This window comes from Bactrocera dorsalis, chromosome 2 (genome assembly GCF_023373825.1).
Source record: "Bactrocera dorsalis isolate Fly_Bdor chromosome 2, ASM2337382v1, whole genome shotgun sequence".
NCBI classification, from domain to species: Eukaryota; Metazoa; Arthropoda; class Insecta; order Diptera; family Tephritidae; genus Bactrocera; species Bactrocera dorsalis.
In genome coordinates, this window is record NC_064304.1 from 104,209,788 (window position 1) to 104,353,966 (window position 144,179).

Below are 144,179 nucleotides of genomic sequence, written 5' to 3' on the forward strand. Positions count from 1 at the left end.
CGCTAAGGCTCAACATGGTTTCTACAAATGCAGCCTTAGGCACATGGTTACAAGCGTCTATCGGTTCATGAGCCTACATTGTGAATGTGAAGACCCTGTAGAAACCTTTATCACGATTTTGAGGATCTTTAAAGGAGCTAATACGATGGTCGGATTCATAGGTTCCCACGCGCCTTTAAAACAATTAGACAGCTTGATATCACCGCGAGAGAGTTAGAGTTTTCAACTGGTTGGTTCTGGTAACCTCAATTTTGTGCGACAAGTTTTCTTATCTTCTTAAATTGTCGAAATATTTATTTTACATTCCCAATTCTAACCAATTCTTTGTAGTAACAGTTATCAGACAGTTTAAGATACGCAGCAGAGCAAGAAGGAGCACTCAGCAAAAAGCATGGAGTTCTCTGTCAGTGTTTCTGATTGGAGTCTTTTCTGTCAGAGTACTGTCTTAGTCTATGATGAGTTGAAATCTATATTTCGTACGGAACCTCGATAACTTGCGTTATTGGTGGGATTTCCGCGATTCTTTATAATAAAAATATATTTTTAGCGACAGATATTGATATAAGACAGCATGAAACTGGGTCATTTTTTTGTGGTTTCTGATACCACTCGTAATTCGATACCATCTCTCGACTAGACGACCTGATCATATTATGAAAAAGTGACAAGAAGTGTAGAAGAAAATCACGGTCGTCGGCCTGAGAAAGTGACATTTTCAAATAAATAACGATATCGGACTTGAAAAAGATATTCCCCAATTAATTAAGATGAGAGAACGGAAAGTAAACCTTGCAGCATAGAATAGTTCAGGCCAACGCTTCGATTATTATACTACCGTCATCTACCCAAAAAAGTTTTCGTAAAAGAAGAATTCGAAGAATTTTTTCCGAGCATAAGAAAATCCTTAAATATTCTAATTTTCAGTTGAACTACATCTACGATGAGGTTTTATGGGTTTTGGTTCCAAATTAGACTCCAGAAAGGTATACTGGTATACAATATTAAGCGCAAAAACTGGTATTCCGGAAATTGTGAATTAACTCACCAGAAGTTGAACAAACATGGCCTCAGAATGGCTGAACGGGCATTTAGTCAGACAAGTACGTCTTAAGCCCGAAAAAACCGGACGGGTTACTTCTGTCGGGTGAAGATATTATACTCGTATGTTAATAGTACTCCAGAACTTTTAATAATCATGGTTAGATGTGAAAAATAGACGAGCTGTGTATTGAACAGTGTATAAAAAATAACATCAACTTTACTATCCAACCATAGACCTGGGATGTATTTAAGACAGAGCAGCCTGACTCTATACAGAGCTTGCTTTTAAAGATACGACTTTGAGCTGCTTCAAATCTTTCATAAAGGTATATAGGAAACTAACAGAAAGCTTGAGAATTAGCAGTCGGAATGAGAGAAAAACTAAGATTTGGCTTTCGATCTCTTCCACCAATTAGCTCAACCCAAATGTTTGATCCAATAAACTTCCCTACATGGTATCAGTACGTTTACTCTTAAACTGTTATTACTAAACAAAACTGCAATTAAAGGTGTTACCAACAATAATGATGATGCTGATGATAATGATGGAGTGGAGCGATGCGGGAAGATCCTACTGAAGCTGAAACCAAAAACTTAGGAGGCGACGGTCGGTACTCGCCTGCTGCTGCTTTAGTGCTGATTTTATTGTTGCACTAACACAAAGCCCACTGACCCACCCGCCTTGGTAAAACACCTGCCTGTCTGTCCACCTACCAACCGACCAGTCTATCAGCACGTTATGCATATATTTAGTTGAGGTACCCACCAAACGTAGGTGCATATGTATGTATGTGGCTGCAATCAAACAATGGCATGCGAGTTTCGAATGCTTCGCTGCAACAATTGTTTGTGGCTTAGTAATGTGTGTGCCTCTGGGGTTAGTGCTGGTGGTGCCGGCGGCCGGTAACGTGCCATGCAATTGCCCATATTTGGCGAAATTGTTAAAATTTCGACGGTTCGTATATTATTCTCGGATCGTAGGCATACACACACATACATACATACACGTTGCAAGTTTTGTAACTGTTAAATGCAAACTTGAACATGCAAACCCATACAATGTATGTTCGTGCGCACAAATGAGTGTAGGTGTGTGTGTGTGTGTTTGTAATTGTTCATATGCAAATTTGCAAAACGGCTCATAGGCATGCAGTCGCCGAGCTCATATAAAACCGATTTTAGTAACTGCTTGCGCGCCTCCATTTGGGCCACTACAAATAGTGGCCATTTGCACCATGGTGTAATACCGAAAATCTGCTTAACACAATATGTGAACGAATGCATATTTTAGTAGCAGTTACACTCGTGTAGGCCATGAAAGTCCGTATTCTTCGAGGCTTCGATTTTAATGACCATAAATCGACTATGAAAATGATTTGTAATTTTTCTGCTTAAAAGTTATTGAGTTTTCTTGGCGTATTAGGTAATATTTGTAAAATCCCGACATTTCGGGATTGTATGTATAGGGAGATTTTTTAAGAGCTTGATAACTTTTTTTAAAAAAAAAAACGCATAAAATTTGCAAAATCTCATCGGTTCTTTATTTGAAACGTTAGATTGGTTCATGACATTTACTTTTTGAAGATAATTTCATTTAAATGTTGACCGCGGTTGCGTCTTAGGTGGTCCATTGGGCAACTTTTTCGAGCATTTCGGCCGGAATAGCCCGAATTTCTTCGGAAATGTTGTCTTCCAAAGCTGGAATAGTTGCTGGCTTATTTCTGTAGACTTTAGACTTGACGTAGCCCCACAAAAAATAGTCTAAAGGCGTTAAATCGCATGATCTTGGTGGCCAACTTACGGGTCCATTTCTTGAGATGAATTGTTGTCCGAAGTTTTCCCTCAAAATGGCCATAGAATCGCGAGCTGTGTGGCATGTAGCGCCATCTTGTTGAAACCACATGTCAACCAAGTTCAGTTCTTCCATTTTTGGCAACAAAAAGTTTGTTAGCATCGAACGATAGCGATCGCCATTCACCGTAACGTTGCGTCCAACAGCATCTTTGAAAAAATACGGTCCAATGATTCCACCAGCGTACAAACCACACCAAACAGTGCATTTTTCGGGATGCATGGGCAGTTCTTGAACGGCTTCTGGTTGCTCTTCACCCCAAATGCGGCAATTTTGCTTATTTACGTAGCCATTCAACCAGAAATGAGCCTCATCGCTGAACAAAATTTGTCGATAAACACATTTCGAACCGAACACTGATTTTGGTAATAAAATTCAATGATTTGCAAGCGTTGCTCGTTAGTAAGTCTATTCATGATGAAATGTCAAAGCATACTGAGCATCTTTCTCTTTGACACCATGTCTGAAATCCCACGTGATCTGTCAAATACTAATGCATGAAAATCCTAACCTCAAAAAAATCACCCGTTATATGTATTTCGGGACTTGATTTCGGGATACCGAAATTTCGATAAAATTGTAGATAATTTATGTTAAGAAAGATATGCAAAAACCCGAAATTTCGGGACTGGATTTGGTAATTTCGGAATCGTTATTTTTTTTAGTGAGTGATTATTTCAAAATGTAATTATGTTAATGCCTAATGGTTATTGTGAAATACCAGATATCAATTACTTCAAAGAAAAATTCGAAGAAAGAAAGAATAAACAACTCGAACCAAAATTTTTATAAGTACATACGTACATATGTATATAACTAACCAAAGAACACCCAGAAACACTTCCGACGATTGAAATTTAAGTATGCTCTACCGAATCCACAAAACAGGAGACCCCACAATCTCCGCCGTGGAATAAGACTCCTCAACAGCCCGTTACTAAGACAGTCGGGTCTACGTAACCCGAACGGACTTAGAGTTTTACCCGGCCAAGGACTCTCAACTCGGCAGAATTCTGCCTCTACAACTACTAATACTCCTCAAATCTGGATATAAGGTTCTATAAAGCGTACTGTGTGAAAGATTAAAGCCCACAAATGAACCATACGAGTTATACGGTGACATTGACATAGTCCGGCGAATGAAGAGACAGCGGCTGTCGTGACTAGGTCGTGTTGCCCGAATGGAAGAGAACACTCAGCCTTCAATATGTTCGATTTAGAATTTGCCAGAGGAAGCAAAGGAAGGGAAATACCTTTACCAATGCAGGTGAAGAAAAACCTGGCAACAGCGAAAAGAAAGAACGAGTGCCGCGCTGTTGTAAACCCGGCTATAACCACGAAAGCGGTATCTACATCAATAAAGAAGAAGGAAATATTACTTACATTAAGTACTAGCAGTCGTTGAATTAAGAGATCAACATTGAAATAAAGTTTGTAATGGGATGTCTGCGGAAAGTTATAAAAATGTTATAGAATATAGTTCAAATATAAATATTAATATTTTTTGTTCAAAAATTATAAAAAATTAAATTTTTAAATTTAATTTTTAAATTTTTTTGGTTTTAAAGGATATTTTTTTAACATAACTTCTAAGACTACCGTAATATTTAAAATCTTAAAAAAAAAAATTTAATAAAATTTGTAATCACACTTTCTCCAACTCCGACCCACTGTGCTTACACCGCCCATTGCATGCACATTGTTGCGTCCACAAATGGTATTTGTTTTTAAGCCAAATGAGTTGTTTATTTTTTACAAGCGGCAAATAGAAATTTTATTTACCAGTTGAATGAGTGATAATTTCATTCATGAAATTACATGCTTGCACACGCTACGCCATGGACATAATGAGCAAATATGGCAGTAAAGCGTAGTGGCAACAAAGCAAGCAGCAAACATAACAGAGAGAGAGAGAAGAAACCGCTTTACTCATGTGGTAGAATATAAAACTGTGGCTTAAAGCACACACACACACATACATATACACATGAATATATATATTTATATATGAGCGCAACAGCTGGCGCACGTTGGCAGTCGGTGCATCCGCACACTGCATTAAGTCATGACTCGAGTTGACTTTTCCTCCAACTTCACCCCCACTCCACGACAAGTCGACATCACTCAGCAGCCGCACTCCAGTTAATATTTAATAATTGCAGTTTAATTGAGCGCGCACTCAATGTGTGTGCAAGTGTATGAGTGTGTGCGCGTGTTTACTTGTTTGCTTGCCCGTAAACTAGCCGGAAAGTGAGATGCTGGAGCAGTGGAAGTGAAAAAGTGGCGGAAAATCAATAAAAAAAATCACTGCGACTAAAATAAATTTGCGTCCAAACAGCAATCACTCACTCAGTCACTTACTCACGCGCTTACTCAATCGTTTACGCGGTCAGCGGGGCAGGCGGCCAGGCAGTCAGTCGGCCAATTGAAATGCCACTTTCCTTTCAATGCCATTTTTAGTAGTTTTTTCCACTTTATTACCTAGAAATGAAACGCAAACATTTGAGCAAGAAAACACCTACATTTATGGCTTAAATTAATCACAATGTCGGCATCGGCAACGACGAGGAAAATATAAAAAATAAACAATAGTAGATATACATATTTGTTTGTGTATATAGATATGTAGTACAGGAAATATTGATGAAAACGATGACAATAAAATGATAAAAATCTATAAGAAAATTTAATTTCGACCGGCCAGTTTGTATGGTAGCTATATGCTACAGTGAACTGATCTGCACAATTTCTTAGGGGATTGCTCTACTGCCTTAGGAAATAGCTCTTGCCAAATTTCGAGAAAATAACTCGTCAAAGAAAATATCTCCATACAAGCTTTGGTTTCCGATCGTCCAATTTATATGACAGCTATATGCTATAGTACTCCGATGTCGGCAGATATAACAAATGAGCAGCTTCTTGGAGAGAAAGGGTCGTATGAAAACTTTCAAATCGATGTCTCAAAAACTGACAGACGGACAGGGCTAAATCGGCTGTTCAATTATGTTTACCTAGTGACATAAAAGCAACCGGAAATTATAATTAAATTCCAAAGGTAAATGATATTTCAAATAAATGTCTTTTGCTAAGTTAGTAGGACTGTCGTTAATTACAACGCCAAATATGAACGCGATCTGTCAACCAGTTTGTTGTCAGCAGCTGCTTAAGTCGGCACACCTCCGTAGTGAGTTGCGATTTTTACGATGAATAAAAATATCGAACAAAGAATTTGTCCCAAATTTTGTATTTCTAACCAAATTTCGTGGCCGGAATCGTTACAAATGTCGGAAAAGGCTTACGGCGATTAAATTTTATCAAAAACACAAACCTACGCGTGGTACAAAGCCTTCAAAGACGGCCGAGAGATCGTTGAAGACATGCCTCGTTCTGGACGTCCTTCGACCTCTTTAACTGATGATGATGAAAGCATTAAAAGAAAGAAAAAAATGGGTAGGGCTTGAGAATCGTCAGGGAAATGTTCGAGAGATGGCACGAGAGCTAGACAGCAATCGTGAGTCCGGTCGAATGATTTTGGTGGATATTTTGAGTACAAAACGCGACTCGGCTCGCCCCGATAAAGCAGATTTTTTTTTTTTTCAAAAAGAGTACCGCAAACAGATCTCTTTGCTTGATTGTGCCAAGGAACAAATGGTATGTAGCAACTTTATCAACCAGATCATTTATAATTGGCGCTCGTTTTGGTGATTACTTATTTTTTTAAAGAAAAAAACAGAAGCAACATTAATGAGGCTTGTTCATTACCTTATCATTCGAAATAACATTATTTTGTTTTTTGTAATATATCCCCTTCAAATACTGGCCGTGTCTCAGATGGTCCATCCATTGAGTCACGAGTTTCAATGCCAGGCATCAAATAGTCGATTATTATGGCGCGATAATGGTCGCGATTGACGGTTACGTTGTCATCGGCATAATTTTTGAAGACATATGCGCCGATGATTTCACAAACTATGCAAAAACATGTTGTTTTCTGAATCAAATGGCAGCTCTTGATAGCATAGGTTTCCAGGTATAAAAGAAATGATAAAGAATAATACCAAATCCAAAATAAAAATTCTCAAAATGATCTTCGGTAGTTAGTCTAAAAATATCTTACAATCAATTATTCAATTTAATTAAAAAACATTAAATATTATTAAAAAACATAGCAAAAATCGTAACTACAAAAACAACGAAATTCTAACCCACTGACGAGTAATCGTGTGGCGAACCTGTTTCGTTCTTGTTTTCAGCGCTGAGCAATAGTTAAGCACAAACATAAACAAAATGTGGTAAACTAGTTCTTGCTTACAACAACAACGACACAATTTAATGGTTTGATTCACATTCATCGGCACCTACACATTTCAGTGTATAGGTATGTAGCGGGTATTGCTGTTAGTTGATATTTATATAGACATTGTGTCATTCCGCTGAATTATTTCAATGCCAAGCGAATTTCTTGCTCAAATTTCAATTCAATTCCACACAGCTGATCCATGCGAGCGCGAGATAATTTAGCGGAAATCTGACTAATTAGCGGTGTTAAGCTATGTTTTTCGCATGGCTTGCAGGTCTGGAATAAATTTTACTATTAAAATTAATTTTCGAAAATTAAAATTTATTTCCTCATAATTTAGTTGAAAGTATTTGCCGATGCGATAATAAGCCAAATTATTCAAAATAGTTGTTAATGGGTAGCCATATTTATGAGATTATCTCAATCTACGGCGGGTGGAATTGTGTACAAGGGTAGTACAGAGAGAAAGGCTTACCAACTGATCAAATTTTACCCGAACTGGTCTACTATATAACCGAGTTTTCAATAGGGACCCCACAAAAGTAGACTGATGGGGACAGCAAACGATGCTATATTTTCCCCCTGCTCTTTTGACACTTCTCTTCAGTAAGGTTTGCCATTTCATTATGGAAAGATATACGATCCAACAACAAGTCGAAATTATTAAAATTTACTACCGACATTCGGAGTCAGTGGCCTCACTTTAGGAACATACGTCCAATTTATGGTCGTGAGCGTCTAGTGGAAAAACTTGAATTCACAGGCACAGTATAAAATTTTTCCGTGCCAGTGAGAATCAAAGAGCCAAACCAGTCTCTCAGAAACGTTGGACATCTCTGTAATGTCGTTGTGGCGAATTTCGCAAAAAGATCTTGGCCTACGTCCTTACAAAATCAAATTGAACAACAAGAACTGAAGCTTCTTGACCACCAGAATCATCGTATGTTCGTGAATTAAGCTGAGCAACAACTTGGAAATGATCCGGATTTTCATCGAAAAATCCTCTCGTCGATTGATGAACTTCGTAAGAATATCGGACGTGAAATTGCAACAGTATCAGCCGATTTATGCTTGAAACCCGTCAAAAATTCGGTTCAGCGTCTGTTCTTCTGCCAAAAATTTCATTGATATCCCAAACAGATTTTGCTTTATTTACAAAAGTAACGCTCTTATCTAAAAACCCTCTACTTAACTGATATTAATGGCAGTTTTGTCAGGTCTTCGGAATATAATTTACAAGTTCCTGAAGGAAAGTTTTTTTGGTTACAACTATGTATTTAAGTCGAACCGAGAAATTTTCATCAAAATTTGCATTTTATTTTTGTAAAAACATATGCCAAAAATATTCTTTTAATTTTTTTTTTTTCGTCCAAATCTTAGCTTATGGTATTAACTAAACACCTATTTTTGTTTTCTTTTTACTTCAGATTATCTCGCAGTGGATATTATAGCTTACTCCATTCCAGTGGTATAACCGACTACAGTGCTTGTTATAGTTCAATTATGCAAAGTGTTTGTTCGTTTCGCCATTAAACTAAACTGTACTATAGGCCATTTTAGTTCCATCTTGAATCTTAGGTTTCCTGCAATTAACAAGTTTTCTGCTTTAAAAACTATATTAATAAATAGTTCTGAAATTCGTTTGGCGCAGATTTCTTTACGAAAGTAACATCTTTTAAATTCAAATTCTAGATTCATCCATGCTGAAAACAGACGAAATCTCTCCAAACCAGTTTTCAGTGTCATCAATTTTTATTATTATATAGTAAATTCTTAAATTATTTTTATTGGTCTTCCGACAAAAACATAAATATTCATATACTATGGCCTCTTTCAATATGGAATATATACAATTATTCTATATTAGTTTCAAAAAACGTCTGGATATTTTATGAAGAAGCAATCGACCAGCTATCAAATTGGCTTCATATATCGGCCGCGAGCATTGTTGTTGCTCTAGTCTGCAAAGGTTAAATGAATCAATAGAAAACAAATTAATTAAATTGCAGTCTCACTGCGTGAAGTCACTGATGGAAAGTGGTTACCCAGTACGCAAAAAACATGGAAATTATAGATATTTTCTCAGTTTTGAAATCGAAAACAGAATCACTCTTACCAGAATACATATACTACTTTGGACTGAGTAAGCCGTCTCTCGACGAACAAAAATCAAACTCTACAAGTCCCTCATCATTCCCGTCCTGCTATACATCAGATGAGTCGGCCTTAGAAGGGTTTGAAAGAAAGGAGAGATCAGGTGGAGATGGACTTAACTGCATTTGGTATCTCGAAATGACAACATGTAGTATACAGTGTCTTTAAATTTTTGGCTTGTTCCTTACTCTAGAACAAAGTATTCTAGAAGTTCCCTAACATTAAGAAATTCACTTAGCACTGCAGTTCTAATGGATCCAGAGCGACAGCATTCCAAACTAATTCTAGAAGCAACTGGCTGGTTAAGTTGTAGGCAAACTACAAAAAAAACTTTATTGTGACATTCTATGGGGAATGGAAATTTGCTTTCAGATTCCCGCAAAGTTCAAACCATTTGAGGTCTATTATAATGAAAGCTTAACTAAAAATATTTGAAGAAGACTGAAGATTTTTATAAGTTTTTGGTCTGGTTTGGAAGGGTCTTTCTATGTCTGGAGTCTTATAATAAATAAAAGTTTTTTATGCTAATATTAGCCTAGACGATGATGCCAATTGGAAAGCTTAAACCGAAGCCTTCAAAGACACGTTTTACTCATACTTTTGCTTTTTTCTTGCTGCATTCAATTCTTTCAAATGTCCAATGTTTCGCTGGGTTATAAACGAACTGTATTCACTGCTATTGTGCTCAGCTTATTAAGCGAGTAAGCAGTATATTGATAGCGATGATAACGATGCTGTTGGCGCGATGATGGTGACGCTGCTGATTGTGTGTGGTGGTTTCCAAACGATGCGCATGCGTTCATGGTTCAACTGGTTTTGATTGGCTTCATCACACTTTACGCGCCATATACTACTTGTTGTTGTTGTTAGTATTATTGCAGTGTTTGATTATTGACAACTAGTATCAGGGTTTTGTTGTTGTCACTGACAGCTTACCACGAACACGCTTGACTGCACGCTGTCAATAAGTCTGTATTGACAACGAAACGCTGCAGGCGGTCAGCAAGATAGGAGAACCAATGCAGCAGCGCGCACAGTAGGTGCATATACATACATATATAAACATATGCATGTTGGTAGCTATAGTAGATTATATTACTGCAAGCGGTATTTGTAGTGCGCGCAAGCCAAATTCATTCATAGAAATCAAAGTTGCGCGGCTGCACTTACGCGTTACCGCGGTACTGAGCGGAGGTTTCATAAAGCGCTGGTTTTATTTTATACAGCTTTATTTGCTTAGTTTATATATATATATTTTTTTTAAATAGTTTTTTTTTTTATTTTACGCGCACCGCGCTGCCCCCAGCGCTTAATATTGTAAGATCGAAACCAAAACACCCACGCTTGCGCGCGAGTGGGCCGTTTATGAATGTCACTAGCGACAGCGGCTACACTTAAGTCAAAGTCAAAACGCCTCGCTGTTAAGTGGCATCCGAACCGAGCGCTTGTGCGCGCTCGCACCTTTGCTTGCGGTTCAGTCGCTGTTGAACTTGCGCCGTGTTAAGTTCTTTTTAGCGCGCATAGTGGAAATTACGCGCCTTGCAAATTCGAGTTAGCGCGCTGTTGTAATTATTAGTTCCATACGAATTTAATTCGATCTGGCAAGGCGCCGGCAAGTAGCAAAATTAAAAGTGAGTGATCACTCCAGCGTTAGTCAACGCGCGCCTTCTCTATATAAGCACAGCGCGTCGCCGCGAGGTAGCGCACATACATCAACAGCAGCGTCAGCATCACTCAAGCGTTTACTTTTCGTGCTTGCAGTGCGCTTACTACTTGCCAGCGTTTGGCGGCGCATTCAGTATGTTTTAGACGCGCGCACCTAATAGACGCAGCATATTGAAAGCACTCCTCGTGCGCGCGTTCAATACGTTTAACGGCAGCGTGAGTAAGCACACACTGGTGGCAATAACTTTACGCTGAGTATATTTTTGGTCCAAATATAAATGGTGTACATCGCATAATTTGAGCGTATTCAGTAGATATAGATTTACTCATCACGCAGCGCGTCTACGCGGTAACGTCATCAGCAGGAACTTGCGCGCAGCCAAACACATATACAAACAAAAAGCAAGCATATAACGTTGTGTCGCGTGTATTAGCTGCTCGGTTTCGGTCTGTGGTGCCATACGGGAGCGCGTTATAAAAATACCGTTGTGATGCCATGCGTCGTTGTGGGACATACTCGGATGCGCGCTGAGCGATAGATACCCAACTACAATGAGAATGCGTTGCGGCATCGTGCATAGCTGCGGACAATTCTGATAATTGGATATTTTTAGATTGCATGTGAATTTGAAACGGTAGCTAACAGCAACAGAGGAAAGCCAAAAAGAAAAGTACAACAAAAGACAAGAAAATTCTTAAGTTCCAAATCAGCAGTGAGTGTATAATTCGGTCGGTGTGTGCGGTGTATAATTGTTAAATTAGTAAATTTTGATTAGCGTTGTTGGCAGTACGACATTGATTTCCTCGCGTGCGGTTAGCTTGGAAATCTAGAGCAGTTAGCGGCTGGCTGAGTGATTGAAGGAAACGGCCAGAAGCAGCACTTTGGATGAAAGATTTATGGCGAGCGAAAGAAATGAAAATTTATTAGAGGAAATATTATAAATAAATAGCTCAATTAAAGCTGTAAATACAACGTGTGAGTGAGGTGTGGAAAAACACAACAACAACAAGAACGAAAAAATATAACACAAACACGAAAAAATACGTCGTGTGAGTGAAGTGTGGAAAAACAACTACAACAAGCACTAAAAATTGAAGATAAATTTAAAAAAATTTAAAAATAATTTTAAAACATTTGCAAATTTAAAAAACATATTAAAAAATTCTAAGTTAAAACAACAAATATTTTTAAAAATTTTTAAAATTAAAAAAACATACAAAGTATATAATAGTAATTCCAAAAAATCCGTCTTGTAAGTGAAGTGAAAAGAAAAACTACTACAACAACCACTAAAAATTCCACATAAATTTAAAATAAAATTGAAAAATATTTAGAAATAATTTTAATATTTAAAAAAACCTATTAAAAACATAAAATAATATAACAACTATTTTTAAATAAAATATTATAAAAATATATATTATAAAAAATATTTTATTTAAAAAATATTATAAAAAACATTTTTAAAAAATTTTAAAATTTAAAAAGCATATAAAAAATATTAAAATAATTTGAAAAATATTTTTAAAAAATTCCAAAGTTTCGAAAAATGTATAAAAAATATTAAAATAATATAAAATATATTTTAAAAAAAAATTGAAACTTTAAAAAACATATAAAAAAGCTTTAAATAATTAAAAAAATATTTTTTAAAATCTTCAAACTTTGAAAAACTTAACCAAAATATTTAAATAATTTAAAAATACTCTTAAAACATTTAAAAGCCTAAAAAATATTAAAATAATATAAAAAATATTTTAAAAACATAAAAAATTACAAAAATAAAATAAAAAATATTTTTTAAATATTTTAAAATTAAAAAAACATATAAATAAATTTTAAATAGTTTAAAAAATATTATTCAAAAATTTCAAAATTTAATAAACATGTAAAAGTATTAAAATAATACAAAATTTTTTTTTACAAATTTTAAAATTTAATAAACTTTTAACATTTAAACAATATTAAAATAATACACATTTTTTACATTGCAAAATTTGGGACAATAAAATATTATGAAAATAATATAAAAGAAATATTTTCAAAAAATTTTATTATTAAAGAAACATATAAATAAACAATAAATTCTCACTATAAAAAATACAACAACAATTCAAACTGAAAATTTCCGAAAAGAATATAAAAAATACTAAAACAGAAACAACAACAAAAATTTAAAAAAGTTCCGATTTGTTTCCTAAAAAGATACCCCGAAAAATTAAAAAAAGCAAATATTTAATATTAAAAACAATAAATTAAACAAAAAAATCTCCGAAAAACTTTTTTTCAAAAATAAAAATTAAAATAATAATAAAAAAACAACAAGAGCAAAAGTACAACAACTAAATTTCCAAATTTCAATCAACCACAAAAAAAAAATAAATAATCAAAAATACCATAAACAAAAAATTTTCTTGAAAAGTTTCCGCCATTTCATTTGATGAACTTCAATAAAAGGAAATAAAAATATCCCGCGGCTACGTAGTGAGTGAGTGATTGCATTGCATTGCTGTTGAAGACAGCCGCATAGACCGCATACATACATACATATGTGCATGCATGCGTAGGATTTTTCCCCCAGCAAGACAACAAGTGACTGAGTGATTTATTAGTCAACGGCTGTCAGACGCTCCAGGAGTACTTGCAGTTGTACACAAATAAAGAAATGTACGTATATATTGCTGAAAAATGAGGGAAATATGCCTATAAATATAATACAAGCACAACAACACTAAACCAAATACAAAAATTAAGAAAACAAACAAGTAGACCACTCTTTCAAGCAGGTGAAGGTTAGTGTGCTGTTATTGATGTTTAATGTTGTTATTGTTGCACTTATACGAAAAATTACGATTTGATTTTAAAGCCGATCAGTGTAGCTCAAAATCTCGAAAAGTTAACAGGTCAATTATCGGTGGCCTACCATAGTAAAACACATTCTTTGGCTAAATTAATTTTTTTTATAGAACATAGTTCCGTTCAAGGGTGATACACTGATTATAGCGCCCCTCTAACTTTACGATATCATTTTTGTAGTTCGACTTGTCCTTTACTTTAAAATAAGCCTCAATTTCGGCGATCACCTCTTATTCCGACGAAAAACTCTTCCCAGCGAGCATTATTTTGAAATCTGAAAATAGAAAATAACCGCTGGGCGACAGATCTGAAGAATACGGCAAATGCGGAAGCAATTCGAAGCATAATTCATGGATTTTTGTCATCGTTTCCTTCCTTCCTTCAAGGTAGTCAAAAAAAATGATTCCATTCGCATCCCAAAATACAGACGCCATATTCTTGCTAGTCGACTGTTGCGTTTTGCCACGTTTTGCGGGTTCAGCGTGTGCAGTCCACTCATATAACTGACGATAGAACTTCGGAGTGAAATGATGGAACCATGTTTCATCCATTGTCGCATATGGATGCAAAAACTCGGATAACACTGTTCCGAATCATTAGCTCGGCGTTTTTTTCAAAAGTGAGCTTACGCGGCACTCTCTTTGCACAGAGCTTTCTCATACCCAAATATTCGTGAATGTACATCAGTTCAGTTAATATCTTTAGAGTGCCTGCTATCTCGAACAACTTAACTTTACGGTCATCTAAAATTATTTTGGGAACTTTTTTGATGTTTTTGTCGGTAACAAACTCTTTCGCGACTCCACTGCTTTCGCCGTCTTCGGTGCTCATTTCACCACGTCTAATCTTAATATACCAATCCTTGATGTTTGTTTTTGAAAGCTGATTGTCAAAATTTTGACACCAAAAAAATCTAACCAAATCAAATTACATAATCTCAAAGGCATATTTTATGTCGCTTATGGTTGAGTTAAATCAAAGTCTCTAAATTTCTTTCTAAACTTCCGTTATATGGAATCAAGCTTTCATTCGTATTGATATTTTCAATTTTCCAGTTAAAGAAATCGGTTTAAAAGGCTCAATGAAAATTGAAGACTTTATACAGTAGATACATAAATCTATCTAGCTTCTCTTCAATGAGATTAAAAAGGGTCTTATCAACATGATTCTTCCAGAGAACTAAACAAATTGCAAATTTTGTGCAAACAGATCTCTTCTACTAGATCTCGTACTGTCGAAAGTGACTTTAAATACTGTAAATAATGCTTTCTCACATTTAAGGGGTCTTCTAGTATATTTCTAACACCCAGAAGAAGACGAGAGAATCTATAAAGTATTCTGATATGTATAACTGGTTAGGTGACGAGCTTACTGACTTAGCTGTGCTCATCTATCTAAAATTGATCTCAAATTTTTCACACGTCCTTTTCTCTCCAAGAATCTGCTCATTTGTCGGAACCGCTGATATCGGACCACTACAACGTCTACTAATAGGGATAACGTGATTTTGACAGCTCCTGGCAGCCCTGTTTGTGTACGGAGTAAGGAATATCATTTCATCATGTCGTCTGTCCATTAGGTACAATCCTTTGAAAATTTTTATTACGCAAATTCATGTTCTCCGGTGGCTACTGTTCACCGAAAATTCATCTTCTCAGATAAGTCCCATTTCCGGATCAATAGCTTCTTCAACAAACAAAGTTGTCGCTATTGGGGTGAGTCAACTCCTCGTGTGATTCAGAAATCGCGATTGCATGCCCTTCAATATCATTTGGTGCGGATTGTGGCATGACAGTATCATCGGGAATTATGTATTCAAAATCAAGCGGGAAATGTCATTACCATCAATAGTAGGTTTTAACCGATTTGTTTTCCTGGAATTTGACGAAATCGACGCGGACGATCTAGACTGACCAACGCTCGCTCGCTGGAGCTCGAGGCACTACATTCAACGTACTATAGCCGAAATGCTGCACTGGATCGTCGAAAATTAGCTTATACGGGTTGAGAACTTCTCTGGCCTTCTGCTTCTACCATATTTGGACTCCAAATCGACACGCCTTTTTGAACTTCATTAAAGCTCCCATTATATTGGCGCATTACCAGATGAAGTTTTGCAATTTTCTGCACCCTCGTCAGATCTAGACAGATCAATTTTCTTCGTCAAACTTGCTCGCGATTACATCTCTGAACTGTTGAGGATACGGACCGACTATTGTAGATAACTTTCTTTTGTTTATATTAATTATATTTCGCTCTCGTTTAAGCAGCTATTTTGTATCATTACTAATTAACACAGAAAAAATATTGCCTCAAATATTCTTGTTATGCCGAAATTAATGTTATTTGCACAACAACAAAAACGACATTACTCTAAATGACTAGCACACTTCAAAGGCCATTACACTCCCCCATAAACAGAGAGATTAGCAAGTATGTAATTAGTAGCTTTATTTATTGTAGTAGGCGCCAAGTGCTTAGTGTTTTTCCCCCAGCGAATGTGGTTAGTATGATAATACCAGCGCAATTAGATTAAAAGTAATAAATGTTTTATACACTCGCTCATGAATGCAAATTAGCAAACAAAATAAAAGAAACAAATAAATATCAGCTGAGCGAGACAAGTAGCGCCACTCTGGAGCTGTGATATATGGAGTTGGCATAGCAGTACATCAGTGATATAATGAGGCGGCGAAGTAGGGGAGTAAATAGCAACACTTAGCCAGCTGCTCGGCCCAAAAGTCATAATTAACTATTAGCAAACTCATCAGCGCTTAGAGATTATAGGAGGCGGTATCGACCAAATTTTCGAAATCTTTTTACGATCAAAAGAAAAAAATCTTCAGGAGCTTCAAAAATAATGTCTGTTTGTCAGATAGCCTCTTCATTCGACCCACAGTTCTTACTACCGAAGTTTTTTTTCACGTATAAACACAACAAATGCTTGCCAAGAGACTAAATCTTAGGACTACACTTGGGAAAACATGAACTTGTTACCACAAATATCGATTCCAGATATTATGGAGGCTAGTTTCTCGTCTTCATCCTCTACCCGAAATTTTCCAAACTTATTTAGTAGTGGAAAAAAGTATACTTTGAAAGTTATGTTATATGTATATGCCAGCTTTCGGTGGATATAGAAACACTCCGTTCACATTTAGCCGGTTCGTGGTTCGTGTCTAGACTGCTGATACGAGATGGGCGATCTTTATAAGTAACGCTTTGGTGGTTTCTTATGCAAGAGCTTCAGTTGCCTCAGACGCTTCAATCTCAACTCCGCCATTATTATACTGTAGATTTTAATAACGACTTTTGGTTTCGGACGAAAAGAAACTGGTTCTTAGTAAAACCATATGAAGGTGTTCTAGAGGAACTTTCATGCCTAACTCCATGCACTTTCCGCATGTACCGTCATTACTTGGCGTTGGCATTCTTGTCTTAGCTCAGAAAACTATTTTGAAGGTGATAATAAAGATTTGTATTAAAATACGTGAAAATGTAATTTTTCGGCAGTCCGGGTCAAATTTGATCAACCCAACAAGACTTACTTATATGCACATTGAATACTTTCTAAGCAAATGAAACAAGTAACCAACACACATTCTTGAGGATATGCCACAATAGCAGTAAAGTATTTCATTTTTTTTTTTTTGGTTTTGTTGCTGTCTTTGTCATTACAATTATTGGTCTACTAACTGTTATCTTAGCAAAAGAAGCAATGAAGTCCTTAATTTAAATACCAACAAACGACAATGTTCGACGATTTCAAAATTTTCCCTTTGCCAAGTGTGGATGTGAATGCGTGATTGTGCGCGTGTGTGTGTGTGTGTGTGTGTGGGTGTGTGTAGAGTCGCTCGTTACTGCACGTACGACAATAAAACATTCAATGTATGAGCGGTATCTGCATGCTTTCGCATAGAATCAGAGACAAATATATTTAGTATAATGAAATAAAAATATAGGCATACACATACAGGCATACATACACACGTACATATGAAGATATAGAACTCATTGCACGCTATTGCTTGGGCGAACAGCGGTGGGTGTACGGAAACGCAAGCGGACATACCCATGCGAAGCCGTCAAATAGGCAGACAGACAATGAAATTGTCAAATAGGTGACTGGGCTGGCATGCCGTGTGATGCTCTTATTATACAAATATACATACAAACATAATGTGCATACATATTTTTATATATAAATACGACTATATATTTCTATGCACACATTTGTTCGAGATTTGCTTCAAGTAGCAGCGAGCGCGGGCGGAAGAAAGCGGAAGAAGAAAAGCACGATGATTCGCTGGTTGGCAGGCGAAAAGATAGGCACGCTCATTTAAAATAAATTTCTGCAGACAATGGTTGCATGGGCAAACATATTTACATTAGATATGCATATTTGTGTATGTATGTCTGTTATGCTACAGTGCCGTGACGTGACGAAAGTAGAATTACAGGATGGCAAAGTACAGAGCCGCAACCAAATTCTCAAATCGATAGCCGGCAACGTATGGGGAAAAGACATAGAAACGTTGTTGGCAACATAAAAGACAATCGACCGGTCGGTCCCCGCACCAATATGGTCGCCTGGGTGCAGTGAAACGCAGACGTGCTTCAAACTTGTCAGGACACTGCACTTCAGACAACGACAGGATGTCTTTTGGTGTCTCCGATCGAACACCTGCATAGTGAGGCTCTAATTTTCTTACTTAAGGAGCATAATGAACTCCTCTTCAAGCTGAAATTATCACTGCAGTCGCCTGCTTGGAGCGGAACTGCACCCTAGGAACATCAAGAGATCATTCCTCAACTACGTCGATGTCATTAAACAATACGCCGACCTGATTTCGGACGCAGCTACCATCCGACAAGTCCTAACCGCCATTCACAGTGGAGCCATTAACACCTTCACTGACTCCCTCTCAGTGAATGGAGTCAAAATACCACCCATTGCTGCGAGGAACGCGAGTGACACTTGCGCAGCTTCGTTCTGTATACTGTAGCAGGTTGAACTCGGTTTGTCATAAAATAACATAGACAAATCTTAAGGTGCTCGAAGTTTTTAGGAGTTTGTTTACAAAAAGCGTGGTAATATGGCCAGATAAATTTTTGGTGTCAGAAGCAATACCATGTCCGCTAGGAGCGATCGAGAGAGAACTCAATACGCAATTTGAACAAACAGCTCAGAATAGATAAGGATCTACAACCAAAGCAGATATGGTCAAACTAAGACGAAACAAAAACCAAGGATTTATTACATAGGTCCAGGAAAAGTAAATACAGACTTACAGCTACCATAACAGGGCACTATCCATTTGGAGAACATGTGTTAAAAATGGGAATTCCTCACAATAACACGTGCCGTAGCAGCAATCTTGAAGGAAGCAAGGAAACGGTTCTTCACTCCGTCTGTGAAGGTCCAGCTTTATCACTAAGCAGTGTTCGAAATTTTGGAATCCACCAGATACCAGAACTTGAATGTCTATTGGCAAAAAACGAAATGGAGATGAGAAGTTTCGTTGAGGGCACCACATGGTTTGAGCACCCCAATGGAACGTGAACTCAAGATAAGGTCATTCCCGATGGTTCTCTGTAACAACCGAGAAGCGACTGCAGTTCCTCACATATTTTATCTTTCCTGGGCTTTAAGCTCACAACACCATTATGTAGCACTAAAACTGTAAAAATGGCAAATTCTAATGATGGATGCTTTCAAAATAGTGGTTTCGGTCAGCAAATATAACCAGATGTTTCAGATAGAAAGTGCTATTTCCTGAACTTCTAATTCTTTTAAGATACTTGAAACGAATTCTTTTCTCACAAAATACTACATTTGTTCAGCACGCCACTGTACAAGACTGCGACAATTTATCATAGCATTCTATTGCCGGCTTCTACAAATCTTTGTTTTTCTTTTTTTTTGTGGCCAAAATCGCATATCGTGCGCTCAAGTAGTTCCATTAAAACCAGGAAATGTAATAACGAATGTCTGCCTCTAGATATCTATGAGTGGATGTATCAATGTCCGTCCGTATGTATGTTTGTATATGTGTATGAATGTGTTTGTGCCAGCAATAAAACCCAAATATCTACTCAAGTACAACACGTCGCGCCAACAAACAAAACAACAACACCAACAAGTACCTAATAAGCGAGCCAACAACACCAAGCACACCCACCCACTTGAGCGCTTAGCAACAAAGACTAAACAACAACAAACGGAACAACAACAAACTAAACTTATGATGCATTTGCCGGTTCATTGTCTTGCAAGGCGGCGGCGCATAAACTTTTCGGCACAATTATAAAGAGGAAACATACTTGATTTTCATGCCATTAAGTTGGCGAAATGTATGCGGTCTATTAAGGACGCCATAAATGTGGAAACAAACATGCATGCGCATATGTACCGTTATGTGCGGTAAGCGCGTATCTGCAAGTGGCGAGTATGTGGACACGTGCCCATGTCCTTTCCATATGGCAGGCCGATTGGCGGGCAGGTCAAAGTTCGTCTCTCAGCTAGTCTACGCCGACGTGTGGCCGGCAGACACACACATGTGTGTGTGTGAATATGTGTGCGTGTGTGTTCTTGTGGCTTGCCGCTGATAAGAATTTAGGCCGCATTCATAAAACGTTCACTGCGTTTTGATGTGTGGGCGTTTCAAGGCGTTTGTCAGTTTCGCTGTCGACAGTTGGCTGTCTTTCGAGGTAAATGGTTCGAAGCTAAGCGTAAGGGTCTGTTTGTAATAGTGTAAGTAATGTGGTTAGTGCTTTATTGTTGTTGTTGTTAAATACCTCAAGATTTATTAGGGCTATTAAGTGAGTTAGTGAGAGAGTTTCCATTAACAGAGAAATAAAGAGTACTTCATACGAAGCTCTTTAAGTCGAAAGAAGTGGTTGAGAGCTTACTGCTATCAGTTGAGCACACTGAAATCTACTTCTTCTTCTTCTGAAATCTACTTAAGATCTTTGAAATTGTCGCGAAAAAATTTTGTGAATGGAAATTCATCCAAATTCAAAATTAAGAGCCACTAAAAAGTGGTTCCGTCGCAGTGTCTGCCGGGAAAGCAAAGGAAGAGAAAAACATCCACCTCATTGGAAAGACTAGGTGGAAGAGGACCTCCAATTGGCGCCAAGCAGCGAAAAGGAGGACTACTGGCACACTGGCTGGAAGGAAAATAATAGTTTCGACATTAGCTTTGGTTGCATTGGTTGTTTTTCTCGATCTATAGTTACACTAAGATAACCTCAATACCTAGGATTGGCACTCACGATTATGAAATTCAATATTCTAGACCTTGAGCTTTAAAGTCAAACTCGTTCTCTCCATTTGTAATGAAAAAACGTTAGCCTTATGGAAGGCAGATATTTACAGGTTAGGTTTGAGCGATGTAACTGTAGCGTTTCAAGTCAAAGTAGTTGCTATTAAGATGGTGACAATAGATGTACTATTTCGAAATGCAGCCTACTTCAAAGAGGTGAGCATTCACTCCGATGCCAGAGCGTCAAGAACTGCCATGAACTCGCTCACTGTGTGCTCAAAGTTAGTTAAGGAATTTCTGACCTCACTATAGATAGCATTACGTTACTTTCTTACCAGACTCATCTTGGTGCCTGGTCAGAGCGTTTTCACCGGGAACTGCCAAAACAATCTGGTCGCAAGAGAAAGCACCCGTGTCTAGATTTCATCAGACTGAAAACAAGTTAGATCTACGTTGTACTCTTGTGTCCTTGGTCTATCGCTTGGGTTAAGGAGTCGCTGGTCATCAACTAGCTCCAGTCATCAGCTAAGTGCTGTATGGAGGAAAGTGAGCTGAAAACATCCAGGCATTCTCTCCGTCATTGTCCTCTAGGACTCAGATTAAAACTTCTCAACAGTCATATCCTCGGCGAACCTGATTCGATGTAATTTTTCCAATATCTCAACCGATCTTGGAATGTACCCGGTAACGCATACATAACTTCCACAAAATTTATCAAAGGAATAGAACCTTTCCACTAATAAGATGCTCGATTACATCTTTTGAATAATCTGCTACGAGTATAAGTTCACAGCAGTCAAAGTGAAGATATCTCAACCTTTAAGTCTGATTCGACTACGATTAATACGGTTACCATCGCTTACGAATATATACTTCAATTGAAAGGAAGTATGAAATAAAAGAGGTTGGGGATCGGCTCTGTGAATGGGTGTGGCCAATGTCCAAGTCCATTAATTTGACATATTTCAACCGTAGATGCCTGGAAAATATTAAAAGTATGCTGATAGCGATATTCCTTTAAATACCTTGAAAAAGAGATACAAAGTTTAAACAAAATTTTAACATTCTTGGCAATTCAATATACGAAAATCCGCAAGGCCTGAATAAGGCTTCAAATTTATTTCGATAAAACATAAAATATTTTACAACACTTCGTCTTTTTTTAATTTTATTTATAAAGTAATTCTCGAAATTGCACTTGTGCTCGTTTTTGTATCGTATAATATCGAAAATATTTCGTAAATGCAACAATTGATAAGCCAGCAATAACAACAACTATATAGGTACACCTACGCGATAACATTGAAGCAGAGTGGAGGCAGTTGAAGAGGCGCCCACTCGCGCCAAGCAACGAACGATAAATACGAGAGCAATAAGCTGCTTTGGTACACCCACGGTCATTGAAATATGTACGTCTGGTTTAAAAACTGGTCTGACTGTGATTTAAATTATGTATTGAATGAGTTTAAATGTAAAAAATATTTGAAAAAAAATTCGCATGACTTTAAAAACGGTTTTGCAACACACCGAGAACTTCTAGATTTTCGTAACTAAGCATAAAATGTATTTCTATGTGATCCACATATCTACCAAAGTAATATTAGTCGAAGTAAAAAGCTGTGTTTCATAAACTCAATGCACGACACTTCGAGACCCATCTTGAAAAAAATAAATTTCTCTTCTTTAACTTGATGAAGAGCAAGTCGCTATAGGCTGCTTAGAATAGCCAGTTTCTGCACGCTCTTGAAGTAATTTATTCCAAACCTTCTAACTCAGGCTCTGTTTAAGAAGGTTCCTCACCTCAACGGATTATTATAATGCCTTTCAATTATATGTGTAGTCTTTTTTCACCAAAATGGAGCCATGTGTAGAAGTTCTCCTAAGTGAGGAAAGTTCTCTGAGCGCCAATTACTTTAGACCTAAAGTGAGAAAGCGAACCATCTTTATCTAGGGTTGTGCGCTGGGCTTGGGATCCGCCACATAAAAAACCCCCGAAAGAAAAAAAACATCTGCCTTTCCTGTTGTAAACTCGACTATAACCATGTAAGCGGTGTGTCTACGCCAATAAAGAAGAAAATAAGTCTTTCTCAAAGACAGCATGCTTGAGATGAAACTCTTCGGACATAGCTCTACTAGTTACTGATCCTCAAATACCACAGATTTTTTAGGCGAAGAAACTTTGCTGTGTGAAAGAAATTGTCGAGTTTTAAGTGATTATACATATTTCGGTTTCTGGGAAGGTTCCTACAGCAAACTTCAGAGTGAATCTCATGAAATTTTATCTTTCGATACTTCTTGGAACTAACGCCTCCAACCACTATGAGCTCAAATCCATAAAGCATATCCATTTCCTTGTCAATATCCACATCGATATTTATCACTTTGCTGGCGCATAATCAGAAACACATATGAATGGGTCGCAAATAAATAAAGTTTCATAAAGAGAGAAAAAAGAAAACATTAACAAATCCAAACACGCTCACGTCACTTCGCCACTGCCAAGTGCGGACAACTCAGCGCGCAGTGCACATGTGAACTCGCGCGCGCGCTCAGAGCAGAACTTGTATTTTTGCGGCACGCGCGGTCAGCCGCTGGTGACGCTGCTGGACGGCTGGCCCTTCCGCTTGCGCTGTCGCCGTGATTTTTGCGGTCGGCTCAAAAGCGTTTGTGGGTGTTTTAATTGCACACATTCACGACAACAACAACAACAACGCCAGCAGCAGCGTAAGCCTCATTTGTATGGATGAAATCAAATGCGGGCGCGCGCGCGTTGTGCGGCAAGTCGCTGAAGTTGTCAGCTTTTGAAATACGCTTCAATTCACAAGTTGTTGCTGCTGCGCGACGCAAATACATAAGTCAATAAAATCGTAAGCCCACACAACCGCTATGCGGTCGGCAGTGCTGGCTAGCTGGACGCAGTTGTGGCTTAGCGAACGCGCGTTGATTGGCCAGCAGCGGCGCAGCGGCGCGAAAGCGGCCGAAAGCGGCTGAGTATACTACTATATATATATACATATGTATGTACATAAATTGCCTGTATAATTTACATAAATAATCTTAATAGTATTAATTTTTGGTTTTTATTTTCTGCTTAATTCGTTTTGTTGGCGTTCAACGCTGGTTTTTGTTGCTTTTTGTTTGCGATTTTTACTTTTGCTTTTGTTTATGGGCTTTTTATGTTGTTCTTTGCATTTAACTGTATTTGTTTTGTTGTTGTTGTTTCTTTATTGGCCAGCAACACGCAACTCGATACCAACAGGTATGAATGAAGAAAAGTTTTATTTTTGTTCGCATGAGTCAATCAATGAATGAATATGAGTACCGTATATACAAGTATATGTGTTTGTGTGCCCATATACATACATACATACATATGTATGTATATATCGTATGTGCATGCAACTTTCATTGAATTAGTGCTTGACTATGTGTGCTTTATTATTAGTCTAAGCGATTTGTTGCTCTGCTGATTCCATTCGCCATGCACCAAGTGCTACTGGGAACACTTGTGCTGCTCCAATCAAGCCTTGAAGTATACTTCAGTGGCATATAACACTACTTCAATTTCAAATGCGGTAAATACACCACTCAATGTTTCACACCGCAACAATTTACACGTCAACTTTTTCATATGTGCATAAATACGTCAGAACGAGGGCGAAGCAATAAGTCCGATAAAAGTTTCTATAGAAAAACTTGCCTGTGATCGTTTATCTTGTATGACAGCTTTATGTTAGAATTAACGATTTCGACAAAAGAGCAGCTTCTTGGAGCGAAAAAAAACCTGGAAAAGAATTAAAGAGACATCTCAAATACTAAGGGACTAGTTCGCGTATATACCAACAATTAAACATTTTAAAGGGTCTCCTATGTTTCCTTCTGAAAACTTAATATACCATGTCCAGGGTATAAAAAAGCTCAAAAAGCTCGAAAGTGCTATACTTATTTGAGTGAATACGAATAAAAGTCTGTCAAACACTACGAAGATACGAAATGAGTGAGATTGGTGGGAGAAGTAAACGAATTGATAAGTTTTCTCTATTGAAGTAAAGCTTAAAAAGCTCCTAGGGGCATCAGTTATTTTTAAATGCACTTAAAGCACTGTCAAATTTATAGAAAACACGATTGTTATTATAAAGATACTTATTAAGAAATGTGGTTAGGTATGTTAGATAATTATGGAATTTGCTTTACTGAAAAAAGCTCAAAAGGTTTCTTAGTTTAATATTTAAAATCAATTAGAGTGACGAACAACTTTAACAACTTACTAGAAAAGACTAGATAGAGGCAAGAAAGTTCCACGATATGAAAGGGTGATTTCATAATTCAACGAACTAGTGAAATTGTATAAAAGATGACGAGCTCAAAAAGCTCTTGAACCTAATACTAATTATTTGAGCTAAAAGCTTTATAATTTGAGCGATTAACAACTTCAACAATTTGCTAGAAAAGACTAGATTCACGACAAGCAAAAGTGAGTTCATAATTCAACGTATTGTGAAATTTTCTTTTATAACATAAAAAGAGCTCAAAAAGCTCTCGAACCTAATACTAATTATTTGAGCTAATAAAAATTTGGACGAAATCTGGAGATACCAGCTGGACATAGCGAAAATTTAAGCTACAAAAAAGCTTCTGATTTTACTTGCAAGAAAGAAAAAGCTCTAAAAGCTCTTTAGGTCAGCACATTATTTAAGTGTTAGCACACTTTGACACTTTCTAGGCTTCCATTGTTAACCTTAGAATCTGTAAAATGAACACTATGGTATTGTATTGGAGTCATCCCCACATTATTAGCAGGCCGCTGATAAAGACCGTTCCTTGACATAAACGTATATTGCAAAGAAACTAAGGCAACCTTATTTAGTCATTAGACTTATCAAATCGCCCTCGTAATTTTCTACAGTGACCAAATGCTCCTGCGGCCTCTTATATTGATCGGTATGCACACTCGTAAAATTATTTCAAGTGGAAATATTTGCAATGGGCCGTGTTAAAAAAATTGCACTGAGGTTGGCAACCCTATTTCGGTTGAAGAATAAAACCGCTTGGTTTTTTCCACTGTTTCTGTTATTCTGATGCCATTTTTAAATAAAACCTAATACATTTTTGGACTTATTTTAAAACTCTGAAACCAATGCTACTACGTCTAGTGTAGGCCAGAAAGGTGAAAGTTAGTCTGACACAATACCATCCATCATATTTGGGTGATATGGAGATTACCTGGCCTGATGGACGTTTAGATGTAAGCGATGTGATCTCTACTAGACGAAGGCTTAACTGAGAATTAGGGTTAGCTTGTGTGAATAGTGTGTGTGTGTAATGTGAGTATGTGGTCCAATCCCTGGTCACCAGTTCAGAGCAATATGGAAGCTCAACTGGTAGTCTGACCGGAGCCTTAATTCTGGGTCCACGGGAAGTAGGAGCCCTTGGAGTTCGCTCCAACCTGCTCTTGCGAACGGCTGGCCCCTCGAGGAGTATCGTGTTGCTTGTGGTTACAATCCGAATGCGAAAAGAACTGACGTTTTGTCAGTTGAATGTGGAGTTGCATTACAACCGGGTGCCGAACCCAAAGTACGGCAGAGATTTTAGATGGACCTCGAACACTAACAGATCGTAAAGTATTCTTCTAAGAGAAGAATGAAGTCTCGAGAATTTAGCTCAGTATTTCTCCAACTGGCTTCTAAGAGGTTAACATGATAGGCATGTCTTTACATAAATTGATGTCAAAGGTCTATGCTGCTTTATGAGCAAATAAGTCGTTGAGGATGTACCAAGAGCGGCCATTACTCTCAAGCCCTGTCCCGTTGAATAAAAATTGTTTCTAAGCTAATTTTTGATACCCTTAAACCCTTCAATCTGTACAGCTCTGTTGCTATTGACCATTTCAAGCCAAGAATGTTAATATTTTACACTTGTTCTTTTAAATACTTGAAATACTTAAGGCACATGCAAAACCTGAATTAAATTCACCAACGGATGTGTGGGCCGACAAAACGATTACTTCCTGTCTGCCTATCGGTCGTCAATTGCCGGTTAATAACCAACTGGCAGGCGGTCGATGTGTGGCTGTGGCCACTCGAGACCATTAAGTTTGAAGATTTTCAAATTTTCGCACAGTTACTTTCTGTTTTTTTGTTATTGTTATATTTTAAACATGCCACAATTTAACCGTCGAGACTGCGGCGCTCCAAAACAAACAAAAAAGTTCAAGCAAAGGCAAAAGGAAACAAATATAGACGGAAAGGGTTAATATACATACATATATACATACATGCATGTGTGTGTGGAGGTGGATTTGTTTGCTAAGGAGCTGCGCTGAGCTGCCCAGCTTTTCTTCAGCAGTTAGCGTGCAGTTTAGAAGCCTGATGTGTTGCTTGGCGGACTGAGTGGCTTCATTATAAGTTTTTCCTGTTTTCCTTTTGATTTGGACTGCTTGTTCTTATTTCGCTTCTGTACGCTCACAAAGTGGTGGGTGTGCTTTTGCGAATTTCCTCTTTATATTAAGACTTTGTGTTTTCCTTTTTGCAAAGCCAGCTGCATTTGTGCTTGTGTATGTGGGCATGCCTGTGTGTGTGTTAAGGAGGCAAGGCAGCAGCTAAACGCAACTTCATTTCGTGCTTTGGGCAAATTTGCCAGAAATTGCATTTAAGCTGTGAAAACATAACATAAATGCAACTAAAACGGGAATATGTGTAATTGAGTGAATAAAGGGTGTTTTTTGAGAATTTACATTTTAAATCAAAATATTTTGTATTCCAAAAACATTATTCAGTCAAAATTAGTACCTATAAAATTATATTTCCAGAAAATATACCGCAATGGGGTTGCCATATTTAATAAAATTTAATTATTTTTTTATAGATGTGCTATATTTGTCATACTAAAAAGCGTTAGTAGCACTCGAAAAATCACCAACTTAGTTATATATTTTTGCTAGAGTTGCCATAGATCAGATAAAAGCGGACCGACGAAGAAAATAAACCAAAATATTTTATGTTATAAGAAACAAAGCATAAATTAATAACATTTATGAGCAATATACTATTTGTAAGTAAAAATTGCTGACCAGGAATGCCAAATAACTTTGTAATTTTATTCAAAATTTAAAAAGTATCATATTGTATGAACCGTTGAATAAATAACCAAAAGAATGTCAGAGCGGAAATTTGTGTTCTCTTTGTAATTATAAAGTTTTCTACTGCTAAAAATAAAATTTATTCTAACAGGGTTGCCACTTTTGACAAAATTTTAAAATTAAAAAAATGCATTGCAAAACGAAAGGCGTTAGATAAACGCAAAAACTTTTTACAGAGTTGTCGGCCTACTGAGTGTACTATTCGCACCCATTTTGAGACCCTGTATTTATTATTGAATAATATTCGACCGAATGACCACGTCCAGCACGCAGTGAATAAAATATAGCAGCCGTAGCTGAAAGTGTACATGAAGACCGTGGAGAGTCGATTCGGCGCCGTTCGCAGCAACTCGAACTGACGCATGGAACGACTCGGCGCATTTTACTTCGAGATCTTAAATTGAAAACGCAGCTTGTGCAACAACTGAAGCTGTCGACATTCCCAAGCGACATCGCTTCGCTCTATGAGCTCTTGAAAATTTCCAAGAAGATCCGACCTATTCGAGCCAAATTTTGTTCAGCGATGATTTCTGGATCAACAGATTAGTAAAAAAACCAAATTGCCACATTTGGAACCTAGAACAACCTGAAGAGATTCAAGAGCTGCAATTTCATCCAGGAAAAACAACGATTTGGTGTGGTTTATGGGTTAGTGGAATCATCGGTCCATATTACTTCAAAATTGATGCCGGTGAGAACGTAACCGTCAATGATGACGACTATCGTGCCATGATAACCGACCATTTGATGCCCGAAATTCAGGCTCGTGATCTCGGCGACATTTTGTTTCATCAAGAGGGCGCTACTTCCCACACATCTCATCCATCAAGGGATTTATTGAGAGAACAATTCGGTGAGCAGACGTTTTACACGTTTTGGGCCATTCGATTGGTCACCAAGATCGTCTGATATAACACCGTTAGACTTTTTTTTGTGGGAATACATAAAGTCTAAAGTCTATGCGGACAATCGCAACTAGTTGAAATCGAATGAGTCATCGAAAATAAATTGGACTCAATGGATGGACCATTTGAGACGTAACCGCGGCCAACATTTGATAGAGATAATCTTCAAAGAATAAATGCCAAAGAATGTTCTTTCGAATGTAAATAAACCTTCCCCATTAAATTTGAAGTTCCTGTATTTATTATTGGGGTTTTAATCGGTCAATTCAGACAGTAGTTACAAGCTAAAGTGGCCCGATCTCAACAACATTTTTGTAATTTGATGAAAATACCTTGACAAATAATAAAGTTTCCATGCAGGGACTTGAGTTTGATCGGGCAGTTGTATGGTAGCTATGTATAATATATGCTATAGTGGTCCAATTGAACAATTTTTTCGGAGATTGTACCGATCTCTTTAATAATTATCTACTGATAAAGAAAAGATTATATCAAAAGCTGAGTGACTAGTTCGCTTATATACATGGACAGATAGAGGCACAGGGCTAAAGATTGACTCGGTATCCTTTTGGGTATTAAAAACTTCGGGATAAACCCTGTACAGGGTAACCCTGAAAGTGTTAGAGAGAAAGTTGTAAGGACTTTTGTGCTTCTCATTCGAGTGGCTTGTTGTCGATACAGTTCCAAATCAAGACCTCTGGGGACGGGAAGCCGATTATTTCATTAAAAAATTGCACTCGAACAAGGCCACGTAGGCACCAACCAAGAGAAAGAATACCCACTATCTCCCGCATTCTAAAATGCTAAACGTCACAAGTAATGACGGAGAACAAGCGCAAACAAACTAGAGAAAAGTGCGCACAAAAGACACACTGTATGCGCGAAATGCGTGCGAATGCTTACAAGCCCACGACGCCATTACAAATTTACTTAAGTCTTGCAGCTATTACAATTTGAGTATTTTGGGTAAACCAAAGCAAAGCAATGGCGGCTAAGACCTTGTCGTCTTGGAAGCGCGCGCACGCACCGCAAACACGCCTCGCTCCCGTTCAGCAGCGTTAAGTTGTAAAGACGTTGTACCTATATATATATGTATGTGTGTGTGTGTGTTTGTATGCATTGTGCTCGAAGCGATTGCATCGCCGCCTGCCACTCATATCCTTCCTGACTTCCTTCCTTCCTTCCTGCCCAGCTAACTTGACTGCCAGGCCGGCTTCCTTCGATTTCAATTTGCTTAGTGCTTGAGCCACGTCAGGCGGCAACAACTCGTAGACAATGGCGCGCATGCAAAAACAACTTGAATGAGCATTGTGTGTGCGGGCGGTGGTATATTTGATAAGTGGGCGTTGAAGGATGTTCAAAATGCTTATGCGTGTGTGTGTGTGGCGCTGTCATTCAATGCGCCCAATTGAATACTGAAATCTAAGTGTTAGTTTGTTATTTCTGTATAAACACTAAAGGCATTTCTGAGAGTAGCCAGGCTGCAAGCTGTGGCCATCAGAGAGGTGGAGGGAGTGCGGCAGTGCAGAACCATGCATTAGAATGCATTAAATCACCTGCAATTCAAATGCCACACACAAACCAAATGATAGTGGGGATAGCCAGAAAAAGAGATACGGAGAGGCGCGGGAGTGGTTTAGAGCGCGTGTTGTCGTATAGCCAGGAGAGGCGCCCAAAATTGCTCAACTCACAATCTGTATGCGTGCCGATTAAGGCGAGAGCCCAAATTTGCACAAAAGCACTGCTGAACTTCTGAAAATAATAGGCAATAGCAGGATAATGCTCCGTAGCACATGCAATTCCGCTAAGCCGAAGCCATTGTTGCCGCAACACTGTTCGTTACTCGAATACACAATACAACTTACGGTCTCTATAGTTATATGTACAAGTATATACATATGTATGTATGTGCATGCGTCAAACTGTTGGCCATTGTACGTCTAAATCACATTAAGCATACTCATACCGACATAAACAAGCCGACGTGCCGCTTCATGTCATGCCTTCGTGCAACCAATGTTTTGCAATTTAACCCAAAATGAACCCACTCAATTGGGCACGTTTCCACTCAACTCAACACGTTGCAGCTCAGCAAATGGCAATTCACAAAAGACGAGAGACGAGTCTGCAGCATCGAAGGTGGTGCCGGACTCTGCGGCGCAATGGGTCGAGTTAGAAAATACCAGATTTAAGTGGGATCAATTGTAAATCTATGCCGATGTATGTATGTACCAATTTACAAATGGTTCGTCAACAATGTGACGTGTTAGTGCGAAGAGAGTTTAGAGATCTTACCAATAAGGCGCCAGTACCTTTTATTGAATTAACAAAATTTTGTTGGATAACTGTGTAAACCTCGGTCAAATGAGGTAGGGATCTGAAACTCCGAAAGTTGCACACGAAGGGGTTTAGCATAGAATCCGATGGAATCTAAAACGAAAGTTATACAGCAATAAGATGTCAGGTTTTAATACCGTAGGCACTTCCTTCTTGACTGAACCGGTTTTACCAAGAACAATGTTAAAGCAGTTTGGCTCTCAGTCTTTTGACCATCCAGGAGAATTATCTGGTACCGGAACGAGACACTTTTAAAAATTTGCGTCGATTTCATAAGGACTTGTCAGTTTTGGAAGGACTTTATTGATTAGAATTTTTGAAGTGTTATTAACGATCAGATTTGTTCTATATGCAAATGGCAGCGAAGACGGTCTCAGAATGACGTCTTATGAACGAAGACGCAGAGATTAGTAACTATACGGAACAAACTGGATAATAGAGTGGTTGATGTTATTTTCCAGCAAACTTAGAGATCAGCATAGTATTCTGACTACCATATCACTGCCATTTCTTCCAAGCGACGATCACAGCAATTAAAGAAAACCTTATGTTTCTGATAAAGTTGGTACTTACAAAATCAAATATATTTGTTTTCACAAATGGCCAAGGGACTATGAATATACTAAAGCCTCTTAGAGTTCCATAGAAGATAGTGGAAGAATGTATAGGTCTATTAGTGGAACTAACATTCAATTTCACATTAAACCGGCAATGGGTTCCAGCAAACTCTGATATTACAGATAACTTTGAAACGGGAATTACATATATATAGTAAGCATTTTCGATTCAATTATCAGAGTGTGGCTCAGATATAACATGATTGTGTTAGGAAGAATGGAGTCATGTGTAGAAGTTCACGGAAGTGAGAAAAGTCCTTTGAGTGCCTGTCACATGACAGTGGCCGAAAACGATTCCTTTACAATTGGCCCAAGTATCATCTGGGTGGCCAAAGAATATCAGTTTGAAGGCGAGCTAAAGTGATAAGACGAACCATCCTTTCCCAGGTTTGTGCGAACCGCTTATGCGGTTATAGTTTTTTTTCTTTTTCTGTGTTTGGCGCCAATTGGGGATTTTAAGTATAGCCAGATCTTTTTCCACTTAGTCTTTCCAACGAAGTGAGGGTTCTTCTCTCCCTCTGCCTTCTCCGGTGGACACTGCGTCGCTGTCTCTTAATTCGCTGAACTGCATATGTTAATGTTCCATCGACTGAGGTATTCGTCGTTGCCAATGCGCAAAGGAACATAAATCTTCCGCAGAACCTTTCTCTCGAAAACTCATAATGCCGACTCATCGGATATTATCATCGCCTATGGCTATGCACCATATAGCAGGATGGGAATAATGAATGGCTTATAGAGTTTGATCTTTGTTCGTCGAGAGGCTTCTCATTTGCTTTTTCAATCCAAAGTAGCACCTGTTGGTAAGAGTTATTCTGCTTTGAATTTCGAGGCGAGTATGGAGAAAGCAGAATTAACCGCGCGGATATTGAGGTCAATGATATCAATACCGAATGGCTCGGAGAAGTCCTTCCCGATCTTGACGGAGCTTTTGGTATTGCTCAACGTCAGTTTACACAGCCGTATTAGTTTTGCGGGGATACCAAATTCAGACATAGCGGCAGAAGGGCAGCTCCTGTTCGTGCTGTCAAAGCACTTACTATATTTCTGTATTAAAACACAAATAAAATAAATATGTCTGAATAATAATATACCCACATCATCTTCATCATCTGGAGCCATGTATGTAGAGTAATGATTTCGGGATCAAACTTTATTTTTATTGAAAGTTAAATAGAAGAAGACTAAAATTAATAATGGGAAAGACATTTCGACTGAAATGTTAGCCTAAAGTTTATCTAGCTTCATAAAATACAAATAAATCCAAATTAAATAATTTTCCAATTTTAGTTCATAATTATATAATTATTACACATAATGAGTTCAGTGAGGCGTAAAATAATCTAAATTACATTGCCGACCAATGTTGAGGAAATTAATTGAATTGTATGTCGATGCAATCTAATTTTGCAACACATTTGCACCAGGAATTGCTTTGGCAGCAACTCAACGGAAATATTCTGCATGCATCAAGTATTATTAAGTATATTTATACCTAAGTATATGCGAGTCAGTTTGGTAGTTAATCTGTGGTTTAAAGCCCAGTAAGAAAAAAATAAAGAACTAGGAGTTCAAAAAAATAAATTTTTTATTAATTATACTAGTAAGACCTTATAATTTGCGCTTGAGAATCGACGATTAGCAGTAAGAGATCTTACCGGCATCGTTGGAATATCCTAAGTACCAGTGGAAACCATTTTGAAAGTTTTTTCGAAAAAAAGCGTCTCGTTAATGTCTGTGAAAAAATGCCATGAAAGGTACTATCACTGGCGGCGAGTCTTAGATCTACTCTTGCGACCTGGAAGCAGACGATGAAACATCCGAATATCGCGGCAAAGGTGAGCCGATGCCGAAAACATCACGTCAAAGCCAGTCAAAAATGAAGGTTATGGTGGCAGTTTTCTTCGAATATAGAGGTGTGATGCACTCCGAATTCCTACCGACCGGCCACACTTTCAACAAGGAATACTATTTGAGTGTTGGGTTCCGGGGAAACCGTTTTGAGTCAGTTAAAGAATTTAAACGTAAATCGTGTTGAAGGCAATTCCGGGTATTTATACAATATATGGTACTCAGTCTCATTATACTCAGATCAAAATTCGTCAGAAGCACCCTAGTGTTATTGAAAATCTCTACTGGGTGGATATAGTATACAACTGTTATCTTCATGAGTGCCTGTATTTTTGTATGTCAAATAAGCCAACTTTTAAGCTATTCGTTATGAAGAATGTTAAATTTCACTCAATGACTGCCGGCGCAGAATGTTGTGGTCATTTGACAAGGTATTTGTAATACAATTCAGATTGTAAATACCGGTACAATGTTATGCTTAACGCTTCAGAAAATATGAACCAATTTCTAATATGAATAATAAGTCTGTGAATATTTTGCAATTTCCACTGAGAATTCGAAATTTATTTGCATCAATGGCAGCACTGTTCAGTAAGTTCGCACATTTGTTCCAAGCTTGTCTGCATAGAAAACTTATTATTGCATATAAGATGCACATAGACGACTTTGGAGCAAGAGGTGATTATAATAAATGTATAATACATATTTTTAAACATACATATGTACAATATGATATTGTAGTTAGATAGTATTTTGCAAATATCCTGAAAGTAAATTCAATTAGAATTTGTTCGTATACCTGGAGCTTATGTAACAAGAGTGGATAATTGGTTTATGAATAAGAATATTTCAAATTCAAATATATTCTCAAAAATATTTTCAACTATGAGTCTTCCGACGACTCTTTCGTTATCCTTATCTCATCAAATTTACCCAATTAATTTTTTTTTTTTATTATTATTCTTGTTCTTCGCCTTCGTATTTGAATAGCTCGGCCGGAAATTCATCGGCTCCGCCGCTTTGTTGCTCCTCAGACGGCTAATTGCTATTCGAACTCCTTCTTGCAACGGAACGTCTGCTTCATCTTCATCGATTTGGGAATCGGGTTTACTATCTCCAGGTGTTTTGCTTTTACTGTAATTTCAGTAAGATCTGGGCATGAGTCACTATATGCCCTCGGGGGATCCTACAAGAGTATGCTCCGGTCTTGAAACCTTCAGTTAGTCGCCACATTTATTCATAGAATTTTCAAGCATTACCCTGTTTTGTCTGCAAATGCGCTTCGCTTCCCTCTTCAACTCTCGGCTATCCAGGTAGGCAATAAATTTTCGCTGCAATGCTACACGGAACTCTTCATCGTACCAGCTGTTCTTTTGCCTTTTTCGAAATCAAATGGTTTCGTTTATAGCGTAAGGCTTGGCTTGTTGTCGCAGATAATTAAAGATTTGTTAAGTGACTGACGAGTTTGATACTTAGTATCCAATAATAAATGCCGAATATATTATATACATATATTATATATTTAGAAAATATATACCAAATTTTGAGGAATGCTTCTAAGTTGTCTTTGGCCGGTTAAAGTTCTGGCCCAATTTGTAGAATCGACTGTTATTGAGACGATTTTTTTGGATGTCTTTCTACTTTCGATGTTCTTCTTTGCATATTCTAGATTGGTAGTTAGATAGGAGGGTTAGCAGAGTAGTAAGCCACGAAGTACCTAGGTCTTTCGTACGCCCATTTCAAAACCACCGCTAAAATCCCCTCATCCAGCTGTACGAGCATTACTCTACTTTATTTGCGGTATTCGCTATAAACTGTGGTTAGTTGTAAGCTTCTATATGGTGATTATTATTTGGTAAGAATGTATGTATAACCAAAAAAAACGAGGCCTGGGTTCGTAAGCATCTAAGAGAATAGATTGCTTCAAGTTTCTTTTTACCTTATATGAACTTTGACGACGTTTTCGACCGAGCCGCCCGTACTTTGACGCATGGTCCGATTATTGACCGTTCAGATTATACCGAATTCGGCCACCAGTAACAAATAGAAGTAGGTACAGACTGTCCAATCTTGCAAGATTTCCAATATTGAGCTCTCCGCTTTAATATAAGCAATAGTTCAGCGCCACCTACCGTCTTTGTCAGTCTCTATCTTGAAATATATATAAGGTTATAGTCATATAACCTTCTCTATTTCTTCCACGAGCGTTCTAACTCGCTTTGTACCAATAATTAATTAATTGAATTTGACAAAAAGCGCACCGACAAATGTGGCCAATGACATTTTACAACAACTCTGCTTATGTTATTTTAATTGAATATCTCTTTAATTATTCGTGGCTTTTGTTTTTACAATCGGAAATCTTTGAAACACGAAAATCAGACACAAGTACCAAACGTAAAACTCGACACAGATCATTACTAATCCATTACAAGTAGTGTGTGCGCGCGTACTCTTTTTCTATTAAAGTCACACGTAAGTACATTTGCGGTGTTGCGCCATTTATGGGCACCGAGTGATGTCCGAATTTGGAAAGTTCTTCGAACTATTCAATGCTGACAATTTCTCATACTTGGCGGAGATGTGAAGCGTTCACACTCGGAACGGCCAACACGAGCACATACATACCAACTAACGACCACTGACGAGTTAAGAGTATTTGTGCAAAAAGAGCGAAACGATTTTTGGTGTATTTGTACTCGTTAAGCGGTGACATAGTTAGTTAAGTTTGAGGACTGACCGTCACGTCAATATGTCGGCGTAACGCGACAATTTGTATGACATTTGTAATTTTTGGGATTTGATTTTTTGCTGTTGTTGTAGTTGTTAAATATCATTTTTATGCCGATGATAGTCACAGCAATCATCGAAATATGTCATTTGTGCGGCGGAAAGAGATAGAGAGAGAGAGAGAGGGAAAGAGTAGCGCCATAAAAGTGAATGTGCAAATGTGTGGTGGCACAGTGGAAGTTCAAGTGGCCTTGAAGTGTGTAAATGATACTTTCGAGTAGCTGAAAAATTGCGCTGTAAAGCAGTGTCTTGACGTTTTCAGCGTTTTCAACGTCACTTTTTCACAATATTAAATTTCAAATAACTTTTTCGTACTCGTACTTATCCACTGCTCTTCTACAAAATTACTTATACGAGTATATAGAAGCACATACATATGTGTATGTACTTGTACATACGATTTCCATAGCAAATACATATGTATATAAGGGGATGCGCTTAGTTGCAGCATGTCGCAATCTCGCTGGATGCCTTGCGATGTGCCGGTGAGTGTTTTAGTACAAAAGTTACTACGGTATTGATGTGCTTGCTTGGAGCAAAGCTTGAAAGAACACAAAAATACACATTAGGGTAGCAAAGCACAGGTAGCACAGGAAAATTTTGAACCAAATTTTAATTTTTTGAGTCTTTATAAATTATATATCTAAATGGTTACGATAACAGAGACTAGTTCTAATATTTTCAGTCTTTATAGACGAAACCGATCCTAAAATAATAAGCGATATGCCAAAATCTTTAATACAAATACATATGTATCTTTTAACAGTTTTTCCAGTGCCATCACAGGAGAAAATGGCGCTGAATTAGGTTTATTTTAATTTTTTTAGGACCACCCTAATACAAAAATTATATATCTAATATGCAATCAAAGCCATTCTTTTAGACGATAACGCTGTAGAATTTTTATTCATTTTTTAAGAACCACCCTAACATAAAAATAAAGTATACATACATGATATATTCACCAGTCGTGGAGTGGCTTTAGTAGATGACACTGAAAAAAAATTTATTCGATTTATTGTACGCCATCCTAATTCCCGAATGGGAGCACCGACATGTACACATACGCTAATTTCCAAAATTTTAATTTCTAAAAAAATTTAAGAACCACCCTAATACAAAAAATATGATTATCTAATATAAACCTCAATCATGTCATGGCTTGAGTTGATGACACTGAAAAAATATTATATTATGTACTATTTAATTTTTAAGGACCACCTTAATAGAAAAATAAAGTAGTTTATGTGATACATTCCTCAATCATGGCATATTTTTAGAATATCTGACTGAAAACAGTATTTATTTGATTTTTTAAGAATCACCCTAATAGACAAATATAAGCACCCGGGTGCATATCTTCAGGCAATTCTAATACTTTTATAGCTTGGATGATGTAATGACGGATTTTATAAAGGAGATACCGATAGCTTAGTTTATATATTTTTTTTAGAGCACTGGGAGTCATAAGCTCTTAAAGTATTCAATGTATCTTTCGCCAGTTACCTCTATCCTTTGTATTATAATCTCCACGATATTTTGCCACCTTCTCATTTGAAGGAAAGTCAGTAGTGAAGGAAATATCAATCTATCGGCTACAATTCGAGTCAATCGGTTCAACGTCGTTCTGCACAGTTCAGTCTCTCGGATGACAAAACAGCGAATTAAGCAGTGGAATTTTTCCCCGCATCCGTTTTAGATCGTGTTGGCACAAGAACTGAAGTCAACAGACCAGTTGTAGCGTCTTAGCTTTGCCGATTTGGCGCTGGAACACTCATAATATTCAAGAAACGCAATGGCATCCCCAAAAATTGGACGTTTGGTGTTGATTGTGCTACGACAGGTCTATTTCTTTCGAAATGAGGCAGGTATTTCCGTTCGACATTATCCCGGAATTTGATAAAATCGTCGCGTACGATCTCTTTTCCAATAAGACGGTGTGCTGTTTCATGTTTCACGTCTAAAACTGAACACATTGCCTCCAAGGCTTGGCGACTCGTTAATTTCGAGAAATGTTCCAGTCAAATCGGTGTCAAGATCATGCGAATTAACACCTCTAGATCGTTTTTTCCAGTGGTATGTTAAATCAAAGGTGTAGTCCAATCAACCAGCAACATTCGAGGAGCTCGAAGGCAGCATTAACGTTAAAGGGTGGGGAAAAGCAAACGGAGTCGTGATGGCCATTAACCGACATTTCGTTCAAATCTCATCACCAATTTGAGTGTTTTTTTTTTTCATATGAACATCACGTCGTTCTTGTTGGTGGACCCTTTATACTATATTCTTTATAATACTCAACATACTCGTTAATATAAATGTGTTAATTTCTTTTTACATAAATTTATCACGCATAAATTTGCTGGAGTCTCAATGTCTACAACTGATTTAAATATCAATAAACTATTTATAGGGTGTGCATTTAGAGATATAGAATTTTTCCACAGGAGTTGATCACGCTAACTGTCAAAGCAAACATACAGTTGTGCGTGTTGAGGCTTATGATGATGCGTATACTGTGATTAAATTACGATGGACTGCATAAACTAGCCTGCACTGATGTTGCTAGGTTTCAAGATTGAGCTTTCAAGACAGATATGGTAAGGACCGACGGTAGGGCTCATTTATCTGATAATCAATTATGATTTCTTCGAAAATTTAACGGATTGGGACGGATCCAGTATATTTGGACCACAATCCATAGAACGATTAGGGACCTTGAGATTTGACTGTACTAGCCTACGTTTTATCGGAGTACGTCAAGGTAAAAGTTACGTGAAATGAAGAGTTGAAAGCTCTATATCGATAAAGCCGAAGAAGTGGTGCAAAATTTTACCAAGAAAATTGTCTCTGTAAGCCACAGATTCGAAGAAGTAGATCATATGGTCGAGATTAATGTCATACACAGAGTGAAATAAAATTTTTAACTAAGATAACATAAAAATTTTCCGTCTTTCATTTTAAACAAATTTCATTTACCCAAAACAGCACCCTTTAAGTTTACCCACACATACTTATATACGTTCATGAATATTTAAATTTTTCTTTATGCGTTCTCATTCATTTTTTTTATATCAATGTCTGTATGTGTGCTGGCTCATTCACACCTAAGGACACCACAGAAGACACTCGCAATCGCCATTCATTGAACGAACATTTATTTATTGCATTTAATAAAAATTTATATTGACATCATTTAAAAGCATATTTTACCCAATTGATTAATTTGATTGCCCGGCATTTTGCATGCGCAATGGCAGCACCATTTGGCGGACAGACAGGCAAAAGCCAAGCAGCCAACGGACCAGCGAGCAATCGAACAGACGAGCAGAGCAATGGGAGCCGCTGGGAGTGGGAGGAATTTTGCTAAAAGAAAATGTCATTGACATTTGTTTGGTGCAATATGAGCAACGGTGGGGAGTATGATAGAGGCTTTGAAAGAAATATATGATAATAAATATGCTAGTAAGAAGAGGAAGACAATGCAATAATTTGCTTGAAAGATTTTGATTGCCAAAATTGGTGTGGGTTGCTGTTAGAGGCGAGCAAGGTCTGCAATTTTTTTTTCCATTTATTATTTAATTATTTTATGCACATACGCACACATACATGGACATGTAGGTGGCTTGTATTTTATTATGATTTTCCGGTAGTTTTGTGACGTTTGTTGTCATGCGTATGTCCAATTAATGGCAGCGATTAAATTCAATTTACTTTAATTGGTATCGAAAAAGGCAAAATACAAAAGAAATTAATTATATACGCACGCATACACCTACACATACGAAAACACACACACACACACAACCGCTAGTGTGTGGCCGCCGAAAATTATATTATTTCAACGCCAGCGGATGTTTAACCAAACCCTAAATGCAGCAGAAGAGGCGAAATGTTAAAATAAAAACAAAAAATACGAAAAACCAACCAGAACCAATGAAATAAAATGGAAAAATCGGAAAATGAAATTTGCTGCCCGAAGAGCGATCAATAATGTTAATGAAGCGTGAAATGTTAAGGGGCTCTCCCTGTGTCATTAAAAAACTGTATAACAGTAAAACAATGACAAAAGACGGGTATGGTACAGTGGGTGGCCAAAGAAATAGTACGAGGTAGATGTGAAATGTGTAAGGTGCCGCTAAATGCAGTTGGAAGCGAAAAGAAATTAAAGCAACTTCAATCGGCTTATGCGCTTGAGCACAATTCGTATAAGTTATTCGAGACTCGACAGTGTTTTTTTTATCGTAAGCAACAGTTTGTCATCAAGTCGTCAAGAATAAGGGGAAATAAAACACCCTTTTTCATTACTGACTAAAGCATTTCACTTATATTAATAGGTTTTTCAATAGGGACGCTACAAAGTAGACCGATAGGGACAGCAAACGATGCCATATTTTTCCCCGCGCTTTCAACATTTCTCTTCAGTACGGTTTGACATTTCATCATGGTAAGATACACTATTCAACAACGAGTTGAAATTATTAAAATTTACTACCAAAATTCGGATTCAGTGACCTTAACTTTAAGAGCGCTAGGTCAAATTTATTGTCGTCATAATCGTACTGTCAGATTAATACTTGATCGTCTGGTTGAAGAATTTGGATCCAAAGGTTCAGTACAAAATGTTCCCGTGCCAGTGAGACAAAGAAGTGTCCATGTAGTGTCGATAATATTGCGGTTTGGTGCGGTTTATAGGCCGAAAGCGCCATTGGGATGTAGTTCTTCCGTGATGATCAAGACCGGCACGTAACTATCATCATATTAAATACTCGTATCATAATGTAGAGTCTAAAGGGGTCAATGGGTAGAAGTTAAGTTATGCTAGCTTAGTCTGGTAGCCTAATAAGTCACACATAAACCGGGTTTGGACCTTTGCGTGGTCCGTTAAGTTACAAGATTCGTAGCCTCGATATCAATACCGAATCTAGTTACTCATATCGTGGGGGCCCCAGATGATCAAAGCGTACCTTTGCCATTACGGAACTAGTACACAAGAGATACTAAATTGTTTCCATGTTGCCTCGCGCATGGCATTTTCTGCAGTCTTCTCGATCTGTCAGCCCCATTCAACAGGCGTATGCCGTTACCAGACAGTGGCATGTGAATATTCCGATCATTTTCCTACAGTCCCTTTTATCGATTGCCAACAGAAATTATGTGTACTTCCGAACTACCATTTTACACTTAAATTTTGGAGTTTGCATGCAGATGGCTCTTTCCAACGTATTTTGATTTTCCTTACCGAGCTGCTGCCCAGACCGTATAGACCGGCTTTCAATGTTACTTTGTTGATAACGTTTTCGAGTTTCAGTCGCCAATAGGTAGAAGTACAAACCAGTTTTTAGATCGAATATTGATCTAATTGAATCAAGAACTATATAAACGTAATCGATTTTTATGAAAAATTGATCCGGTCTGAATTTGAAAAGATGCTAACTATACTAAAAGCTTTATTTAGGACTGTCTTGTGTTCGAAAGCCGCTTCCAAGATTCTTTTTTTAAACTGAGCCATCTAACAAAATGATATTACGGGTTATGCCTTAATCGGTTCGACTTAAGAAAAATCAAAAATGAACATAGAAAGACTTTCATTTCGAGTATGGCGTCATAAACAATTTTAGAATACCCTTGGGTAACATCTTGTGCTTGGTTATGAATTCATGTGACATGAGAAAGTGTATTGCTTAACCTACGACGGATGAAAGCCGAAACCCAAATTCGGAAAATCATAAATAAGCAAATTGAAATTTATTATTTGGGCAATAGCAATCAACGGCGAGACGAACCGAAATTAAAAACCACTAACCAGAAGGCGGCCAGCAGACGGGCGTAGGCGTAGGTGTAGGTGTAGGTGTAGGCATTGGTTAATCTTGGCTTACTGTCGTTAGAGAGGAAAAAAAATAATTTTTTAAACAATTAAAAGAATGACAAGCCACATAAAACAATTGGAGCGCATTGAATGTGAGGGCACACTTCCGCTTAGGGCACATCTGGGACTGCCAATGTCTAGCCTACTGTCTAACAGTCTACAAAGCTTTTTATCTGGTTCACTGGCTCAGCGACGCTTCGGATGAAATGGCCTACTGCCACTGCTGTTGCGCTAAATATTTATGACAATCGCTTTGAATACATAATGCGCACCTTTACGTGGCGGGGGTTGAGGTGTCTGCACCCGGCTGTGCCGAACCATATCGATCGGATGTGGCGAAGCCAATCAAATCAATCACTCAAATAGTCATACAAATGGAAAACTTATGACAAAAATGTATAATATGTATGTATAGCTATTTAGAATGGCGTTGTCAGTGCAGCAGGGCTGAATTGAAGAAATCATTGAAATCGTAGTGGCCCAATATGGGTAAGACTTCTTAAATTCCAGCACAGCAACAGTAGTACGCGTATTTTACAAACAGAAACATGCATAAATAGATATATAAGTATTTATACAGTTGCTGAAATAAGTATTCGGAAGAGCTTGTAAAATGAACTCAATCTAAAAAAAATTGAGATTAGAAAAAATTATTAAAGTCGCTTCTCCTAAAAAAAGAACTTTATAAGACTACTTGTGCTCTAATGATATATGCTTAATACAAAGAGAAAGCGAGGCTTTTCAAAAGTCTCATTGCCGTTCTTTTTATAAGAATCTCTGAAGAGCCCCAGGTTCAGCCAAAGTAAGATATATAGTAAAGAAATAGCTTCCTAATCGGCTAAGCCTGCGATAGGTTTGTAATAAACACAAACAGGCTAACTATTTTATCCCCACCGAGAAAACAAATGTTTACAAAAGTTGCAAATTAATAAAAGACTGGCTTAATATACCAAATTTCAGGCGTTGAAAAACCTTTTTCCCTATAAGACTTACTACGATCCAATAAAATGTGTTTGAGAAGCTTACACTTTCAAGCTCATGGGTGCTGTAGAGATAAGTATTTTGATATCTAGGTGCCTACATATGTAAAGGGTTCTAAATAGTATTGATAAATATATTCAAATGTATTGGATGAAGATCCAGGTAACATTGTAGGAAGAATCCTTGAAATAAATTGTATAACAAAAAATATTGGGTAATATCTCTGGAAGTGAGGCTTTACCTCTTTTAGGAAGTAAATAATGTAGACTTGACTCATTCGCAGTTTTCGTCTGTGTCTGAGATTCCAGATGTGTGGATTTGATCTATTATACTTCGGATGTTTCGAAGCTAAAAAGAACCTAAAGTTGATAATACTGCCCCCTAAAGACTGTATGATGTTAAAATTTGCGGGAATATTGTCTGTATTGGAAGCCGGATAGTAAGTAACTGCTATAGGACAGTAACTACCGGGTCTTTCGTCCGAAAAACACATAAGTTGTTAGAGAAAGAGACGATCAAACTCTTTTTATACATAAACTAACTTACACTGATGTTACTTAAGGCACGCTGTATGAAAAGACCACTAGACAATTTAGGGAAAGATTCCTACATTTGTGATAAAAATTGTGCAGCCGACTGTATTTTTCACTAATCTTAGTACCGGCTAAAGCCTAAAGTCGCACATATTATTAGCGTTGCGAATCGTTAGTTTGGGCGTTTACGTAGCCTAGCTTGGGCCGCACACATAAAAACAACCAGCTTGAATGAGTGAGCGGTGGCGACACATTGCCTCTTGGATTAGGCAACACTGGCAATGAGTAACAAATACAAATATTCTTCGTCGTCGTCTCTGCTATTGCTATAATATAGCGCTTGCGGTTGGCTGTCGCCGCCGTTTGCCGATTTTGTCGTTTTCAACTCCTTAATAGGAAGTTTCATGGCATACATGTTTGACGTACACGAGCAGTGGATTCTCACGATTGCTTGCCACACACAAACGCCGGCTCCAGCTCTAGCTCCAGCGCCAACAACTAGTTACAACAATTTCGTATATATTATAAACAATTAATACAATAAAATAAATAAACATTTTTTAATGCGCAAATGCCGTTGTCAGCAACAAAAACAACAATCAAAGCAACAACAAAGCCAGTTGTCGACGAAAACGAAACGACACGAGATAAATGTGTTTTCATTGGATTTTTCCTTATTTAAGATTTGTTGTAGGTGAGCGAACACCAACAACAGCGACAATCACTTCCAATTGCTTGCTAATTCAGATTTCCTTTTGTCGAAGACGTCGTTGACAACATCCTTGACTTAGTTTCGTGCGCGTGCGCAATGAAACTGTAATGACACAGTGAAGTTGACGCGCAATTCCGAGTGCTTTTGGAATGGAATATGTCGCGAAGGCATGTAATGGACTAGAGAATATAGAATTTGAAGTAACGCGGAACGCTGTTATTTGTTGTTATTGGCTCTATAAGCCCTTATGGGTTTTTTAGCTTAGAAGTAGTACCTTCTTCCTTTAAGAATTCGGGGTCGAACTGTATGCAAAAGTTAATCCGATGCCCGCATTATTCAAGTTCTTTTCAAAAGTTGGCCACAAATGCATCTAACTCACATTTTATTAACTATTCTCACCAATGAAGCATACTCTTAGCTAATCTTTCTTGATCTACTGACCTTTAGTAATGCCATATGGAGGTCCGGCTTAATTTGAGCTGAAGTATTCGTCATGCAGAACGTCAACTTGATATCTAATTTTGATACTTAATCTTGTCACTTAAGCACAAAGCTCTTAGATATCTCAGACGAGTCCTAGATAAGGTTGAACAGCAGCAGAGAACGTATTGCAGCGTCATTTTCATGCATTTTCTGCATTTATCATCGTTACCTGTGTCCATCCGACTCGGCCAGTAGACTGTGACCTGTCTTTAGGCCAACAACTTACCTGCAGTCCTTTCTTCGAGGCTTTTGCACATGATCTTGGCGATCCCACATGTTCTTGAGATATTTCTCCTCAACCTAATCCATCTATCAGCACTTTTGGAAATTTCATTGTGTATCGTTTTAAATGCCTTCCTTATTTCTTGTGCTGGTTCGACGCCGGACGGTTGGCACTTTTGGTAATCCACTACCTACTTCTTTTCCCGGCTTACCTTTCTGGCTCAGAACACAGTATATAAGCAACCGCTCTCCCACTGAAGCTAAGAGGACTCTAAAAGCATATATTTCTTATCCTAAATCAGCAATGATTAGGACCTCCTAACTTTCTAAAATTAAGTACCTAAGAAGTAGGTAATACAATAATAGTGGTCCTTTTAAATAAGAGGATCTTTACAGATCTATTTTGATAATGAAGGGTTATGATTACTTCCCCTTGGATGGATGCCATGAAATGTGGCATTGGAAAGCCTTTTGGCCTTAGACTGTACTATAAAGGAAAGCTGAGACTCTTAACACCATTTTAAAAACTCTAAACACATCTTGGTCGATATTTTGGCCTTGACATGTCGCCATCAGATTCAAATTAAGTATTTGCAAAAATGACGTAAAGCTGAGAGGAAACGGACAACCAAGACCCAAAGACAAAGACCCAAGAGACCAACTGGCCAAAAGCAGGCTTTATCTCAGCCAGCTTCCTACTACTTCTAGATTTGGCTGCCTGTAGTATTTCCTTCTAGCGAAACTCTGAGCCTCAGTTTGGTTAAGATGAAAATCTATTATCTTCTTTCCACTGGATGAGTCGAGAGATGTACAAAATTCAAGATATATTGTGATAATGAGTATTATTTCCGAACGAAATTAACAAAGTTTTTAAAAAATAATGTAATAAACGATAGAAAATTGAAGGCAAATATATGTATAAATAATTTCTATTTTGTATTACCAATTACATTGTCTACAATAATTCCATTTCCGCTTCATTTCAGATCTCCCAACAGTGCCAAATCCATAATGCACGATTATACGCCATTACTAGGCAGCAGCCAGCGCGCTGTGGACGATGGTAAATGCAGTAAAACGGGTAGCCGCAAGGAGAAATATGCGCTGCGTGAGCGCCAAAAGCGGCGGCTTGGTTTGGCGAGTGTGGTCGAAATGCCGAAACGTTCAAACCACAGAGGTAAGCTATGAACTCAATAATACGCCAGCGCGCACATATGTAGCTCTTCAGAAATGCTAAATCTCTATATTTATCTATGCATTTTTGTACATTGCAGATGATATGGAAACGGCCACAGGACAGCAGCGTACACCAAGCAGCACAACTTCCAAATCGAAAGCGCCGCCGCTCAGCAAATATCGACGGAAAACCGCTAATGCGCGCGAACGCACACGCATGCGTGAAATCAATACCGCATTCGAGAATTTGCGGCATTGTGTGCCGCCGAGCATAGCAGTCGAAGAGGCCGGACCGACCAATGAGAAACTAACGAAAATCACAACATTGCGTTTAGCCATGAAGTATATTGGTTTGCTGACGGAGGTGCTGCATAATCCCGACTTTAAAGGTGAATTGCCGCTAGACTTTTTATGTGCCAGTGAGGAGTCAGTGATAAATCAGCCCACGACCGTAATGCCAACTATAAAAGTGGAGCCCGAAATTGCTGTTACAGCATCAAAGAGCAACAAGGCAGCAAATAAGGCGACAGCAGCTCACAAAACGAAAACTGCGGCGCTGCCGAAGGCGCCAAAGCGTTTGGGCAAGCGTAAAAAGAAAGATGTGAAGTCCGCACCTGCCACACAGCCCAGTAAACGTAATACAAAGTCGACGCAGTGTCGTATACCAACGCAATCAAGCAACACATCCTCGTCCATTTCCTCCTCATCATTTGTTACCTGCAGTGGCGATTCGCTCTCATCACACTCATCGAGCTTCCTCGATGGCATAACCAGTCCAAGTTATTCCAGTAGTTTTGTGCCTGCAATGTCCGAACTCAATAATCTAACGCTCGAGTCGGATGGTGAGTCGCTTCATCTATCGGATCCTTGCAATAGTCCTTTGCAAGATAAATACGATAGACTCTTTGGCACTGGCGCTTTGAATACGCGCCCGTCGGCGGATCAAACAATTTTAGGTGATATCGATACGCCGCTAGAGTTGAGCTTACAATTCCTTGGCACAACACCCAGTTCACTGGACTTCTCTATGGAGCAACCGCCCACGACATGCATTAGTCCGCTTGTGGCTTTGGACTCATTCAATCCATTTAGCGATTTTCTGCATGAATATCCGGAACAGGCATCATTAGACTTATTTCTGACATAACACCACCGAGTTCGGTGTGAGCTATATCTTAACTTTTACTAGTATCTAACTTAGTTTGAATTTGCTTCTATTGCTCGTGTGAGCTTTATCACTATCATTTCACGTGGCCATCACTAGTATTTCACATTATTTCTCTTACGTTTTAATTTAATACTCGTTAATTATGTTAATTAAAAAATATTTAAATATATATATGATGCATTTAATCGAACTGTACTGAGGGAATGCGTGTTAAACTTACATACTTACTCGAATAACAATTGATCTGTAATAATGCATTACTCTTACGTCCCTATTTTATGGAGTTGACTGTACTTTTTAACTATTTTTTTATGCTTTGTATGAAATTAAGCTAACACTTTGAGATTGTTTTTATATAGTTAGAAACGAGTTTTTTTATTGTAAACATTTTACTATGAAAATATTTATTTTTTATTATTAACAAAATATTCCCAATAATTGTTGATTTTTTATTAATTATGTATACACAATATATTAAAGCAGACAAAAACTGTCGCAATGTTTTAACACAGCTACTAAGGTTTCAATAATTAATAAATGCAACAAAAAGACAACAACAAGACGTTTGTGGACTTTTCATTAGTAAAGAATGACTCAACTCAAGGTTCCATACATTTTTAAGGAAGAAACACAGAAAATTCAAATTCAATAGGGAATGTTCATTCGAAAGAACAGTTAGCATATGTTTTCGGAAGATCATCTCTTGGCACGACTTTCACGTGATCTGTTAAGAAAAAACTATTGGAAAATGTTTCTCTACTTGAATCACATACATTGATCAATGCTTTTTACACATTGACCACCTTTATGGATGAAAGCAAATGGTAATTGGCAGAGGCCAAGTCTAGGGGTAGCAGCTCTCAGCTAAGTGTTTTGATTGTATCCTGAACCAATTTTTCTTTGATCTTTCTGACAATTTTTCGATCAATGCATAATTCAAATTGATAATTTGTTGTCTGCAGCGATTAGTATTAACAATTTCACCAGGTTTTTGAAGCTCATGATATACCACACCCCTCTGATCCCATCAAATACAGACCGTTGTCTTCTTACCGAATAGATCTGCTTTTGTAGTCGATGTTGATGGTTGTCCCGTACTAACCTATGATTATCTCCGTGTAGGATTCTTAAAATAAATCTGTTTTTCATCGCCAGTGATAATTCGATGCCAATTTTCTTTCTTTCCACAACTGTTTTTGTTTTCAATTTGCCCGTTGTCTTTCATTCATGTGGCTTCGACTTTCCACACTTTCCGTTCTTTCGTATAGCTTTCAAAAGTGTGAAAGTGTTGTGCAACATTTAAGATTGCTGCCATTTATTAGTATTAGTATTATCTTTATCCAATATTGCATGCAGTTCGGTGTCTTCAAACTTTCTGGTCTTCCACGTTCCTCATTTCTCGCCTCAATATCATTGCTGAACCGTTGAAACCGTCTTTTGGATGTTGCTATTGATAGAGCGTGATCACCATATGCTTCGATAAGCACTCGATGCGACTCTGCAGCACTTTTCTCCAAATGGAAACAAAACATGAATGCTTTCCGCAAATCATCACCTTTTGGTAGAAACCAATTAAGTCTCGTTCACAAAATAGTAAGACAACATCACATTTCATAAATTTAGAACAGAAAGAAAATATGATATACATAAATTAGAAACTAAGTAGGCAGGAAGGTAGAGTGGCTTTCTGACGACCAACCTAGGCCTTCGGAAGCTCACTGTGAAACCACCGGGACTAAAATTCCCTCACTTTATTGTTTAGTCTCTAAAATACACCGTTCTTATTTCCTTTTGAATTTTAATGTTCGGCGTGATGGCCCAGAAGCATATAAATTACTTCTCATCCGCAGTCTAATTGAAGAGTATTGCCTACTCTGACTAATTGATCTGCTCCACAGTTACCAGGAGTATCACTAGGTTCTGGAACCAATTTCAGGTTTATCGTGAAATAGGATGTTGAATCGAGAAAGAGATCAAGGTAATATTTCCATTCCAGTTTTTATTTTGCAAAATATTTATTTTTTATTTGTTGTTATAGTCTTCTAGTTTATTTGTTAATAGTTAATCGTATGCATCAGATTATCATATTACATATATTGATATTTCATACAATATAAAGAAACTATAACATCATTAATAGAGCGATCATAAAATGTAATAAAAATAACCGACTTACCTGTATTTGTTGTAACTTTAGCTCCTCTGGTTGTTGCTAAACTCACAGCCTTTCCCAGTCGTATATTGTTCAATATATTTTTTCTCACAAGCAGAGTCTTCACCGCACGAAGACGATTTAATATGGCGATATATTTACCAGTAAACGCAGATATTATTAATTTTAATGATTTTTGAAGTAATTGAATTTAAATACACTAAAAATTGCTACGGCGACTTTATCATTAGCTTCTCACACGGAAGGCCTCCCCCGCACGAAGGCACTATTAATTTTTTTATCTATTTACAATTTAAAAATTAGCAAACAATTCTTCCTGGCACTAGATAAAAATTAATTATAAGCATTGCCTTCCCGCACAAAGGCTGAGTTACTATTTACAAAGCACACATTTTTAGTGTTTTTATTATGTTTCTTTTAACATTTTCTAAGTTGAATGCATTACAATAATCGAATTTACATCTGCTAAACATTACAGATACAATTCAGAAATAATTTCCAAAGCCCCAGGGCACGAAGTCACTCAGTTTAGCCTTCCAAATTACAGGTATCCAATTTATATAAGCGAAAGCGACAGATTTTGAAAGAAATAAATACAATTCAATACTATTTTCCCATTGAAGTCATCTCATTTCAGAACTGTTCATCACCTTATATACATACACTAGATACGTAAGTACATTCGAGATCGCGCCTCTCGCTAAAAATATTGCAGATGAACGCTGATAAAATACACCACCAATGTTTTATTGGCTACAACTAGCTCTTAATGCAGTTAAGCTTAATTGCAAGCTCTGAATTACATATTCCTAATACACAGTATCCAACAGCCGGAAGAAGTTTTTAACGTTTGGTTGAAAGGTTATCGAGTGGCTTCCTCAACCGAAGCCAAACATGAATACATACTCGTATAGTCAACATACACAATTCATCATATTATTGTTGCTTTTATGTGCACTAATGCATTATTTTCCACTATATTCAACAAAAAAATCTCTCAATAGAGTTTAAAATCAATTTAATTGCACATTTTCACTCGCGTTAAAATTTAAAAGACTTTTAGCAGCCGGTTCTGACAGGAAACGGCATATTTAGCGCACAGCTACAGGGCTGCATGGAAAACTAAAAAATACTGCTGAAATATTTCAGGAATATTTTTCTTTTATTAAAAGAAATTATTTGAAGTTGCGTTATGCAAATACTTAAAGATTTCATTAATTTTCTTTAAATATAAACGTTTAATTTTCCATTAAAAACGAAATTTATTAGGCTTTTAATTTTGTTTTTGTTAAAACTTCTCTAATACTCATTGTATGAGTGGCAACACAATATTTTGTTTACCGCTTCACTAAACCGGCAACGCTGTGCGCATCAGCTGTTTTGATGTTTTACACAATGCGGTTGCATGAATAAAAAAACTGCAAATTGTTTGACATTAAGTGAATAATATTAAGCCGTAAGTTACAAGTGAAATTTGTACTCCAATAGAAACTTCATACAGTCATAATGGATATCGACAATACTCTACTGCTGCCGAATAGCGAGCACAAATCTGACATAAAGACTCCATTTCTAATTGGTGTGGCTGGTGGAACTGCCAGTGGAAAAGTGAGTATAGCTAAGGAACTGTTACCGCAAAGATGCTCCTGATAAACGCACGCAAATCTCCTTTATTTCAAGTTGTATGGTAGTGCCTTTAAAGTGTTGTGAAATAAATGGCTTATAGATTCATACGCATAAATTGGCGTTATGTGCCTTAAAAGCATTTTTATTCTCATACGTAAATATGTAAATGTGTACATTTTTGATAAGCAGCAAATAAATTAAAGTAAATTTTTAGGAAGCACAATTGTGTCAAGCATTTAGGGTTTGCAAATTTGTTTGTTTTAAATCTTATATTACACTTCAAAATTTTGGCGCATTTCTGTGAAAATTAAATGTTTATATTTTAATTGTTTACTTGCAGTCAACAGTATGCAAAAAAATCATGATACAACTAGGCCAAGCCGACATGGATCAGGCGCAACGACAAGTAAAGTATTCAATACAGCCATATGGTGTTTCTAATTTGTGCTACTTTATTTAATTTTTTTGTTGCTTTGTTTATGTAGGTTGTCTCCATAAGTCAAGATAGCTTCTATCGTGAGCTAACGCCCGCTGAAAAAGCCAAAGCGAAGAAGGGCCTCTTCAATTTCGATCATCCTGATGCATTCAATGAAAATTTGATGTATGACACGTTGCAGGAAATATTGAAGGGCAGAATAGTGAAAGTGCCCTGCTATGATTATCGCTCAAATTCGCTGTAAGAACTTGCATTTTTATTGCTATTTTATTTTACTATATATTTAATAACTATATTTCACTTATATGGCAGTGATCATGAGAATAAGCTAACAATTTATCCGGCTGATGTGGTATTATTCGAGGGCATACTCGTATTTTACTTTCCTAAAATACGCGACCTCTTTCACATGAAACTCTTCGTTGATACGGATTCTGATACGCGTTTGGCGCGCAGAGGTAACACTCCTGCTTAGATTACTAAACATTTAATCTTATAATAATCTCTTTTTTAATAAAACATATTTTGTGTAAACAACTTTGTAGTGCCGCGTGATATCAACGAGCGTGGGCGTGATTTGGACGCAGTGCTGACTCAGTATATGACATTCGTCAAGCCTGCCTTTGAAGAGTTTTGCTCACCGGTGAGTAGTTTCTGGATGCGCGTTCATTGACACGCAAAAATATGTGTGCGATTAATTTAATTTATTTAATTAATTACTATCATTCTCACTTTTGTAGACTAAAAAATTTGCAGATGTTATAATACCGCGCGGTGCTGATAACACGGGTAAGTAATGTTTTATATTGTCTGGTTTTGTTGTTGTTGTTTTCGTTTTAAATTATTTTCTTATTTTTGCCGTTTCTATTTATGTGACAATTGATAACAGTCATACTATGTATGTACATATATATACATATGTATGTAAATGTAGCATTTAGTTGCGCTTCTTTGGTTGTTACCATGTTACTTTATAAAACGACTAAAAGTTTACGTAGTTTGTTATTATGCTAATTTTAACCTATTTCTTAAAGGCTTTTATTAATATATTGCAAAAACAACATACACACTACATTTTTTGAGGTTATCTACAAAAAAAAATTAAAAAAAATCATTTATTTTAATCATTTCAAATTAATTGTTGTTGTTTACGTATTTTGTTTTTTTAATCTTTTGAAATTGCACTAAGCAAAAAGAAAGCTGTTATCGTAAAAAGAAAAAAATCATGTTTGGTGCTTGATTTCCAGTTTTCCGTTTTTTGTTACTTGTTATATTTCTTACAGTTGCCATTGATCTCATTGTACATCATATCGGAGAAATTCTTAGACCCGGCGGCAGCACTAACAACCTAAATGCCTACTCGTCAGTGCACACAGCAATAAATAATACAGCTGACGGCATGGTGCGCGAACACTAGAATTAAATAGACAAACAATTAGGCAAACCAAAATAAACACAAATACATACATACATGTGTGTACCTAATAATAAGATAGGATCAAAACGATTGGCAAATTAATTAGACGAGCAAATATTTACATACCAACACACATACATGCATACATACAGGCGCACAAGTGCGCATGTGTCGCGTTGTATAAACTCGAGAGTGTGCTAAGCACACTGTCAGCACATTTGAAATTGAAAACAACAAAAAAAAAAATTGCCGCACAAAATAAAAAAATAGTCTGCAAATTAATTAACCACTGCGCTGTTTCCTTTTTGCAAAAACATGTATTTAATTTTTCTTAGCATTAAGCATAACGGTAGCTCTTGGCAAAATGTTTGTGAGCGTGTTAATTTCGCAGAAAATTAAATATATTAAAATTTGTTGTGAATTTGGTGAACATTTTAAAACTTATTTTTTTTTTTACAAAATAACAAAATTTCAATGATTAAAAATAGCAACAATTAAATTTAACAAAATTATAATTAGCAAATTTTGCAACATTTTAATTTTAATTATTTGTTACTTAATTAAAAAACTAAAATGCTAAATTTAATTTTGTTAGAAATTTTTAATTTTAATTTTGTTAAAATTTTGTTGATTAGTTATTATTACTTAATTTTATTTATTTATTACTTATTTAATAAAATTAAAATCAACAAATTAAAAATTTCTAACAAAATAATAAAAGTTAAGTAATTTTAAAATTAAATTTTCAATTTCTAATGTAATTTTTATTTTTGTTAATTAAGTAATAAATAAATAAAATTAGGTATTTTATTTTATTAATAACTTAAATTAAGTATTTATTACTTAAATATATTAACAAAATTAAAATTAGTAAATAATTTAGTTAGAAATTTTTAATTAAAATTTTTTACTAATTTTAATTCGTGTTTATAACTTAATTAATAAAATTAAAATAAATACTTAATTAATAAAATTAGAATGTTGCATAATTTTCTAATTTTAATTTTGTTAAAAAACTTTTAATTTAACTTTGTTAATTTTAATTATTTTAATTTTGTTAATTAAGTAATAGACAATAAATTGTTCGAAATTGGCTTGCGAATATTTTTATTCAAACATTTTTGTTTAAAAATTAGATTTTCGACTAAAAATGTTGAATTAAAAATAAAATTTCAAGTTATATTTAATTCTAACATCTTGGTTTAAAGATGAAATATTAAATTTTTTAATTAAATTCCAAATTTTTTAATTGAATTTAAAATTTTTCAATTCAATTTCAAATTTTTTAATTAAATTTTCAATTTTTAAATTACATTTTCAATTTTTAATACCAACATCTCAGAAAAAAACTTTATGTTAATTTTTTTAATCACATTGGAACTAAAAATGTATTTAATTAAAATTTGAACCATCACACTTTGAAAAATCATGCATTTTTATTAATATTCTTGGAAATAAAAGCGCTCTTAATTCGTTTTGCCATTCATTAACCCAAATAAACACACGTACTCTCTAAGATGAACCTATGTTTTAACGATTTTAAGCGTATTTTAACAAACTTATATTTCAAAGCATTTAAACGTAACTTAAATGTGCTATTTTTCTATAAACATTATAACAATATATCAATATAATGCTTTCAAATGATGAAAATATTAAAAAATAAATTTTTAATAATAATCGGCATATTTTCTTATAAATATACTTCAAAACTATCTCCACATATTTTCTCATAAATATACTTCCAATATTATATTTTCAAACATTTCGCACTTTGTAGACGCAACAATGATATTTTTTAAAGATTTTTCCTATATACTCAATGTCTCTGAATTTGTCTACTGAGTTATCTTACATACATATCTGAGGGATATATAAACTACTAATATTTAATTTCGAAATACATATATATTAACAGTATATGTGGAAAAAGCTATATGTACACTTTTTCAATATTTTATTGCCATAACTGTAAAGCTTAAAATTCAAAAAGAGCTTAGAATCGCACTCCACAATTTTAGTTCCGCTTCAATAAAGTATTTATGTAGTATTAAAATGCAATTTATCTGGTTAATTCTTATATGGTATAACATTTTTGAACTTCTGGGGTAGTAAATAATAATTTGGCTATACAAGATTTATGCGAAGAATGCGGCTTTCGTTTTTATAGGGAAACAATTTAAGCGTTTGACCACACTCTTCTAATTTTCAGTTTATTTTATGAATAAAAATTTAAAAAAGGAATTTTTTTCATTTAAAAATTATTAATTTTTTGTAAAGTTTTTTTTTTTGAGGTTATATGTATAATGAAATTAATGGGCAAATACCTGCTTTGCCTTGAGAAAAATCGTTTTGTTAGTATATATTGGCAAAGTTAGGTGTTTATTTTTGCTGTAAAACATTATCAAAGTGACCATTTTCCTGACAATTGGGTCTTTGTAAACGGAACTTGGTTTGATAACCGAAAAGAAACACCTGAGAGTAAAGAAACAGTTCCTAAAACCACAACAAAACTATACTTAAGCATTACTGAAAATAACTGTTGATGTGGCAACCATTAGCTGGTTATCAAACTGGCTTAATTGATGCCAATCGGTCATGGTAGGATAGATTGGACCAGTCACCAGTTGATTCCTTAATATATAATTTTGTTTTTATAAAACTTAGCCCATTCATAAATTTTAAATTTCATGTCAATGTACTCGTAAAATTTGTTTTATTTTATTTTTTTTAATTTTGTTTCTAAAATTTTTTCAACTTATTTTTCTTGTGATGTAATTTTTTATACATAAAAAATAAGTTATTATAAAAAAAATAATACATATAAAAATAATAATAAACTTATTAAAACAAATAAAATATAAATTTTATATTTTTTAAATTTTTTTTCTGATGTAATTTTTTTTATAAATATTTGAAATGTTACTGTTTTTTCTTAAATTTTTTGTATGTTTTTTTAATATTAAATTTGTTTTTTAATTATTCTCAATTATTTTTATATTTTTTTTAACTTAGATTCATATTATTATTATTTTTTTATATTTTTTTAATATTATTATTTTTTTTTTAATCTTTAAATTCTTTTTTTAATCTATTCTTAATGATTTTTTTCCTTTTTTTCTTTGTTTCTTAATTTATCCTATTTTTGTATTTATATTTTTTTAATAATATAATATAATATTAATTTTTTTTTAAGTATTCTCAAAGATTTTTTCCCTCTTCGGATCATCAGTTTGTTTTTCTTAAAAATACTACAACCCCTTTAAATTTTACTGAGTTCACCAAGCCAGCATTTAAAAAAGTAAATTTTTGTGAAGTAACTAATTTATTTTTTAATTGTAGTGACCAGCAAATAACTATAAGTAGTTTGATAATAAGTAAAATAAACAAATTTGTATTATATATTAACACAAATTGTTGAAAAGAAACTAGTGTTCACCCATAACAGACACATTTTAAGAAAGCTACGCTGTCTCCATAAAACCCTTCTCGAGGTAAGTCAACCGTTTCTACAAAGTATGTATGTGTTTATGGCTCATTCAAAATTTTATTTTCATAGCTTTTTCGTAAAAACAAAAAATACCTAAAAACGTTTACTACTAACTACTTAACATGCAAAAAAAAGTGTACACACATATTAAATATGCATAACACTTACATATGTCTACTCAAATTCTCTTTCAGTGGCCATTGATCTGATTGTCCAGCATATAGCCGACTTTCTCAACAATCGTTCGCGTTACGGCTCGTCAACCAGCATCGCAACGAATTGCACGAACGTGGACCATGAGCATGGCAATTTCAACGGTATTGGATTTAGAGGTACTGCTACTGCTGCCAGTGGCGGCGGAGGTAGGCCGGCTACTGCCGATTGCACTGTGCGCTTAATACCGCCCCCACGTACTAACAACAACAAGCACACCAAAGTAAATAATGCTGTGTCCTATATAAGACCGCATTAATGCCGTTGCATATAGTTTTAACAAAAACAAAAACATTATTAACCAAAGTACGCTGCTGGCTACTAAAGAAGACAATGTGATAACAATTTTGCTTGAATTCTGCTCATTAACAAATCCAATCAATACTTTGTTGCGTTTAAAGCGAAAAAAATATTTGTTGTAAATTAATATGCACATATATACATATGTTTGTATAATCATACATATATTAATTATGTATAAATATTAATTATTCATAAATATTAAATTATGTATAAAGTTACTTTATCAATTACAAAATATATTCATAAGCACGAAGATATATAATATTTAAATGTTTTAAAATACGCACGCTTTTGTTCAACCCACTGCATAAACAAAAGCAAAACAGCATAATGATGATTATACAGTTTAATATACTTACATACATTATATACATATATATTATAGTATACACAATTGTATTTTTGAGTGGAAAAACTATTTTTTGAATTTTCTTCATGTTCTTCGCATAAATCATACATTTATCCTCTGATTTTTAAGCACTCTCCTCAGCCAAAGATACCAGTTTAGTATTCGTCAACGATTTTCTACACATTGAATTTATTATAATTTTCAAAATTAAGTTAGAACTAAAAAAGCTAAATCTTAATCGAAACTTCTGTTTACTAAATTGAATTTCTAAAAACTTTTTTATTTTAATTTTGGAAGCTGTAAAAACTTCACATCAAGAAATTTTTATCGAAATGTTCCTTACAAAAATAATAAAATTTTTATTAACTAAAGTTGAAAGTAATATTTTTCACATTTTTTTTAAATTTTTTCTTTGAATTATTTTAACCAATATACATTTTATTTTTTAAATAAATTTTTTTTAATAACTAAAGTTATAATTAAATTTTTCCAAACAAAAATGTTATTTTTTATATTTTCTTCGGAAACAAAATCTTATTTTTTGGGTTTTTCAATTTTTTCTTTGCAATATTTTAACTAATCTACATTTTACTTTTTAAATATTATTTTTTTCTATTCACTAAAGTTATAAAAAAAAATATTTTTAAACAAAAATGTTATTTTTTCTATATTTTCTTCGGAAACAAAAAATATTTTACAACAAACATATATATTATTTTTTAAATATTATTTTTTCTATTAACTTAAGTTTATGCAACATTTTTAATCAAAAATATATTTTTTTATATATTCTTGGAAAAGTTTTATCTAATATATATATTTTAAAATATAAACATTATTTATTCTCTTTTCCTTTTTATTAACATTTTTAATTTTTATTTTTAAATATTTTAATCATAATATATATTTTACATATTATTACATTATTAATATTTAAGTGTATTTTTTAATTATCTAATGACACATTTTTATTATTTTTTATAATAAACAATATTTTTTGAATTTCATAGCATTAAGTGAAGTTACTTCAGAAAGTTTAGCCGTTATGTACAATTTTTTTTGGTTTGGTAGGGTTTAAAATGCCTTCGCACGATATAGCGATCGTCATACTATGTGAATGGCGGGGCGTTCGCGTCCATTTCCTTTTTTTATTGGGCAGTATATATCCCACAATTTGCTGCCAGTTTTCGCTATCTCTTCTCTATTAGATTTTTTTTTAGTTGATCCAGCTTGTATTCCAATGTTTTTTGTGCTTCTTTCCATCGATGGCACTTGAAAAAGGTATGGTTTGCCTCAACGAGTGGTTCATCTCAAGCAGCATTTTCTGTTTTCCCCATATTGTACAGGTATTTACGGAATTACCTGTGACGGAAGAGCGTCTGTATTCGGTAGTAGTTCGTCTAGTGTACCACGCTTCTTAATCTATAGTATAATCAATTTGGTGGTCCATCTTCCTTTGCGCTCCTTTATCCACCGGTCTTGCCAGAGTTCAAGTGTTTGCTTCCTCGCCTGCTGTCTTGTGGATCTGTGTATTTCTATACCGCCTTTCTTCCATAACCAGACTTTTATTCTCCTCTTTGCGAGTAGATCTACTAGGATAAAGCCGATTATTACTAACACTGCGGATTCGGATACGGTGCGATACGCCGAGGCGACTCTCAGGGTCTCGACACCTTAGCGAGAACTTTGCCACTATGTTCCCCGTTTAATATATCAGCCTATATTTCGCTGTCATAAAATAGCACTGACTGCGTTGTGTCTAGGAGCAGCTTCCTTCTACTTGTGAGCGGCTTTTGGTCGTGCTCATTTTCTCCAAAGTAAAAGGTCTCTTGTGTATACACTGGTGGATCTCTTTCCAGATCGTGGACTGTAAACAGGGTGTTTAATAGCTGCAGCACGTAACTCTGGGGTGGACTGTTTCACCCATCTTGATGCTAGACGGCTTTTATCTGTGCCCACAAATAGGATATATATATATTGGTGATCGCTTCCTGTGTAGCCTTCCAGCTGCCATGTCAAAGATTTTGCAACCCCTTGTCGGTGTGTTTGCATTCCATGGCCTTGTCGTTTAAATCTAAATTGTTCCGTCTGTGATAGGATCAGGTAGCAGCGAATTATCATTATGCTTTTATTGCATATCCAGGCAAACCCATTCCCTCTCCCACTGTTTTTTTTTAGACTTCTTTTTTCTGTTAGCCATATTGTCGCTGTTGCGGTGGTGTCTTGCAATCACTTTTGCGCTCTCTTGAATTGCTCACTATTGGATGCTACATCGGAGCCCAGTTCTAGCATGAGCTGTGGCAGAAGGTGTCAGCAGTTTTGCATGTTACACTGCAATTCTTCATTTCCTTACCCATACCTCGTACGACACGCACTTTTCAGACCCTGGAATATAGACTACGCTTATGTTACTATTGTTTGAAAAATAATGAAAAAACAAATTTTGAAAAATAATTTAAACAATTATATTTTTGAAAAGTAATGAAAAAACAAATTTTGAAAATTTTGAAATATTTTTATTTTACATTTATAATATTTTTAACTTTTGCTTAAAACTGGTTTCTGTCTATACAATATTTTTATTTTATTGATAACTTAAATGCCTTTATCATGAATTTTATCTTTGCAACAAAAATCAGAAACAAATTAAAATATTAAAATATACAATAGTTTGTTAAGAGTGAGTTTAAAATAAATATTTCGGGCAGGAAATCTTAAGTTTAGATTAATTTTGTACTAAAAATTGTATTTTATGATTTTAGTTCTTGAAATATCAATATCAATTTTTTGCACTTATTCTTTTTTATGTTTTAACAAACAATTTTTATTTTTGAGTTCAATCCATGATTTTATTTTACTAATATAATATAATTTCTTGTTAAAGCAACTAGCCATTAAGATATGTATTCATGTAACGGTACATTTTTGACAAAACAACATACAATTGAACTTCGATAACTCGAACTTCCTTTCTGTACCCAAGTAGAAAATTACTTCAATCAAATACAGTTGAACTTCTATAACTTGAACTTCTATAGCTCGAAGTTCTCTATAACTCGAACTCTTGAATTGACAATAGAAGTCATATTTCATACAAATTATCTTCCACAACTTGAAGTCTATCTAAATTTTTTTTGTGGATTATGGTGATTCGAGTTAAGGAAGTTTAACTGTATTTGATTTACCATAAGTAATTTTCTCCTTGAGCACAAAAAATTGGGACTTTCTTCAAGTATTTTAACCGGCTTTTCTGAGAATGTCACCATAAAAACAAATTTGTGTACAAGTTGTTGAAAATTGTATTACGAAAAAAATACATAAGTCGATATAAGTTGTTTTGTCAAAATACCATATTTTGAAAATTTTTCAAATTTATTTTTATAAATAAGTGTCTTCTAATTATTGTTACATATTAATTCTCATATTTCTCGTGCTGTGAACAAAGATCCCGATTCATTCATGGCTATACGCCGTTATTCGTCGCTCTGCAACGAACTCAACATGAAGGATAATGTCTACTTCGGCAAACATCAGAATATGACGCACCATTAGCAGAGGGCGATAAGAAAGCCAAAACAAAGCATATCTGACTAAGGCAAAGTTAAAAGAGGCGAAGATTAAGTTTACAAAAGATAAAAGTAATGCTAAAAAAATAAAAATCATATATGTTTGTATGCATGTATATATATATTTATAAAAAGTTGCATTCGTTTATTTGAATTTTCGATTGTAGTTATAGAAATGTAATAAATCCATATTTTAATACATAAAATTCGATAAATTTTCTTATTGCGCTTTGCATTTGTACATCGCATTCAATTTGGCGATGTCACCTTTGGAGAAACCGATCCGTTGGCCCATCAAGTTCGAATCACTCGTTTGTTTCTGGAAAAGAGAACGCTTTTACTTCTAAATATTCTGTTTAATTTTTTATTTATTACATTTTCCTGTATATTAAATAAAATTGATTTTTTCGAAAAAACCTCAAACTGCTTTTAAGAATACCCACCAGCAACATATTTGGGGTAATTTTTCGATAAGGATAAATTTCGCGATTAATTACCAAATCTACTTTATTATTTCTGGAGACTGCACCCTGATTAGATTGTACAAGACAATGAATATTTGAGAAACATGAAAGCGGTTACCCTAGTCACAGTCTCCCTTCGACCTCCTCGCAGTTATAGAGTCATAGTGGTACGAAAGCTACTTCGAAAAAACACTCAACTTTAGATTCGCAATATTAAATAAATTCAATGCTTGAAAAGCCACTTCGACACTATATAGCATAGTAAACTACCATTCAGTACCTTCCCTCAAAAGTTCCGGAACTTGTCTAGTACTTGGCGAAAAATAACTCCGACATTTTGATTATCAAGCTCAGATAGTCAAGTTGATTAAGTAGTCGGTTTCATTGAATGGACTAGACCCAAGCACACTCCAAGCTCCCTACAGCGTAATAAATTCCACAAATTTTTTTAGAAATACAGAGTTATGGAAATTATAATGCGTTATTTTGAAAACATGCGACTATTATTCGATACTGATAAAGGCACCAAGAGCTACTCTATTTCGAGTGGAGTATCGCTAGGCTTGGTTCTAGGTCTCCTTCTATGGAACCTAATGTATGACGGAGTGTAGTGAGGAGACACCAAACGAAAACCGTTAAGTTAATTTCATACCCAAAGGACCTAATTGTGGTAACAGTGGCACACCTAGATGACCTCCGGAGCAAATGCAATGAGTGCAAGACAGAAGTCTTGCTCATAAGTAGTAGAAAAGTGGAGGAAAGTATATCTCTCACCGTAGGGGAAGGTGAGATTCATTTACAGCCGCAACTAAAGTATCTGGGGACAATAATACACTCAATTCTCAAATTTAAGGATCACCTGGAATACATTGTAAGTAAAGCGAATAAAATCCTAAACGCCTTATCATCAATGATGGCAAATAAGGGTTGCGTGCGTTCTAGGCGTCGGTTTTTACTCTCAAAGGTAGTGATATCGGCTGTGTTCAATATGGATCCAAGCTGTCGGCACTAAGAGTTACCAGTGCCAGTACGATGCCCCAGCTGTGCCAAGCCTCACTCAAAGGACGGAGAACACACAGACTAATACGGGACATCCATTCGTGGATCGACCGACGACATGGGGACCTGGATTTCCACCTAACCCAAATTATAAATGGACATACTGTAGGTGCTTTTGAAGCTACCTGTACAGATTCCATCACGTCATTATTTCGAATTTTCCGACGTGGTCAGATTACTTTGAAGAGTCTGACCCTGTATTCTTTTATTGCCCTTAAAAGAACTTAAAACTAAACTCGGTGGCAGTTTTACAGTGGCAAAATTTGGCGACATTTCTGTGTCAGTCCACTGAGAACTGGAAAGCTGTCAGCGAAGCGGCAGCCTCAATCATGACAAAACTGAAACATGTAAAAGAGAGTAGGCGTCCGTCAGTTCCTTCCATAGAGGAGACAGTAGAAAAGGCAACAATCGATCGAACGTTAAGGTCCTAATATAAATACTCGATTTGTCGATTTATTTAGCGTCCACATAGAACACTTTTTTTTTCCTTTTTTCTGCGATTATAGACGAGAATAAGTATTGGAATCCCTGATTTCTTCCCTGATAAATACGGCGCTTATTCTTTATGGAATCTCGATGTGGAAAAACATATCCTGAAGCCAATGTATTCATGACGACCTTATATTCCAAACAAAATTACGTCAACTTACCAATGCCTCAATAGTTGGCTGGCCATTCTTCGAGAAACTTCTCTTCGAGTAATGCATAACACTTGCATAATCATATGGTACACCGAAACTGTATAGCGCCGATGGAGAAGCCTTATCAAAATTGAATAACATGCCATTCTTAACATTCTGACGCAGCACCCGTATATAGCTATCGCGTTCGTATCGATTCTGCTCATGTACGAAGCCGAGTGCGTGCATCAGTTCGTGCATCGATGTGCCGGGTTTACGGAAGCAATAAACAGGCTGCAAATTCACAACCTGCTTGCCACCCAATCGTCCCACACTTCCCCAACAGCCGGTGCTATCGCCTGTGATTACAACATAATCGCGCTCATTGGACCGTGGTTTGAAGCGTATGCACGTTTTATTGTGATACTCCTGGAAGGCATTGTCAATCACCGCCAATTCTTGCTCACTGAACCGCCCCTTTATCTCATAGGGTACAATGCCTCTTGGCCAACGTGCACTATATGCTGTAACACCATTGCGGTATATGAGTTTTTGGCCATGCGGTATGAGCAGATCGCCCTCTAGGTATGGACCGAGTTCCTCTGGATTCAGCATTTCGTGCGCTTCGAGATTGGAGAGCTTTTCACCAGCCGCCTTGTCGGGGTGGCCGTATATACGTTCACCGAAACGTGTTAGATCAATTAGACCCTGCCTGTCGATAAACGCGGTGGAGACATTTTGAACCGGTGTACCTTGCAAGTGCTTGGCGGAAAAAGTTAAAACCGCGACTACGTAAAATATAAACATGACTGCGGAAGAGCTGATCGTAAGCTTGACTAACATTTCGCTTGCTGGCTTCAGCTTTTATACTGGCGGAAGTCAACGAGCGGTTGATAAGAATGGCGCGGCCTCTTTAGTGACTCACTGTGGCCTTTAGCAAAGAACCGTTATAATCATAAATTTTCAGGAACATTAAACCACCTTATTAGCATGGGAATTACTCTAAAAATAATCAACTATATAACATTGGAATTATAAGCAGACCGAATTTATGCATTGAAATACTTTAGGAAAGTTGAGTTCTAACAGGTATAATGTGACTATTCATGTGATGTGTGTAACACAAAAAAGCTAAAACTGCGTGGTGATTAGACTATACGTAAAGCCATTAAAGAACTTTGAGGTTTGAAGCTTTGTCTTATGATCAATTACACAGTGCTACAAAAAAGAATGAAGTCAAAATATCTGGGAAATGATGTTACTTTTTTATAGGTACTATGGAGTAGAGCGAGAATCGAATTTTTGACACCCCCACAATCTCGACTTAAGCCTAAAAAACCGATTTTTCGTACTCTTGCTCACTATTAGCACATATCTTGGCTAATTGTCAACCGATCTTTTATTTAAGATCTTTTAACTTTAATTTCAAAATTCACGTTCTGTAAAGAATGTGCTTCCGGCGCTTTGCTCAACTTATGGTCAACATAATCGTCCTACTGAGCATATTATTGGCAACAACATCACCCATCTTGAGACACAGCATTTATTGTTGGATAATCTGCAAGAGAATAGACTACGTCTAGCACGCAGTGAAGAAAATATAGCAACCGTAGCTGAGAATGTACACGAAGCCCGTGGAGAGTTCGCTGCAACTCGGACTGACGTATGGAATGACTTGGCGCATTTTACGTCAAGATTTTAAATTGAAAGCGTACAAAAACAGCTTGTGTGAGAGCTGAATCCGCTCCGCCTCTCCGACCGACATCGCTTCACTCTATGGGCTCTTGAAAAGCTCCAAGAACGTTCTACGTTTTGGAAGCAAGTTTTGTTCAGCGATGTGGCCCATTTCTGGCTCAGTGGGTATGTAAATGTATGCATTTCGGTGAGCAGATAATTTCAGGTTTTAGGTCGGTTTATTGGCCTCATGATCGTAAGATATCACAATGTTTGACTTTTTCCTGTGAGGATATGTTTAAAGTTTATGCTGACAATCCCGTTTCGGTGCAGGTCTTGGAGCAAAACATTACTCGTTTCATTCGCCAGTTACCAGCCGAAATGTTCGAAAGAGTAATCGAAAATTGGACTCAACGGATCAACCATCTGAGACGTAGTTACGGTCAACATTTGAAAAAGATAATCTTTAAAACATAAATGCCGAGGAATGATAAGAAAGATTCTCTATTAAATTTGTACTATTTTATTACAAGCTAAATGAGTTCTCGCAAGCGATTCTTGGGTCGAACCGAGTGAAAGCAGATCTGTTTGTGTTCACAAGAAATCCTCTATGGAAGTTCCCTTCTATAAATGAGACACAACTCTCTCTCAAAGACCGCACCAAGAACCTTGAAGTAGTATTGGACAGCCAACTGTTGTGGAAGCACAACGTGGAAGAAAGAGTGAGCAGAGTCAGTATGGATGTAGGCACATGCCCGGCACAACCTAGGGGCTCTCTCCCTCTCTCATGCAATGGTACTACACAACTATTGTTACGATGTAGTAATATGGCGTACGGAAATCCATCTACCGGAAGCCACTGGAAATGGTTCAGAGGTTCGCTGTGCATAACGAGAGCTTTATGAATAACTCCAACGGCGGCATTTGAGCTGGTACTAATCAGGCGCTGAAAACTATGCAGCAAAATCGGCGAGAAGAATACTGGCTGCAGGAGAATTTACATATAGAACCTTCTGGCATAGCTCGGTAGGTAATGGCGCTTGGGCAAACACCGACAGGCTTGAAGTTAACATAGAAAAAGTTGCCTGGCGTAAAGGTACATATGTTAGCTATGCGCAACACTCTAAACATCTATGCGGATGGCTCGAAAAAAGACAATGAAGTTGGTGCGGGAATATACTGTCCAGAGTTATGACTAGTGTTGAGAGTTATTGCTGACAAACGGCCCAAACTGCTGCAAAAAGTGATTCAAAACTGGACCTCCCAACGAAAATTTATTCGAAACTGGCATGGCGAACATACCAAATATTTCGGTCAGTTGTGTGTTATCTTCATAAAATATCCTTAAACCTTTCAAATTCGTATATTTTCATCAATGTGCTTTATATTTTATGTAATGAGATTATGTGGACATGTCTCTTAAACATAATGTGTCTCAGAGCTGAATATGAATGAACTCTATCTACACCTTGGCCTAGGTGAATCTGTGACGTTTAACATAAGTTAATATAATTCAAAATTCAAAAAAATTCTTTCAAGGAATTTAGCTTGCTTTCTAAAGCCTTCATTGGTCGGGATTCCTCGCTTCATCTCGATTTTTGCTTGCTGCACACTGCGCCAGCGCGGCGGAAGGCGCTGTTTACTAACGGTTAGTGTCAGTTTTAACTTTAACTTTCCGTTTTGATTTGCACAATTTATTTAGCCACCACTGTATATCCGCCCCAACTAACTTGAATGCCACAGTAAGCAGCGACTTCCGCCGCGTACAATCGATCAATCAACGCTAGCGCGGACACAAACCCTCAACTAACTACCGTATCATACAGTTTGACAGTTGAAACACAAACGACTTAGCCAATTGTTTTTGCTCACATACCTGTTCAACACAAGCGCTCACCGCCGTCTTACCTGTATGCCGCGCTCATTTCCACACGCTACCAGCAATGTGCGCGCACAATCGGTTATTCCTTTCCAAGCGTGTGCGGTGATTTCTTGCCGGCTAGCCAACATTACCTGTGCTAACATTTGCATTTGCTCTTAGCCACACACTAACTGCCCTACTAAGTTACTGGCTAACTAGCGGCGAACATTGTTAACAAAGCGAAACTTTGTTCGTGTTATCTCGTTTCCGTGTGGCAGAACGTGAGCGCCCGATTGTGTGTGCGCGCCGAATGTTGGTAGCCAGTTTGCGCTAGCCGCTGGCTTAGTGCAACGCGACAACCTGTAACTTCAGTTACGCTTTGATTCTCGAACCTGTCGGACATGGTAAACAAAAGTGCTCGTAAGTAAATTCACTGGTTAGATTGTGGCGGTTAGTACGCGTTTGTGTGTGTGTGTGGTAGTGTGGTGCAGTGTATCGCGTTATTGTTGTTGCAATGCCAGTGAGCACACATATTGCAAATGAAATGGCTACATAGCGCTTCGGGCCAGTGCGAATGAAATGGCCATAAACGGAAAGGTGTAAATTTAATAAATGGAAAAATGAAAGAATGAAAATTTTCACTTCAAGTTTCAATGAGAAAAGTAAATGCATAATTCAATAAGTGTTTGGGAAAAAGTAAATGCATAATTGAAGTATTGGAAAAATAAATAAGCTGGTGTAGAAAAGTGTTAAAAGATTCTGCAAAAGTGTTGAAGAATTGTTGGTAACGAAAATTATTGCTTCGCGCAGCCCGGCAGTCCGTCATCGTTAACGAATTCGCTGGCACTTTTCTTGTTTTTGCTGCTGTTGTTGTGTTGTGAGGCGAAATAGGTTTTAAGACCAACTTAAAAAGCAATAGCAATGACAACAACAACACTGGCGCATAACAAAATTAAAACAACAACAATAATAAACCAGTTTACAGCGCCTGAATGCAATATTGCTTAGAAGTGTGTATATGTATGAAGCTAATATATATGTAAATATGTATGTATGTATGTAAATATATAGCGGCAAAAAACAAAAATAGTAAATATTTAATTTTCAACAATTTTTTTTTCGTTGCCGTTCGTTAATTATTTTGTATTTTAGTGCGTTTTTACATTTAATTTTTACTCGCTCAAATTCATAACGAGTAGGCTCATTCATCACTTTAGAAATGTGTGTTCTTCAAGACTGACTTGTGTGTAATGCTGTCGTAAGCGAAATAATGGAAGTTAAAAAATGAAAGCAAATTATAAAAATAATTAAATAAAAATAATAATAAAATAAACAACAACAAATTAAAATTAAAAATATAAAGTTAAAATAAACAAAAAATTAAAATTAATTAAAAGGTTAAAATAAACAACAAATTCAAAACGAAAAAATAAAAAAATCACAAAAAATTAAATGCAATAAATAACAAAAGAAATAATAATTATAACAACAACACCTACACCTCCGTTATCAACGTAGTAATAGTAAACGTGAAACAGTTGCAAAATTAAACAACAACAACAACAAAGCGCAGCATGCGCTTCAAAGCGAGTAATACAATTGCAGTAATTGGAATGCACGCCGCCGTTGACAGCAGCAGCGACCGCACAATGTCGACAACAACAAAAACCAACACAACAATGACAACGGCAACGTCAAGGGGGCAAAGGGCAAGCGTCCAGCAACAAGGTTGCGCAAAATATGCGACACAGCGTGTTTGTGGTAGCAGTAGCGCGCAACGGAACTTCACTTGCGCAGCGGCTGCAAAAGCGCAAACGCCGCGCACGGAATCCGCATACCGCCTGACAGCATCCTTCACGCCCCGTTGCCTGTTGCTCGCGTTGCTGCTATGTTTCACACACGGTAAGTTGCTGAATGATGAGTGTTTTGAGGTGTTTGTGGTGCTTATGGGTTATGCAATTTGTGGCATTTATAATAGTACTTGAGCCGTTGCTCCTTTAAGCTTTTCCAAAACCAAATTTCGGCGTAAATACGAGTATTAATTTTCATCAATGTGTGCTAATTTCCACGACACTTTTTTGAATATAACTAAGAATTTCTTAATGGTTCTACCGTTGGCTTTATTCGAGCCATATTAATCATTTAACTGTAGTTTTTGCCCAGTCAATAAGTAACTATAATGGGAAAAATCCCCCTAGTATGGGAGCCAAGTATTATTTTTATGTTTTTCTTGTACGAGGTTTGTGCAGAAAGTATCGCGAATTTTCGCGGGTTATGTGTGTTCGGTTTTCGATTGTTTTGTTGCGAACTCATAACCCTTTCTTATGCTGACAAGGTCGACCATCTTGAATGCTTAGTTAATTATCGACAGCTATTTTGTTAGGACGCGTTTTAGTTCGTCTTCGATTTTTATGGCAAAAATGCTAATTTTTGACCAAAAACAGCGTCGCATGGACATTGGTCAGGAAATATTGGGCTCTGTGCGCGACGACCCAGATCTGCTCCAGAGGCTCATAGCTGGTGACGAATCATGGGTTTATGGGTAAGACGTGGAAACCAGCGGTCATCATCCCAATGGAAGCTACCGCATGAGCCAAGATCGAAAAAAGCACGCCAAGTTAGGTCGAAGGTTTTGCTAAAATTGTTCTACAATTGCTTTCGGTCAATAAAGAGTACTATTCTTCTTCGAATACTTTCAGGGCTAGAGTATTTTCATCCATACGAATGACATGACCTAGCTAGCGTAGTCGCCTGTCTCTCAGTTTGTGAGTTATCGATTTTAAATTTTTTACACGTCCTTTTTTCTCCGAGAAGCCAATAATTTGTCGAATTCACTATATCATATAGCCTTCATCCAAACCTCTCGGTCCAAACATTTTTTTTTAATGGAAAACAATTTTTTAGATTCGAAATTGCTACACATAGGTCGATCGTATTTAAAAATCGATATTGATGTAGGTTTAGAGCTTGAATTGAACTCAGATCCTACTGAGTACTTATTATGTTCCTAATATACATATTTCAGTGAGATTAGCCTGCTTCATGTTTGACTTCCCATAAGCAAAGGCTTAGAACTTCTCCTTGGACTGTAACACATAAGAAATTAATTAATCTAATTGCATTCTTAAATGAGTTCCATATAGAAGACAGAATGTCCTTAATAATCAATACAGTGTCTACGTTGATAAAGAAGCTTGGATAAGGCTCAAAGAACATAAATATAATAACGTAATTTAAAGATTAATAAGAATAGTAGTTGGAAGTTTTAAAAGTTTCGCTACATAGTATTTACACCTTTTATTTTTATTTTTTGAACATTCTATTTAAGATGTGTGTCCACGTTGATAAATTTCTTGGAGAGCACAGTGGCTTCGACATCTGAACTAACGAAAAGTAGTCAAACTCCGGGCTCCTCCTTTAGTGCAGGGACCAGAAATTTTATATTATCTCGTTACGGAACTGATTTGGGACTTTTAATTTTGGATAAAAATCGGGTTATGAGTCCTGTTGTTACCGAAATAAGATATCGAACTCAAAATTCAACTTATAGTGGTGACATGCTTAAAAGAACACAGATGAAATGGCTTCCGTATAGTACGAGTTCGTTCTCATTTCCATTTAGATAACCTTTTCCACCACTTCTCTTATTTCTTCAAACAATACGCTAAGCTGTGGTGTATAATGCGCCGACTAACCGCTTTTTGAGATATCCACTTACACTTGCTGTGTGCAGAATTTTTCGCCCAGCCAGACGTCATTGCATATTGTTGATTTTACTTCATCCTTTGCTTTTGATTTGTTTATTTATTTGCCTTGCGACCGCAGGTACATAAATTTATATGTATGTATGCGCATAACTATGTATATATTTATAAATACGAGTATATGTATGCAGGTGTATGTGTTCAATTACAAGCATTCGCATGCTAGACGCGACTTGACGTGAGATCGTGTCTAGAAGTGGAACGTTCAGCGCTGCTGTCGAAGTGAAAGTGTTGTATTACCAAATGGTCTGTACGACGAGTAGGAATTTCTCTCGATTGGCGGGTTTTATTTCTGCTTTGTTTTTGCACGATCGGCAGCAAGTGAGGAAGAAGATCGATGAGCAAACGATGCTACATACCTATGTACATGCTCCTTCTGTTTAGCACTTATTGTTGCTGAAGAAAAAGTTGTTTTAATTAAAGCATCCAAGTATGTCAAGTAGCCGAGTTGTGGAAATTGCTCATTTCCACTTGTGATAATGAGAGAGGAGCCTTTCACTTGTTGAGTTGTTATTACTATATATATATTTTCTGCCAATTGTAGATATGTATATTGGCAGCTATTCTTCGATTGTTTTTGATGCTGATGCTGAAAGGAGATTTTCACTGAATGCAACTTTTTATGGCAAATTCAGTTTACAACAGATACTTTCCATTGCGCTTAGCCGTTTATGCCTACAATAGTGTTTCTGGTTTTCGCCAAACTTGGGTGGAATAGATGGTAGAATAAAGCTGAGTCTTTCAGTTGATTTATTATTTTGTAAGAGATGCGCAAATGCCTTCGCAAAGGAAGCAAATAGTACGGTGTTGTCGACCAGTGCTACTAACAATATACATTTGCGACTAACGGAAGGTCCAAGAACCTAAGGGGTTTGACAAGATAAGTTGGGATAAGTCCAGGTTTAACTTACTATATTCTCGAGATCTTAGTTGTACCATAATTGCAGGTCTATCCATAAGCTATAGGGCGTGTAGCAGAATTGTTAGCTCGTGAGCTGAAAAGTTCGTAGGCTGATACATAGATAGTAATAATAATATTAAATCCGTATGATTTTAATCACCCCTGACTTTTACAAGATACATTTCAAAATTTGGCAATTGTCAAACTATTAGTTTACGAGATATAGCACTTTGAGTGAAGCAACTTGTATTAGTTTACAAAAAATTGATCAAACGGAGTTTCGTGTGTTAAAAATCACGGTTTTTTGGGGAGAAAAATACTGCTGAAGCCATGGTCTGGGATTCATCAATACTATTTGGGCTCTGTTTCAAAGAAATCGACCGTGAGAAGTGGTTTGCTAAATTTGAACTAGAGTGAAATGTGCAACTGAAGAACGATGAAGGCAGTGGACGCTCTAAAGAATAACGAAGACAACAGAAAAGTCTACAAAATAATTTTGGATCCCTAAGTGAAGTTGCTCGAGATGGCAGGCGCTCTAAAGATATCAGCTGAACTGATGTACATTCACGAATATTTTGGGTATGAGAAAGCTCTGTGAAAAGTGTGTGCCGCGCGAGCTATGATCAAAAACAACCACGAGTTGATGATCGGGGCGGTGTTTGGAGGTATTCAAGCTTAAGATATGTGACAATGGACGAAACATGGCTCCATCATTTTCACTCCGGAAATCCAATCGACAGTCATCCGAGTGGAACTGCACTCGTTGAACCCGCGCCAAACCGTGGAAAAAGGTAACAGTCGGCTGGCAAGATTAAGGGGGGGTATTTTGTTATGCGCATGGAACAATTTTTATTGACTAACTTTAAAGAGGTAGGATCAATCAGGACAACGACTATTAACTACAAAGCGTTTTTGGACCGTTTGAAGAATCGCCGACAAAATGAAGAAAAACAAAAAGGTGTTTCGCCAAGACAATGCACTCTGTCGGAAGTTGGTGGAATCGATGGCAAAAATACTTGAAATGGACTTCGCATTCAACGTATTTTCCAGATCTGGCTCCCAGTGACTATTTTCTGTCTGTCAGACCTCAAGAGAATGATTGCAGGAAAGAAATTAAGCAACAATGAAGAGGTTATCTCCAAAAATTAGACTTATTTTGGTATTGAAACAATTTTTATCGCTACAATCGAGAGCCCTCGAAGCTAACTAACAACTTTTAGATCAAATCTATCGAGATTGAATCAAATATAATGGATGAAAGTGCCAAAGTAGTTAAAAAAATCTTTGTAATACCTGCCTTCAATCTCATTATTGCACCTTTTACTTTCTCTCTCTTCGGGAAAAAATTGTTTGAGCTGGTGAGACGAACTCATTGCATCATAAATTTCATAACTAAATTGCCCATTTGAAAAACGCAACTCTGCCCGTTACATCAACAAAATTAGTTAACGGCACATATTAGCGGCTAATGACGGCCTTATCATTTACGCAGCTCACATGTGGTACATACATATGTACATATGTATGTATTTCATTTTACATTTTACAAACGAATATCGATTTCTTGCTCGTCAATTCGTTTGTTTCGCTTCTCTTCAATTAAATTTTTACACTTTACTACATTTCATTGCTATTGATGTCGCATGGTTGTTATGACGGCCTTTTCCGAACGATGACATATGACTGTGATGCTATGAAACGCTATATGTGAGTTAATTGTGATGTGCAATACCGCTACCAAGCTCAGTGCACGTGATTGTCTGTGTTCATACGATACCCTATTGGAAAATCTGCGCGAATCTATGTATATCAATACCATCCCATTGATAAGATAGCAAAGCCGAGACTCTTGGCTTAAAATGTGGCCAAAAATTTCAATAGGAGTTCCCTAACGCCGAAATTCACGTTATTTTAAAGTTTTCCCTTCGTTGAAGGCAAATCCGCTAGAGAAACGTTCCGTGAGATTAATGTTGTTTTGGGGGATGGTACTCTATCACTTCGAACTGTGGACGAATGGTTTCGAAGATTCAGAGTGGGTCAAAATGACACCATGGATAAGCCACCAGGCGGAAGTCCTGTGACGACGAATACCGATCAAATCATCGAAAACATCGAGTTAGAACGGCAGGTGAAATCTCGTGACATCGGCCAGAAGATGGGAGTCACCAAACAATTTTAAACCATCTGCAGAAGGCTGGATACACAAAAAAGCTAGATATTTGGGTGCCGCATGATTTGACGCAAAAAAACTCTCTGAACCGAATCAACGTCTGCAATAAGCTGCTGAAACGAAACGAACTCGACCCATTTTTGAAGCGGATGGTGACTGGCGACGGAAAATGCATCACATACGACAATATCAAGCAAAGAAGGTTGTGGTCGAAGGCCGGTGAATCGTCCCAAGCTGGGATTGACGGCCAGGAAGGTTTTGCTGTGTGTTTAATGGGATTGGGAGCTCGGATGGGAGGTTTTATCGCATCCACCATATAGCCCGGACATAGTGTCAAGTGACTAACATCTGTTTCTGTCCATGGCGAACGCCCTTGTTGTAAAGTTGAAGTCAAAAGAGGCTTGTGAAAAGTGGCTGTCCGAGTTTTCGCAAATAAGGAGGGGGATATTATGAAGTTACCGTCTAGATGGAAACTGATTATCGAACGAAACGGCGCATATTTGAGCTAAATCCGATCATTGTAACACTTTTTATAAATTCAACGCTTTATAAAAAGTATAAAAGGAGGAAAAAAGGAAAGGAGATATTAGACAAGGAAAATTATGCACTAATAACATCAAGAGGTCTTCACTTAATTACGTCGATAACATCGAACAGTACACCGACCAGATCTCAGACGCTCTCCCACTGAATGGCGCACTTGCACATGAAGAGCTCGAGTTGCCCCGGAAATTTAAATTGAGCTTTCCGAGTCTTCGTTCTGGATACTGGACTGGTTTTTTTTTAACCGGCTAAGGACTGTCATATCGTTAGCATTCTTTAGTATTTATTTAGGAAACTTTTAGAATCTTTAATCTTGATTGGTAACTGCTTATGATATTTTGGATTAGTGCCACAAATTGATATTGAAAGCATTAAATGAAAAAGTCTTAATCTACTGGATTAGAGATATTTCATTTTCGTTTTTATCACCAGCAGGTAGCAGTGATATTCTAAAGAGCTAGAGGCAGCTAAATCTTCGGATTTCCTTGAAATTCATACAGACTATAGTATATCGGTAAAAAGATTTTTAGACTCGAACAGACGATTTTTTACGCCAAAATTTTCCGACAGGAAGCCTATCTTATGGAGATACATCTAGGGGGTGTATTAACAGTTTTCTTTTAACTTATAACAACAAGCAAATAAGTATGACAAAAATAGTATAATATGTTGTTGTAGAAATCACAGCTGTTGTAGTAAAATTAACAAATGCAGCGTGAAAATACCAATAAGCGTAAAAGCTGCGCTCATTAACTCTTAAGCGGGAGGTTTCGAGCTTGCTAAAGTGCTGGACAATATCTAAGAATGTACCTACACATGGCTACATATACATACATACATATGTATGCATTGTATGTAAATATAAAAGACTATTTCCGACTGCTTTTGTTAGCTTACGGGTTTGGTTTCGGCATCCAGTCTGCTTGGCGTAGAATTTATGGGCGTATTCACGCAGCGCTAGCTGACAGCAGCCATAAAAGCAACAGCACACTCATATTCATAGAAATAATTTTTTACAAATGTTATTAACGTAGTTATATTTAAGTCAGATGTTTGTGTGTGTATGTGTTTGTTTGCACTTCCTTCATTTGTCGGCAATGCGTCATACGATCAGCGATACTGCTTGTTTAGACCGGTTTTCACTTAAAATTCATTAGAAGCCTCAGTAGATAACCATGTACATAGTTACGAACACAATATTTAAGCATATACTGCTAATGGAGATACCTATATTTGTAGATATATATATATATGCAAGTACTTTGAACAGCTTCATTTTCTATTGTACAATATGATTTATTATCCATTTCATACACTTACAAACATACATACATATTTACCGATGAATGTTCGGTATTGTTATCTCGTGAATTTTGTAGGTACATAGTTTGTTGTGAGCTTAATTAAAGGCTTCTTAGAACATGATTTTCACTACAAGCTAATAAATAATAAATAGTAACACAGTAATGAATTATGGAACATCTCGTTTAGATTTATGATCTTAAGACTTACATATATGAGGCTTCTTATTAGAAGCTAGCTGAGGAATGAAAGTATTTCCTCACTGGAAAGTACTTTACAGTACTTCTAAAGTTCTGCTAGACCGTGGTTTTGAGTTATTGATTCCGTGGTCAATCTCGTTTTGGGCTCATTCACCGAACGTGCGACGCGTTTGATGGTCTCTCGGTTTCAATTCTTGAACTAGTTGATTTTTGTAGGTCGTATTGGATCTTTCTGCAAAGTCTTCCATAAAGTGAATGGGCGCGGCTCCAATTGTTGCGCGTGATAACGGATGGACACATTCGAGTCTTCATTTGTACTCTGCTCCACAGCAATTGTAGCGTCTTCGGTGCGCAGTGTACGGTGTCTCGGAGGATGCGCATCATGTATAACAGTTATCCAGAGGAGCAACCCATGTTCGCTTGAATAACCGACTCTGCAGAGCGATTACGTCAACCGAATATTGGACGCATCGCACAGTGTGAAATAGTATTTAGGTAATAAACTTCGAGAATTTACAAAATTTGTTCCCGATGAAGTCTAGTCTTTATAAAATCGCAAGAAAAATGTAATATAAATCAAGTAACAGGTGTCAAAATTAGTATTTTCTAAAAAAGCATAGCTTCATTGAAAACCGCAACTTTAACCGCAGCCTTGGATCACAGCGGATATATAAAATCTCAAAATCTAAATAACCGAATTTTTCATACCAAATTTCCAACATAATATTAATTTTTAGCACTTGGTTGGTTAGTTAAAAAGGGAGGGGCTTGAGCGCCGAACCGCAGACGACCTCACTTAGCGCATTATTATGTTCATTGAGCTCCTGGGTGATAACCAAGTTTTATCGAGCAGCTCAGTGGATTTGGTAAACATTTTTTCACTCTTGCTGCCCAATGTCTCTTAAGTTACAGTATTGGGAGCCGTATAATATGGCCTTTCTCATCCGGCTGAAAGCTGGGTATGCGCGTAGATAATGTTCCATCATTTCATCATCTATCGCGCAATCTTTACATTCCTCCGAATCCACTCATAAGGCTTAGTATTGGCGCTACGGATGGCCTTAATTTCCGCTTATGAACTTCTTGATTAGGGCAGAAATGCATTGGCACCTTCTGTTATGCCCACAATTTCAGCCTGAAAGACTGAAATGTAGTCATTTAGTTTGAATCTGCCTTCTGTGTACGTATTAGTACAGAAAAAGTACGCTCTTGTTCCTGTTTCTCCTTTGATCCGCCAGTGAATATGTAGATCTCAATGAAGAAACTGTCGGTCACAGAACCATTGGTTAAATCTTCTCTACTGGATAATGAAAAGTATGTGTTTAGCTCCTTTTGGGTCTCATTTTTTGGTTGTATTGCCAGCTTAACCGGAGTTCATTCACAATGTCAAGTTATGATACTAAGTCCGTAGAGACACCTCATTTGTTTGTGTATTGGACGGATATCGAGAATAACCTCCAGAATACTTTGGGTCTATCTATATAAAGGAAATTCGTGGTGTTAAGAACAATAGAAAGCAGAAAGCCATGAACAGTCCTTTTCGCTTTCCTAGCTCTCTTATCTAGTATCGGGCAACGATATCCAAACGATCTTCATCCACTATGTAACGATAAAATATCGGAAAATGAATCTAAAGTTGTGTGGATCTACACATCGACCTCGTCTACCAGGGGGACATATGGTTCATTCTTAGATCCCAATAAAAATCTTTTCCAACGGGCACCATGTTTTGTAATCTATAATAATATAAACTCTGGTGAAATCTATCATTCATGTTTTGATGTATTTGAAGTTCCTTGGATTATTATACTTCAAAAGAAAGAAATTTGCTAAAAACTGTTCGACTTTAAAAGTCGTCTATAATTCGAAGTAGCTATATACTTTTTCGGCTAAGAAAGATCTATTCTATTAAACTTCTTCTAAATTCTAAATTCTTGAAGAGAATATGTGATTGTCAAAAGTATTATCTTGGACCAGTAAATTAAGTTGGCGATATCGAGAGCATAACCCTTTGGCATTAACTAGAGTACTTCTTCATGAATTGATAACAAACACCACCCAGTCAAATAAAGGAGAGCTTCACAAATATTTATGTCTCTGGATATGAGGAACAATTATTCAAATTTGATGACAGTTTTTGTTTAGTGTAAGAGTCTTCAGGCTCTAAGTCACGTTGTAACAGTTACTTTTTATGAACTCCGTGGTTAGCTATGCAAGGAGGCCACGTCAGCGTTGACACAAGTTTTTATGGAGCTTATGTTCAGAGCCAGGTTCGGGCACGAATCAGGAGCTTGTCTCAACTGCACCTGTACATCAAAAAAAAATTATTACGGCGTGCATTGAACGTACTTGCCATTCGGTAAGATGTCACTCTTACTGGCCTCATCGGCCCTTTGTCAAACTAATCCATTCCGGGTTTCTAATACTCCATAATCAGAATCTTACTGGCCTCGATTATGATATACGCCCAGGATTTTCGTCGAAGTCTATGCATTTTTGGTGCTGCTCGCTGTATTCTTCCCTTCGCTTTGTTGCTTCCCTCACGTGGGTAGGGTCTCCGCGGTGCAACCCCTGTAGGGGTTGTGAACGCTTATTTAAAGGCGGAATCTTTTCGCCTCTTCGCCGCAGGTTCATTGGGACCACGAGGCGTTTTGTGCCAACTCTCATCTCCTGCAGCTCTTGGTCGGGGGCTGCGTATTACTATTCGCAGCTAACCAACTAAGCATTGGCCGTCCGCTATCCACCAACTGTGACCCCGGTAGTAGCCTGAGCTTAGCCTTACCCAGCTCAACCTTACCATATAGAATATAGCAATCGATAGCGTTCAATATACATACATATTAGTCAGTTCCAAAATTGACAAAATGGATCGGCACGGTTCATCTTTTACAAAATAATATGTCATAAAGGGTATAAAACTTCCACACATTCTATAAAGAATCTCAAAAATTTTCCGTGAGATCAAATTTAACATGTTTGAGATTATTTGTAAGCCACATATTCGGACACACCTTCGAAAAAATATGTACATATATATGATAGATAAATCTAATTTTCTAATAAGTGGCTTCTAAAGAGCGTAAAGTTGTTTCATGTAACACAGGTATACAAACATATGTATGTATCTAATCATGTACAAGCTGTGTCAATAAATGCAAACGCATATGGTGGATAGAGCTGCGCTATAAAGGGCGCTGAACCAAGGTTTCCACATTGTTTTCATTATGCTGTTTGTTGTTTTTTCCAGTTGTAAACGCGTTTTCTGCTCTTTGGTACCTTAAAATTGTCGTTGTAGATGCATAGGTCTAACGCTGATTCATTTCCTGAAAATGCTAAGCACTTGCAAACATACATACTACATACATATGTATGTATATAGTGTCTGTCTGTAAACATCAGTCATTGTACCTAGTTGTTACCTGATCGTCAGTTCGCCTTACAGCTCGCCAACCTTTGGAAAGACACACATACTTGCATATGTTATGTACTTCGTTTGGGACCGCAAAGCAGCGAATTGCCGAAAACAAAATGATAAAAACAGGTTTTGAACGCGTAGCGTAAACAAAAGCCGCTCTTTGTCGCGTCATTCGACCCGAACGCCGTCGCGCCACTCTTGCACATTCCATACGCACGGCTTGGTCGCGGCTCTGAGCTTATAGCGGTTGTCTGAACGAAAGAGCCGATGAATCAAATGGCACAAATGCTGCGCCCGCATAACTTAGCGCGATCAACAACAACAACAACAAAACTCAATGATAAAATGAAAACAAAAACTAAAATATGACAGATTCGTGTCGACTGCTTGCAGCGGATTGTGCAGACGCACACGAAATTTAGAGCAAATATTGTTGCTCATAAACGAGATATGCACGTGGGTATGTGCCAAGCATTTGCAGTTGGGTTATTTTTTCGTGGTGTCGTAGTTTTGAATAATGAGGTGCTCTCTGGCTTCGGAAGTCACGATTTAGAGACTCCGTTACTAATATTCGCGATTTCTTGTATTGTCAGTTTTTTAACCTCAAAAGCACTCGAACCTCTTTGGTAGAGGTTGCAAAGTCAACCTAGTTCCAAATTTTTCTATTCCAGCTTTTACAAAAAGTAACAGTACTTCGGGAATAATGAAATCCGGTGCTAAAGGGTTGCTATCTCATACACACCAATCTGTATAGAGTCTTATTACAAAGCTAAATGCTGCAGATGTCTCGTAAAAAGTCTGATATTTAAAATTACTTTCAATGAAATACAACGGTCTTTGGGAAATGGATTCGTCACCGAATTCTGCTTTTTTCAGCTAGGGTAAAAATTTTATTACTTCTAAAATCAATATTCTTGTTAATTTTGGAAGAGATTGTAAAGATAGATTTGAATACATGTCTGTATGTCTAGATCTTTTACTCCGATCTGAACAATTTGTTCGAAGATTATAGCGATGCCTTAGGTAATTAGCCAAGACAAGTTTTGCGAAGATATCTTGTCAAATAAAAAAGTTTTAATCGGCCGGTTTGGATGGCAGATACATGCCAAAGTAGTTCGATATCGGTGTTTCCAAGATAATTAGCCACTCTTTGGGGAGAAAAGATTGTGTGTAAAATTTAGGATCAATATTTCAAACACTGGGGGACAAGTTCGCATATATTATATAATATGTATGAAGACAGACACGGCTAAATAGGCTCCAGCTTTTCGACTGGTAACTGGCGAATGACATGCGTGATGTTTTGCTCTTAGGCCTGGATCGAAACAGAATTGTGCGCATAAACTTTAGACTTTACATACATATATCCACAGAAAAAAGTCTAAAGGTGTAATATCACACGATCTTGTTAGGTAATCGACGGACGCAAAACGTGAAATTATCAATAACTCCATTGATTGAAGCCATCCACCATCTGGTTTGAAATCCTTAATTGCGGGAGCTTACAGAACGTCGCTTTATGAACTCCACGAAGTTTTCCAGGCGATCTCAATGACTTTTCGACGCATTTAAGAGAAAACTATGAAATATTAGGAAACGGACCTCGAATGCACTGACAGCATTGATGGCCGTAACGTTACATTAGAAGCAGAATGTTGAGGTAAGCTGTCAATCCTCTACGGAATCACCACTGTGTCCTAAAATGAGACTTTGGCCAAACCTCCAACTATAAAATGAGGAAAGTAAAGGACTGAAAACGAAGTCTCTGAGCATTCATAATCAGTTTTACATACTAAAGTATCCATTATTCTCGGTGTGATATTCACTTAATTGAGACATTAATTAAGACCTAATTTGGCAATAATAAAGTTTTTTATTTAAAAAATATATATGTATGTTTAAAAGTGTGCATATTGAATGAATGAGTAACAATAAATTGTATTGCGTGCCACAATGCGAAATCGTAGGTTGCAACAAGCGCTACTTTCTAATCAGATGTTCACAAGCATTGCATGTCGATTTTATTTATTCGGCGGAATGCAATTGCATTGCAAGCAACAAATTTCGTCTGATACATTGGTATATACAATATATATCATATATATATGCGCTAAAATGTATATAAATATATATTTATTTACAAAGTAAATTGAAATCCCAAATACTTTCAACTCACCAAACCATTAATTTGGTACAATGAAACCCATACATGCCACTGTTCACTGAACATGAAACAAACTAAATCACCACATATTCAACAAAATGTACAAATTTGTAAGCAAAAATACATACATATGTACACACTCACATGCCTATAAAATTTAGATTTTCTTATACCCTCCACATGGTAAGTTTGCTACAATGTTTCTAACACCAAAAGCAAACGTCTGGTCGATCATATTGTGATCAGCTGAGTTGTTTTAGCCATATCCGTCTCACTGTAGATACTATATGTGTTTGAGATTTCGCACCGAGGTTGCAAAGTCAACCTAGTTCCAAATTTTTCTATTCGAGCTTTTACAAAAAGTAACAGTACTTCGGGAATAATGAAATCCGGTGCTAAAGGGTTGTTATCTCTTACACACAAATCTTTTTGGAGTTTATTACAAAGCTAAAGGCTTCAAAGGTAGAACGTCCAGGGCGACCATCAACCTCAACCGACGAAGCTCACGTTCAACAAATCAAAGATTTGGTGTTGAAAAACCGTCGATTAACAAATAAGAGGCCTTGCTGATGAAGTTGGCATATCGTAAGGCTCAGCCAATACCATTTTGAAGGATGTTTTGGGCCTCAAGCGAGTCAAATCTTGACTGGTACCGAAAACATTGAATTTTTTGGAAAAAAGGCCCTCGTAATTCGTGATAATTTCACCAAAAACTCAACCCATATCGTTCCGCAACCACCGTATTCACCTGATCTGGCGCCGTGCGACTTCTGGCTGTTCACCAAGCTCAAAAGGCCGCTCCGGGGACACCATTTTTATACGATAGAGGAGATTCAAGCCGCAGCAAAGACGGAACTGCAGGCCATCCCGGAAAGTGACTACAACCAGTGTTTCGAAGATTGAATTTTCAAAATAAATACAATGTCACCTTATTTTTGGGCACAGTAGTATAACTTTTAAGCTATAAGGAATGGACTTGTTAAGGGTATATAGCTTCGGTGCAATCGAAGTTAGCTTTTTTCATGTTTTAGATTGTTATTATTGTATTTTTTTATAAAGATATTTATTTTATTTTAATTTTTTTGTTTTAATTTATTTAATTTTTGTTTAACATTTTTTTCTATTTTGCTTTACTTTATCTTCTCATTTGTGTTTATATTTCTGCTTAGATTGCTTTTTCTATACATTCGTGTTATTTGCACTCGCTTAAATGGCTTGGTTTACTTTTACAAACTGCAGTTGATGTCTTAAGATCGCAACACAAATTATGCAAATTTTTAAAGCACAGTTACAGAAACATTTTGTGTTGCGAGATTATATAAGGTTTTATAGTGCATATTGCCAAAAATTATCATTAACAGCTTTTTGAATGCACTTACCGTTAAAGTAAAAGTTGTTTACCCCACAATGATTTCATTTTTGAAAGGCACAATACTTTAGTATCGAAAGTTCACACGAAAAATAATGGTCTCTTTTAAGTTTTTGATTTATGGCGCTTGAATTATGGCACTCTGTGTTAGGTTTATTTCGGCTGATAAAGCTTTCGGTGGACAGAGGTGTACGAAACCTTACTAAAACTAGTCGAAGGTAGTTAATGCGAGTGTGTAGGGATTTTCAAAGCACGCACAGTATGGGCGGAAGCTTTACACTTTAGAAAAACTACAAAAATAACTTAAGTGAGTTGAAAATTTTAAATTGAGTATGTTCTTTAGTAGGTTTATCTCACTCATTGGTTATTTAGATTTTAAATTTAAGAACCGTTCTTCGAAAAAATCTGCAAAGTAATATTTCCTCAAGGCCAAGAAACAGAAAACATATTTTTAATCATTTTTCAAGCAGTCATTTCAAACTCAGGCACGAAAAAACATAGTTACATACCGTCTCCCCCGGAATCTGTTTGCTCGTGTGAAACCAAATCGTGATACACTGATTATAACGATAAAAATAGGAATCACTTTCGGCGATCACCTATTCATTCGACGAAAATTTCTTCTCAGCAAGCATTCTTTTGAGATCTGAGGACTGGAAATAGTCGCGGTGGATGCGGAAACAATACGAATTTTGAAATTGATTCAAATATTGTTGCACAGAGCTTTCTCATACCCAAATATTCGCGAATGATATGATGTACACGTTCAGTTCATATGGTTAGAGTGACCGCTTTCTCGAACAACTTCACTTTACGATCATTCAAAATTATTTTGTGGACTTTTTTGATGGCCGGACTTTTTAATTGACCTGTTATAATAATCGTGATTTAAATCAAATAGGAGATTCAGTTAGCGCTGTTAAGAGACAAGCCGCGGACGGTATAGATATCCATAATTAAAATATGAAGTAGTATAGAAATGGGTATCGATAAATTTTAATTTAGTATCCCAGTTTTGGCACTACTTTATTTCTACTACTTCTATTCGCCAACATATAGCGAACCTTATTGGTTAGAGAAAAATCGAAAAGTGGGGGCCATCCAGGTCTGTGAGTGATATGGTGTGTTGTAAAAAGTTCATGCTAAAATACTGCATTACTTTGTATTTTACAATCCAATCATATTTTTCTTCTGAAACATGCTTATTCAACAACTTATTTGCAACACTTCTAGAGTACTAAGTTGATACATTGGCACAATTTATTGACGTAAACATATTTCGGATTAAAAAAGAAAACGGGTTTAAGATTAATTGAGTGAGGAGAAAACGATTTTATTAATTAACCAAAGTATCTACGTAATATATCATGGAATACAAGCATTGAACCTAATTGAACTTTTCTCTGAAATTATTCGGCTATTAAATCGATAATTAAGTGTTTAAGATGAATACAAGGGTTGCAAAAACCGCTGGGTATAATGTGTGCTCTAAAGCTACCTCATTGAAAAGTGTGTTAACTGCTATAATAGTTCTGAGGAATATGAAAATTATCAACGGAATGAAGTTCGTTAGAAAGACGAAGCCAAGAATATATCAGGAGATGGGAGGGCCGTTAAAAACGTTATATTTAAGTTCATATATTGCTATTCATATTTATGGATTATGAAAAGATATGACTCTAGGAATCTCCACTGCCACGCATATCACTAACCCAACTTATAAGATTATTGTTTAAAATTTGATCTCTTTCTCCTTCTATTTGAGGACTGTATAGGTCAACCAGCATATTCGCCAGATTTAGTTCCCTGTAATTTTTTCTGTATTCGAAACTGAAAAATCGGAATTCTGTTATATATTTATTGATTCTCTTTGCAACGTTATCTAAATGGACAAGTCCTAATCATGTTTGATCTTGAGTGTATGTCGTAGTCACGTACTCAACGATCTAGACTAATATTCATCGGCAAATGCTCCAAAAAGTGTCCCAATGTCTCTCGAAACGAATTTTCGTTTAAATAAAAAAATTGATAACCGCCGAATATTAAATTCTTTGTGTTAACATTTTCATAAAATTTGTACGAAAACAGATATTTTTTGTTTCTAGATTTATAAAATGGGTCGGTGGTATGACATTTGAGTCGATTTAGAGATTCATCTTACAATAAAGTCATTACAAACTGCTTGAAAAGTGTGGTTATATTTCGTTATATTGATTATATCCCTATAATTGGCTAAACTTTTTTTTAGTGCACAAAATAAATATTAAAGCAATTCGAAATACCAGATCAGCACAAGCCGTTCTTCCAACCCAAAGCATGTCTACCTTTCAATCTTAAAAAACATATACTAGAAGTGAATGAATATTATTTTCGAGACTCCAAATTATTTGTATTAACCAGCGATGATGATTAAAAATTAAATAGATTACAAAAAAGCTTTCCTCGGACAGTGCTGGACTCTCTAGACAATTTTAAAACTCCACTTTGAATAAATATTTTTTTCATATAGATTTATCAGCCACCAGGGGTACCTTTCAACCCATTCAAGCCTCCTTTCATTGAGGTATATACGCAAACTTAAATACGATATTAAATGTAAGCTCATATCTTTATTACTCATACTTCTCATTTCCTTGGCATATAAATTTTTGAAGCTGCCCTCGTAAAACCACATATTAAGCCATAATTTATTACTCCTCCATCGTTCGCCCTTTCGAAAATTTAAATTAGCTGCAACTAATTACATTAAAACATTTTTAGATCAAACAGCAAATCAACGAAGAACAATGCAGCTTCCACCAATTATTAGAAGCATTGAGATTAAGCTCACAGCTTCGTTACGAAAAAGTGTTAAAGAAGAAAGGGAAGAATGTGCATTAGGCTGTTGACTTTCCCAGAACAAGTTATGAGTTATAAATGCATACTAATGTATTTAGAAAGATGTACCTATGCTTATTAGGGTGGTGCTGAATTGCTGAAATTTTACCAACTTCTTTCTCTCCAAGGACCGAAAGTTTGTGAATTTGACGGGATATCTTCACGAAGTTTTGCCTGAGAGATTAATAAAATTTCGGAAAAAACTGTTCAGATCGGACGGATCACTATGGCATATAGCTGTCCTACAAACTGAACGATCGAAATCAAGTACTTGCATGGAAAACTTGTTCATTTGACGAGGTATCTTCACCAAACTCGACATGGATTATTATCTGAGGTAATAATTCAATATACGAAGAAATTGTTCAGATCGGTTCACTATAACATATAGCTATCATACAAACTGACGAATATTTTGTATTTGAAAAGGATTTTATAGTTCTTGTTTTGAATTCAGATTAAGTGTAAGTTAGACTAATACAATTGTTAATTTGATTTTAAGGACCACCTTAATGTGATTTTTTACTTAATGGTACTTATTTTTATCTGGCATATAAATTGCCTTGCTCTACATTTTCTTATTAAGAATGCATGCTACATTTCCCTTCAAATATACTATATACATACATATATATATAATATGTACATATATACATACATTGTTATATACATATGTTTTATACATACATATACCCTTGCATATATGCACCCGTGTGCCACTTTCGATAATTTCCCAACAATCTAAATGTTCTAGACCTTCCGTCGGCGTCAAAGCTGGTAAGTGTAATAAAAATATATACATGTATATGTATATAAAATACATGTATTTATATTCATGTATATATGTACATATATGTATAGTACATCTGATAAGCGGTACTTCACTTCAGTCTTAAATTTCTCAATGTTATCGCATAGTTATATCATAATCGAATTTGTTTCGAATGCTATCAGAATTGTCTTTGGTTTACCAAAAGTTGTAATATGAGTAAGCCTTTTTTCAAGTGCAAAGAATTTTTAATTTGACATACAAACATATCTACTCTTCTACACATAACTTTCTTTATTTTGCCTTCTCCGTATTAGCCTTTAAAGAAAAAAATTAAATAAAATAACTTCTTCTTGGTTATTGAACCTCAGAAAGGTCTCTTTTTTCGCTGTGGCTTTCGCCCTTTTTGGTGCGTTTATTATGTCAGCATATGACCAAACTGTGGACCCGATAGTGAAACGCCGCTTTAACGGATCATTGCGATGCAGTGCTCGTAGGCAGCGCTTTACTATTTCCAATCAACTTAAATTCAGCGTAACAAGTGGCACTCGGAACGCTGCACGTTTTAGCCACTAAGTACATACAGTCGTACCTAAAGGTAGTATATGTGTACATATTTACATAAAAACATACACACTTACTTCAAAACATATATATGTATATACATTCATGCATATTTACATATTTATATACATGTGTATCAAGGCAACATTTATATTTGTTTAGGAATGCTCATGAATTGAAGCACCCACAACTGGCAGGTGGAATGCATAAGTAATTTGTTTAAATAAAAAAATTTATTAATTTTCAAAAAATATTATAAATTTAGGCTTTTTGCTTATTGAATTCTCGTACCTAAAAATATCGGTAATGACCATTTACAAACACATCACAATTGTTTAAATAAATGTAGGTCATGATAATTTTATTTACAATAAGCAAATATGTATGTATTCATATAATTATACACATATACAGGGTGTTTGACAAGTTTAACTCGCTGTTAAAGTTGAAAAATGTCTATACAATGTCTTCCAATTTTGAATAGTTTCCGATATACATAGTTCTGAAATTTACCGTCGAGGTTGAGTGTTTGAAGGTTTGAAGGGGGAGTTTTCTCTCCCTATTTTGGAGGGGGAGTTTTTTCTCTCTCAAGCATTATTAAGACTACCAAAGTGCAGCCTAAACAAATTTTGTATCAGTCTAAAAAAAGTTTTGCCGCACCTAACTGTCAACAGTATAATACGAAAACCTGAGCTGGAAACATCCAGGTACTTCGGTTTACTATGAACCAGCCCGAGTTTGATCTTGAGTGCGTATCGTAGTCACGTACTCAATGAACTCGACTATTATGGTATATGAAGTAAGCTAAGAGCCAGATAGTTATAACTTCAGCAGCATATCCTTAAAAAATGTGATATTATCTCTTAAAACCGATGTACATTGAGAAACAGAATGCTAAGGGACGAAAATTAGTTTCTCAGTGTTAACATTTTCATCAGATTTATTCGAAACAGATAATTTTTTATTTTTAGTATTATGAAATAAGTCGGTTTTAGGACTTTTGACTTGATGGAAGGATCCATGCTACAAATAAAAACACTTCGAGCTGCTAAAAAGTGCGGGTACTTTGTGCTAGCTCGACCACGCTGCGCTCAAAATTAGTTAGGGAGTGTCGATAGTATCAAGTATCTGACTCGCCTGGGTCATAGCGAAATCGTTGGAAACTGCAAAGCGTATGAGATCGCTGGAGAGAACACATTGTCTCGATTACATCGGATTGACAACGAGTTGGGTCGCCGTTGTCTTATCGCGTTCTAGTGCTTCACCTCTGAATTTCGTGTGAGCTTAGCAGGCTCTGGTTAACAACTAGCTCCTGTGCAAGTGTGAGATTCTTCTTGCCTAGTGCGGAGCGCAGGAAGTCCATTGCACAACATACTTGCTCTGTCAGGTTAATCATAATCGCATATATGCGGACCTACCCGTCAAAGTTTTACGGAAGAAAATTAGGTAGACATATCGAGGCATTTTCTCCCCCATTGCCTAGGAAGACTGCGGGTAAAAAATCTTGGCAGTCATATCTTCAGCGAACCAAACCGCAAAGTGGTTTTTAATAGGCTTTTCGGACAATTCTTAGGAGTATTTAGGTATCGAAATGAACCGGCGTTATTAGCTGTCCGAGTGGGTTCTGTTTTGGAATCGACCATTTAAAATAACTTAGCCTAACCTGACTGTTCTTGATCGGTACGGTAATATATTAATCAGGTATTTTCCAAATTTCGTAGTTTTGAATATTGACATTGTTGTAACGGTAGAAATGCTGGATAGTTGATAGTTCTTTTCTGGCCACCAAAGCCAGTCGAATGCATTTTAATATCTCAGGATATTTTCTAATTTTTTCCAGTAACTCTTTCCAGGTTAATGATCCGATGAGTTTTTTAACAACTCACTCTGAGCACAAGTTCTGCAACCAAATCTATAATTCAACTTAACAGATCTTCAATTTTGATTAATCATTATGCTCTTCGGAGCTTTAGCCCGAGCCAAAGCCAGCATGTAGCTGAGAAGCATTTATTACCTGAGGAACTACATGCGTCTCCCACTAATTATGCCGTTACGCCGAAGTTAGAACATTAATCATAGATATACATATATATACATACATATAAGTATATGTTTATTCGTATATGTATTTGAAATGCGAGTTGCGAGCATCAGCCGAACTGCATTACAAACAGCACGCTGCGTTCGTCTAATGTGCAGACGAACGTTTAGTAAATACCTCTAATAACCGAATGTGTTGCTGTGGCCGCATAATGAGCTTCCGTTGCTATTAGATGAACAGATTTGCAACAAAGGCCCATATACATTCATTTACACACGCACACACAAACGCATATATGCCGACATTTGTTTGTCCGTCCAAAAACACGCGCTCCATTAGCATTGTTAACTTGTCCATTTAGCTGTAGAACGGCTTAGCAAACCAAGAGAACGACAAATGACACGCCACCAACATGAGTCGGCGTCCAAACAAATAGGCAACACGGCGAATCTGATCGATGGCCTCATAATGGCGCTGCAAATGAGTGGTCGGCTTTGACGACAGCCATGCGGATGAACAAGAGGGCTCTGCTGTAAATTCAGGGCAGGGCAGTTGGGTCGACGAGCACACAACTTTCGATACATTCATTGGATTTCTGTTGTTGACTTGTTTGACCCGCCGTCGTCGGCGCCGTTTTTGTGCAACAAATCCACATTACTTATACATGCGAGTAAAATACCTTTCACACCCGCTATATACATCTAATGGCACCCTGTTCGCGCATTCAGCGGCTCAGCGCTGACCCACCCACAGTTGGTGCGGTTTGAGGTTAGTTAAAATTCGCTAGCATTGTTAGGCCGTCTCATCATACTATTGCTTTCTACTCGTATATATTGGAGTATTGTTGTGGTGATGTTGCGATTAAAGGTTAGACTTCGTGTTTCACGGTTCGCTCCATTCATCCACAACGACATTATCCACAACTTAGCACACATTTCACTGCTCCACATATGGCTCTGAACTCACCGTGTGGCATGAGTGCAAGCAGAGGCGGTGAGAGTTGTGGACAGCAAGTGGCCGAGCTCAGCCACAAGCGGAACAACAAGTTTAGAAGAAAGTTAATTTTTGGCTATGTGGTTAAGTGTCTTTTTGGCAATTTCTTTCAAGTTTTACTAAAAATAGTATGTGTGTCTTATATGCCTAACTGGCATACAGACATTGCAGACCTATAAATTTGCCTTCTTCCATTCTTACTTAATGACATGTAGACAAGGCACAGAGAGAAATATTTGATAATAGTTGGAACCGCAAGCTGGTAGGTGAGTTAAACTGGCTATCGAGAAAATCTTGCTAAATACTGTAGCAGATAGTACTTCCACCCATCGATACCATCATGGTCAAAGTCACAATGGATCTCCCCATTACAAAAACGACAATTCCATAATATGCCTCCACTTTTTGCGCTATGTGTTTTCATATTCTTTCACAAGTTATATCCGCCTTGGGATTTACCTCAAGCTAGTCTAGCCGAAAATTGAGTTCCATGGCGGATATTGTCCATAACCTCAACACGGAAATGGAATTCCACTTTATTCTGTCAGTTGCCTTTGCTGTCTTCACAATAATAAAGATATCATTATTATCATTGCCTTTTGGAGTTTCATTCCCTTGCTATACAACAGTACCTCATATAACCTTCTGTCTCATTGGTCCCTAAGCGGTATGTCCAAAATGCTAGTCCGATCGCTATTGTCAAAGATTTATGAAAGATTATTAGCTGTCGGCCTGTTAACGTTATTCCGGACACTGTCTCAGGGAAATCAAGCATCAAAGATTGGTACGCTAAGTTTAGTCGTAGTGAAATGAGCTCCGAAGACGACTAACACAGTGGACGCCTAAAAGAGGTTATTACCGACGAAAACATCAAAACAGTCCACAAAATAATTTTGGATGACCGTAAACTGAAGTTGTTCGAGTTAGCAAGCACTCTAAAGATATCATCCGGACATCATTAAAAAATATTTGGTCATGAGAAAGCTCTGTGGGAAGTGGATGCGGCGGGAACTCACTTTTGAGCAAAAAAGAACGACGAGTTGATGATTCGGAGCAATGTTTGGAGATGTTTAAGCAGCTTTATTTTTGTGTCGATAACAATGGATGAAAGATGGCTCCATCTTTTCACTCGGAAGTCCAATCGACAGTCAGCCGAGTGGACTGCATACGTTGAACCCGCTTCAAAGCGTGGAAAAACGGAACAATCGTTTGTCAATATTATAGCGACTGTATTTTGGGATGCTCATGGTACAATTTTTATTGACTACCTTAAAAAGGGTCGGACCTTCAATAACGACTAATCGCCAAGACAATTTATCGTGTCACAAGCTTGTGCAAACGATGGCAAAAATCCATGAATTCCTACGAATTGCTTCCACATCCACCACATTCTCCGACTATTTCCTCTCCTCAGAGTTAAAAAAAAAATGCTCGCTGGTAGGAAATTTTCCTTTACTGACCGAGGATCGCCGCAAATGACTCCTATTTTGCGGCAAAGAACAAATGTCCTACAAAAATGGTATCAAAAAGTTAGAGGGTCGCTATAAGCAGTGTATCTCCCTTGAAGGGAACTAGTATGTGTTTTACTATGGCCGAGGACTTTTCACTTGAGCTGTTATGTATAAGGTAGAGTTTAAACTTTTTTCTAAACACTTGCATATGTGTTTAACTATATTTACACGTTTTTATTGCAAAAAAAAGCATAAAAGGCAAAAAATTGTTGCAAACTTTCTTTGGTTCTAATTTGCGGTGGTTTTATTTTGTTCATTTCCGTTTGAAATTACCGTAATAAGCTTATGAACGTGATTTGGAGATTATTTCTGCAGCTTTATTTTTTTAATTTCTGCTTTTAATTTCTTACACATACGAGTATATGTACAGAACATACATATGTATGTATATATTTATCTATATATGTATAACACATATAGTAGTTTTGAAGTTTGGTGTTGCTTTGGTTAATGAAATTTCACATTTTGGCCAATGCTTTGCTGCTTCCGTCGATGGCAGTTTTCATGTTCCAAACATATATACAATACACTATACATATGTATTCGTATACGAGTATAAATACACATTATACTCGTACATATGTAAATATATGCAATTTAATTTTCAGAAGTAGTCGTACATATTACATATAACAACTGTTATGTACATATACATATATACATACATTCATATTTAGAACTATCAACTTTCGTACGTGCAAAAAATAATATTTCGTTGAAATGTCAGTATATAATTATAAAACTAATTCATGCAGAAATAGTTGCAAATCATACATATTCATGTTCTTTTCTAAAAAAAAGCTGTTGTAGCCCAGTCGTGCGGCTTTCTATTCTTATCAAAAAAATTCCAATGGCATTTGCATACTCAGGCTCTTAATAGCCAATTGGTGAAAAATATTCAATTCTAAAAATAAAATATACAGTTATTTACTTTACATGTGCTTTTTGTAGAAACACAAAAGGAATAGTTTAATATGGGTAAAAATTTGCTATAAATAGATAATACTCATTTTTAAGCAAACATATAATTGTTTAATTAATTTAATATGCAAATTTCAATATGTCAATATGGATTACATAATAACGCATTTTCTCGCCACATTCTATAATTAATATATGTAATTATTTGCAGTATAAAAGTCGCATTCACCCATTTCACTCTCCTAGGTTTGGCGAATCGAACAAAAAAGTGGTGTAAACCACAAATAAATACTATAGAAATAGAGCAGCAAGCGGTCAATATACTTAAAGCGGATATCCATATAAATGCAAAATAACAAACTTTTTAAGAAAAAGCTTCTACTTGTTAGATTTCACCATAAAAATATTAGTTTAGCTCTTAGAGAGCTTTTGCAGAATATTTTGACGCTTTGCGGATTTTTGAATGGCATTTTCTCGGCAGATTGCAAATGTTTAATCTCCGTATCCAATCCCCTTTCAATGTTTGAAAATTTTTCAAAAGAAAATTTAGTACTTTTTTTCTCTAAAGAAGGAAACACAGATATTTTTCTACAATTTTCAACTAAATATAAAAAGCTATCGTATAAGAAGCCATGAGATATGGAGTGTTTTCAAGATAAAACCTGCTTTAGACAGTGCGGGATTATGACTTAAGAGCAACGAAGAATGTGGTCTTTATTCGTCGAGGGAAAACTTTACTTCTCAATTTCTTACTCAGTCCGAAGAAGCACCTGTTGGCAAAACTTACTCTGCTTCTTATCAGTTCTTCGTCGCCGTATTTGAACAGCTTGGCTGGCAATCCATCGGCCCCCGCCGCTTTGTTGTTCTTCAGGCGGGTAATTGTTATTCGAACTGCTGCAGTCATTCCGGGTTTTTCATTGGATGAAGCCTAAAAACAAATTCTGCACTAGATGTAAAGATGTTGTAACTATGGTAAAAAAATCGAAAAATTGATAAAACTGATGAAGCTGATTGAACTGAGCGACGGCTATGCTTTAGAAGGCTTTATACAAAAACTATTTGAGGGACGATTTAAATTTTTAGTATATTATTTATAAAGATAAAACTTTTAAAAATATGAAGAAAACTTTTTTTCTTATTTCATACTAAAAGTAGTAAATTAGGCAGTTAAGTACCTTCTCGAAGATTAAAAATGACCTATTATTCTGAAAAAGCTCTAGCACTCTCATAACGAATTTTATTTGCATGATCCACTGTGTTTCCTATAGATTTTCGAATCATTTGAATTAATTTTAGTGTTCAGACCGTAAACAAAATTCCTATAACTCGTATAGAAAAGAAAACTGCTCGGTTTTTAGAGAAAAATCATTAGTGCGAACCCACTGACTCATATACGTACTATATATATTATACAATAAGCTTAACACTTGCTATGTGGGCACATGTGTATGTATGTAAGTACTGTATGTCAGTCAAATGCACTATTTTATTTTGCACTCTTAGTAAATGCGATTTTCATGTGACATTCTGTCGCTCTGACATTTATCACCTTTTTAGTTCAATAGGTCGCTTAAAATGTGTGCTTCCTATAAATGGCAACGTCTGTATGTATCTGTAGTTGCATGAGTATTAACATATACACTTCTACTAACGTACATACATACACAAAGACACTTCGCACATTGGTTGTGCCACTGTGTCATTATGCGTGGAGCCTCTCTTAAATCCCATTCCATCTAATTTTTCTCTAAAAAGCAATGAAAAGCAACAAATTAAAGGTAGAGAGGCTAACTCCATCGATATGGAAAATAATTAGGGATGTAATAACCCACATACTTTATTACAAAAAAAATACTCGTCACTTTTTAGCGAGGCGAATGACATCACTTAAAAGGTTGGGGTTAGGTTAGGTTAGGTTAGGTTAGGTTGAATGGGCTGCTATAAAATACTATACAAGATGATACGTACACACTTTAAAATAATTATAATATTACTGAAATTTGACTCTACCACTCTAAAATAATTTTCATTAATAACATTCACAATAACAATAATAGTTTGTAATAATAATAATAATAGTTTGAATGGGTTCAAAAAGTATACTTTAAAAAGGCTTTTAGAAGTTTATTATTGCATTGTAGAGAAAGCACGATTTGGGTAAAAACTACTTTCCAAAATGTTTAATCGTGTTTAGATCAAACCCTAAGTCTAATGATGGCTCAAACTGTACAATAAATATTAATTCTAGAGTTTTATGTTATAGTATCAGAGAGAATCTAATATATCTATATATAATATAACAGGTAATCCAAGTAAAGGTGCTTTTTTTAATAACGTTTTTTTGTTAGATCACGCGTGATTCGTGTCAAGCTGTCATGTTATTTCTGTTCAGTAATATCTGGCAATTCATCATGGGAAGACTTACGCTCGAACAATTTTTACAAATCGTTCAACTTTCTTACGAAAATTCACTTTAAAAAATCTATTTCGCTCAACTTGCGGTCAACATAATCGGCTCACTGAGTGTACTATTCGCACCCATTTTGAGAACCTGCATTTATTACTGGATAACATTCGACCGAATAGACCACATTCGACAGACAGTGATGGAAATATAGCAGCCGTAGCAGAGAGTGTAAACGAAGATCGCGGTGAGTCGATTCGGCGCCATTCGCAGCAATTTGGACCGACTTATAGAAAGACTTGACGCACTTTACTGCGAGATCTTAAATTGAAAGCATACCAAATACGGCTTGTGAAAAACTGAAGCCGCTCCATCTTACAAAGCGTCATAGCTTCATTCTGCGGTCTCTTGGAAAGTTTCAAGAAGAATTTCGCGATTTCGAAACTTCATTGCATAAACGAAGCGATATCATTCAAGAGCTGTCACTCATGACAGAAAACAGCGATTTGGTATGGTTAAGCCGATGGAATCATCAGTTCATATTTCTTCAAAAATTATGTCGGTGATACATATCACATCAATCAATGAATTTATTGAGAAAACACTTGGACTATTGGCCATCAATGTCGTGTGATATCACACCGTTAGACTTTTTCCTATGGGTGCATGTGAAATGTAAAGTCTATGCGGACAATGCTTCGATTCAGACCTTAGAGCATAACAGCACATGTGTCATTCGCAAGTTACCGGTCGAAATGCTCGAACGAGTTATCGAAAATTGGACAAAGGGATGGACCATCTGAGGCGTAGCCGCGGTCAACATTTGAAAGAGAGACCTCAAAAAATAAATGCCAAAGAATGTTCTTTCGAATTATAATAAATATTTCCCAGGTCAAAACTTGAAGTTTATGTAGAGAGTTTTCTTCTTTAAAAAGTCGAAGTGTATGGACAACCCTTTAGTATACCTCTCGCAGCTACATAGTCCCCGATCCAAATTGATTTCAACAACTGTTTCGAGGATTGGAAAAAACGTTGGCACAAGATTATAGGGGCCAAGTTGGGAGAAGAAACACTAGATAGAGCGGTTTTAAGCTCCGAATCTTCTTAAAAAATAACAATTTCTCATATTTTCTACGTATTATACTTTGGAGTACCATATATTGATATTCTAATGTTTCTTGTCCTTAAATAAAATGTTTGTTTGTTTATATTTTTGTAATCTGAGCAGTGTACATTACCTATGAATAGGTTCATGTGCGAATAAGTCGCTCAGGATTAGCTGAAGCTGAAGAATCAAAAACCAAAAAAGACCTTGCATAAAAACTTTTTTATTTGACATGATATCTTCATGAAATTTGGCATGGAATAAGGCAGCAGGGTAGAATAACATACCACTATAACATATAGCTGCCACATAAACCGACCAATCAAAATCGTTTTCTTAAATAGTTTCACGAATCCACTTTGATTTCTAAAGTCTCATTGCTCTGTTGAGACAACGTGAGGTAGGATAGAGGTTCATAAGAATAAGAGAAATACTGACTTACTTTATTTTGAATTGAATATGACAGCGGAATACTTTGGTTCGTGATATCATAAATGGAAAGGGCGGAAGGCTTTATTTACAATTACTATGAAAGTTTCACAGTTAATTAATTTTCGGTATGACATTATGTGTCGCAATCCTGTTTCTGTCCTTCTCGTTTGGAGTTTCAAATGACGCCCTTTGATTGCTAGAGTTCACAATAGTTAATTTCAATTGTTTTATGTTATACTTTTAATATATAAAGCTAATTGTTATTTGTTTTTATCTTTGCAGCTCTAGGTTTAATTCAATTAGTGCACGCCGCCTCGTCCGGTGTTACAAGTACGGAGGCATATTTCAACGGTTCGGCCTACCTGCGACTGCTCACACCGATGCCAATATGGGATCATTCCGCCATAAGTTTTCGCTCCTGTCGCGGTGAGTAAGACTTTAAAAATCACACGCTCTGAACGAATCCTTCTTACATCAAGTAATACACATCTCTTTGCAACCCGCCGTCTTACAGGTGGTGAAATTTTAGCTCAACAATATAATAAGAACTCTTTCGTCATCACTGTGCTGAGTGATTTTCTGCAAGTCTCACTGGCCGGTCCGGCGGTGATTGGCCCCAACAACCGTTTAGATGTTAAGCTACCCTACCACTTACTCGACAATCACTGGCACACGCTACAGTTCAAGTACGAATATGGTAATCTCTACTTGTACATCGATCGCACGTCGTTAGTTTTCGGTAAGTACACGCATTACGGTAACACCATGTCATACATTGTGGCTATTATGTAACAAGCTTCATTACCTTACCGACTTTAATTACAGCGAATTCCACGTATAACAGCCAATTTCTGACTAATCAAGATATCGGCAATGAGGCGGCTATTTTAATATTGGGAAACTCATTTAGCGGTTGTCTACAAGATGGACCCGGTTTGCTCTTCATCAATGGCTCTGTGCAGAATGTCGTTTACGGTCCTTGTCCGTTGAGTACCGGTCCGTGTGGCGATCATGATACACTCATGCTTGGACAAGATAATTATTGCTCAAACAATCCATGTATGAGTCATGGTCAGTGTATACCATTAAATGATGGTTACGAATGCCGTTGTACGCCACGTTACACGGGTAAGAACTGTCAAATCGATAACGGTTCGCCGTGTGCTCGTAATCCCTGTGCGAATAACGGTAACTGCACCGAAGACGTACGCGGTGATTATCAGTGCAAATGCACAACGAATTACAGTGGACGCAATTGTGAAACGGAAATCAATGTACATCCCGCCTGCCAACCGAATCCGTGTTTAAATAATGGCGCTTGCATTGTAGCGCCGGGTTCGACGAAAGTCGAGTGCGAATGTGCCAAAGGTTATGCGGGTGCGCGCTGTGAAAATGATGTGGACGATTGCGCTTCGCAACCTTGTCTGAATAACGGACGTTGCCTGGATTTGGTGAATGGCTTCACATGTGATTGCCGTGACACCGGCTTCACGGGTCCCAATTGTCAAACGAATATCGACGAATGCGAGGGCAGTCCGTGTAAACATGGCGGTCGTTGTTACGATCGCTACGGTTGGTTCATCTGTCAGTGCCCAGATGGTTGGGCCGGTGAGACGTGCGAGGAGCCAACGAACTGTAAGACGCAACAGTGTTTGAACGGCGGCACCTGTGTGAATAAGACGATCGGCTTCTATTGCCAATGCGCGCCAGGCTATAGCGGTGAACTGTGCCAGCAGAGTCCACCGTGTCCGCAGTGTCCCATCGATTCGGAGTGCATTGGAGGGAAATGCATATGTAAGCCAGGCACAACGGGTAAGTCTCGCCAGTTGGCGGTTTATTTGTCTTTCTTTACGCCTTCGTTCGTACGCATTGCACGCATTTCATCGGTGTGCGCAGAATATGTGGGTTTAGTTTAAGCAAGTAAAATATTATATTTTTATTTGAAATAAGTTAGTTGTAAGGGTTTACGGTATGGTTAAAGTGGGTTAAAGGTCGCTTCTTTATACTAGAACTATTTAAGTAGTTTACTATAAGCTTCTATGCTGTAATTTTCTTGTAAGAAATATAAAAAAAGTTATTTCAAATATTCCTTCTGGCATGCCAAGCTTCTTCTGAAATTAACCTCTCGCCCAACGAATCGTATGATGCACTCAGCCAGTGGGAATGCTTGGGTGAGAAGCGCAAGCGCTACATACCGCCCGATTGGTTAAAAAAGAAACGCTGTGAGCTAAAATTAAGTACGAAACGAAAAAAAATCATATTGTGAAAATATATAAGTACTGTTATAGATTCCTTCAAGCATTATGGTTATAGAGCTTTTTGATTATTTTAGTATTTTCAAGTAAATTGTATTGATATTTGTATATATGGATGTGGTTATTTGGCAAGTTATACATATATTTTTTCTGCTTTGGTGGTTTTAAAAAAATATTTTTAAATATTATGTATTATTTTTTCTTATACTGATTTAATTCAATTCTACAACCAACTTAGCAACGAGGTATTTTTATAAAAACAAGACGGTTAAGGCCAATCGCTTAAAATCCAAAATTATGATGAAATATGACTTTCAAAATCGTTTATATTGTGACAAAAAAGTACATGAAAACTGTAAATAAAACGCAAACTATTTAATTATTCATCAATATTTATTTTGTCGCCTTCAAAGCAAGCTCCACCAGTTGTAATACACTTATGCCAACGATTTTTCAGTCCTCGAAACACTTTTTTTAAGCAATTTTTGGGATAGTCTTCAGCTCCTTCAGCGAGTTTTCTTTTACCTCTACGATCGACCGAAAACGGGTTCCACGGAGCGGCAATTTTGGTTTGGGAACAAGAAAAAATCACACGGAGCCGAATCTGGTGAATACGGTGGTTGATCAATGGTATTCGTTGCGTTACCGGCTATAAATTCGGTCGCAATCATTGCTCGCTGCGATGGTGCATTATCATCTTATAAAATCCACGAATTGTTCTTCCACAATTCTGGGCATTTTCGACTCTTGTTCTCACGCCAACGCCTCTATACGGCCAAATAGAACTCCTTATTGACCGTCTGTCTCTCCGGAACAAATTCATGATGCACCAAATCACAAATATCGAAAAAAGCAATAATCATCTTGATTAGGAGGGACTTTGGCGTGGTTTTTTGATTGGTTTCGGCTCGTTTTTTTCCCCCCTCATTTCGATCATCGTTGATTTGCTTGTCAAACTCATAAGCCCATGTCTCATTGACAGTTATAATGCTTTCCATGAACGTGGGATCAGAACTCGCACGATCAAGCATCTTCAAAGAGACCTGTTTACGGTACCCTTTTTGAAAAAAATTTAGTTCTGTCGGGACGAGTCGAGCAAGAACTAAATAAACGCCAAAATCATTCGAACGGACTCGCGAGAGATGTCGAGCTCTCTTGCCATCTCTCTAACACATGCCCGATGATTTTCAAGCACAATATACAATATTTCACTCTTTTAATATTTTCATCAGTAGAAGAAGTCGAAGATCGTCGATAAGAAGGAATGAATTCGGCGAACCTTTAAAGGTTTTGTACCAATCGTAGGCTTCTGATTTTGATAAAACTGAATCAACCTTTTCCAACATTCGCAACGACTCTGGAGACGAAATTTGTTTAGAAATACAAAATTTGAGACAAATCGAAATTCCTTAGAAGTTTCGAAGTTTCCCATAAAGTCCGCTAACCGCGATAGTGCTTTCGATTAGGTAATGAATAATTTTGGAAGATCGGCACGTGTCATCAGCACACCGTCGTCAATTAAACCCGCTATACTGTGAGAGCTTTGACACAAAATTGTTGTATTTTTTATTCAATAATACCGATAAATATGTATGTATTAGAGTATATCAAAGAGCTTTAAATTGAATTAAATCAGTATATTTATATTAAAAGCTAGGTATTTCCAAAATCTTGGTGGTTCTATGTATGTATATATAAACTGAGTATAACAGAAAAAAGGAGACTAACAAATGTTCGCTTAGTTGGCAACGCTAATTATTTGTAAAAATGAGAAATCCAGGCAGGATTGAAGGCTTACTTTCTTAAAGGGAATGGAATTAAAGGAATGGACAGCTTATTGAAACTTTGTCTACTGTTTTTCTGGAGGCGATCGTATTATATATTGATTTTTAATAGTTTTATGAAAAGCCCGTTTTATTCATTCAAACTTTAAACATAAAGTCTAGCAAAAAAATCCATCTTTTGCTTTAAATTAAAGTTTTACCTTAACAAAGTCGGAGTTTTCTGATTTAGCATATCAAATATGCATCGTTTTGTTCGATAACTTGTTTCCTTTTTGAAGGTAATTTCAATATGCTACTCTCATAGAAACATTGGTCACTACTGGCGAAAATCTGGGACAATTGATTTTCATAGGCATTTATTGATGTGAATTTTTCACCTTCAAAATCATTCCTTATAGACAGAAACAAAGAGTAATCACTTGGTGCCAGATAAAAGACAACTTAACCAAGCTCCCGGAGCTGCTGGCAAGTCACTAACGATGTGTGTGGCCAGGCGTTGTACTAATAGCCGGACCCAATAACTCACCAATTGTCCTGTACTGGCCACTTCTCGGCGAATACTTACTTCAGACGGTAGGGGAAAAGATCGTAGTAGATTAATCACTGTCATTCCCACCAAACACACAGGAAACTTCTCACTATTCTAAGCGTTAGTATGGCATCCAAACATTGAGCTTTTTTTATATCCAGCCTTATTCAAATGGTTCTTAATTATTTTTTGTGCCAAGTTCAGCTTCAGAGCAATGAAAACAGTGCTTTTATGACAGTCGGACTCGATGATTTTCATCCTTTTATCGATATTTTCTACATTTGACCTTTCGGAGCGGAGTGTACCTTTCACATAAAATTTCTTCTTCTTTACTACTCTAGACAGTGCTAACTCGGTTATAGCCGACTTAACAGCAGTGCGCAAGTCGTTACTTCTTTTCGCACTGTGGCGCCAGGTCTTCCTCTACTTCCCACGGCAGGTACTGCGTCGAATGCTTTTAGAGCTGGGGAGTTTTCGTTCATTCGGACGACATGATCTAGCCAGCGTAGCCGCTGTCTTTTAATTCATTGAACTATGTCAATGTCATCGTACATCTCATCGTTCCATCGAATGCGATATTCTCCGTGGCCGACGCGCTAAGGACCATAAATCTTCCGCAGAACCTTTCTCTCGGAAACTCGTAACGTCAAGTCATCAGATGTTGTCAGCGTCCGTACCTCTGCAACATATAGCAGAACGGGAATAAGGAGTGACTTATAGAGTTTGGTCTTTCTCGTCGAGACAGAACTTTACTTCTCAATTGCCAACTCAGTCCGAAGTAGCACCTGTTGGCAACAGTTATACTAGGTTGGATTTCTGGATTGCTCACATTGTTTTTGGTGTTAATACTGTTTCCAAAATAGACGAAAGTATCTACGACTTCGAAGTTATGAGTGTCAACAGTAACGTGGGAGCCAAGACGCTCAGGCGACGACAGGAGATATTTGCTTCGATCTTTATACTTTCTTCTGGAAAAATCAAATCACGTGCTGAGGCCATTGATATCAATATCAACGGCGTACGCCAGCAGCTGTACACTGTTGTAGAAGTTGGTCCATTCTCTATTTAGTTCGATTTCAATGTTCAGTTTTAACCAAGAGTAGATTGAAGAAGTCCCACGAAAGGGAGTCGCCTTGTCTGAAATCCCGTTTGGTATCGAACGGCTCTGAGAGGTCCTTCCCGATCCTTACCTAGCTTTTGGCATTGCTCAACGTCGTATTAGTTTTTTGGGGATATTCGATAAAATATTTTGCCGTTTTTTGGCTGCCTGTAAATCAATCCACTCTAATGCACGTCGCCAAATCACTTATAAGAACCTTTCAGTGAAGGCTCAGGAAAAAAAAATTATAAGGATTGCAGGTTAACACTTTTCTAGATCAGCTGTTTTATGCAAGAGAGCACCCAAATCAGACAACTCTCACTTAGTTACCGTTAGCCAAGTGAACGATTTTGTTAGATTCCTCGCATGTTTACTCCAAGAAACGTTGCAAGCTTATCACACACAAACACACATTGTCATACACATACATGAACAACAACAACAAGCCATACACTTCAAACACCATACATGCATACATAAATACATACATACATACGAATTTCTATAGAAACTAATTGTGGTGCATGTACTTTGTACTATCTCCTTTCAATTGGCACTAATATCTTAATTTAGGCCCAATTGGCCATTGTTTACCAATACCGACAACACCGCCACCACCAACAACAACAACCACGACGACCACAACAACAAGTACAACAACCGCAGCGCCACCACCAGCCAATTTGGTGGTTGCTAATGCAGCAAAAACAACAGCCGCCGCGGCAACAGCAACAACAACAACAATTGCTACTGCAGGACAACTGACAGCGAACATAACAGCACCAACAACCACAACAACAACCGCAACAATGACAACAGCTAGAAATATAGCAACAAACACGGCAACCACAACAACAACAACAGCAACAACAAAAACCACACATAATCCGCTATTATCACATTTGGCTCAATTGAAAGCATGCCCCCCCGATAATTGCTTGAACGGTGGCACTTGTAGTGGCAGTGCTTCAAATTTTACTTGTTTATGTGCTAGTGGATACACAGGTTTGGAACATTACAACAATTACAATACCACATACTATGTATATAATACATGCAAATACAATATCCAAAGAATGTACAATAGAAAAAACAAAAACAAAAACAACAACAGCAACAACAAACAATCCTGTACAAAGTCACTACAAATACTTAACCTCAAACACAGTTTTATTTACCGTTTATAATTGTAGTTGTAATATTGGTAGACTTGTTGTTCTTGTAGCTTAATTTATAATTACAAACACACACACGAATGTTATAAATATGATTAGCTGTACGTATGCATGTAGTGCTGCTCGCAATTTTCGTATTACTATTATTTTTTTACCCAACTCACCCCGCCCACTTGAATGTACTTAAGTCCCCACTGCCGAATAATTTAACGAGCGTAAAACTAGTTAATTTGGCGTTTGGTTTGCTAGTGTTAACAACAACAATTGCTCTTGGTTAGCATTAACCCTAAAAAACAAGAGAGAATTTGAAAAAAAAAATTAGTAAAATATCTGTACACTTCCGCCACACACACACACACCGAACGTGCTTGACTAATTGCGTTTTTCTCCCACAACCACAGGTTACAACTGCGAACTGCCCGTCACAGATGGTCCGACGAATGTGCCACTGACCGGTAGCGGCGGCGCCGTCGGCAACAGTCCCATCAGCGCCGCAGTCAATTGCATCAATGGCGGCAAGTGTTTGAATGGTGGCACCTGTTCGATGAATGGTACACATTGTTATTGTGCCGGTGGCTTTTCGGGCGATCGCTGCGAGAAAGCCGAACCTTGTACGGCGCTCAATTGCCAAGAGCCAATGGTATGTCAGTTGAATAAGTGCGTTTGTCCGGAGAATAAGATCTGCACGGCTTGCTCGGCACAGCCGTGTCGCAATGGTGGCGTCTGTACGGATCTGTCGAATGGCGAGTACACCTGCAGCTGTACGTCTGGCTGGACGGGTCGTACGTGCACGAAGGATGTGGATGAGTGCGCCTTGGATCCGAATATTTGCGGTAATGGCATTTGTAAGAATGAAGAGGGCTCGTACAAGTGCTATTGTACGCCGGGTTTTACGGGTAAACACTGTGACTCGGATGTGGATGAGTGCTTGAGTCATCCGTGTCAGAATGGCGCGACCTGCAACAATAAGGTAAGTGTGTGTTCTGTGTTTTGTATTGTGCCGCGCGTTTCTAAAGTGTTCTTAGCTGTTCTTTTTTAAATATGGAAAACATCGGATTTTGAGACAAGTGAGTCCAGTTGAGATTTGAAGTTTGTAGCAATAGTGAGTTGCTGATATAGCTCATTCCTGTAATTTGACTCGATCAAATGTATATTCGCATGTAGTTGTAAATATTGTAGTACCTCTAGGTCATAATCTTCTCTTTCTAACTGCTCTCCTAATTACATAATACATTAGAAGAAGCCCCTTATCCAATACTTTGTAAATATTTAATGACCATTGATTTTTTGTAAGCTGTTTCCAGTAAACTTAGTTAAACGCGGACCAAAATGTCCACAGCTGACTTTCTACGCCCTTAAACAAGCCTTTTCAGATATAGAGAACCAATATTGTAAGCACTTAATATTGGTTATGAATTGAGGTTACTACTCACCTTATGATGATTTCAACAAAGTGAGCAACGGCGGTCCATCTAGAAAAAATTTCAACATTATACGGCCTTAATAATATGATCTCTTTAAATTTCAGTCAAACATCGACCAACTTTCTCCAAGGTAGTGACCAAGAAAGGGGATATATCGGAAAGAGTTCCTCCCGACCCCGGTTTTCTCAGGGCGGCCCAGACTCTACAACAATTTTTTGCAGATTTTTTTTTCAATTGATGCACCAGGGGGCTTGTATCGCATATCCTTTCCGTGCCCTTATTTTCTCTCTACCTGTACTAAGGGAATCAACGATTTTTCAATTTCTCTACAAAATTGATCTAATTTAGGTCATTCAGATTTTTACAAGAAAAGGTCAGGCTGTACAAATGACTGTATTTGCTACATATTGATATCCCACAATTTGGTCAAAAAGAACCGACAATTTTTTTTCCGGCCAAAGAACTAATACATAGTTAGTTCCTTCGAGAATGCTGAACACTGGGGTCCGCTCAAAAATGTCTTTGAGACCAGCTTACAAAAACAATGACCGGTTTTTAATTGACTACCGTCATATATAAATATAAAACGAGCAAACATTAATAACGGGTGATCCAAGTAGAGGTGTTTTTTTCAGTAACCTAATTTTGTTCAGCGTTGAGGACTATTTCTGGCTCAATGGGTATATGTATATGTAAACATACAAAATTGCTGCATTTGGAACGAAGAGCAACCTGAAGAGGTTCAAAATCTGTCATTTCCTACAGTAGAAACAACGTTGGGGTGTGGTTTGTGGGAAGGTGAAGTCATCGGTCCATATATCTTCAAAAATGTTGGCCCGTGATCTCAACAACATTTGCTTTCAACAAGACGGCTTCACTTCCCACATATCGCATCAATTATGGGATTTATTGAGAGAACACTTCGGCGAGCAGATAATTTCACGTTTTGGGATAGTGTGATATCACACCGTTAGACATTTTTCTGTTAGGATTTATAAAGTATGATCGGACAATCCATCTTTTATTCAGGCCTTGGGGCAAAACATCATTTCATGACATTCGCCAGTTACCGATCGAAATGCTCGAATGAGTATCGAAAGTTGGATTCAATGGATGGACCATCTGAGACGTAGCCGCGACCAACATTTGAAAGGAATCATCTTCAAAAGACTGTTCTTTCGAATGACAATAATCCTTCCACATTAAATTTAAAGTTTCTTTAAAAAAGTAGGGAACCTCGATATGGATCACCCTTTATAAAAAATGCTATTATTTGGCTACAGTCAATAGACGCCAACCGTGTACAATTACGATGTACATATAAACTATAAGACAAACTTTAGTGAGAAGAGAGTCTAATATTTTGTCATAGCTCATTAAATCCAATATCTTCGAATTGTATTTGTATGTATGTAATTCCCTCATATCACTGCTCCCTAGAATTTCGTATACTTAACTAAAAATGTTTGCCCCTAACGAGTAGTACTCTAATTTAATCACAACATCCGTTAATAACCCCAAATTTGTGACCTCTCACCAGATCAACGCCTACGAATGTGTCTGCCAGCCCGGCTATACCGGTATAAATTGCGAAATCGATATCAACGAATGCGACAGCAATCCTTGTACGAAGGGTTCGACTTGCATCGACACGATCAATAATTTCACCTGCTCCTGTATACCCGGCATGACGGGCCGTTTTTGTGAGAACGATATCGATGACTGTATCTCGACGCCTTGTCAACATGGCGGCCATTGTATAGACGAATTGGGCGGCTTTCGTTGCGATTGCGCCAACACGGGCTATGAGGGCCAACTCTGTGAGTTAAATATCGACGAATGCGAATCGCAACCCTGTCAAAATGGCGCTGCTTGCATAGACGATATAAATGATTACCGTTGCAAATGTTATCCGGGTTACATGGGCAAGAATTGTGAAATCGATATAAATGAATGCGAAAGTAATCCGTGCTTGTATAACGGTAATTGTTTGGAACGTTCGAATATTACATTGTATGCGCTAAGTCAAACGATGGATTTGCCAGAGTTCTTCAGTCGCCAATTCTCCTATCAAAATGCTAGCGGGTAAGTTTGGATGGAGGCATGTGAAAGGAGGAGGTGGTGTATGTTTATTTGAATTTACCGTTTTCAGATATGAATGCGTTTGTGTACCAGGTATTATGGGCAAGAATTGTGAGATCAATATTAATGAGTGTGAAATGAATCCGTGCGGCAAACATGGCACCTGTAACGATGGTGTAAGTTTTAGGAATAGTTTTATGCAAAGCAAGGTACTTCAAATTTTAAGTATTTCCAGATCGGCACGTATACCTGCGATTGTGACCCGGGCTTCGAAGACCGACATTGCGAGACCAATATCGACGAGTGCGACCGGTAAGTGCTGAAGAATGGGTGATGGTTTTTAGAGAAAAAGCTGAAAAAGCTTGTGGTATTCTTGGTATCACCAGGCAAAATTACTCCAAATAAGAAAAATAAGACTTCGTAGTTCTTTAAATCTCACTTTCAATCAATCTTTCATTCGAACGATTTGGAAATTATTATTTGCGAAATGTGGTAAAGAATCGAAAAAGAATACCTAATATGAGCTTTGTGGGATATTTCGCTTAAGACCAACCATTTCTACAGTTCTTAGTTCCTCAGCGATTCACATAAAATAGTCCAAGAGACCATAATATTCGTTAAGTGAACCCACTTGGTAAGTGTCCTTCATAAATAAAGAAAGTTCTTGATATCTAATCATCCCATAAGTGAGATGCCTCAGATGGAGCCAGTATAGCACATATCGTTTGCGACTTCTGTCGAGACCAAAAAGTTTCAGCTCGTAACTTTGTGAATCGTTTATTAAAGCCTTGGTTTCATTTGTTTGCGAGACCGATGGGCTCGAGCTCGTAACTCTAAAATCTTAATTTTGAAATAAAATATTTTCTATATATAACAAAATTTTTTCTCTCGAAGCTCTGTTAATCCGCATCTTAAATCCAAAGGGATGGTATCATCTAATTTCTACAAAGAAAATTTTGGACTTCGTTGATACGTTATTTTATTGTGAGGGTCTGCATACTCACCTACCTAATTATATAGCATCAGCTATACCATAAATAATTAGCCCTTATATGCATTTTTTCTTTCTTTCTTTCATATCTGAAGGTATCAACCCTGTGGCGCACACGGCACCTGTATCGATGAAATCAACGACTATACTTGCGATTGTGATGCTAATTACGGTGGTAAAAATTGTTCGGTGCCATTGATAGGTTGCTTGAGCGCACCATGTCAAAATGGTGGCAACTGCAAGCCATATCTAGTCAACGAAACCGAACATCTCTTCAACTGCACGTGTCAACATGGTTTCCAAGGAGATATTTGTGAGAAGACAACAACGATTTCAATGGTTGTGAGCAGTTTAATAACTGTGAAGACGCAACGTGAGGAGGGTTATGATATAAATCTACAATTCAAAACCACATTACCCAACGGTGTACTAGCTTTTGGCACATCGATCGGACACAATGAGCCCGTTAGCTATATATTGGAATTGATTAACGGACGCCTGAATTTACACTCTTCGCTGCTTAATAAATGGGAGGGCGTCTTTATCGGCTCCAAATTGAACGATAGCAATTGGCATAAAGTGTTCGTGGCTATTAATACTTCGCATCTCGTGCTCTCAGCAAACGATGAGCAAGCCATCTTTCCCGTGGGTTCATATGAGACTGCAAATGGCAGTCAACCGTCATTCCCGCTCACGTATTTGGGCGGCACAATACCGAATCTGAAATCATATCTGCGCCATCTGCCGCATCGTCCGTCAAGCTTTGTCGGTTGCATGCAGGATATTGTCGTTAACGGCAAGTGGATCTTCCCCGAGGAGCAAGGCAACGAAATAGATACGAATTTGACGAATATACAGGCCGGTTGTCCGCGCAGCGAGCAATGCATACCGAATCCGTGTCATTCGAATGGCGCATGCACGGATTTGTGGCATACATTCTCGTGCACATGTCAGCGGCCGCACTTCGGACACACCTGCAAATACAGTGGGTTAAATTAAATTTGGTTTAAGCGATTGCCAATTTTTGCATAACTCTTTTATTTTTTTTTTCCTCCAGACATAACTGCCGCCACGTTTGGCCACGAGAACACCACACATTCTGCTGTTGTTGTGGAGACGAACGACTCGGCTCGTCGTGCCATACGCTCCATACTTGATATCTCCATGTTTATTCGCACACGCGAGCCTACTGGTCAAGTCTTCTATTTGGGGAGCGATCCCAAGAAGATCACACCAAAGGGAGCAAGTAAGTATTTACGCCTATTAATTGTTTCTAAATACACAAATGATGTGAGTTGGATCAGTAAGACCTACAGCTATTTTGTACTGGACTTGATTAGAGCTTCAGGTTAAGTTGTTTGTCTATTGAGGTCAAAACCATACTATTTCAAATCGAACAAGTTGATTTTTAAGTTGTATATATGAGATAGTCCCGAAAACTACTGTCTAAAACTCTGTAAAAAGGGGGTTCCACCTGGTTCTGTAGTCTAATAGTGAACTTGAGACTTGAAAACTTCTGTTATTCATAATAAGACTTTATAACCAACAAAGTACTGGAACTAATTGATCCAATCCAATCATTCACATAACTTTAATATATACTATACATATCACTAAGTATTCTTACCCTAGATTACCTTAGATCCTTTTATAATTTCTTTCTACATCCAACAAATCTTTGAACCTGTTAATAAAATTTCCACTCTTCAACTCTCTTAACTTTGAGAGCGTTTTAAAACCAAAAATCTCTTTTTTAAAGCTGACACTGGCGAGTCATATGTAGCCGCCGAACTGCATGGCGGCGAATTGCTGGTAAAAATGCAATTTAACGGCACACCCGAGGCCTACACTGTCGGCGGCAATAAGCTTGATAACGGCTACAATCATCTAATTGAAGTGGTGCGCAATCAGACGCTTGTACAGGTCAAACTCAATGGCACTGAGTACTTCCGTAAAACACTCTCTTCTACGGGCTTACTTGATGCGCAGGTGCTCTACCTCGGTGGACCACCAGTTGGCGAGCAAACACAAGCGCCAACAACTACTGGTACAGATCCAGCGTCAGCAGCGCCCGAAGAGACTGTCGTAAACAATGAGGTCGATGAAAAGGACTACTTCAAGGGTATCATACAGGATGTGAAAGTAAGCAATGGCTCACATACGATGATCGTCGAATTGTATCCCTTGAATGAAGATGATTTGCTTTTGCCGCCCTCGTTCGGTGTGGTCACTATCGATCGTACATCGGTACTGAAAGGTGAAGTAACCGATGACTTGTGTCGTAAGAATCCTTGCAAGCACAACGCCGATTGTCGGAATACATGGAATGACTATGTATGTAGCTGTCCGAATGGTTATAAGGGCAAGAATTGTCAAGAGATCGAGTTCTGTCAACTAGTTCAGTGTCCGGGTAACAGTAAATGCCAGAATCTCGACGATGGCTATGAGTGTCTGACGAACATCACGTTTAAGGGCAACGAAAAGAATCCTTTGGCGTTCACTTACTTCGTAGAGCAAATGCCGGATGAACCGAAAATGTTAGTGCAGCCGGTTATAGAGATCGCGTACAGAACACGGGCTGGCGGCACACTATTCTTCATAGAAAATGGTGAGAGCTTCTTTGAAATCGGCGTAAATCAAGGACAGGTGACGGTAACTTGGAAGTTGAATCAAGAGGCGTTTGGCGATACCAAGCGCTTCACCAAAGATACATCCGATCCCAGCCTTATGGAGATGACGAACGAACCTGGGTACGTCTTTAGAACTATAGGAAATAAATTGGAAATTATTTTTAATGTTTTCTGCTTCTATTCTACAGCTGGAACCGTATTTATCTACGCGCACAAGGCGGCAAACTCGAGGGCGGTTGGAAGGGTTGGGAGAGCATGGTCGATCCCTCGCCCGCCTTCTCCGCAGACATCGATCAACAGGCTTTCCAAGAACTACTCTCCAGTGACACTCAGGTCTATCTCGGTGGCATGCCCACTGATAGTCGGCAAGCGCGTGGCAGCAGTTCAGCACAGCAAGGCTCTCAATTTAAGGGTTGCTTGGGTGAGGCACGCGTTGGCGATCTCTTGTTGCCTTACTTCTCGAACGCTGAGATGTATCCACGCACTGAGAACGTCTCGGTGCAGCCTCACTCACAATTCCGTCTCAATTCGACCAAGCCGGATGAGGGTTGTGTGCTGTGCTTTAATACGGACTGCAAGAATGGTGGTTACTGTAGCTCACCGTCCGAGCAGTATGCCTGCACGTGTCTGCCTGGTTATGAGGGGGAGGACTGCGGCACCGATATAAATGAATGCCTGAATGCGACTTGTGAGAATAACTCGACTTGCATTGACAAAGTGGCCGACTTCCAGTGCCGTTGCTTGCCGGGCTACGACGGTCGCTTGTGTGAGCATAATATTGATGAGTGCGCCTCACAGCCCTGTCATAATGGTGGCAATTGTACGGACCTGATTGCCGCCTTCCATTGCGATTGTGCGGAGGAATATACGGGTGTGCAGTGTGATTCCTTGAAGCAGGTCACCTGCGATAATTTACCCTGCCGCAACGGTTCGACTTGCGAGGATGGATTTAGTAAGTGAAAATTTATTTCATATCCAAAAACAACTGCTAGTTTGTCTCAGTTAAGGCAACAATATAAAAAGTTCTTATAAGTTTTGATTTAGGAGGTTCTACAAAATCTTGAAGACTCTATTGACTCTCCTATCCCGAGAAAGTAGGAAGGAGAAAATGAAATATAAAATCGCTGGGGTCCTCACAGTTCGGAAAGCTCGTGTGGAAAGAAAGCTCAAAAACTCACAAAAATGGGCTTTATTCTACAAGGGTCTAGTCTAATAATAGGGATTAATTAAGACAGAGTGAGGTTCCGGAAATGTGAACATGGGGAATTTGTTGTATTACAGTTATCAATTATGTACGAAAATCCAAGCAAAAAAAAAAGCCTTCCAAAAGTTTCGACAATTCATTCTTATAACTATATTTTAAAATAGCGTTGCCACCTTTTCGAAAAATATGAACTGTGACAACATTATAACGTTTGATCTAAGCGGTTGGCAGCCTGCCGGAAATTATTTGAAAAAAGTTCAATTTTAAAAATTTTTGAGAGAAGGGTTGCCATATTGCGAAAAGCACCGAAAAATTTAAGATTTTTACCTAAATTTATGGCTATTTTTTTTTTCTAAACACAGATGCCAATACCAACAACAATTTCACCTGCAACTGCTTGCCTGGTTTCGAGGGAACCAATTGCGAAGTGCTGTTCTGCGAAACGACGCCGTGCCAAAATGGTGGTCTCTGCATATCCGACGATGCCTACGTAAGTCAACTATATGCCACTTTTGATATACGAGTACACATACATACATTGTTGAATTTATTAAACTTTATTTTACAGACACCACGGTGTCAATGCAGTTTGGGTTATAAGGGTGAACTATGTGAAAAGGATGTCAATGAATGCGAATCCAATCCATGCCTCAATAATGGCATGTGCCACGATCTCATCGGCGCCTATACGTGCAACTGCACCGGCACCGGCTTTGAGGGCAACAATTGCGACATCGATATCGATGAGTGTGCCTCAGGCATTGAGTATTGCGGCGGTTTGGGACGCTGCATCAATTTACCGGGCTCGTTCAAATGCATCTGTCAGGATTCCTTCTGCGGTGTGTATTGCAACTTTACCGACCCGTGCAAGATTGGTGAGGGTTCACCGTGCATGAATGGCGGCAGCTGTCTGGAGGCGTGCGGTGATGTAGCGGACTATACGTGCACCTGCAAGGCGGGCTATGAGGGCAAGGACTGCACGCTGGTGGTGAGTGAAAGCGTTAACATTGATTGGGTTTTGAAATTTAACATTTTTTCCACACACACACAGATGGCCGCCAAAGATGAGGGCCCGTCCACGGCCGATATCGCCATCATTGTTATACCCGTGTTGGTGGTGTTGTTGCTTATTGGCGCAGCGCTGTTGGGTACATTCTTGGTTATGGCGCGCAATAAGCGTGCGACGCGCGGCACCTACAGCCCCAGCGCGCAAGAATACTGTAATCCACGGCTGGAAATGGATAACGTGCTGAAGCCACCGCCAGAGGAGCGTCTGATTTAGTCGTTGAAAGTCAGTTAGCTTTCGTTTCTTTTTACATTTATTTATAGTTAATGTTGACTTGGCACGTAAGTGATGTATGAAAGCAGTAAAACCGTTACTATAAAGTCTTTATCCGCCCATTAAGTATAGTTTAAAGAGTAAGGAGTCCAGATATAATTGTTTAAGCGTACTAATAATGAAATATTGCTCACTAAAGCGACTTGGAGGACATAAAGCGCTTGAAAAATATTACACTTGCTCTTAATTTCGTGCATTCGCTCGTTTTGAGCGAGTTGAAGCCAGCGTGTCCTATCCTTACGCCTAGTAATAAGCAGAAAAGCTGCTTAAAAAATGCAACCCTGGCCTGAAAAGTAAGGAAAACAATATTTAGCTAACGGGTGAAATTTTTTGGAAATTTTGGCGTAAATTTAGGGTAAATAAATAAATTAAAAACTATTTAACTTTAAATAAAATTAAAATATATGTTTGATGTAATGTAACTAGTTAGTTCAGACAACCTGTTTATGTGCTCAGTTCAAACACAGCGTACTTTCATAGACATATACATACATACATATTTATAATGTTATGCAAAAAAAACATAAAAAATTAATTAAAATATTTATAGTTAAATAGTTGTAAGGTTTAAAACCTCAGTATTGTGTTTGAATGCCAAGTGAGCAGTAAAATTATAAAAAAAAAACAACAAATATAGAAAAAAATTTACATACAAAATATTAAAAAAACTATATATATTTTAAACAAATTTAGAGAATAATCGAAGAAAACTTAAAAATAACTAAAATGTTAATATTTAAAAAAGCAAAATTTAATATTTTTTATTTAAAAACTTTAAAATTTAATTTATAAAAACTTAAAAATTAAAATTTATTAAACTAAAAATTAAAATAAAAAAAAATAAAAATTTTGTATTTAAAAATTAAATATTAAAAAATAAAATTAAAAAGAAATACAAAATTTAATAATTAAAATTAAAACTAAAAAAAAATAAAAAATACAAAAATTAAGAATTTAAAAATTTCAAAAATTAAAAATAACATACAAAATATTCAATTGTTGAACATTATTGCGAGAATACAAAAAAAAACAAAAACATTTGTGTAAAACAAAATCCTCACTGTGGACTTCCAAACAAAAGTGCTCTTGAAATCAAATTTATGTATTTGTCTAACTAATTATAAGCATAATTTAGCGTATTTCCAATACATAATGCGCGGTAAGCTAAATACCACAACTACAATTACAACAACCACTCGGTGGCCTTATTTTGTGTAAACATATACCTTTAATTGAATTCGCGTTACCGTTATTTAGATTTTTTATCGTATATTTACTTATTATGTTATACTATACATACATACATTTATTAAAAAATACATACATACATATTTAAATACGTTAACTTAAGAGACTGTATTATATTAAATCGACTAATTTATATTTAAACTTAATAAAGACCTTTAAACATTAAAGTCGCTTATTTTATTTAGTTGGATTCGATAGGCTGAGATTGAAGACCTTTGAGAACAGATATTCTTCAGATCGGAACGCCACAGATTTTAAGAAAACGGTCACTCGAAAGCAATTTAGCGACCGTGAAGTGGTAATTACCATCGTTTACTCGGCAGTCAGGTTTACATAGTCGGAATTTATTAGGGTTTTTAAGCGACCAAGGACTTCTCTCAAGAAAACGGTTGCAGGAAAAAAATTTTGCGGACGTATAGCGTATCAGCAGCCGGGTTTACATAATACAAATTCACTAGAATTTTTAAGAGGCCAAGAACAATCAACTTTGCAGCCGCTATAGCAGCGGGAATTCGCCGAGTCTGCGGTCTATTTTAAAGCAAATATGTCTTTTATTAAAAAAATTTATCGAAAAATTGGAAGACCTTTGAAACCACTGTATTCTCCGGATCGGATCGCCAGAGATCTCAAGAAAACGGTCGCTAGAAAAAAAATCGTGTTATCGAATCGGAATTCACCTTAGTTTTTATGCGGCCAAGGACTGATAACTCAGCAGCCACTACAACAACAGGGTACTGCAGTGATCAAGGTACCATTAGGATGGTACAGATTATATAAGTTGTTGTCGATGTCATCCAACGGTAGACCCAAGAAACGTGCTGTTTCGACAGGTTCGGACCAAAGGGACACCCCTCTCCCTAAGATGAGTAGGGTTAGTGGGGCATGCAACATATATTAGATATGTCGAGGTTGATGGATAAGTATGAGTTTAACCCGCAACAGTATCCAAAACGAAGCCGCGCATGGATCACACTCGTTTCTCTCGGCAACTCGAGCTCTTTGTCTGCAATGGGTGGTGGTTTGACTCCAACTGAGAAAGAGTCATTGAAGGTGTTTATGGGTCCAGAATTTTTTATGCTCACCAGATTTCTTTGGGATATTCGAGAGGCTCTCTCTTCTCCAATTCTGACCATAGATTGTAGTTCAATGAATTTAAATCTGCACCTCCAGACGGCCAATCATCTGCAGCTGTGAAATCAGAAATATTGCTTGCAAGCCACTACTGAGTGATTTCTGCCTACTGTGCTTGAATTCGCTGGAAGATCCAACGCTCTCCATCGAAGAGAGTATAGCTTAAACCTAAAAACATCCTGCTGGTGTTTTTTTGGCCCCAATTTTAACCCCCTTTCTATAGAAGTGTAGAGCTGCAGCGCCTTTACCAGGGAGGAGACTCCCCACCAAACCACTACACCAGCTGAATGGTGACCAGCATTATTAATAACTCTAGGCTGAAAGCATTATAAACTTAGTAACAGAATTCATGGCAAGACTAAGTATTAGAGATTCTTTCATACGAAGTTGCTTTTACTGGAATGCGAATGGTTATTAGGAGTTTTCTTTCTAATTTATTGTATATCGAGTATTTTGTCGGGCTGGGTGGACTTTTTGCTAGTAATGGATCCAAAGTAAAAAGCTGCGGCTAAACCTTGTGTAATGCAATCCGGATACCATTTAAAGGCAAGCAGTGTATGCCAAAATGCTTATGCACTTGTTTAATCAAATATGTATGTATGTAGGTACAGATATTCCTTCAATTTCAGTGGAAAAGTAACGGTTAATAGTAAAACAGAAAAAACTATACACAACCTTGTTATTAACTAGTACTCATGTTCACTATGAAATTGGAAGATCATAAATATTTCGTTATTTCCATTAATTTGTTCATAATCATATTTGTTGTTATTGTTTTGATTGTTTTATTGCAAATTTAGGGATATGTATGCAATTAACGTGAATTTAGTAAATAAGTAAATTATTTGGAATTTTTGTAAACCAGCTGGTGAGTATAAATTGTGGGTGAATTTTAATTCCATTTATTGAGAATGGAAAAAAAGGGGAAATGTCAAAATAAACTGCAACGAAGTTGACCTTGAGCAGCTGCAGAGTGCCATATGACAATAATAAGTAAAACAGTGGATTTTAATTGCATTTGCACGCGTAAATATTGAGTTTATGTAAATAATTAACTCTAAAATTATTGTCGAATGTTTTCTGCCATTGCAACAACAAACTACGTAAATAGACCTGCTGTTTAAATTAATTCGGCCATAATCAGTGAACTCTGCAGCAGTCTTTAAAAGCAATGGAGGAATATTTTTTTGTGGCTCCAACAATAACAACAACTCTGCACGGCTTAATCAACAAAGCCTAAATTTTTGTTTTCAACATTCTAAAATATTTTGACATTTTCCATAAAAAAGTGAAAGGATTAATTTCCACAAGAAATGGCAACAAAGCACAAAATATAACCACTATTTGTATTATGCAAATATTTGCATAATAATTTTTATTTTAATTTTAACTGCATTTATAATTACTTGAAAAGCCCTAAAATGCAAAAAACGTTTAATATACATACTAATTTAAGAATTTACTGCGAAACTCTATGCGAATATAATTATTTATACACACATTAAGTTGTATAACATTCTATGCGTTTGCGCCTATACTACTTTTTTTATGCGAGTTAATATTATATTTTTTTTGTTATTTCATTTTAATATTTATTATGCGAGAATATCATTTTTTAATAATTTAAAATTTTTTTCCATATATTTGTGTTTTTATATTATTTTTTAATTGCGTATAGCATAACTACGCAGCGTTTAATTTATAAATATAGTAGCGGTAAATATGAATTGGTTTGCATTGCTGCACAACATTTAAATTTACAAATATTAAAAAAAAAACGGAGAGTAGAGTTACTAAACGTATGTGTTAGAAGTGATGACACTGGTCATGCAGCGCGTTTTAAACAACCGATGCGACCCATTTAAATTTGCTGCTGCTCTGCACTTCGTGATGATAGAAATTGCATTCCAATTTGTTGATGCAATTTTTGCCAAAGCGACATGGCTTGGGATGGTAGAAGGTACAGCCCACCTTTGTGCAAGTTGGATAGTATTTGCACATTGTAGTGCTGGCGGCTGCTGTGGCTGAAATCGATTTATAGTTCTGCACAGGCACGACATGTGAAGCTGAAAAAGGAAGAAATAATTAATTTGTTGTTTCTAATTTGACAACTTGAGTTCAAAAAAACAAAAAAAAATATCAAATTCGGTTGCACTGAAGTCACAACACCCTTTCACCGATACAAAGCCACATAAGAACTTGATTTTGATAGTTCAGTTAGTATGGCAGCTATATTAATACGATTTCGACAGTAGAAGGTATAAATATACACTTACATAAGGGAGGCGCCTGTGGCACCAGCTGCGCGGGATCCCTGGGACCGCTGTGCGCATAATTACAATCCAGATTTGTGCAAGCGAGATCATATTTGCAATGCGGATGCGAATACAAGCATTTGTCGGCGAATTTGCAATTCGGGAAACTCTTACACGGTGCAGTCGGGTGATAAAAGTCGCAGAATTGTTTGGTGCAGTTCGGATGGTATTTACAGCGCTCCTTCGTTTTCATAATACGACCAGCAGACGAGTCCAAAGTGACAGAGCTCACTGTGAGATAAAAATACATATTATTTTAACTTTGAAATTGGCTTAAAATTACAGCAAAAATTTACTTACACGACGGTATGTTGTCGTACTTTTTCGCCTCCACATTGCGCGTTGAGATCTTGCGTCGCTCCTCGCCGCTATGTCGCTCCGCGGAATAATCACGTGAAGCTGCACGTTCGCGCTCACGATTGTGTAGTTCGTGTTCGCGTTCTCGCTCACGCCCCCTTTCGCGCATGCGTGTGCTATCGTCGCTTCTGGAACGCCGCTTATGTACCGGCTGCTCCACCACTTCATCATCATCAATATCGCTGTCGTCCATGGTACGCGCTCTGCCGTCATACTGGCCGCTGTTGGAGCTGCGTTTGCGTTTGGGCGGTGTGCGTGACTCCTTGCGCGTGTCGGGTTTGCGCAACGTTGGTGGCGTGGTTGAACGCTCGGGCTGTTGGTTACGCTCCACGCTGTGTGTGCGCTTGTGTTTGCGTTGTTGACTGCCGTTGCCCACAACAATGGTGGAGGATAACTTTTTGGGGCTCATCTCCTCATCATCTGTATCATTCTTAATAATAATCTTTTTGACCTCTTTTGGTTTGCGATAAGTTTCGACTAAATCGGAGCGTCTTAGTGGCGGTGTTGCCGGTAATGAATTGGATGATTCGTGATCGCTAAAACGTGACACCGTTGACGAGGGCATTACTTTGGCTGAGAGGCGTGATTTGATGCTGGCGCGACGGCTGTGCTCATTTTCTTGTGCGCCCGAACGTGGTCGTGATGCTTGTGTTGATTTTGTTGTTGTGTTTGTAGTTGACGACGCTTCGGCACGTTTGGATCGCGCCACCGAGGAGGATGAGGAGACTTCTTGCAATGGCGATTCGGAACGTACACGCTTCAGGGCAGCCTTTGCGCGCGACATGAACTTCAAAGCCGCTTTCTCATCTGCAATGGAGAATACGAAAAATCAATTAAGTCAACTGTAGCCGTAACTAAACACATTATAACTTAATCGCCGACTGAAACCGTCTAACTCACCATTAAGCGTAACCACAAATTGTGTTTTCCTTTGTTGCGCTTTATCGGCCGATTGTTGCGCATTGCCGTTTCCATCCTCTGGAACTTCGTCGGAGCTGTGTAAAGCAAGCGTAGTTTTTAAGTAGTACGAAAAACATTAATAACGGAGAAAAAAATTGTAAAACTCACTTTTCGCTTTCCTGCTCCTCATTCTTTATGCGTATCATTTGCGGCACATACATGTAATTGATTTTGGAGTCAACGCGCTGGAACACCGTGCCTGGCACGTACTTCTCCTCCACTTCTTCGGACTCCTCTATCTCTTCCGCATCACTATGCGCCTGCTCTTCTACCTCCATATCGTCGATTTGTGCGCGTCGTCTCTTTTGTAACGGCATATCGCTTTCCACCTTGATGACAAGATTTTGTGTGGCGCGTCTGAACAAATTGGAGCTTGTGGCCGATGTGGAAGTGACTTTGGCACCGCGTTTCAAGCGCTCACGATAAGCTTTGGTATACAATTTACGCTCGTCTGTTGGATCTTGAACGATGTTGCTCACTTTGTTCGACACTGCCTTTTCTTCTTTGTGGCGTGCCTTTATGATGGTCGAGCGTTGTGCTTCGGCGACGGCGCGTAGAAGTAATGTCTTACAAGCCTGCTTACTTGGAGAAACTGGCGCGCGTGGTTTAATTTTTATAATTGAATTCAATGATTTATCCTCATCCTCGGAGGATTCCACTGGCTTCACAGGTGCCACAATAACACGTGAGCCGATGCGTTGCCGCTGTGTTTGTTGCGAGTGCGAGACTTTAGACTCCTCATCACCACTACTCTCATCGCTTTCCGTAGACGTTGCACTTGTTGATGAGTTCCCTTCCTCGTCGTGCTTCTTTTCAGCGATGATGCTCTTATTGGCATAATTTGGTTTCACAATAGCCGATACCGTTATGTTGGGCAGTGTACGCGTTTCATTATTAGTTGTGGTGCGACGTAATATTGGCGATAATGACCGTCGCATACGGGGCACACTGCCTTTACGCCTATTTTCCACTGTATCACGACTACGTTCTCGACCACGCTCTCTAGGACGCTCCCGTTCGCGTTCTAAATCATGGTCTTTACGCCTATCTTCACTTCTACCGCGGACTCTAGCTGGCAGGCGACTTCTTTCACGCTCACGTACACGATCGCGCTCGCGTTGACGTTCCCGCTCCCGTTCTTTTTCACGTTCACGCTCCCGTTCCCGTTCACGCTCACGTTCCCTTTCTCTATTTCTATCATGTTCTCTTTCACGTTCACGTTCTTTTTCGCCTTCGCGCTCCCTGTCGCGTTCATTATCATTATCTTTTCGCCGAAACGAGGGTACAAAGAGTTGTTTATCCTCACGCGTTCGTCGCGGTTGTTGGTGTTGTTGTTGCGCTTCACGAACTGCTGGCGGACGTATGCCCAACCGTTCATGTACTGGCTTCTTGGGCACCTCAACGGTTGAGTCGTGTCTATCACGTTCATTTTCGCGATTTCGTGACTTTTCACGTTCCTGGCTTTGCTGTTTTTGTAGCAACATTTGATTACTACGTAAATTATTAGTACTTTGCAGTTCACTGGTGCTGCTCGGTTTTGTAACCACACAGTTCGCCTGCGGTGGTGGTGTAAAATGCGCGGACCTGTCAGATGCCTCATTTTCGTGCGATTTTGTTTCATCACTCTTCTTTTCGCCGGCATCAAAAATAATTGGACTACGCCGTTTGCTACCTCGTTGTTCTGTTATTGTTTGTGTTGGCTGCAAATAAGATCAAACATTATTGAAATACCAAATATAAAGGTTTAAATAACGTGTATACCGTCTCGACAGCTTTTGGACTAAGATTTTCAACTTCCTCTTCAGTACCATCTTCTTTCAAATTTATGAAATCCTCGTCATCACTGTTGTCTTCCAATTCGCCCAATTGGCGTAAATGCTTTTTGGCGGCGTATATTTTCTTTTGTATTTCAGCTAACTCAGCCAAGTCTTTCTCTCGATTGCCACTGATTACGGAAGCAGTTGTGGTGACTTTTTTGCTAGTAGAAATATCACCACAAGCACCATTATAGCGCTGATCTTTGCTTACTGTGGTATTCGCAGCCATAGTCGTTTTCTCATTAGACAATTTGGTTGCTGAGTTTTTAGTTACCTCACTACTTGCTGTTTTGTTGCCACTTTTAGCCTTTTTTATATGAGCTGCCGCTTCAGCTGTTGTATTCAGATTTTTCTTAGCTTTCTCCAAAAACACATCCGCAAAGACGTCGGTAATAGAGTTAATTGGTGGCACTGTTGGTGTGCTCGATGACGCTGATTTTTCGGTTGTATTTACAGCGGCGCTTTGGACTTCCTCTGCGGCTTTTTTGGATGTTGATATTTTCCTCTCTTTTTTATTACCCTTGCGCTCCTTTTTGCTTGTAATGTCCTGCTTAGGCTCAGCCTTGCGTTTTTTTGTGGCTATATATAAAATAAATAAAAAATAGTAAAATAAATATTTATATATATTACACATTTATGAGTTTCTTACCAATAGTTGCAGGCAATGTCACTTCTTGCAATTTTTGCAACACTTCATGTAGCCACGTTACGAAAAGCTCTGTTTGTGAGCCTAGAAAGAGGTTGAGGTCGGAGATCATTTGCTGTTTGGAACGTTTGTTCGCTACCATAATCATCACATAATCCGGCAGCTCATCATCTATGTATCCGGCTGTGCCACCAGTGCCTAACTCTACGAGTTTGGCCTTTACGGCACTCTGTAATAAAACAATACAATTAATTCAAGTCCTAGGTGCAATTGTTTTACAATTTATCTGGATGCTTAATCAATAAATGTTTGATATTGAAAATACTAAAACAGTAGCATACAACTTTTCATAGCATATATTTCTTGATAGTGAAAAGTATATTTTCAAACATTTTCGTTATACAGACACTTATGCCGAGACACATACCCGCATTTTCTGGCCGATTTCACTGCCGAAATTTTCCATTTTTATCAGAAAAATATAGAAATTATGAAAACTTCGTATCCTTTCTCCTTAATGTCGACTGTGAAAAATATTAATATTGACTGACAGAAATTCGGTGTAAATGTCAAATAAATAAATATGCAGATAGCGAAATCAACGTGAATGCAGAGTTGCAATCTGTAATCAACATGGCTAAAAGTGTGGTGAATATAAAAGAGAGAAGAGATGTAATTGAAAACCCTTGAAGATGTATATTAAAATGATATAACTTTTTGTCCGTAAAATACTAAGGTGCTTAAGCTTTTATTATGAAATTCTTTTGTTTATATAAATGTCTAAAAATACGGGGGTGTTTATTGTAAAGCCTTAAAGTGATTACAATAGATTAAGAAACAATTAAATATGAGGCCTTAACGGAAACGAACATTCATTAATTGTTAAGTAATATACCTAAAATAAATCACCGGGCTTTTTTTAATAATGTGTATCATTACATAAAAATATATATATTAAAAACTAAAATTTTTAAGAACAATAATTAAAAAAATGAAATAATTCTAACCATGAAAGAGTTATTTATAAATACATTATGGATCTATTCTTATTAAAATATTTTACCTCATAACAACATTTTTTGAAAATGATTTATTTTGTTGCTAAAATTTTTTTTTGCTCAAAGCAGGGTTTTTTAATTAAATAATGTTGAAATGCAAGTTAAATTCAAAATTGGATTAGAAATAAAAATTTGTCATAACTTTTTTCAACAGAATAAAAAAATTTTAAAATTTTTTTAAATTAAGATTTTAGAGATTACAAAAAAATATATATTTGAAGGCATATTATTCGGTTAATTATTTTTTAATGTAATATTTGCAACCCTGGTTACAGGTAGGATATGTACAAAAAATTTTGTAGTCACCATGGTAATTACTGATGACAGTAACCAACTTCCTGGAAACTATTTTTAAATGCCTACTGTGTAAATATCTTCGATCCGCCTTTTTATTGGGGGTGTTAAGATTTTAGAAGCTTTATTATTATTATAGTGGGATGAAACACTTCTCAACTAATATGAGGCATATGATATAAAGGTATTTTTAACTGGTGTATACGAACTCCTTTTCTCAGTCGACAAATTGTAAACCAAGATAGTTCAAGTTATTCTTCTTATCTGTAATTTCGGAAGGAATACGAAACTGTTTCATCAAATTTAAAGATAAAAGAGATTCGGGAAAGTACTCTGTGCGCGTAATCATGCTCTCCTATGGACACTTGAACCGAATTTTACAATTCTATCAATAATTTCGATTTGCTATGCAATATTTTATATCATTTGCTTGTTTATAAATACTTTTATTATTAATTCGAATGTCGAATTTTAATAAATTGCTTAAATTATAGCTTTAATTTTCAATATTCAACACTTTCAATAAAAATATTTTAATAAAATTTTCTTTTATTGAAATTTGAATTTACTAACGCTTTACTAGCGCCTTACTAGCTGGAAATATTGCTCAATATTTCATCATAGTTGCAATAATATTGCGCAATGTACGAATTGCCGGTGTGTGGCGCTTATTGACTGAATAGCTGAATGTCAGTCTGAAGCAACGACCTCCATTCAACCTTTCGGCTGCCAATTCGCCACTTTGCAGAGCTCACAGTGAAAACTAAAGTTGAAACTGCAGGTACGTAAACGCGTAATCACACAGTGTATTACTTAATATTCAGTTAAAAAATTAGTTAATTAATAGTTAAACACACTCCAGGTGAGTGACGATAAAGTGTCGCACACAAGTAAATACTAAAATAGTGATTTTCACAAAAAGTTCTTGAGATACGTGACGTGTTGTCGTAACATTTCAGCTTTGGGGTGGTGCGTGTAGGAGGCATTTCGTAACTGCATTTTCAATTTGCATTACGCACGTAATAAGTGTGTTTGTGTGTGAAAGTGCGTGGACGGGAGTGGTGTGGGCAGAAAACTCCACTTAAACGTGTAAAATTGTGCTATCTAAATTAACAATCCAATTTGATGTGACTAATGTTTCAATGATTAGGGATGACGTCGGGGGCACAAAGGTCACCAATCATTTAGTAGTAGTGTGTACCATTAACATGCCATGGCTGAGTGATCCTCTTTGTTTCAATTAGTTTCATGCAAATTTATTTGACTATTTTTTGTTGTTATTTTATTTATTTATATTTTGCCTTTGCGCTATGTGAAGTGTAGCGATTAAAAGAGGCAATGATAATTGCACGTTAGATAAAGTGATTTTACTGCAAAATGTATGTATGTATATATGTATGTCGCTAAAGAGTGTGCTAAGAATATACATATGTATTTAAAGGTCTGTGGGAAATTACCTCTTTACATATGTATGCGTCACACAATTCAATTTCATTGAAGTTAGTAAATGTTCACGTATGTACTTACATATGTATGTATGCATAGTGACAGATGTAGATACTACATAACCGTAGTATTTGTGAAATACTTCGTACTGTGCGTACAAAAGCAAATACACACTTATGATATACATATAACAATGATCAGATATAACCATTTTATAACCAAAACTCAAATTTTGTTTCAATAATATGTATGTACATACATATGTATGTATATGTTCATATCGTCACCAAAAATGCAAAATAATGTAACATCACTTTTCATAAGTTTACAGCCAAAGCAAAAACGATATAATAGAGATCCTCATATTGAAACCAAATTTGAGTTTTGGTTATAAAATGGTTATATGTATGTATGTGACAGGGGGGCTGAAAATTTTATAATACATACATATATGTAGATATGTAATATCATCTAGAGAACCGTAAGCAATAAAAAACTCAATTTCGATTTTTTTGGTGATATGTTTTTTGCATTTTAGGTATCGTCTGGTATATTACATATCAATTCATTAGGGATTTCTTATTATTTATTCATATTTTTTGACTTTTCAAATAAATGTCAAAAAACTATTTACATTGAAATGATAAGTAGTTTAACTTATCACACTTTCAATAAGCTATTCAACGTATAGATCTCTTAGGTATTTTCAATAAATTTATGTTAAGGGATTACATGGGTTTCCGCGGGTAAAAAATAGCCTTTTTTCCGAAAATTTGTTTCTCATCTAAAAATTTAAATATTTCATGAGAATTTTTTTTGTTACAGACATACATATATACACTATTACAAAGAAATTTTGAAATTTTTGAAAAAAAGTTTTAAACTTCGTCATTTCCGATGACCCCTCGGTAAAAAGATGCGCTCGCATTAGCAGGATAATTACTTGCAGGATCATCTAAAGTGAAAAAATATTTTTTACTTAAAACCTTAACTTAAAATTAGACAAAGGTAAAAAATAACTGAAAATTTGATTTTTGCCAAACATTTTACAAAAAAAAAAAATGAAAACTTCAGCAGAAATTTCGCGGAATTTTTTTCAAATAGTTGTAATTAAAAAAAAAATCCTTCATCCAAGTCTTTAAGAATTGTATCTCAAAGACCTGTGTAAAATTTCATGAAGAACGGTTGAGTAGTTCTCGAGAAATCTTGCCAAACGACTTCAAAAAAAAGTTTCGACCAAAAGGCGTTTAAAGGGCGCTCTTAGCCTAGTTAGCCTCAAGCGCACAAGATATATTCGAAGAAAAGAGTATAGTTCATAACATAAAAATATCAAGAGTGAAATTAATTTCGTTTGATCCGAACTAGTCGCATTTCTTAAAGAGAGGTTTCTTCGGTGTAATATCTCTAACACTAACTCAGCCAACAGCAATACCATATTAGTTAACTTTCAAAATCATTAGTCACACAGTACTGTTGTCAGTTTTTCCATTCCTATCGAAAATCATCAAAAAAAATTACTAATTAAAATAAATTTTTAGTTCTTAACTAGCGTTCCACTAGATTCCTCTCCGTCAAATTAACAATATTCTTATGTACATAAAATATCGGCAGTGCAATGGGTAAGTGGACAAAAATATATACATATGTATATAACTATGTGTATATATAAATATATACTTATATACATTATATTATATTTTTGTGTACGTCTTGAATGTTCTAGTCCACAAGATGCACTATCTACTTGTCCCAAAGCACGCAAATACATATGTACATATTTCGGCTATAGAAATAGTTTAGTAATTGTGGCTTGTCTATAAAATTACTCGTCTATTTACACATGCATATACAAGTAGTTCGTGGGTGCTCGTTAGCACGTTGCACTCGGGGGTGTGATGGCAGGCGTCCAAATTCTTTACAAAAAAAACTGCACGCTTAAGTCGATATGTATGCCGCTATGTGTTTTTGCTCATGCACATATGTACATATTTATGCATGACTACAGTACTGTGTGGATATTTGGAACCTTTGTGTTAATGGTAGTGAATTTTTTCACTTTCTTGAAGTAGTACGTTTATAGACACTATAAAGTATATTACTGACTTCTTATGTAAACTTTGCTTAGTTCAGATCATAGCTACAAATTTTAATTCATATAATAGTAAGGCTTTGGTTAAGTTAGATAATGTAGCTAAATCTTCAGCGGGAGCTCATATTTGCAGAATCATAAACAAATTTCTATCTGTTGTCAAAAAAGTCCTGAAGATGGATTTAAACTTCATGCAACAAAAAAGCGTCTTGAGTTCAACACTTATCTGCTAAGGGAAGTGATTTTGATACCAGTTAGCTCAGCTGGATGGCATTTTATCATAAAGGAGCTGCTCCGCAAGGATGAAGGAGTGAGTAGGGAGAGGTTTTGGTACTCCAAGGTTTGCGTCATGCCAAGTTGCTAATGGGCGATTACAACCATAGTAGTTTTAAATATGTAATCAACCTCCCAAGGGACAAACTTCGGCTGCTTTTCGCATTCTACACTGGCCATTGTAAGCTCGAGAAGCACTTATGCATGTACATATATAATGTGAGCCCAGCTTCTTGTGCCAATTGCCGGTTCTGCGACATGGAGTCTGCTACTCCAAAACACCTGCTAATTGACTACACAGCTGTCTACAGACGCAGGATAAAGGCCCTTGGACCCATGTTTCCAAATAGAGATCACATCGCTTCAATAGCACCTAGCAACATATTGGAGTCTATCAATATGCTGGAGCTTTATATTAATCGAATTAGGTCCACTGCAGTTCCAATTATATAACCAGTACCGTTTCAAAGTTCACGAGCCACTACAAAAACATTGTTCCCAGCATAACATAGATACTGCGCCTGCGCTGTACACCGAAACACTTCACGTGGCAACAAGAAATGAGTTTTGATCAGCTTTAATAAAAATAAATAATATTTCTCAATACTGACTTAATCGAAATAAATAAAGAAAACAAGTTGTTTATTTCAGCTACACAAACAAAATAATTTACTTTATTCCGGTTTCGTAATATATTTTTATGTATTGACTTGTTGATTATTTTAGTTTTAAAAATATATTCACACTTCGGCTCAAATACGTGCATGTTTGCAGATACGGGGGCTCGTTTTTTCTAATCCGGTTTACTTTTTGAGTGGCGTTGCCATTGAGGCATGTGTGCGAGTATGTGTCGAGTACCACGTCACACTTAAAGCAGACACGCCCCACCGCAATATACTTATAGTATATGGTAGATACTGTATCAGCTTGTTTGCATATATTTATGCACTATTTCTTACTATCTGACCCCCCTCCATTGCGGGCACTTTGATAAGCATAAACGCCGTGATAAAGCTGGAAGAACTTGTTTTGAAATTGTTTGTTGTTTTTATTTTTCACAAATTTTCTTGTTGTTTTCACTAGCTTCTGGTGAAATGTGTTTTCTTATGTTATCAAAAGTGGTTTTCAATTGTTGTTGTTTCACTTGATTGCATGGCTGGTGTGTGGCTTCACGGTATCTCTCTGTATTATCATATGCACGCTTGCATGTATTTGTTTACATAGAATTATGTACAATCGATGCATTAGTATGTGTGCTTATTCGGTTTTTTCTGCATATATTAAAGTCCATCGACCGGCGAGTTTCAGTCACAGTTCATTTTTGGCTGGCAGCGCCGCAGGAAGCTTGTATAATTTTGAATCAGGTAAAGTCGGTAAAAATCGCCGTTCGCTTGAACTGGTAAAAAATTGTGGTATTAAGGCAAAAAGTGCATAAAAACATTAAAGAATTGCAATAGCGTGTAGACGAAATTATTGAGAGTGTCAAAAATTATTTTTGAGGTTATGTAATTTTTTTGTTTTATCGTAAGAAGTGCAGTTTTATTCAATAGACTCAAAACGGTTTCCCCGGAGTAGTCATTTGAGTTTGCTGAATAGCGAGAAGGCACACGAAGCTGAAAACCTCCCGAAGAATCAATGGAGTATGCGACGATGCATTATCGTGGTGAAAAAATCGATCATCGGCCTATAATGCCGGCCTCTTTTTTCGAAACGCAATTGAAGCTTAACTTTCAAATAGTATTTCTTGTTGACAGCTTGGCCGGTCGGAAAAAATTCGAAGGGACCACACCTCGATAATCGAAAAAAAACTGTCAAAATAATCTTGATTTTTGAGCTGCTTTTACGTGTTTTTTCGGTTTCGGTCCACCTTCTCCACGATATGCGGCCGAGTATTTCCGGGTCGTAAGCATAGACCAAAGACTCATCGCCAGTAATAACACGTTTCATGACATCCTGGTAGTCGGAAAGCATTGTTTTACAGACGTTAAAGCGACGTTGTTTTTCAAAAAGATTTAGTGATTTTGAAACCAATCGTGCTTTCACTTTTCTTGGGCCCAAATGATCTTTCAAAATGGTTTTTATTGGTCCTTTCGATATTCCAACGATGCCAGTATCTCTGGCTGTTAGTTGTCGATTCCAATTCCTGTATTTTATTGACGTGTTGATCATCAGTTGATATTGATGGCCTTCCTGGGCGTGGTGCGTCGTCAACGCGCTTTCGACCTTCTTTGAATAATTTGTACCAATCAAAAACACTTACGACCAACAATTACCACCGATGGTTTTTCCAACATTCTGAAACTTTCGGCACCAGTAATTTTATAATTAATATCACTCAGAAAGACAAGAGTGTACTTAATACTAAGAATTATATTGATGTGGCATTTCGCACAGGTTTCACTGGAAGTCATACCAACCTAAAAAAATGATTTTGACGAATGGGTTTTTTCGAGCGTTGAAATTTTGTTTTCTACTCCAATATGTGTTATATTGAGCGAAATAAAAAAATTACGTACCCAATATACATATACATACATATATATAATATTATGTAAGTGCATATATATTTATGATCATTTTTATATGTTTCATATTTATTCAATTATATTTGCCGTACTTTGTCTTTATCTTCAATGGAAAATCCCATTCATTGAGGTCTACTGCGGAAGTATATAAGTATGTATATAGAAATAGGTGCGCGAGTGCTGGAAATATTTAAACAAATAAAAAGTTGTTTGGCAGTCTGGCTTTAATTTCTATATTAGGTTATGATTGCAGAATACATTTTCAAGAGCTTGTAAGGGTTTTTTCGGAACGTTTCCAAAAAGTTCTGAGTTGCTAAACCAAGTTTGATATTAGCTGTCTTAGATTTTACAGAACTTAGCGTTTGCCGAATCGAAACAATAACTGGTATAATTCACATAAACTGGTATAACAAAATGTGCTCCATCATAATAAATGGCTATATTACTTTTATGGCTATATTACTCTCTTGTATTAAATTTAAATCGATGACTTTGTTGCTTCTCTTACATTTAACACTTTTAATAAGAAATAAAAAAAAAATAAAATTTTTTAAGAAATTTCATCTTTTCGCATAAAAAGAATCGAGAAAAAAAGCGTTTTCTTTAGAAGTTTCTCAGATAAATGCGGTTATTTCTCTTGTATGTGGTTAAATAATTGCTTTGTTTTAAGTTATTGTTAATCATTCTACACAAACTTTGACAATCACATGACTATCGCAAGGTCTAAACAGCTGGAATTTCAATTTCGCCTTACTTTGATGAAAGTTAATTGAAATTTGTTGCATTCACTTATTCTATTAGGGCTCAAAAGCAATGACCTTCGTTCAAAACCGACTTACTTATTTCATGGAACAAATGTTTACTTGTGTTTTTTAATATTAAATTAACATATTTGATTGATTGAAAAACAAATTTTTGACTAATATGTAGAGTTTTGAATGAAGAAATATAATTTAAATATTACAAAAAAAAAACTTTTTAACGGAGTAATTAATAAAAATAAAAATTAATAAAAATAATTATTAATAAAAAAAAATTATTTTATAAATATAAAATATTTTATAAATTTTTTATACATTTTTGTATATAAATTTTTTTTTCATTTGGTCGAAAAAAAGTGTGTTTATTATTATTTTTGTTTTTAGTTTTCAAAATTTTTTGGAAAATTTGGAAAAAATTTTGGAATTGGTTAATTTTCAAAATTTTTACAAAATAAATGAATTATTTCATTTTATTGAAAAAAATTTGTTTTATTATTATTTTTTAATATACAATGTAAGCATGTAAAAATTTTGAAGATTTGGTAAAAAGTTTGGAATTAGTTAATTTTCAAAATTTTTACAAAAAATGTGAAAAATTATGTACATTCACATAGTACATATATTCAAAAAAAAATAATAATTGACTCAAAGATTACATATAACTTGTTATAATATTTCCACAGTGGAAAAAATTATTATTTTTTTTTTTGACAATTCCAAAAAATTTATATTTGGCTGGTTATTTACTTTGAAAATTCAAAATAAATAAAAATTTTAATATTTAAATTGTATAAATAAGGGTTTTAAAAATAAAATAATTAATAATTTGCTTTAAAAATGTGAATTCAAGCTCGGTTTTCTACTAAAACGGAAAAAACCAAAAGTCGTTAAAAATGTACAAATATACATAAGCAACATCTGTATGTATTTATAAAAAATGAATAACTCACTACATATTATATTAACAAATTTTTATGAATAATTTCACAACTCTCTTAAGTTGACAAATCACATTTGCCCCTTGACTTCCAGCGCAATATACCCCATGCATGTCTGTATATAAGTGTTTGTATGTATGCACATATGTATTATAAATATGTATGCAAGTTTGAACTTTCAAAAACATTTCCATGAGGACTCTTCCTGACTGATTTTGCTTTCAATGTCAAGCGTGTCAACGAAACCTACAAAACGCTTTCATCACCAAGCGTGTGGTCTCCAAAGCACCTGCTTGTGTAGGTGAAAGATGTCATAAATAAATATTATAGAATTAAAATTATAAATATAAATACAAATCCAAATAGAATGCATGGAAGCAAATCACGCGTTCTACTCAAAGGAAAACTTGTATGCATACATGTGGTATACTACCTGATACATACCTAATTTACTACACGAAAGTTCTGCAACACGGCGTTTGCAACAGCAACCAAAATGTTGCAATAGCTACAGTAACAAACAAAAAAGTGGGGTACAACAACAGCATTGTAAAGCAACATGTTTTGCCTCTTATTTGACCTTCGTCAATGTCGGCGCACAAATAGCAGCGAGAGTGAATGTGTATGTGTTCGTTCGTTTGCACGCCACATGCCGTCACTAAAGCGATCAGGCGGTGGAGGAATAACGAAAGCTTGTTTTTAGGTGGAGCGGCGTGCGGACGGTCATGATTTTGTCTGTATCACAAAAATTGAGCGAATTGAAAACGAAATTTCGTGCGTTGTTTTCGTACACTATACATACACATACACATATAGTACATTCATATGTATATATGTATATATTTCTATCATTCAACATCATGCGCATGTTCACGAGCAAATGATTTTTTTTCGACTTTTTTTGAGTGAGCACTCGACATTTTTGTCCACATTATCGTTGTTGTTTTTGCTTTTGTTTTGGAGCGTTAGCCATCTCTGCATCTTCTGGCTCAAAATTCACTTTCACCGCTCCACAACATGAAGAAAGTGAAAGTCTTTTGTAGGACACTCATAACGCGCATATGCCACCAATCTACGTATCTCCTATTACCCGCTCTCCTTAAGTGGAGGTCAGCTCCTACTCTCTCTCTGTTATGCCTGTGTTGTTATGCCATCTCCGTTTCGTGGCTTATCAGCTCAGCTGAAAAGTGGGCCTGCCTATTCGTATCTACTCGCCCGAATTTGCGTTGACTGCCGGACTTACGATTTGTGTGTTGGTGCGCTGTACCTTACGCGGTTCCAGTGCTCGTATTTTCATTCAGTATCTGTGTAGTGCTTCAATCGGTCGAACTTTTCTTGTGGTGCGTGGCAGAAGTGGAAATTTAGTTAATATACTTGTATACATACATATGCATACTAGAGTTCTTAGATACATACATACAAACAGTTATATTAATAAATTTTATTTTTCACTTAAATAAACTGCATAAATTTGTGTGAAATTTGCTGAAGAAAAGAAATACTTTTTTAATAAGATTTTAATGATTTTTTGTTTTTAGTTTTTTTTTAATGAAATTTGTGTTAAGAAATTAGAACTGGAACTTAAGTTGTACTTTTTATTGAGTTTTTGATATTTTCGTACTCTCTTTTTATATTCTCTATATATTCTATGAATACTGTGGGTGGATAAAGCGTATATGTTTTATGTGAAATTATTGAAAATAATGTGTGCACAAGTATACATACACACATACAAATCATACATATACATATTTTTCGGCATAATATCGAACTTTTATCACTGTGCTGAGCTGAGTCGATTTAGATATTCTTCTGTCTTTACGTGTCTTAGCTTTTGAGATATTGATCTGAAATTTAGCATACGTCCTTTTCTTAGTACAGAACTGCTTATTTGTCGGAAACGCCGATATCGGACCATTATAGCATATAGCTGCCATACAAATTGAACGCTGAAAATCAAGTTTTTGTATGGACAACTTTTTTATTTGACCATATATCTTCACAAGATTTGTCATGGATTATTTTCAAATGCATTTCTGCATTCTCCGAATGTATTATTGAGGTCAGAGCGCTATAGCATATAGCTGCCATACAAACTGAGCGTTAAAAATCAAGTTCTTGTATGGAAACTTTTTTATTTGACTAGATATCTTCACAATATTGGCATAGATTATTTCATAAAGCTTTGCTATAATCTCCGAACATATTATCAGATCGGAGCAGTATAGCATATAGTTGCCATACAAACCTACCAATCAAAATCAATATTTTTTCTTACCATTGCTATTGCTATTGTATCTAGTTCGCAATATTTTCAACTTTTAAATTCGAAAATTTCAAAACTATGAAATGATATTAAAGGAATAGAAATAAAACATGTAACCGAAAAGCGCGCATCCAATAATTCCATCACAAACTTTATTGCTTTGTTGCACAAGCCTTATCAACATTTTCCCATTGACTTTGTGACTTGTCTGCACTTTGGTCAGCGCTACTAAAGCGTTATCACTTATAGCCATCATCGCCGAGTAAATATAATTAAAGATGAAAACAAAAAGTCGTAAAAATTTATTAAAATTAATACCGTTATTGCTTTTTATGCCATGTGTATCCAGCGATATTGTCATATATTTTCAATTAAACCCAGCAAACACCCACATAACCTTGAATATATACATACACACATGTATACATACATTTGTAGATATATTTTTCACAATTACACGTTTGTTACGACGTAACGGCAAATACGCGTGACATTCTGCGTATATGTTCCTTTGCGTTTACGCTAGCAACAATGTTGCGCAACATTTCGTTAGTAGCATGTTTGTAGGCAATATTAAGAAAACAAAAATCGTAGATTTTTTTAATTTTAGTATAAAAAAATGAAAAAATAAAAATTTTATTTTTATTATTATTTTTAAAATCACTAATAAATTATTTAAATTAAATTAAACGAAATTAAAAAAAAAAATAAAAATTCCACTCTAACAATTTCCCTCCTCTTCTTCTATCTCTTTACAGTCTCTTTCACCACACCAAATCAAAACAAATCTACAACAAAATGACCACCTACTTCAACTACCCATCCAAGGAATTGCAAGAGGAGCTTAGCCGCATTGCGCGCGCTATTGTCGCTCCCGGCAAGGGCATTCTCGCTGCTGATGAGTCCGTCTCCACCATGGGCAAGCGTCTGCAAGACATTGGTGTTGAAAATACCGATGAACACCGTCGCTTATACCGTCAGCTGTTGTTCTCCACTGACCCCAAAGTCGCTGAGAACATTTCTGGTGTGATTTTGTTCCACGAAACCTTGTACCAGAAGGCTGATGATGGCACCCCATTCGTTGAGCTGTTGAAGAAGCGCGGCATCATCCCCGGCATTAAGGTCGATAAGGGTGTCGTGCCATTGTTCGGCTCTGAAGACGAGTGCACCACTCAGGGTAAGCAGTTCATTTCAGTAACATAACTGGTACTTCGAAATGTAGGGGGTTGCTAGATTAGGTTTTCAGAAGTTTAAGTTGAGTGGTTGGGGCTTGTTGGTTGGTTTCAGGCGATAAGAACTACTAATGTGACAATAGCAATATTGGTTTGCAAAACCTTAAGTTTCGTTATTAAATCGAGCCTCAAGAAAGCTGACTCTGCAACTAGTAAATAGATGCTGTATATACCGTTAACATGTTCGTTGTATTACTGTCATAAAATAACGGTCTCTCTTGAATTAAGTTAAACGTTCGAGTTCTCTAACACAATATTATAGCAAGCGGGAATTAGGAAACCCGAGATTTAAGTCTATATTTAAGCCTTCCTCAGAAACCTCAAACACTTCGTTTCTTGTTCCTCTCTAACCATTTCCGATCTGTCTTCTCTCAAAACTTGTATATCAAGTTTAATGTTGTTTACCTACTAATACTGTATCTTCTACTCTCTCAACTTCACAGGTTTGGATGATTTGGCTGCCCGTTGCGCCCAATACAAGAAGGACGGTTGCGACTTCGCCAAGTGGCGTTGCGTCTTGAAGATCGGCAAGAACACCCCATCTTACCAATCCATCTTGGAGAACGCCAACGTTTTGGCTCGTTATGCCTCCATCTGCCAATCGCAGCGCATTGTACCAATCGTTGAACCCGAAGTATTGCCCGATGGTGATCACGATTTGGATCGCGCACAAAAGGTTACCGAAACTGTATTGGCTGCCGTATACAAGGCATTGAACGATCATCATGTCTACTTGGAGGGTACATTGTTGAAGCCCAACATGGTGACAGCCGGTCAATCGTGCGCCAAGAAATACACACCCGATCAAGTTGCGCTCGCCACCGTCGAAGCTCTCCGCAGAACTGTACCAGCTGCTGTTCCCGGTATGTTGTTGCTGTCATTTAGTTATTTATTGTAAGTATTAATATTATTATTATTTTTTTAAAGGCATCACCTTCTTGTCTGGTGGTCAATCTGAGGAAGAGGCTTCCGTGCACTTGAACGCCATCAACAACGTGCCATTGTTGAAACCATGGGCTTTGACCTTCTCGTACGGTCGTGCCTTGCAGGCTTCCGTTTTGCGCGCATGGGCTGGTAAGAAGGACAATGTTGCCGCTGGTCAAAATGAGCTCTTGAAACGCGCGAAGGTATGTAAACGTATATTTTTTATTATAACATAATGGGACTTTTTGGATTATTTGGTTGTATTTTATGGTGAAATACTTTCGGATTGGTAGGCATAAGTTGATATGGCGATTAGTTAGGTTGATAAATTATTTTACTTAATTTTTTTTTTTAATTATTGTTGGTTTGTTTTTGAATTTTAAATGATTTTTTTTTAAATTAATTTTTAAATTAAAATAATTTGAAAAAATTTAAAAAATAATAATTAAAAAAATTTCTTTTAAATTTTTTCAAATTATTATTTTTTTTTTTAATTTTTTTTAAATAAAAATATTTTTAAATATATTTTTGTTACGAAAATTTAATTTTTTTAAATAAAATGTTTTTTTAATTATTATTTTTTTAATTTTTTCAAATTATTATTATTTTTTTTTAATATTTTTAAATTAATTTGTCTTTGGTCTTTAAGATAATATTTTTTTATTTTTTATATTATTATTTTTTTTAATTTTTTAAATGTTTTTTTTTCTGTATCAACTAACCGTTTCAATTGCAACGCATTGAGAAAAGTAGTACACAAAATTAATTTGTATAACTTTTCATTGAAAATCCTTTTAATTCCAATTAAAAATAGAAATACATATGTACATATATATTTTTTTTACTTAATAATATATATTTAATATATGTTTATTTTATTTACATATAAAAATATTTGTTTATTTATTTATATACGTACTTATTTTAATATATATTTTTTTTTAATAATTAGAGAAAAATATGTATCTATGTAAATAATTTTACTAACAAAATTTACTTCTGTTATGCTTCTTAACTTTTAATAATAAAAATTTTAATTAACGCATATTAAAAATATATTAAAAGAAACTAATAAATAAACTAAATTTTATTGCTTTGCTTACAATTAAATTTTATTAATTATTTAATTTAATTAAATTTAACTAATTAATTTTATTTTTAATTATTTAATACTCTTGCTTGGAAGCATATTTTTATTTGCCTACTTTTACAATTACTCGCAATATTTTCTACTTTTTATTTGCTTTAAATGTGTTTGCACAAAACCTAAAATTATTTTTCTCAATCTATATTATCGCTATGCTACAAAAATGCACACACACACACCTACACTTCTACACCTACGCACACACACACACACTCTTGCAACACTTTAAAAATGTCATCGCTGCGCCTGCGCCGACTTCTATACTACACAACAAATACAAATACTATACACAATAAACGCGTAAATACAGGCTAACGGACTCGCTTGCCAAGGCATCTACGAGGCTGGCTCGATACCCTCCTTTGCGGCCAACGCCAGCTTATTCGTCGCCTCGCACAAATACTAAAATAATTCAAGATTAATATGTTTCACACATTATATCTATGTATAAGTAACTTACACACACAAGTAAAGCAGCACGCACACACATCTGCGCAATTTATATGTAAGTCTGCGCGTAAGAAATTGAACGGCGCGCGTTTGAAGCAGTTGTTCGTGTAATGCGCTGCAGCTTATGCATAATTGTTGTTATTAATATAATATATATTTACTCTATATTTACATACATGTATAGGTATACGTAGTTCATGTACTTGTTTTAATGTTTGTGTGCTTTATAATTTTACTAATTAGATTACGCTAATTTTTGCAAATAATTTTTTTCTATTAAATATATTTATATAAAATTTTATCTACGTTTTATGCCTGTTGTCACCACTTTATTTAACTTTCAGCCTTTGCTAGCTATTTTATGATAATTTTTTACTATTATTTGCATATTTTCAGAAATAAAAAAGTTTTATTTATCCTTTTTTATTATTTTTTTATCACCATTATATAATTTTTTTTAGGAATCCATGCGTTTACAAATACTTTTATGTGTTTTCTGTGGATTTAAAATTTTTTTTCGTTAATGATAAGAAAGTACTCCAACCAATGAAACATTTTACCTTTTGCTTAGATATCGTTATAAAATATTTTAAAAGTAGTAACTTGCACTAGGTTAGTTCATTATAGGATACTTAACAGCTGGTGTCATTGTTGGTGCGAAGTATATCAGTCTCTCCAAATTTTTTGTGTACGACTATGAGCAAAAAGTATTAAGACTGTGGTCATAATTTTAAAATTCTTAATTTAGTCTTCAAAATCTATGTCCTCCGCCTCAAAGAAATTCCTCTTGGACCCCATACACTAGTTTTTTCTAATCTTCGAAACAGTTGATTCCCGGAATAGCCTTCAATATGCGTAGCGATTCACGTTTAATATCTTTAATCGACTCAAAACCATTTTCCCGGAGCGGTCGTTTGAGTTTGCTGAATAGACAGACGCTCAACTAGGCGAATACGGTGGTTACAGCACCATATTGGTTGAAAATTTGGCGAAAACTCACGAACAATCAATGCAGTATGCGACGTTGCATTATCGTGTTGCAAAAACCAAGATGTTGGCCCATAATTCCGTCCCTTTTAACAAATAGCTTCGCGCAAATGACGCCCACCACTCAAATAGTATTCCTTGTTGACAGTGGTGTGGCCGTTCGGAAGGCATTTGGAGTGCACCACACCTCCATAATCGAAAAAAACTGTCAACATAACCTTGATTTTTAACCTGCTTTGACGTAGTTTTTTTCTTCAGCTCACCTTTGCCACGATATTAGACCGAATCATCATCTGTTACCGGGTCGTAAGCATAGATCCAAGACCCATCGCCAGTAATAATACGTTTCATGACATCCAGGTGGTCGGAAAGCATAATTTGACAGACGTTAACGCGACGTTGTCTTTAGAAAAAATTGAGTAATTTTGGAAACAATTATGCTTTCACTTTGTTGAATAACTTCTCTGATCGTAAGGGTCGCTGAAGTCACTTTCTGTACTTAAAAAAGACAAGCATATATTATACTAAACACTAATGATTATTGTGGAACAGATATACCTGACTATCATATCAATCGCTCTAAATTTCAAATAAAAAGTCTTACTAATTTTTGCCCACGTTTATACTACACGCACTGCAGAGGAACCAGTATTTGATCAGATAGAAATCCGGATACAATTCGTTTACGTAAAGCCGACTGTCGTGGGCACCCATATTCAAAAGCTTTCAAAGCTGCTCTTATTGTCGGAGAAACATCACTTTTTCGCAATAAAACAAAATTCAGCTGAAAATCTCAAGCATCACTTTACTAAAGAATAATCAATTTTAAATCAACTGTCGCTGTGAATAAGTTATCATCGCTGTTGGCAAGCTTCTCTTCAACGTTTTGCGCTGATGAATTTACGAGTTTTTCTTCAAGATGGCGAATTGCACCTTCAATATTTTCTCATTTGAGAACAGCAACCATTGAAATAAAGTAATTGTTTTTGTTCGAAATCCGGGTCCATTCCGGTTACATACGGCACTGCTTTGATTCGCTTGCTGGAGCATTTTCAAATACGCAGTAGTGTAGTCTCTAAACAACAGTTCACTTTGGGGTTGACTATACCGAGTAGCAATAATTGAAGTCTCCGTCATGTAAGAGAGATTAAGAATAGAATGTAGTTTAATGGAGGTTTGCAGCCGATCTAAAGTTTACGGTGTCCTGCCCGCCATTACATGCACTCAGAAAGGCTCAGCAGTTTGATGAATTCCAGCAATTCGCTGAGCGCTAATGGGGTGCTGTGTTCCCCTTACAGATATTTGGATACAAGATCCTTAACCTGCTGGGCAATCTATAATCAGGTGCTAAGGCTAAATCCATAATGACTAAACTCGTTTGATTTGCAGTTACACATGAATAGTTGTTGGCGTTGAGTGTGCTTTGATTTACCTAGCTCTCAGTCCCTATTAAAAAGGATACAATAAGCAAAGTTCTGGACATATTTTTCGAAAGTTCATAGTCATATTGTTGCTTGTAAGCTTCTGTCCAAACGAAAATTGTTAAAATTATATCCATTTGACGGTATTTTTTTAAGAATTGAGCTATCATTATATTTATCAAAAATAAATATTTAGTAATAAAGAAGATATATGGTAAAATTGATAATATCAGGGAACAAAAAAGCAAACGACTCTAAATTTGAGGAAAACAAACCACTTGAAAACACTTGAAAGTCTTTTTTGGCGTATATTTCAACGAACTGAAAAGCTTGATTAAATTTATATATTTCGAATTTGTATTAAAAAACCGTGCTCTTGGTACCACAGCGGCTTCGTTAGGGTTAAGGAGATTGTTTTGGCTCAAATAAAGCGGAAATTGTATTGTTACTGTAAATTTTAATATTCTTCTTGAAATTAAGAAAATATATATTTTTTTCAACAACAAAATAATATATTTTATTTTTTTTGTAGATAGGTATATACATATGTACATATATACTATTATATACATACATAGTAAGACTATATTACATAATACTTCTACTTAATCCAATAAAGTCCCAATTATTTTTATTATTTATTAATTATCTCTTATGAATAATATTTTCCTGAGTGTTTCCGTGAATTAATGTTTCTCTTTGCCCTCTTTCAGGCTAACGGTGAATCCGCTGTAGGCAAATACGTTGCCGGCAGTGTGGTCGGTGCCGGTGCTGATGCCGCACTCTTCATTGCCAACCATGCTTACTAAACAAAAAACAACAACAACAAGTAAAAGCATGAAGTAGTGGGAGCGCTGAGCTTGCCGTAAGCGAGGGAGGATTTGCTAAGTAGCACTAGAACTAGAGAGGAAATACAGGCTTACGTAAAATAGTGTCGAGATGGATTATTGTTTGCAATTTATTTATTAAGCAGAAAGTGACGCAGATACAAAACATAAAAGAAATATTAAAAAAAACAACAAATATCCTACTATAAATTAGTAGTAGGAACACCAAAGCCGGAGGAACAACAACAACAACAAATAAGAGTGTAATACCAAAAATGAAAGCATAGACAAAAAATTTACACCATGCTGCCTCTTCCTCCCCACCAGATTGTTATACATTTTTAAACGATAAGTGAAGATGAACCAAAAATGCAGAAAAAAACTAAAATCCAAACGCAACAATGCATGTAACAGTAACAATAACAACAAATCTGCGCAAATAATTTGTTAAGTTTGTTTTACTGCTTTCGGAGAGGCTGGCCTGGCGAGGCGATTTGGCGGCACACACTCTGCTGACCACGGCGGCGGACGCGCACACAACCTAAGCGACAAAAGAACAACAACAACAATACAAAAATACTATTTGCGGTTACACTAAACAAATTTATTATCATTATATATATGTTTAAGTAAAAAAAAAGAAGAAAAAATACAAGTTGAAAGTTAAAACAAATTTAGACAAGATGAGATGAGAAAAAAAAACAGAAAAAAATAAATAAAAATACATAAAATATTAAAAAAAAACAATGCATGTGCTATTCTTTGAAATTGAAACAAAAACAACAAGTTGTTATTTTAAGCGTTTCGTTACTATATACATATAATTCCTGCAAGTTTGAATTAGATATGAGTCGTACATACATACAAACTGCATACATATACAACAAGATTAATTAATATTAGTAACACTCTTGAATCTGTAGTTTTAGCACTTCGATGATTTGCACAAAATCCATGTTGTGTAAAAAAGTCAACACAGACGACGATGATTTTAAACAAATTGTTTGCTTTTTTATAATAATTATAAATTATTGAAATAAATACATGCTTTACTCAGGTAAACGAAGACTTTGTTCATTCCATAAAGCGCAAACTTGGGAATTTCGCAAAAACAAACACATCTAACGTCGCAGGAAAGCTAAATTAATTAATTCGTAAACATTCAATGTATTTTGTCGCGAGGAAATTACTATAAATAGCCATACATGCAATGTATGTTATATATTTGCACTGCGTACATATATACATATTTGCATTTGCCTCGTTTAAATGCAAACAAAGCGACAATAATAGATTTTACGTAGTGCTTTGTTGTTGTTTGTTTGTAAATTTGTTGCAGTGTTACAGCAGCTGATTTGTTATCTCATACAATTAGCAATTTTCGATAATTGTTAATTGATAGTTGGTTGTGCGCCTAAAAGTATGCAACGTCGATCGTGAGATCTTTTGAAAACTCATATTGTTCTATATACCTTATTTAAATACTTAATTTTGGGCAGTTAAATTTGACTTGAGAATTTCCAAATAGCCTAAAAGTAGGCAAAATATTCATTCCTAAGTGACTGCTGAGGACCTAAGGTGTGGATGTCTATTCAATGGATCTACATATATTGGCTTTGTTATGTTAGTACGTAGGTTGTCGTTATATTTAGGGATTAGAGAAAAAACACAAATTTCTTCTTCTTCTTTATTGGTGTAAGAACCGCTTACGCGGTTATAGCCGAGTGGAGGCGTTTCTTCTTTTCGTAAATCCTTCTTAATCTGATCTCTCCACGGAGTGGAGGTCGTCCTCGAATACTATTAGAGCTGGGGCGTTTTCATCCATTCAGACGGGATGACCTAGCCAGCGTAGCCCGCAACTCATGTCTCTTGATTCGCTGAACTATGTCAATGTCGTCGTATAACTCATACAGCTCATCTTTTATTAAATGCGATATTCAACTTTGCCAATGCACAAAACACCATAAATCTTCCACAGAACCTTTCTTTCGAAAACTCGTAACGTCGACTCATCAGTTGTTGTCATCGTCCAAGCCGCTGCACCACATAGCAGGACGGGAATAATGAGTGACTTGTAGAGTTTGGTCTTTGTTCGTCGAGAGAGGACTTTACTTCGCAATTGTCTACTCAGTCCAAAGTAGCACCTGTTGGCAAGAGTTATTCTGCGTTAGATTCCGGTGCTAACAAATTTTGGTCAATGAAAATCGCTTTATTGTTTTTGAAAATATTCTCGATTAAGATCCATATACTTTTGCATGCGTTTGAACCAATTTTCGAAGCACTTTTGCCAATCGGATTGAGGTATTTCTGAGATTTCATATTATCGTAGTGAAGAGTGATCCGTCTACGGCGGTTGGTTTTGTTAATTTCGTGAGATAATGGTACAGTTGAGATATTTGCTTGGAAGTCTTTCATGTGCGAACAATATTTATTGAATTCGGCCCATCTTAAAATACCCATGCAGTCGTCAACTCTTTACATCATCTGTCACGATTTCATAAACGCATATCGCATTTTTTTACACTTTTCCCGACCAATCGACACGAGTCTTTCGAGCGCTCGATAAATAGTCTTATATCCACCGTGAACAAATATTTTTTACACTCAAATGTTCATGCGAAATTGAATATGGTGAAGTTGCAACATTAGGGTTGTCGGAAATCCTGAAGTAAAGAAGTAATCTTGAGCATTTTTTACAATTTTCTATCGGGATGCTTTCCTCAATTGCGTTGTCAGGTTACTTTCCTTCTTTTGGGAACAGTTTTCGGTGCATCTTGATTAAAAGAGGTCGTTAAGAGATACGATTTTTTTAGATTAACCAGTTCTTTCGCGAATGTTAAAGAGGATTCTTGAGTGATCCGATATCGATAGTTCCTGGGACACCTAACAGGCTATCCGTGTCCGTTGATAGCAAAAGGTCCAAGACTTCCTCGCAACCTCAAAACTTACCGTACTTTAAGCGCATTAAGGCTGGTACATCCGGGAGCACTCTTTATTGTCTGCTGACTGGAGGCGAGGACAGTGTCTTCATCGGACTTCATTAGGAGTCTTGGAACTTGTGATAAGAAAAAGTTTGCTGATGAAGAAAAGGCATGCGCTCTTATAGGAAATCTCGATTAGTTATCGTTTTCTTCAAATCTCTAAGTTAACTAACCTTAATTGAAAAACGACGAGTACCTTTCTCTACTACAGACTTACAGACGCTCTCCGTTGAAATTAGTGTTTCCAGTTTTTAAGCCAATTCCGAACGACTATTGCATGGACATTCATTTGTTTTCCTTGGTCTCGAGAGGCATAGAGTTGACAAGCGTATCCTATTTATAAATGTGGAGTTGGGGATAGTAAGTGAATTAATTTTAATTTGTTAAATTTTAGTTAAAAAGTTATATCGTGTAGGATATGTGCAACTGTTTCCACTTCAAACCATTTGTCACACTAATTAGAAAAGGATTAGAAACCACCTCAGTTGATTCCGCGAAAACGCGCGCAACTTTTAATGGAATTAAATCTGTAACCTTGACGCTGACAGTTCCTAAGCGATGGCATGCATTTCCTTTACTACCCCACATACATACATATACGTATATAACTGACAAGTCTGATATTCAATATTTGCACTCAAGGTACAGTACACAAGGCATTGCACGTCAATTAGCACACTATCAATTAAATGCCATGCAGTATTCACAAAGGCGGCGCTTGAAAATACGCGGTAACGCTGAGATAGATATTACAGTTATATGCGGTCGCTCCTTTTATTGTGTCTGGGTCGGCCAATCCTTGAAACGAAAGCGGATGCAAATTGAATGTGGTAGACACGGAAGTCGCGGCATTCATGTGTTGCATGAAGTGCGAGTTGAGAGGTGAGTTAGAATGTAGGCTACTTTTACTATTATTCATAAAACAGGGTTGGATTGAATGTCTGATCGAAAAATACTCTACAATA

General features: G+C 36.6%; 6 protein-coding genes across 25 annotated transcripts; 4 read left to right on the forward strand and 2 right to left on the reverse strand.

The window, feature by feature from the left end:
* Positions 1–13,223: 13,223 nt before the first annotated feature.
* Positions 13,224–48,492, forward strand: LOC105222996 (helix-loop-helix protein delilah). Of its 2 annotated transcripts, none has more exons than XM_011200582.4 (3): positions 13,224–13,680; positions 46,556–46,746; positions 46,844–48,491. In XM_011200582.4, exons 2-3 carry the CDS (start codon positions 46,581–46,583, stop codon positions 47,890–47,892), a joined length of 1,215 nt encoding a protein of 404 aa, XP_011198884.2. In that variant the 5' UTR covers positions 13,224–13,680; positions 46,556–46,580; the 3' UTR covers positions 47,893–48,491. The 2 variants fall into 2 exon arrangements, with proteins under 2 accessions (XP_011198884.2, XP_049304350.1); XM_049448393.1 differs by lacking the exon at positions 13,224–13,680 and adding an exon at positions 13,683–13,805 and having other exon boundaries at positions 46,844–48,492.
* A 2,956-nt stretch (positions 48,493–51,448) lies between these two features.
* On the forward strand, positions 51,449–61,604 carry LOC105222995 (uridine-cytidine kinase). Of its 5 annotated transcripts, none has more exons than XM_011200579.4 (8): positions 51,449–51,694; positions 52,053–52,118; positions 52,198–52,388; positions 52,461–52,606; positions 52,694–52,791; positions 52,889–52,937; positions 57,250–57,417; positions 61,366–61,604. In XM_011200579.4, the coding sequence occupies exons 1-8, from the start codon at positions 51,593–51,595 to the stop codon at positions 61,470–61,472; spliced, it is 927 nt and encodes a 308-aa protein (XP_011198881.1). In that variant the 5' UTR covers positions 51,449–51,592; the 3' UTR covers positions 61,473–61,604. The 5 variants fall into 5 exon arrangements, with proteins under 5 accessions (XP_011198881.1, XP_011198882.1, XP_019844753.1 ...); XM_011200580.4 differs by having other exon boundaries at positions 57,250–57,387; positions 61,366–61,603; XM_019989194.3 differs by having other exon boundaries at positions 57,250–57,491; positions 61,366–61,561.
* Positions 61,586–64,487, reverse strand: LOC105222994 (zinc metalloproteinase nas-4). Its single transcript, XM_011200578.4, has 2 exons — positions 63,660–64,487; positions 61,586–61,805 (listed from the first exon to the last, which is right to left on the reverse strand). The coding sequence occupies exons 1-2, from the start codon at positions 64,470–64,472 to the stop codon at positions 61,707–61,709; spliced, it is 912 nt and encodes a 303-aa protein (XP_011198880.3). The 5' UTR covers positions 64,473–64,487; the 3' UTR covers positions 61,586–61,706.
* Positions 64,488–67,506: 3,019 nt separating this feature from the next.
* LOC105222993 (protein crumbs) lies at positions 67,507–114,536 on the forward strand. Of its 10 annotated transcripts, none has more exons than XM_049448399.1 (18): positions 67,507–67,584; positions 68,382–69,066; positions 96,892–97,035; positions 97,124–97,348; positions 97,435–98,421; positions 102,850–103,281; positions 103,853–104,421; positions 104,477–104,518; positions 106,416–106,960; positions 107,028–107,133; positions 107,193–107,269; positions 108,044–108,933; positions 109,006–109,194; positions 109,675–110,698; positions 110,767–111,530; positions 112,145–112,272; positions 112,351–112,770; positions 112,834–114,536. In XM_049448399.1, the coding sequence occupies exons 2-18, from the start codon at positions 68,739–68,741 to the stop codon at positions 113,062–113,064; spliced, it is 7,101 nt and encodes a 2,366-aa protein (XP_049304356.1). In that variant the 5' UTR covers positions 67,507–67,584; positions 68,382–68,738; the 3' UTR covers positions 113,065–114,536. The 10 variants fall into 10 exon arrangements, with proteins under 10 accessions (XP_049304356.1, XP_049304354.1, XP_049304351.1 ...); XM_049448397.1 differs by having other exon boundaries at positions 67,509–67,584; positions 68,364–69,066; XM_049448394.1 differs by having other exon boundaries at positions 67,525–67,826; positions 68,364–69,066.
* A 2,296-nt stretch (positions 114,537–116,832) lies between these two features.
* On the reverse strand, positions 116,833–122,181 carry LOC105222992 (zinc finger CCCH domain-containing protein 13). Its single transcript, XM_011200576.4, has 8 exons — positions 122,023–122,181; positions 121,599–121,824; positions 120,894–121,528; positions 119,241–120,832; positions 119,073–119,167; positions 118,116–118,979; positions 117,777–118,046; positions 116,833–117,566 (listed from the first exon to the last, which is right to left on the reverse strand). Exons 1-8 carry the CDS (start codon positions 122,059–122,061, stop codon positions 117,340–117,342), a joined length of 3,948 nt encoding a protein of 1,315 aa, XP_011198878.2. The 5' UTR covers positions 122,062–122,181; the 3' UTR covers positions 116,833–117,339.
* Positions 122,182–123,573: 1,392 nt separating this feature from the next.
* LOC105222990 (fructose-bisphosphate aldolase) lies at positions 123,574–140,989 on the forward strand. 6 transcript variants are annotated; one of them, XM_011200572.4, is made up of 5 exons: positions 123,574–123,728; positions 134,004–134,422; positions 134,921–135,340; positions 135,405–135,604; positions 140,120–140,989. In XM_011200572.4, exons 2-5 carry the CDS (start codon positions 134,044–134,046, stop codon positions 140,213–140,215), a joined length of 1,095 nt encoding a protein of 364 aa, XP_011198874.1. In that variant the 5' UTR covers positions 123,574–123,728; positions 134,004–134,043; the 3' UTR covers positions 140,216–140,989. The 6 variants fall into 6 exon arrangements, with proteins under 6 accessions (XP_011198874.1, XP_011198877.1, XP_011198875.1 ...); XM_011200575.4 differs by having other exon boundaries at positions 123,700–123,809; XM_011200573.4 differs by lacking the exon at positions 123,574–123,728 and adding an exon at positions 128,000–128,119.
* The last annotated feature ends 3,190 nt before the right edge of the window (positions 140,990–144,179 follow it).

Coding starts and splice junctions, on each gene's coding strand:
- LOC105222996 (XM_011200582.4), top strand. CDS start 46,581: ATGCACGATTATACGCCATTACTAGGCAGCAGCCAGCGCGCTGTGGAC. Junction 46,747..46,843: donor GAAACGTTCAAACCACAGAG/GTAAGCTATGAA, acceptor TGTACATTGCAG/ATGATATGGAAACGGCCACA.
- LOC105222995 (XM_019989194.3), top strand. CDS start 51,593: ATGGATATCGACAATACTCTACTGCTGCCGAATAGCGAGCACAAATCT. Junction 52,389..52,460: donor GATTATCGCTCAAATTCGCT/GTAAGAACTTGC, acceptor CTTATATGGCAG/TGATCATGAGAATAAGCTAA. Junction 52,938..57,249: donor GCGCGGTGCTGATAACACGG/GTAAGTAATGTT, acceptor ATTCTCTTTCAG/TGGCCATTGATCTGATTGTC.
- LOC105222994 (XM_011200578.4), bottom strand. CDS start 64,472: ATGTTAGTCAAGCTTACGATCAGCTCTTCCGCAGTCATGTTTATATTT. Junction 61,806..63,659: donor AGCCAACTATTGAGGCATTG/GTAAGTTGACGT, acceptor TCTCTTTTCCAG/AAACAAACGAGTGATTCGAA.
- LOC105222993 (XM_049448399.1), top strand. CDS start 68,739: ATGCGCTTCAAAGCGAGTAATACAATTGCAGTAATTGGAATGCACGCC. Junction 97,349..97,434: donor TCGCACGTCGTTAGTTTTCG/GTAAGTACACGC, acceptor CTTTAATTACAG/CGAATTCCACGTATAACAGC. Junction 103,282..103,852: donor ATGTGCTAGTGGATACACAG/GTTTGGAACATT, acceptor CCACAACCACAG/GTTACAACTGCGAACTGCCC.
- LOC105222992 (XM_011200576.4), bottom strand. CDS start 122,061: ATGGAAAATTTCGGCAGTGAAATCGGCCAGAAAATGCGG. Junction 118,980..119,072: donor ATTTGTGGTTACGCTTAATG/GTGAGTTAGACG, acceptor TCTCCATTGCAG/ATGAGAAAGCGGCTTTGAAG. Junction 118,047..118,115: donor GTACGACAACATACCGTCGT/GTAAGTAAATTT, acceptor TTTATCTCACAG/TGAGCTCTGTCACTTTGGAC.
- LOC105222990 (XM_049448405.1), top strand. CDS start 134,044: ATGACCACCTACTTCAACTACCCATCCAAGGAATTGCAAGAGGAGCTT. Junction 134,423..134,920: donor AGACGAGTGCACCACTCAGG/GTAAGCAGTTCA, acceptor TCAACTTCACAG/GTTTGGATGATTTGGCTGCC. Junction 135,341..135,404: donor TGTACCAGCTGCTGTTCCCG/GTATGTTGTTGC, acceptor ATTTTTTTAAAG/GCATCACCTTCTTGTCTGGT.